The 132,593-nt window shown below is 42.9% G+C and overlaps 1 protein-coding gene across 1 annotated transcript; it reads right to left on the bottom strand.

Annotated features, from left to right (window-relative positions):
• Positions 1–23,268: 23,268 nt before the first annotated feature.
• VIK (VH1-interacting kinase) lies at positions 23,269–122,812 on the bottom strand. The gene is made up of 11 exons (XM_087379014.1): positions 122,461–122,812; positions 86,364–86,438; positions 60,528–60,644; positions 59,263–59,357; positions 49,366–49,486; positions 49,068–49,147; positions 25,016–25,075; positions 24,536–24,651; positions 24,261–24,346; positions 23,931–24,046; positions 23,269–23,819 (listed from the first exon to the last, which is right to left on the bottom strand). Exons 1-11 carry the CDS (start codon positions 122,740–122,742, stop codon positions 23,675–23,677), a joined length of 1,293 nt encoding a protein of 430 aa, XP_087235140.1. The 5' UTR covers positions 122,743–122,812; the 3' UTR covers positions 23,269–23,674.
• Between the last annotated feature and the right edge of the window lie 9,781 nt (positions 122,813–132,593).

The following is a 132,593-nucleotide window of genomic DNA, read 5'->3' as shown; positions in this document are numbered from 1 at the left end:
CCTAGTGTCCACTTAAGGAGGGTGTTGGAGATAAGTGCACACTAAGTGTACTATTTCCTAGTCTACATTTGTCTAAGTCTAGTCTAGTCTTTATGTCTTGAGTGTGTGCCATGTGGCACTTCTACAATTATCCCATAAGCACTCTTGCTTTATGTCTTGTACTTTGGCCCATATATTCATGGGTCACATCATTGCAATCTATCTGTCTAGCTTGTGTCTTGTGTACTACACTCTTCTCAAGGTATTTCTTGTCTTTCAATCTTGTTATTTCATTTCTAGTTTCTAGTTCTTGCTTCCATATTCCAACAGGGGGCTTATAACTCACATGTACATAGTGCTTACAAATAGTTTATTGATAGAGGGATACCATTGGTAGCATGATTCACCTTATGATGTTCGCATGTAGGATGCATCATTACTAACTACAAGAAGTTGATTTTGGAATGTCGCTTGGGATGCACTAGCGTTGTAGGAGTCATTACATTTTGGTAAATCCAATGCCCACAAGACTAATTTCCTTCACAAAGGTCGAATAAAATTAAGAGGTGAGGTAGGGTTTTCAGTTAATTGAAAAGATGAAAGACACAAGACCTAAACATTCTTCGCAAATCATGGCGAATGTAATGGTAAGACATTGAGCGAATCGGAGAAAGGAACATAATAAGATTATGAGTGGAATTGACAAGAAATCTCAACTGTTGAAAGCATTACTTATGTTGTTTGGGGGGCTTTAGGAAGTCCAATTTTGTGATGTGTATTATGATTGGAGGAGGCAAACCACGATCAAAACTAAACATCTCTCATGTTGGGTTTCAAAATTTCATGTCTCTCACTCTGGTAAATCTCAAATTTATTACTAACTTACCGCTTCTTTTCGAAAATCCTTTCCCACCTTTGTGCTTATGTGCCTTCCCCCTCTTCATGCTCTTATGGATGTGCACTTGATTTGTACCGCTTTTTTCTCTATGCTCTTGTGACATTTCATGTTTCTTTTCCTTCCAACATGCACTTTGAATTGGATTTGGTATAGCCAACATGCATGTCTCGATCACTTATTTAGATGAGTCATCTTCCCTTGTTTGCTTTCTTCACAAACTAATTGGTCCCTTGCTTTCCTCAATCAAGGTACAAGGAGGTTAAAGGGGGAGGAAGCAGATGGTACAATACCCAAATGGCAATGAAAGACACATTTGCAATATTTGTGAACTCTACAAAAACACCGCCCCCTCATAGGAGCGTGCCTTGGAGACAAGGACTCTTCATACTCATGCGATACTTGTATGCTTTTAGCAAAGGGTGCATAAGCATTTCCAAATCACCATCAGTGAGGGACTAAGGAAATGAAAGATGAACACCGTCCAAATTAATAGCATAATAATAGGCGGTTCAAGTGGACTAGCATACTAATGAGCATTGATGGCTTGTGGGAAAATTGATTTTAATAGCAAGTGGTGCTAGTGTAGTAGCACATTAATGAGTGCTTTGATGGCTTGTGGTAAGAGAGAATCAAACATGCACAGGGGGCTCATTGTTTTTGTAATAGCTCTCATTCTACAAGCTTTCTTCTCTAAGTTCTCTTTTAAAGAGCTTTCTTCTCTATCATCATTAGCTTTATTGTCAGTAGCTACCCTTCATTAGCTGCTCTCTTCTATGCTATCGTAATTTCTACTTTGTTATTCTTGTGGCTCTACCCCATGAAGCTATCAATAGTGGGATCCATCACTCTAACTTAGGTGAGGGAACTTGGAGATGATACATTTGACTACCTCTAGGGTACACTATTTGGATTTTTTCGCACTAATAGATATTGCCAAAGCCATTAAGATATTTTGTCCCACACTTGGATCTTGAAGATATGATGAAAGCAATTTTCTTTTAATGAAGGGCTATTAGCTATAGTGTTGGGAGACTAACAAGGAGGACTACGTCTAATGTTATGTCAAAGTTGGGGCATAATGAAATGATTACATGGAGGTTCCAATGAAAAGATGCACCATTTGCAATTTAAGGTGAATATTGCCTACTCTATTCACATGGAGAGAATCTAAGGGAGTCAAAGTGGACCTATGAGGAGATGGGGGTAGAAGACGTTGAAGGAAAGTGGACCTATGAGGAGATGGCAAAGGGTGGTTCAATGGTTGTTCCTTTATATTATCACAACTCAAAGGTTGCTCACATGCTTCTTCTTCTCATGATGTTTCTCCTTCTCTTCTTCCTTTATTATCATGTGCTCCTACCTTCCATATCACCAAAAGTTATTTAGCCCAAGCCTCTCTCGATCCTAAAATTCAAGGAGTGAAAGCTATCCTTAAGATTTGGTAGCAAAAGATTAGCAACTCTAAGAGTAGATTTAGTGGGGTAAGAAAGAATGAGACGAATAGCCAAACCACGAAAAAGAGCACTCAAATCATGAGGATACATTGCTTGCCCAAAAAATAGAATATGAGAGAGAGCTCATGAAGAGGGACAAGGCAATAAGTAGTGAAAGAGCATATAATATCCAAGTCTAAGAAGTAGGTGGATGCATGGTCAGGTGGCCCAAATACCGATGTCCTAGACATGAGGTGCTTAATGTTAGAAAGCAGTCCAAAATTACCTTGTTGGAGCAAGTAGTTAATAATGGCCATGCTGAGTGGGTAGTTTGTTCAGAGAGTTAGACTTACGGCCACATTTCTTGGTTGTTAATAATAGCCCTACACGTCCTTAGTTTTTTGAATCTCTCTCTCTCTCTCTCTCTCTCTCTCTCTCTCTCTCATTTCGATGGATCTACTTATATCACGGACTTGGGGGGGGGGGGTGGGGAACCAAGGTTTTCCCCACCAAGGTCCATAACCACTTCTTGAGAGTATCAGAGGATGGAGTGATTACCAAACCTGAGTATCTAGAGGATAGATGGGTCTCACATGCATTGAGGATTGCCATCAGACAAATGTGGGTCTCAAATGCCTTGAGAGATACAAATCTGTAGGTTATGCACACTGATTGAGGTGGAGACAGAGAAGAATTTCTTATTTACTTGCCCAATCTACTATGGAATTGAGGGACGATACCATTGTCTCTTTCAGGAGCAGCTTAGTTTTGGGACACACTTTCTACTGATTCGCTTTCGTGACTAGGTTTATGTTGGTCTCTATCTGACGGAGATGCGGCAACATAGAGAGACCCTATTTCTACAAATCGGACAGGAGGAGGTAATAGTGCCATAGGTGACACAAACAAATCGATCACATTGACATGTCATAGATTTCTATGCATTTGAGTCAGCCATGGAACATAGTGGAGCAAAGGATGAGTTAGTTGACATGAACACAACATGCATAGCTGGGAAGAGACATCATAGAGCGGTGGAGCCACAGACATAAAGACCACGTATGATGTAAAGCTTGACCAAAGCAAGTACGATTGGAGGTTCAGCCCATCCCAGCTCTACTCTAAGGGAACTGTTTGAGCTGAGGTGTTACTCTTAACATGACTTCAATGGATACAGAGATCATGGAGGACACATCCCTTGCCACAATGAGTGATGACTCAATAGATACAAATACGAGAAATCTTCGCATCTCATCGAAGAGCTGCCATGCACCTGGCTATGTATTTTAGTACTACCTTTGAGTTTTTACATTTTTTGAGCTTCTTAACATAGCACTTAGCAAGGGACCTAGCGAGCCCTTTGTGTCATCCCATAGTGGCTTGTATGAATTAATCTTGTACTCTGTCTCATAGGTCCGCAAGGTGTCCCAAAGACATAAATATATCTCTCTCTCTCTCTCTCACACACACACACACTCACACACACACACACACACACACACACACACACACACACACACACACACACACACACACACACACACACACACACACACACACTTTCCTCCCCTTGCTCTACAAATAGCGAAAATAAAGGGGAATCTAAGGACCTTTTAGAGCAGACCCCATGATGAACTGTCGTATACCTCACCCTGACGTACCATGAACTCCAGGTGCAAACATATACACACATGCGCACTGCCACAGGAGACCCACACAAAAGATTCACACCCAACTCTTTAAGATAGGGGTGCATACTTAGGTATGAAGATACAACACACATAGGATATCCGGTGATTGGGGGAATGTAAATTTTGAATAAGATATGGAGAAGGATGAAGGGAGTAATTTTTAACATCCCTCACCTCGAGCCCTCCACCACCATGAATGGCCTTAAGTGCAAGGGACCCCAAAGAAAATATGGCAGGAATGGCACATTAGTGAGCCTATCGATGTGGCAGGGTACATGGTTGCCTTACAGGGGGCAATCTTAATGACTCGCCTTCCTGCCCTTGGAAGCTACCCACAACGGCCAAGTGAGGAAAAAAGCATCCAAAGTGCATTAGGCAATACCTCAGACCCTCCCCCCAAGAAAGCGCTGAGCCCGAAGCCAGAGAACAGACGCTACAGCCTGCACACGACACCAAAGTCAGTTGGTGAAGAGTTATGGAAGCGGGAGACCATGAAAGACCCTGACACCTCGACTGCAGTGAAGCACACGAACTACGAGGAGATGGATGCCACATTGAGGGAAGTTTCTATACTATATCTTAAGGAGGGAGGAGGAGCTTACCTTGCCACGTGTTGCGAGCTTACCTTGCCACGTGTCGTGAGGGGAGGGAGAGCAAAACCGCGACGAGGGGAGGGAGGAGGGAATTTTATACTCTGCATCTCCATGAATGCAATCAGCATCAGCACGCCACCAACCGCCATAGATCTTGGGCTATGTACCCTCCACCCTCACGGCTCCCTCCTCACAGTCCTTGCACACCCTCCAATGTCCTCCACCCTCACCCTCTCCCGCTCCGTTCTGCTGCCCATTGTCCCGCTCCGTTCTGCTGCTCATTGTACCGCTCCCTCTAGCTCTGTCCCGCTCTGTTCCATTGCCCTCCCATTGTCTGCATCACCTCCAGCTCCTACGCATCGTTTGCTTCAGGTGCACGCAGACCGTCAGGCTGGCCCTCCATGCTCTGTGCTACTCTAGTTTGTAAATCAGTGCTGCTCCGTGCTCCGTGCTCCGCGCTACTCCAGTTCTCTGTTGGAGTTTGTGAGTCCATCTCTGTTCGACGGCTCTCTTTGAAGGCTCTCTCTTGCTCTTCCTTAGATGTAAAACTTTATTATTATTGTTTAAAAAAGCTTCAATGCATTGTTTTATGCGAAGTTGCATTGGATCATACGTCAAGAGGTTTTTTAAGCATTGTATTCTTTTTTCTTTTTTCTTTTTTGAGAGAGAGAGAGAGAGAGAGAGAGAGAGAGAGAGAGAGAGAGAGAGAAAGAGAGAGAGATTCTCCCCCCCCTCTTTCCACTCACCTTTCTCTTACTTGGGTAGAAAAGCACACACTTTTGTACCTCTACCCTCTATCTATTGCAAATGACTTATGACACTATCTGTCAAAATGCACATCTCAATACACACACACAGAAAACCCCGTAGCTAGAGGTGTTAACACATACACACACACACACACACACACACATACACAACACACACACACACAGAGTCTTACGCGCCAGCCTTACACTCATTTTGGGAGATAATGGCATTTGAAGTTTTGTATTTTTGTGCCTCTAGCCTCTATCTATAGCATCCATAGAAGTGTACATGCCATTTTTAGAGAGAGAGAGAGAGACAGAGAGAGAGAGAGAGAGATTATGTGTGTGTATGTGTTAACACCTCTAGCTACGGGTTTTTTTTTTGTGTGTGTTGAGATGTGCATTTTGAGAGATAGTGTCATTTGTCATTTAAACGCTCCCCCTCCCCCGCCCCCCTTCTCTCTCTCTCTCTCTCTCTCGCTATTATTGAGATGGAAGAACTAAAAGATAATGGAAGAACTAAAAGATAATGGAGGAGAGAGAGAGAGAGAGAGAGAGAGAGAGAGAGAGGGAAAATATAACGGTGAACAAAAGTGAATTAAGTTAGTGTATTAGTTAGAGACAAGGCCATGATCTGGTTGGACCAGTAATCATCAAAGTTAATTGTACCTTTCCTAGGAGCATCTTGATGAGCTGGTAGTATGTCTAGAGACAAGCTTGCACCCTCTACCCTTAGTGATCTAATCTAACCTCATATTTGAAAAGCTAGCCTTGAGAACTAAGCTCGAGACGTGAGGCGATTGGATGATAGGTGGGGTTACACCGAAAGAGAGAGAGAGAGAGAGAGAGAGAGAGAGAGAGAGAGAGGAATTGAAATAAGAACCGTTTTTACAATAGATATTGGAGGAGAGAGTAAAAAAATTGATATAAGAACCGTATTTACAAATGATATTGGAGGAGAGAGAGAGAGAGAGAGAGAGAGAGAGAGAGAGAGAGAGAGAGAGAGAAGCTACATTTGCAATCTATCTTATAAAGCTACATTTGCATCAGTTAAGACAAGCTACAAGGTAGGTGATAACCTTTTTTCCAATCGCCCTTGCTTTTTATTTGGAATTCTTTGCTTCCTTAGGACACATTGTGTGTGTGTGTGTGTTTGCATCATTTAAGACAAGTTACATTTTCAAAATCATTGAAACCATTCCGATCTGATAATTCGTGAATTCTTTGCTTCCTTAGGACACATTGTGTGTGCGTTGTGTGTTTGCATCGTTTAAGACAAGCTACATTTTCAAAATCACTAAAACCATTTCGATCTTATAATTCGTGAATTCTTTGCTTCCTTAGGACACATTGTGTCTATGTGTGTGTGTGCGTGTGTGTGTGTGTGTGTGTTTGCATTGTTAAAGACAAGCTACATTTTCAAAATCAGTTAAACCATTCCGATCTTATAATTCGTGGACGCTTAGATTCTTGGGAGGGGAAAAACGAACTAAGAACCATTTTTTCAAAAAGGTAATGGAGGAGAGAGAGAGAGAGAGAGAGAGAGAGAGAGAGAGAGAGAGAGAGAGAGAGAGAGAGAGAGAGAGTAGTGATTGATTTATCTATCCATATGTTCAAGCTACATTTGCATCGTTTAAGACAAGCTACATTTTTTAAAATCATCCAAACCATTATGATCTTATAGTTTGTAGATGATTATATTATTGAGATGGAAGAACTAAAAGATAGTGGAGGAGAGAGAGAGAGAGAGAGAGAGAGAGAGAGAGAGAGAGAGAGGGGAAAGTGAATTAAGTTGGTGTATTAGTTAGAGACAAGGCCATGATGTGGTTGGACCAGTAATCACTGACTGAAGTTAATTGTATCTTTGCTAGGAGCATCTTGATGAGCTCGCAGTATCTCTAGAGACAAGCTTGCACCCTCTACCCTGAGTGATCTAATCTAACCTCATATTTGAGAAGCTAGCCTTGAGAACTAAGCTCGAGACGTGAGGCGATTGGATGATAGGTGGGTCTAGACCGAGAGAGAGAGAGAGAGAGAGAGAGAGAGAGAGAGAGAGAGAGAGAGAGAGAGGAATTGAAATAAGTTAGTGTATTAGTTAGAGACAAGTCCATGATGTGGTTGGATAAGTAAGCTCCAAAGTTAATTGTATCTTTCCCAGGAGCACCTTCATGAGAAAACAGTATGTCTAGAGACAAGCCTACACCCTTGCCCTAAGTGATCTAATCAACCTCTTAACAAGAGTAAAGGATTATGTATGTTTCATGTCATGTGCATTATAGCCATGAGAACTAACCTCGAGAGGTGAGGCAATTGGATATTAGGTGAAGCTACATCTCGAGAGGGTTTCCTCTACTTTTAAATTAAGGGCTATAGCCATTTGCTTTGCAATTGGATTTTTCATTCTGACATACTCCATGATGTCTACCTCCTCCTGCCACATCCTTAGGAACTCTAAGCCAATTGGATGATGATGAACCTACCATCTGTGAACTTGAGAAGGCATCTAAGCATTGTGTTTTAATAGGTTGGCTTAGCTTCATTCACCAGAATCTAAAGCCATTAAACATATTTCTTTGTGATGATCATCGAAACCATTTTGATCTTATAATTCATGGTCGCTGCTACTGTTTTGGGAGGGGGAAATTGATTTCAGAACCATATTTTGAAATGATAATGGAGGAGAGAGAGAGAGAGAGAGAGAGAGAGAGAGAGATGTACAGTTCGCTTAGCGTTACTTTTTTTTTTGGGTTGTTTTTCTTGCAGGTGCTTCATTTTATTGTTGGAATAGCACTAGCTTTAATGTAACTCACATCTGACCACCTTGCAGTAGCCAAAGGATCATGGCACCAAGGGGAGGTGTTGAGAGTTGTGGTGCCATGAGCACATGTAGAGCAAAGGTATGAGTAAAGGGAAAACTGCCACATGGCATGGAGGAGATATCCCACATGTGAGCAAGCATATGGATGTAAAAGTACCCTCACCTATAAAAGGGAGGTCCATTTGAAGTAATATCAATCAAGCACTTTGCAATATCTCAAGATTCTCTTTATGAGTCCAAGCTAATCTATCTTGGAACCTAATTGACTTGAGATACATGTCATGAGCACTCTCTTCATCATGTTTCCACATAGGTTCCATCCACCTTAGAGCGCTCCATAGATCCTGAGGCACACATGTTTTGTCATGGTATCAGAGCATAGGTTTAGCTCTCCTAGTTTAGCTCATTAGTAGTTCAGTAGGATTGCTCCCATTCCTAGATTAGTTGTAGGCATGCCTTAGGAACTCATGTTTTTATCCTAGGATATTTTCAGTTTTAGAGTGAGGTTCTTTGCGGGAGAAAGGATTGAAGAGTGAGATTTATGATCATTATGTTTGAGTGAGTTTTGAGTGGGAGAGACTCTCTCTGTGTGCAATTGAGAGAGAAAGAGAGACTCTTCTGCGGGCTTCCATGTGGAGCGTAGCTCCAACAAAGTTGCAAATGAAGCTTCTATCAATTCTGCTCGCGAGATGTGATCAAGCACTCCAAGCTCCAGCAACAACACTTTAGCGGCTGCTCGCACTGACCTTCTGCAATGCCATAGCGCCCAACGACTCCTTTTGCCAGCAGAACCTCACGGCTCTCTGCCAGTGCAACCCCAACCCTGATCTGCAGCAGCTAGCAACTCTAGCATCATTTGTGACACAAATAAAATGTTCGGGCCTGTTCATCAAGGGAAGTTCAACAATGGAAAGCACGTTGCTGTCAACAGACTATTGCCAGCGTCTCGTCAAGGAGCAATTGAGTTCCTAAATGAGCTGCTGTGGCTTCTTGTGCCATCCACAAGCTAAGGATAAGGCAAAAACGGCTCTATCTACGGGCGACCTCCAGCCAACTGCTCTCGGCTCCAACTCCCTTCATCGTCCTGCACATGAGCAAACACGGCTCCAATGCTCAACCAACAGCAGTGCACGAGCCTGACAGTCCAAAGCTCCAAGCGTCGACTCCATAGCTTCTGCTTGAAACTCCTTCATTGGATGACTCGTCCTAGCAGCATCGACATGGCCTACTTGTAGCTAGCCACCATCAGGTCCGCGAATCTCCAAGCCTCCAAGCCTCAAGCAGATAGCTGCCTCCCGCTCGCAACCCGCGACTCCAACAACGAGCACGTCTGTACGTCGCCACGCCCATGCCGCCATCGCCGTCACGCGCAGAGAAAGCTTCAAAGCTCTTCTCTCTTCTAAGAATGTAAACCTTAAGCCACGTGGCAACCCCGTTGATAGCCACGTGAGGATTTGTGAGGGGTTAAATTGAACCTTGGTTAAGCTAATGGTTAGGTTCAGCTGGACCATGGTAAAATTTGTGTAACCATGGGTAAACCTATTTGGGTTTAAAGGTTGCCACATGGCACAGTGCCACCTAGGCACAGAGGCCTTTGCTAAGCACAGTATGGAATTCAGCATGTGAATCCTTGTGCCACATCATCAAAGGCCCTCTTGTTCACAGAAACTTCGACAAGCCATAACTTGCAATCCAGGAAGAATTTGGACACGCTCCAAAAAGGAAAAGTGATCGTCTTTTCAAGCTCTACGCACCTGTCAGATCAGAATCATTGTATGCAATTAGACACTGCCAATATTGAAAGAAATCAATTGGAAAGACCTTTGCAACAAATGACAAATCAAAGCATAATGCACACATCATTGTCATAAACATGCCAAAAGCACAAGTGCATGAGATGACCATAGCATGAAGCATGGCATCCACACAGAAAGCATCAAGGCACATGGAAGAACAAAGCATCATGCATGAAGCTACACAAGGAAGAAGATTGCAGATTGAAGAACCAGCAGATCAACTACGTGGAATTGTCATCAAACCATGAGCCAAAAGGTGACATCAATGGAATGTATTGAGAAACAAAAACCTTGCCAACCTTGCCTATGTTTTGTAAATCAAGCCTGACCACCTGAGAGTAGCTATGAAAGCACCCAGAGGAGGTATTGACATGTAAACCACACTTTACCACCTTAAGTAGCAGGCTTGCTCTAAGGGGAGGTGATGGAATGTAACTCACATCTGACCACCTTGCAGTAGCCAAAGGATCATGGCACCAAGGGGAGGTGTTGAGAGTTGTGGTGCCATGAGCACATGTAGAGCAAAGGTATGAGTAAAGGGAAAACTGCCACATGGCATGGAGGAGATATCCCACATGTGAGCAAGCATATGGATGTAAGTACCCTCACCTATAAAAGGGAGGTCCATTTGAAGTAATATCAATCAAGCACTTTGCACTATCTCAAGATTCTCTTTATGAGTCCAAGCTAATCTATCTTGGAACCTAATTGACTTGAGATACATGTCATGAGCACTCTCTTCATCATGTTTCCACATAGGTTCCATCCACCTTAGAGCGCTCCATAGATCCTGAGGCACACATGTTTTGTCAAGCTTCTCTCCACAACTTTTGTTTATCCAGGTAGGTGATTACTTTTTTTCCAATTGACCTTGCTTTCTATTTGGAATTCTTTGCTTCCTTAGGACACATTGTGTGTGTGTGTGTGTGTGTGTGTGTTTGCATCGTTTAAGACAAGAGACAGAGAGAGAGAGAGAGGGAGAGAGGGAGAGTTACATTTTTAAAATCATCCAAACCATTATGATCTTATATTATGTAGATGATTATATTATTGAGACGGAAGAACTAAAAGATAGGGGAGGCGAGAGAGAGAGAGATAGAGAGAGAGAGAGAGAAGCAATGGTTTTTCTATCTATATTATAAAGCTACATTTGCATCAGTTAAGACAAGCTACAAGGTAGGTGATTACCTTTTTTCCAATCGCCCTTGCTTTTTATTTGGAATTCTTTGCTTCCTTAGGACACATTGTGTGTGTGTGTGTGTGTGTGTGTGTGTGTGTGTTTGCATCATTTAAGACAAGTTACATTTTCAAAATCATTGAAACCATTCCGATCTGATAATTCGTGAATTCTTTGCTTCCTTAGGACACATTGTGTGTGCATGTTTGTGTTTGCATCGTTTAAGACAAGCTACATTTTCAAAATCATTGAAACCATTTCGATCTTATAATTCGTGAATTCTTTGCTTCCTTAGGACACATTGTGTGTGTGTGTGTGTGTGTTTGCATCGTTTAAGACAAGCTATATTTTCAAAATCACTGAAACCATTTCGATCTTATAATTCGTGAATTCTTTGCATTCTTAGGACACGTTGTGTGTGTGTGTGTGTGTGTGTGTGTTTGCATTGTTAAAGACAAGCTACATTTTCAAAATCAATTAAACCATTCCGATCTTATAATTCGTGGATGCTTAGATTCTTGGGAGGGGAAAAACGAACTAAAAACCATTTTTTCAAAAAGGTAATGGAGGAGAGAGAGAGAGAGAGAGAGAGAGAGAGAGAGAGAGAGAGAGAGAGAAGTGATTGATTTATCTATCCATATGTTCAAGCTACATTTGCATCGTTTAAGACAAGCTACATTTTTTAAAATCATCCAAACCATTATGATCTTATAGTTTGTAGATGATTATATTATTGAGACGGAAGAACTAAAAGATAATGGAGGAGAGAGAGAGAGAGAGAGAGAGAGAGAGAGAGAGAGAGAGAGAGAGAGAGAGAGAGAGAGAGAGGGAAAGTGAATTAAATTAGTGTATTATTTAGAGACAAGGCCATGATGTGGTTGGACCAGTAATCACCGAAGTTGATTGTATCTTTCCTAGGAGCATCTTGATGAGCTCGCAGTATGTCTAGAGACAAGCTTGCACCCTCTACCCTAAGTGATCTAATCTAACCTCATATTTGAGAAGCTAGCCTTTAGAACTAAGCTCGAGACATGAGGCGATTGGATGATAGGTGGGGCTAGACCGAGAGAGAGAGAGAGAGAGAGAGAGAGAGAGAGAGAGAGAGAGAGAGAGAGAGAGAGAGAGGAATTGAAATAAGTTAGTGTATTAGTTAGAGACAAGTCCATGATGTGGTTGGATAAGTAAGCTCCAAAGTTAATTGTATCTTTCCCAGGAGCACCTTCATGAGAAAACAGTATGTCTAGAGACAAGCCTACACCCTTGCCCTAAGTGATCTAATGAACCTCTTAACGAGAGTAAAGGATTATGTATGTTTCTTGTCATGTGCACTATATCCATGAGAACTAACCTCGAGAGGTGAGGCAATTGGATATTAGGTGAAGCTACATCTCGAGAGGGTTTTCTCTACTTTACTTTGCAATTGGATTTTTCATTCTGACACACCCCATGATGTCTACCTCCTTTTGCCACATCCTTAGCAACTCTAAGCCAATTGGATGATGATGAACCTACCATCTGTGAACTTGAGAAGGCATCTAAGCATTGTGTTTTAATAGGTTGGCTTAGCTTCATCACAAGAATCTAAAGCCATTAAACATATTTCTTTGTGATGATCATCGAAACCATTTTGATCTTATAATTCGTGGATGCTGCTACTGTTTTGGGAGGGGGAAACCGATTTCAGAACCATATTTTGAAATGATAATGGAGGCGAGAGAGAGAGAGAGAGAGAGAGAGAGAGAGAGAGAGAGAGAGAGAGAGAGAGATGTACAGTTCGCTTAGCTTTACTTTTGTTTTGGGTTGTTTTTCTTGCAGGTGCTTCATTTTATTGTTGGGGACTAGCACTAGCTTCTCTCAACTTTTGTTTATCTAGGTAGGTGATTACTTTTTTTCCAATTGACCTTGCTTTCTATTTGGAATTCTTTGCTTCCTTAGGACACATTGTGTGTGTGTGTGTTTGCATCGTTTAAGACAAGCTACATTTTCAAAATCATTGAAACCATTCCAATTTTATAATTTGCGAATTCGTTGCTTCCTTAGGACACATTGTGTGTGTGTGTGTGTGTGTGTGTTTGCATCGTTTAAGACAAGCTACATTTTCAAAAATCATTGAAACCATTCCAATCATCATAATTCATGAAATCTTTGCTTCCTTAGGACACATTGTGTGTGTGTGTGTGAGTTTGCATCGTTTAAGACAAGCTACATTCATTGAAACCATTCTAATCTTATAATTCGTGGATGCTTAGATTCTTGGGAGGGGAAAACTGAACTAAGAACCAATTTTTTTCAAAAAGGTAATGGAGACGAGAACGAGAGAGAGAGAGAGAGAGAGAGAGAGAGAGAGAGAGAGAGAGTAGTGATGGATTTATCTCTCCATATGTTAAAGCTATATTTGCATCGTTTAAGATAGGCTACATTTTTAAAATCATCCAAACCATTATGATCTTATAGTTTGTAGATGATTATATTATTGAGATGGAAGAACTAAAAAATAATGGAGGCGAGAGAGAGAGAGAGAGAGGGAAAATATAATGGTGGATAGAAGTGAATTAAGTTAGTGTATTAGTTAGAGACAAGGCGATGATGTGGTTGGACCAGTAATCACCGAAGTTAATTGTATCTTTCCTAGGAGCATCTTGATGACCTGGCAGTATGTCTAGAGACAAGCTTGCACCGTCTACCCTAAGTGATCTAATCTAACCTCATATTTGAGAAGCTAGCCTTGCTTCTCAATGAGAGTAAAGCATCAAGTATGTTTCATGTCATGTGGACTATAGCCATGAAAACTAAGCTCGAGACGTGAGGTGATTGGATGATAGGTGGGGCTACAGAGAGAGAGAGAGAGAGAGAGAGAGAGAGAGAGAGAGAGAGAGAGAGAGAGAGGGGGGGGGGGGGGCAGAAAAATATAATGGTAGGCCAGAAGTGAAATAAGTTAGTGTATTAGTTAGAGACAAGGCCATGATGTGCTTGGACCAGTAATCATTAAATGTAATTGTATCTTTCCTAAGAGCATCTTGATGAGCTGGCAAGCCAGAAGTGAAATAACTTAGTGTATTAGTTAGAGACAAGGCCATGATGTGCTTGGACCAGTAATCATTAAATGTAATTGTATCTTTCCTAGGAGCATCTTGATGACCTGGCAATATGTCTAGAGATAAGCTTGCACTATCTACCCTAAGTGATCTAATCTAACCTTCGTTTTGAGAAGCTAGCCTTGCTTCTCATCTCAATGAGAGTAAAGCATCAAGTATGTTTCATGTCATGTGGACTATAGCCATGAGAACTAAGCTCGAGACGTGAGGTGATTGGATGATAGGTGGGGCTACATAGACACACAGAGAGAGAGAGAGAGAGAGAGAGAGAGAGGGGGGGGGACGGGGTAGGCCAGAAGTGAAATAAATTAGTGTATTAGTTAGAGACAAGGCCATGATGTGCTTGGACCAATAATCATTAAATGTAATTGTATCTTTCCTAAGAGCATCTTGATGAGCTGGCAAGCCAGAAGTGAAATAAGTTAGTGTAAGGCCATGATGTGCTTGGACCAGTAATCATTAAATGTAATTGTATCTTTCCTAAGAGCATGTTGATGAGCTGGCAATATGTCTAGAGATAAGCCAACACCCTCTACCCTAAGTGATCTAATCTAACCTTCGTTTTGAGAAGCTAGCCTTGCATCTCAATGAGAGTAAAGCATCAAGTATGTTTCATGTCATGTAGACTATAGCCATGAGAACTAATCTCGAGACGTGAGGCGATTGGATGATAGGTGGGGCTACACCGAGAGAGAGAGAGAGAGAGAGAGAGAGAGAGAGAGAGAGAGAGAGAGAGAGAGGGGGGGGGATGAAAAAATATAATGGTAGGCCAGAAGTGAAATAAGACAAGGCCATCATGTGTTTGGACTAGTAATCATTAAAGGTATTTGTATTTTTCTTAGGAGCATCGAGCTGGTAGTATGTCTACAGATAAGCCAACATCCTCTACCCTAAGTGATCTAATCTAACCTCTTTGAGAAGTTAGCCTTGCTTCTCAAGGAGAGTAAAGGATTAAGTGTGTTTCATGTCATGTGCACTATAGCCATGAGAACTAAGCTCGAGAGGTGAGGCGATTGGATGATAGATGGGGCTACACACACAGAGAGAGAGAGAGAGAGAGAGAGAGAGAGAGAGAGAGAGAGAGAGAGAGAGAGAGCAAAATATAATGGTGGACAGAAGTGAAATGAGTCCATGATGTGGTTGGATACGAAAGCTCCAAAGTTAATTGTATCTTTCCCAGGAGCACCTTGATGAGCAGACAGTAAGTTTAGAGACAAGCCTGCACCCTTGCCCTAAGTGATCTAATCAACCTCTCAACGAGAGTAAAGGATTATGTATGTTTCATGTCATGTGCACTATAGCCATGAGAACTAACCTCCAGAGGTGAGGAGATTGGATATTAGGTGAAGCTACATCTCGAGAGAGTTTCCTCTACTTTTGAATCAAAGGCTTTCTGTGCAATTGGATTTTCCATTCTGACACACCCAATGATGTCTACTTGCTTCTGCCACATCCTTAGGTACTCTAAGCCAATTGGATGATGAGGAACCTACTACTTGTGAACTTCAGAAGGCATCTAAGAATTGTGTTTTAATAGGTTGGCTTAGGTAGTCATTATGGGCACTTTGCTGGGTATGACATTTTATTGCTGGGTATGACATTTTATGCAGGTGAGCATTCTTTTTCAGGTGTGGTTTTCTTGGTGAAATATGAGTTTCAACCAGTTGTTGCTCTCAATGATAGCCAAGGCAAATGCCTGATTATACAATGTCTCGTTTAGGGTGAAATTTTTGAATTTGCCTTGGTTTATGCACGTCAATCCTCTCGCAATAAAGGTCTAATTTGGGCTGATATGCAAGCCTATCCCTGTAGATAGCATGTCTTTATTTGTGGGGATTTTAATAATGCTCCTCAGCACGATGATAATACTTATGGCCATTTTCACATGTTGGCTTCTAAGGGCCATCACGAATCTGTTACACCCGCCAGTCTTGTTGACCTTTGGAAAGAATCACAACCAATGTTGCAAGGCTATACTTTTCAGCATAATGCTCAGTCTTCTTATTGGGCTCATCTCGATTGTTGGTACATGGTTAATCCTCAACATTATGATTATCTCACCGCTAAATTATGGATGGATTATGCTTTTACGCACTCTAATCATGAACCTTTGTGGTTGAGGATCTCTCTTCATGACATGCTTGATGATCGGCTTACACAAAGAAGACTACTCATTGTCAATACTAGTTATTTGGCACATGATGCATACAAGGCCATGCTTTATGAGGCTGTGGACCCCCCGTCACAATGATCTCGCTTCGGCATTGACTTTGCTTGGGAAGCTTTCATTGCTAGAGTGCAAGCAGTTATTCACAACTATGGCAAAACTTACTTGAAGACTTTGAGAGAGAATGTTGCTCATGCTAAATATACGTGTCAATCCTTGATTGAGCTAAGTCATATTAAAAATCTTTCTATGGAAGAAAATCAAATTTTATGCCAGGCTAAACATTGTTTGCAATGCAATGACAATAGAAAAATCTCTAAATGGGAGACACGGGCATGACAGAGAGCTTTTTTGGATAAAGAATGTTCATTCAAAGTCTTTTTTGAAGGCTTACACAATAAGAGGCATTCTCAAAATATTTGCAAGGTTCTCTTTGATGGTGTTTTGACTTCTTCTCGAGCACAATTTGCTCTAGCTTGTGTTCATCATTTTGCTGCTCAATTTGATAAAGCAGATCCTCCTTCACAAGAGGTTATTTCAACAAGGCAACAATTATTATAGCATGTCACTTCCATTTGTCTCACCAGCACAGGCTTTGGATTTGAAAACTTCTTTAACTGAAAGAGAATTAAGTGATGCTATTAAATTATGTGGTAGATGAAAATCTCTCGACTGGAATGGTCTCACAGTTGAATTCTTCTTGGCATAAGTCTCCTTTGCTACAAATGATAAATATTGCTTGGCAACATCAATACATGCCGCATTCTTCGAAGAAAGGGCTTGTAAAACTTCTGCCCAAGAAGCCAATCTGTGAATCTCTAGCTGATTGGAGGCATATCACTATGATGCTTATTATTTATAAGATCGTCACCAAAATGGTGGTTGATCGTATCAAAGAATGTTTGCATGATGGCCTTGATCCGGTGCAGTATGGTTTTATTCCTCGTACACATATAATTGACAATATTGCAAATGCCATATTGGGATTGACTATGCCAAGTATACTGAACATGATGTTCTCTTGTTGCAAGTAGATATTGCAAAGACCTTTGGCATCATCCAATGGGATTTTATAGCTCAAACCATGCGAGCTTTGGGTTTTGGTAAGAAATTACAGCATATCCAAGAGACCTTCTTCGCTTATGCAGGCTCTCTCACTATATGGGCTGATTGTTGGCCTTCATGTCAAATTTCAAAAATCTTGCTTGTTGCCTTTACATTCTAAAGATTGACATAGTTTGGTATGGCCGGGGAAAATTGTCCCACCCAATTAGCTAGTACGTCATCTTGGTTATGTTTGACTCAGAATTGTTCAATCTATTTTGGTGGCCTACTTTCAATTTTATTTGCCACCACTAATCTTTTTTACCAAAAGAGATCTACATCCTTTATGTCCACCATCATGGAAATTTTATGGTTTAAAGCATAGCAGGAAAAGCTTGCGCTGCTTCTAGTACAATAGTTATGTTCTCCAAAATTGCATGCGGGTTTGAATATTCTCAACATTCATGTGCACATTCTGGCTCATAAAGGAAAAACGATCCTGCAGTTCCTACATGGTGATCACACTTAAGCTACTATGATGCGCTACTTACTTCTTCAACTTAGTACTCCAACTTTGGCTATTAGCAACCTACTCAGTGGGATTTTGATGGGCTACTAGAAGGCAAGATCAAAGTATGTCCTATAATTGGAAACATATTCTCTCACATTTGGCTTGGCATGATTGAGACTCCTTGCAGGGTAACTCTTGAGAGCTGAGAGGATCCACTAGTCACGGGTTTTTTCTCCACCGTTGTCTTTATAAGAGCCTAGATGCTGATATTTTCTTAATGCAAAAGGGATCTCCTCTGTGATAGATGTCATTCATGTTGATGGCACTCTTTTATCCTTCTCTTTGGCCACTGAAAAATATGAATTAAGAAGTCCTGTATAGAAGGTCATTACTTGAATGCTTCAGCCAGTACCGCCTTTAGAACTTCAAGACAAGCTTCAGGACTGGGCTCTTCTTCCAGTATACTCATCCATTTGTCCTTTGAAGTAGTCTCATATTTATATAAAGTTCGGATGTCTCCACCTTGGGCATCAAACAAGGCGAATCAGATTTGGTGTACTCCTTGCACGGTAACTCTTGAGAGCTGAGAGGATCCACTAGTCACGGGTTTTTTCTCCACCGATGCTGATATTTTCTTAATGCAAAAGGGATCTCCTTTGTGACAGATGTCATTCATGTTGACGGCACTCTTTTATCCTTCTCTTTGGCCACTGAAAAATATAAATTAAGAAGTCCTGTATAGAAGGTCATTACTTGAATGCTTCAGCCAATACCGCCTTTAGAACTTCAAGACAAGCTTCAGGATTGGGATCTTCTTCCAGTATACTCATCCATTTGTCCTTTGAAGTAGTCTCATATTTATATAAAGTTCGGATGTCTCCACCTTGGGCATCAAACAAGGCGAATCAGATTTGGTGTTTGCATCGTCCATTCAAATGGTGTAGGAAAAGATTAAAACAGATTTGGCACTCCAAGATTCCCCTCTGACAACAGGTCTTTCTATGGCATGTTCTTCCTTCCACCCACATTGCTCCACTAAAGTGAATGACCATGGGTGTCGCTTTTAGTGAATTTATATATAGGTATCTATATAGGGGGTCTTATATTAACCCTATTCTTGATAGTTTATATCTATCCTTAGCAATCCAATGCTCATCACACGTCATGGTATATGCTCCTTTAATCATCTATTTTCCAAAAATAAGTTTAATCAAAAGTCAAGTAATGCCCACTAAAAAGGTACTCCAAATTTCCATCAAACACCATTTCATATTACTACAAAGGGACCATATATCCCTTCCCTCCTTGCCAATCTCTACACATACACCACACAATATCCAAGGACAATGAATCTATTGGCTCTTGATGGTGTGTATAATTCCTGAATTCAGCAATCTATGGGAAAAAGTAGGTCCTACCTCCTCACCTACTCACTAGAGAAGTGCAAGGGGATGGGAAAATTCATCATCTAGTTAAGGAGTCATCTTTGCTAATAATGAATGTTATGAGTATTATGCCATTCCCACCCAGATATAAAACTATGTACCCGTGTCCATTTCACATTAACTATGCTCCATGTTTCAGATCCACCCCGTATCGAAGGGCATTGATTCTATGAGTATCTGGTAGTGTGTGTAACTCTTAGATCTAGCCACTTGGTACCTCACACCCCTTCCCGTTCCTTTTCAATAGAGTGCAAGGAGACAGGATGTGTGTGTGTGTGTGTTGGTGGGTTGGTCAATTTCCCATCGTCAACAGATTGATTGGGTTCTTGTCAAGCTGAGGAAAAAGCTAGAATATTGGGAGTTAACGACTTGGCCTTTGCATATCCGCCTCAGAATTGTTCAATCTATTTTGGTGGCCTACATTTAATTTTATCTACCATTGATCTAATTTACCAAAGGAGATCTTACATCCTTTATGTCTACCATCATGGAAATATTCTAGCATTCAAAGCATGGTAAGAAAAGCTTGCACTTGCTTCCATTAAAGAGACATACATGTGCACATTCTGGCTCATAAAAGGAAAAACGAAGTTACAATTTTTACATGGTGATCACCCTTGGGCTGCTATGATGCGCTACTTCTTCAACTTACTATTACTACTTTTGGCTATTGGCAACCCACTCAATGGGATTTTCTATTGGGGAGTATTGAAGGCAGGATCAAAGGTTGCCCTATTATTGCTCAAATGTTTTTGGATTGGAAACACATTCTCTCGCATCAGGCCGCGCATGGCTGGGACTCTTTACAGAGTAACTCTTTGAGAGCTGAGAGAATCCACTGGTCATGGGTTTTTTCTCAGCCTTTGGCATTAGAGGAGCCTAGACACTCATATTTTCTTAACTCAAAAGGGATTTCCTCTGTGGTAGATGTCATTCATGATGATGGCACCCTTTTATCCTTCCCTTTGGCTCCTCAATAATATGGTTTAGGAATTCGCATTACCGTCCTATATGGCAGGTCATTACTCGGATGCTTCAATCAGTTCAACAAGTACCGCCTTCAAAACTTCAAGATAGGATTTAGGATTGGACTCTTCTATGATAGATGTCATTCATGATGATGGCACCCTTTTATCCTTCCCTTTGGATGCTCAATAATATGGTTTAGAAATGCATAATTGTCCTGTATGACAGGTCATTACTCCCATGCTTCAATCAGTTCAACAAGTACCGCCTTCAGAGCTTCAAGATAGAATTTAGGATTGGACTCTTCTTACACTACATTCATCCATTCGTTCGTTGAAGATGTCTCATATTACAGTCTCATCTTTATATAAAGTTCTGTTATCTCCACCCTGGATGTTAGATAGAGCTAATCAAATTTGGTATTTGCATCGTCATGTCAAATGGTAGAGAAAAAGATTGAAACAGATTTGGCACTCCAAGGTCCCTCTACGACAACAAGTCTTTCTCGAGTGTGTTTACCTGGGAGTTATTCCGTCTGGACAACTTTTATCATGTAGATGTATTGCTCCAGCTATTTGTCGTAGGTGTTTATCTCCAACGGAATCTATATCTCATACTTTTTGGCATTGCCTTTAAACACAGAGTTTCTTGGGCATTCTTCAACAGAGACTGCAATTGAGATTTCCTCATGCTTCTTTTGACAAACTTTTTTGGATGTTTCGGATCTATCCTCGACGATGGTATTTTGAGTTGCTTTTTACCTGGGTTTGCTACTGGGCACTCTGGACTCTCTGAAAATATAGAAAACACTGTCTTTGGTGATCCAGTTCTCTCTCCTTTTGTTTTTTTCTGTCAATCTTTGCAACAGTCACTTTTTGATTATCTGCAAACGCGTTGCATAGATCATGACATATATTTGTCATCTTACATGGAGATTTTCTCTTGATGTAAACTTTTAGCTTACCTATTTGTTGATTAGCTCTCTAGTAATATAAAGCATTCAAAGTTCGCCACCAAAAAAAAATATGCACATGCATGTGTGTGTGTGTGTGTGTGAGCACAGAGGCCTCTCCCTCCTCGTACATGGAATGGTTCATCTTTGAATGGTCATACTCTTGAAGAAAATTTAGGAACTGGTATTGCTTGGGTTGCTGTGACAACAAGATGTACCCTCTTCCTTGAAGAGAAAATTACAGATCCTTTGTCTTCTCCACATACACTTCTTTCTTCGTAGGATCGTGGGCCAAATCCTGAGATTGAAATGCAGACTTGATACTTTTATTTATCAACGGTACATATTCTATAAATATGTTATGACATAAAATATGACTCTCAATGTACAGGGTTTATGTAATCCCAAGAAATGAAAACTTATATGGAGCTATCTCAATCAATTATAGCATGACATCGTGGCATTGCAAGAGCATAACTAGCATATGTATGCTTAATGGTTATGGGCACTTTGCTGGGTATGACATTTTATGCGAGTGAGCATTCTTTTTTAGATGTGGTTTTCTTGGTAAAACATGAGTTTCACCCAATTGTTGCTCTTGATGATAGCCAACGCAAATGCCTGATTATATAGTGTCTCGTTTAGGGTAAATTTTTAAATTTGCCTTGGTTTATGCACGTCAATCCTCTCGCAATAGAGGTCTAATTTGGACTGATATGCAAGTCTATCCTTGAAGACATCATGTCTTTATTTGTGGGGATTTTAATAATGCTCCTCAGCACGGTAATAATACTTCTAACCATACTCACATGTTGACTTCTGAGGACCATCACGAATCTGTTAGTTCGACTAGTCTTGTCTTATTTGGACAACTTATAACATGCAAACGTATTGCTTCAACTATTTGTTAGAAGTGTTTAGCTCTGAGAAAATCTGTATCCGATATTTTTTGACACTACCCTATTTGAGCATTCTTCAACAGAGACTACGATTGAGATTTTCTCAAGCTTCTTTAAAAAAGCTTTTTTGACTGTTTGGGATGTATCCTCGACGATCGGATTGAGTTATCCTTCACCTAGATTCATTACTAGGCACTTTGAACTCACTAGAAAGATAGAAACCACACAGTCTTTGGTGATCCTACTTTGGCTACTTTTATTTTCTTTCGTCGTTCTTTGCATCAATCGCTCTTCGATTTTTTGCAAACTCATTGCATAGATTATGATGTATATTTCGCATATACTCAGATCTTCACTTGATGTATTTTCTAGCGCCTCTTTTCAGAGTTGACTATTCTTGTAATATAATCAATCAAAGCTTTCACTAAAAAAAAGAGTGTGTGGGTGTGTGTGTTTGCTTGACGAGTGAGCAGGCGTAAAAATTAGAATTTTATGGAATTGATGCATTCTGAATTTTTAGCACTATTTCACTCACCATAAATGTAGAATCAAGGATCCTATTTGCAGAAAAGTGATGGTCTCATCTTTCTCTGTTGTCAGCCTTAAGAATATATTCTTCTCTATACACTTGACTCCTGTTTTAAGTTTGAAACGACGTCATCTAGGCACTTTGAGAAGAAGAGAATCACTCAACGACTAGGAACTTTGCTGGGCTTGAGAGATGCTTCATTAGATGACTTCAAAGCTGCACCATAGTAAAGGGACAAGGCTGGACGAGAAAAAGTTTTGGCCACAACCTTTTACACACCTTGTAGTTGGAAGGGGATTTCTGAAAATGCGACTTGAGGTAGAGGTGCCAATAAACGATCCATAGGGGTTAGTAACATCCAAGCTGATTACATTTGCAAACATGTTTTTGGCAGCAATTCGGTAACTCAGCTTCGAACCCCCCCCCCCCCCACCACACACGCAAAGTGCTCAAAACCATGATGTGGAAATCTCAGTTTATTCTGCAAGCCACACTATCATTTCAAATACTAGATTGCCTTGCCGGGTTTCCATGTAGCCAAGAAAGTCTTACTCCATAAAAAAGAATAGCTGTAAAACAGTTTCATGAGTGGAAGCAACACTGCCACCCAGTCAGGGTGAGAAATGTATTTGATCAACGTGCAAATGTCTCTGAGATACATAGCTTATAAAAATAACATAAAATACAAAAACCAAAGTCAAAGCCAGGTGTGCATACATACAGCTCAATGTAGCTGAAATATGAACAGGATAGCAGCCTTCAGCAAGGTACAATTCGATGTACTTTGATTATATTGATCATATCAAATCACCTAACAATTTAATTTCATATAGATTTGCATGGGATTCAACTAATTGCCATGCCAGATCATAGCATAAGCTCATATAAGAAAATGTTACCTTATTGCCAATGATGTGCTATGAGCACAATATTTATTCTTCTGTGCCGACTCGTGAGCTATGGTGTAAGAATGATAAAACATGAAGTGGTTCCTTTTTTATGTCCTCCAATTCCTTCAAGATATCTATGAAGGAAGGCCTTGATTCATTCTCAGGATGCCAACACTGTTTAATTAACCTTCAGGACAATCTCAACAAATGAGAAACCAGAATTTTGAATTAAACCCAATTGAATATATTGAAATGTGTAATCTACATAATCCAAAAAGAAAGGAAAAAAACGGCATACTTTTTCATCCTCGGTGGATAAGTCTTTGCAATCAACTCAGGACGCTGCCCAGTCGAAACAGCCCTTGCTGCCTCGTACGGCTCTGTATTGGCAAAAGGTGGAGATCCCTCAAACATCTGCTCTTCCAAGGTGCATCAAAGCCGTCAGATTAAAGTGCAGATTGCTCTTTCAAGTTGCATCAAAGCAGTCAGATAATTAACATGCAAAGTATGAGATTGCATGACAAAATGTGGGTATCTCATCACTGTAGTACTGGTTCAGAATTCAGACTTCTGAATATGCAACCGTTCAGCACTCTATTTCACAATCTTCAGAAAACATTCTCATTACCTCATAGAGTATCATGCCAAATGAAAATACATCGACCTTGGTGTCATAGGCCCTGTGTTTAAAGACCTCTGGAGCCATGTACCGGTCTACACAATGAAAGGCAAAGCAGGCCTGTCACTGATATTAAACAGGTAATTTAATGGTGAGAACTGTTTCCACAAATTCCTCCAGTTGAATTACTCACCATTTGTGATTAACTACTCTTATAGAAATTCTTTGTTTAAGCAAGTCTCATAAAATAGAACAACAGGCCTCAAGTTACAAAGAAAACTTACAGCTGCCAGTTTCCCCAGTTAGTTTGTACACTTCATGCAGACGGTTCACCTTAATAAGCTTGCTTAGCCCAAAATCACTGACTTTCAAATGGTGATTGTCTACAAGCAATATATTTCTGCCTTTTTTACCACGGAATCTAGTTAGAACCACAATAGATAGGTCACTTTGTTTTGGTTCCTAAATTTCTCACAGAACTCACATATCTTAAACAAATTAGCTACTCGTGGTAAAAATAGGTGGAACTTCAATCTGAAAATCAAGCACCCAGAACCAGCTCTATCCATCCATGAAAGAAAAATTAGTAAAGTTTTGAGCTCTAGGTCAGCACAAATGAGCAAAGCACTTTGTAATCTATCAATATATGAACCATAGGCCAACTACAAACTTTCTTTCAGTGCCTAGTTTCTATAGATGGTGCCATCAAGTAACATTGTATGCATGTATGAACCTTTTACCACAAAGGAGTTGAAAAATCTCACCGAGGCTTCAGATCTCGGTGTATGATAACGTTTGGTCCATTATGAAGGTACGTCATTCCCCTGCAAAGGTAGTTTATAGATAGTATTAAGCTTATTAAATGATCCCATTCAAATTGTTAAGAGAGCTATCAAGGAAAGAAAAATCAAAAGACACTATAATACTGCACAATATTCAGTACACATACTCTTACCATAAGGATTGCTTTTCTTTGTATTCCACATTCAAACTTTATAAAAATTCATAGGGATCATGGTATGTTTGCAATTTTGGGGACAAAGGAGTGTAAGCAATTCGCCTATTGGATATAGGAACCAAGAACTTGTCGTTCCTCAGTAAATACGATTCACCTCACGTATTGATGTGGTTGCAATCTCAAGGTTGGTTGTCGGGTGTATATGAGCACGCCCCCCTACCCCCCCCCCCCTTTCTCCTCTCAGCAGCAGCATAATCTCATCCTCAAGCATCATAAGCTGTGACAATGGGGGACAGTAATGCCACTCCCAGAGGAAGTCGAGGTCCTTGTCACTTTCCCTCCCACCATAGTACAGATTATAGATGCAGCAAAGGAGGGTGTTAGATTGACACATCTTATTGGTTTCCTGCCAGGCAGAGGTCAGCCGCTCTGTGGGTGTTCCGACATACACCAACATGGCCACATTGGGTGTCACAGTCACAGTTTTCAGGCTGCTGGGCAGAGGCTATTTTTCACTTGGGTTACAAATCACAAAGCAAGCACAGAGAATACTCATGAGTTCACCTTTTCTCTATCAGAGTAGATTTATTCATCTATGGCCTTGCTCCTCCCGTAGCTGAGGCAGATTACCTTTTGGATGCTCTTACCTGGACTACCAGATGAGATTAGTTCATGCCACAAAGTATTTGAGCATATGGCCAGTGTGGCATGGGTGACTTCATTCCTTCGAGACAAAAATGCGAATGTCCTATGCGATACATGTGCCACCAGGGTTGACTTAATTAAATGTTTCCATTGTCAGCCTCTATCTGCCGTGATCTCATACTCCACAAGTGGTGGAGTACAGGTTCAGCAAAGGGTCACATATCGGGCCTTCCGGATCAGTGTCTCTAGAAGAGGACTTTTCATCATGGATTGCCCGAGCAGATGCTCTCGAGCTGGACATGGCACACGTGTGCAACCTACTCCTTAGTCTCCCCCTCCTCATGAGCCTTTTCGACCTCCAATAGCTCCTGAGCCTCTAGAGGTTAGTGCTGTTGGAAATGGAAGTGAGCGAATGCGAGAGAATGGAACTGAAGCAGGCTGGAATAAAATTGCAGCAGCAATAATGAACTACAAAGCTAGGATAGTCATAGAGATGAAACCCTAGAATGAACCCTAACTAGGGTTAAAAGATGTGTGGTGACTAACTCACCCACAAACTCAACCTCTAACCATAGTCACATGAAAACCCGTTTCGTCTTGTTCGAAATCTCGAAACGTGAAACAGGCGAAACGTTTCGAAACAGGACGAAACACTCTCAACAAAACCTTTGTTTCGCCCATATCAAAATATACGTTTTTGCCCTGTTTTTTCTAGAATCCATATGTTATTAAGTTTTGACTCCATAAATACTAAATGTCCTAAAGCTGAAACTTAAGAAAGGAGATTGAACACTTGAATTTAAAAACATTTGAAGAATGTGTGTGTTTTGAATTTCCTTTTTAGGTATCTTGACTAGTATTTCTCTTTGTTCACTCTAAACTTGAATATAGCATATCTTATTTGCCCTATCCTTATATACATTCAATATCATCTTGAAACCTATCTGAACTTGAGAAAGGAGATTGGATTTAAATAAATTTAAAAATATGTTTGTGTTTTGAATTCCCTTTTTAGTGTCTTGACTTGTATTTCTCTTTGTTCACTTAACTTAAATATAACATATCTTATTCGCCCTTGTAAGGGTATATATTAAGTATCAATTCGAAACCTATCTGTTTCGTCTGAAAAGTTGAAACGAAGCGAAACGAAACTTGTCGAAACGATGAAATGACGAAACGGACGAAACGTTTCTTGTGACTATGCCTCTAACTGAGGCTAGGCGTGCTTAAGTTTGCTTATGACCATGCACCAAAACTTCAGTTGCAAATACTTCGGTTTCGGAGCAACTGATAGCGAGTGAGAAAGGATGCCAACCGAGGCTGTTACAATTTGTGCAAATCTAGTTTGGCCTGTTAATTGAGACTTGAACGTTGAAGCTGAATGACAACTCTCTCTCTCTCTCTCTCTCTCTCTCTCTCTCACACACACACACACACACACACACACACACACAGAGTTTGCACAACGCTTTGCAAGCGGTTGAATCGTAGCAATGGTTCTATGCACAGGCTTCCATCATAGGTCATCCATTCATCTTGACGATAGTTTGCCAATACATGTGATCATTTGACTTTGTAGTTTTCAAAGGTCATTGAGTCATCTTGACCAGTATATGTTTCAAACTAAGTAGAGATGGGCTTGCAATTCTGAAATCTAAACCGTTCAAGGAGCTTATCTATATACTTGGATTGCAACAGACCAATACCTCTACCATCTTGTATAAATTGGATGCCCAAATAGTAGTGAAGCAACCCCAAATCTCACATCTCAAACATCTGTTGTAATTCAGCCTTGAAATCTGCAATTTTTGAAGCATTAGTACCGGTGAGCAACATGTCATCGACATACAGAACAATGATCAGCAAATCCCAACATAAAGGGTGCTCTCATGCGGACTATTTTGCATTCCCTAGCTAGTCAAAAAGGCATCTATCTTTACATACCAAGCTCGTGGAGCTTGCTTCAAACCATACAAGGCCTTTCTCAACTTGCATACTTTGTCTTCCTTGCCAGGTTCCACAAATCCAATGGGCTGAGAAACATAGACCTCCTCCTGAAGGACCCCATTCAAGAATGCAGTTTTAATGTCTAGTTGATGGATCTTCCATTCATAAAATGCAACCACACATTTAACAATGGTCATACGAGAAGTGGGAGCAAAGGTCTCATCATAATCTATGCCTTTCTGTTGCCATTTGCTACAAGGTGAGATAGACCCATTTGATTTTCTTTTGAGCTTGTACACCAACTTCGTGCCAATTGCCTTCTTGCCAGCAAGCAAATCCACCAACTCCCAAGCATAGGTTTTTCCATACGTTACCATACGCATACGTCATACGAGTATGGAAGTATGATTGGAGTATGGTTCAGCCCCTAGGGTTGAAACATACGTGATCCTAATTTTACTCCAAAACATTTAGAAAGATATACATTGTACACATTACATTGGCATAGAGCTACAAACTTTCTCCAGACACTAGAGTCATTTGGAATCTCAATTCTGATACATTGTGTCAATGATAGATCAATACTACAGTCTACACCAAACATCATGATCAAAGGTAGTAGGTAATAGAAACTTGGAAGTAGTTACTACACCAAAACATCAAAGGCAAAACATCATAGAAGAAAAGGCTGCCACAGCCATCAAAATGATCTTCGCAAATTAAAGAAGTGGCAAATCCGAGCTCGCATGAAACCCCTTTTGGATAAGGGCTGCTCCTCCAAGGCCTTCTTTAAAAGCCTGCATGCGGATAGGCGAAAGGAGGATATTTGCAAGATCAGGCAGGATGATGGCACCTGGACCACCTCCGAATCAAAATTGGAATCGCAATGCTCTAGTCATTTCCAACATCTCTTTTCTCCTCAGCCTAATTATTCGATGCAAGTGAATGCAGCTAGGTCTCAATTTCTTATGCAAGTTCAGCCTATATTGTCTCGGGAATAGGCTCATGCATTGCAGCAGCCATTTATGCTTAATGAACTGGATGATGCTTTGAGTCATTTACGTAAAGGCAACTCTCCTGGATGGAATGGATTGACTGTTGAATTTTTCCGTGCATTTTGGGGTGATCTCAAGAACACTCTTCTTCTTATGATCAATCATGCTTGGGTAGAACAATCTCTTCCTCCTCCTTGGAAACATGGCCTTGTCAAATTGATCCCCAAAAAAAGGTTGTGTGAGACAATGGCTGATTGGCGGCCCATATCTCTTATGTCAGTCATTTACAAACTCATTGCCAAGATGATTGTCCTTAGGGTTCGATTTATCTTGCAAGCAGGACTTCATCCCAGGTAGTATGGGTTTGTTCCCAGAAGGCAGATTACTGACAATATCTCCAATATTTTGCTTGCAATTGAGTATGCCAAATATTCTAAACAAGATGTTCTCATTCTGCAAGTGGACATTGCCAAAGCATTTGATACTGTCCATTGGGATTTTATTTCTCAGACTATGCATAAATTGGGATTTGGCCCTCGGCTGGTCCATATTATTTACTGGTTCTATTCTCATGCCACTGCGTAATGTCTGCTTGGTAGTGGGTTGTCAAGGACATGGACTATGACCCGTTCAATGAGATAGGGTTGCCCTCTTAGTTCGCTACTGTATGCCATTGCTACTCATCCGTTATTGTTGCATATGGACATCTTGCAGATACAGGGCAGCTTCATGGCTTGCAAATTCCACGGGCACAGCCATTTCTTGCACAGGCATATGCTGATGATTCATATTTCATGCCCAGGAATTCTCAAAGTGACCTCTCTCATTTGATGCATACTCTGAATGATTTTGGCATAACTGCTGGACTGCATATCAACTTTCAGAAATCGAATCTTCTAGCATTGAAAGAAGCTCATTGGCATGCACTTCTCTCGCCAGGCCACATTATTTCTTCCCATACTATTGTGAGGCCTTTCGGGTATCCCATTGGCTGGAATATTACCCCTCAACAACAGCTCAAATGGGTGCTCCAAAAGATTAACAAGAAGCTGGTATACTGGCACTTGTCAACTTGGCCTCTACATGTTCGACTTCGGATAGTACAGTCTATCATTATGGCATATGTGCAATTTATTTGCCTCTTCTTCACTGGTCTTTTAAGCATTTGGCTTCCTATATGTCCCACGCTATGGAGATATTTTGGAAAAGCAAATCTCACAAAAAGGCTTTGCGACTACTTCCCATGCAGTCTGTTTGTTCTCCTAAGACTCATGGGGGACTGAATATTCTCAATCTTCAGTTTCATATGTTGGCCAGAAAGAGCACTATGATTACTGATTTTTTTCAGCAAAAACAGCCATGGGTTGTTATGTTAGCAACTATGTGTGGAAACATGAAGTCCCATGCATATGGGCATTGGATTACAGATCATTGGGAAGCAGTCATTTCAGGGGAAAATTCCTGGCTGTCCTGTTTCTACTGCTTTTATTCATGATTGGAAGATAATTCTCTCTTATGCTAAATGGTCAGGTGCTTCCTCCCATCATGGTAATTCTCTTCGCTTGGAAAGCATCCATTGGAGCAAGGTGTTTGAATCGCCTCTTGCTTTACAGGCACCTATTAAAGCATATAATCTTATAAAATTGGGCATAAGATTTGTCGGAGAAGTGGTGGATCAACATGGTTATGTGCTTTCATTTCCACAAGCTTGCAGGACATTGCCCTTGGGTCTCCATCATAGGCCCATTTGGAGAATACTTACAACTATGTTGCAGCCATTTGTTCCTGTTCCTCCACTGTTTGTACAGGACAGATTACTGGACTGGAATCTGACTTCCTTATCTCCTGCTACCTGTTCACTTTCAATGCATAATTTGGCATCCTCGGTGGTCTACAGATTTCTTCTTCCATCGCCATGGATTGATAAGCATGCCAACACTCTTTGGAATTTGGATAGGCCTTTATCTTGGTGTCAATCACAACTCAAGAAAATTTGGAAAGCTAAATTGCCATTGAAACAAAGGCTTTTCTTTTGGAGATGTATAGTGGGAGCTTTTTCCATTGGGGTGAAATTGGAAGCACGTCGTATTGCTTCCTCTTCCTGCCCCCGTTGTTCTCATCACCGTGAGACAGTTCCCCATTTGTTATGCTCTTGCCCGCACTCTCGGATATTGATCACTCATGTCTCTCATTTGCTGCGGCTTCGGTTTCCCTCTATCAGATTCGGGAAACTCTTCTGGATGTTTGGATGCTTCTCATCTCAAATGTCTCCATTCCTCCTTTTCTTTCACTGGGCTCGTTTTTGGGTACTATGGACTATTTGGACACAAAGATTGCATTTTAGGATGGGACAACAGTTTCCTCAGGCAAATGCTTTCTTCAAAATGTCCCTCAAGCAATCTTTATATGATAGTTATGCTGCGAGGGACTTGGATGCTACTAGCCTTGAAGTGTTTTCTGACTATTTTTGAGTTCTTCCATTAGGCTCTCTTTTGGAGTCTAATGTCATGTACATTGATTTCATGTTAATTTTTTAGTTACTGGTTTCACCAAAAAAAAAAAAAAAAGTGTGTGTGTGAGACGAGCTGCTACCCGCGGAGAGAGACGGAGCTGCCGCTGCCCTGCATGCATCTGCCTGCTGCTGCCCTGCGCGCATCTGCCTGTGCGAATCTGCCCTGCGCGCATCTGCCAGCGCCCATCAAGCCTGCCCGCTCTGCCCCTGCGACCATCAGGAGCTTCCTTCAGCTTCGTCGCCTCTTTTCTCTGCCACTACTGTTCGTTTGATCCAACCGCCTATTCTAGTTCCTCCTTTCCTTCGCTGCTGCTGTTCGCCTATTCTAGCCGCTGCTGTCCGCCTCTTCTTGCCGTCTGATTTCCTCCCTTTTGCTGTGTATTACCCATTCCATACCTGTGCATAACCCCTGCTGCCCTCATTCCTCCTGACTTTGGCTTTTATTGGCCCCCGGCTGTCTGCTCTCTTCTTCTTTCACTATATCAATCCTGCCCTGCTTACCTCCATGGAGGATCATATTAAAAGTTATTCTCGAAAGGACTTGTCCCGGGAGCCCAAAAGACAGCAAGTTGAATTGTCTACTTCAGCCTCTGAAGATGCTCACTATGTTTTCGATATGCTCAAGGATGAATTCCACCAGAGCCGGAAGGAGTGGGCCAAACCTCCCCTGGCACTTAAGTATAAGTTGAAGCTGCCCTCATTGGTTACTCCTCTCCGGAAGTTCTCTCAGCAAGCAGTTATCATTTTTTTCCCTGGGAAGTTACCCTCTGCAAATGATGTGGCTCAGTGGGTTCAGGCTTTGTTGGGAGGTTGCTTTGTTGAAGGATTATACTTTGCTTCTCGAGGTTTTTATGAAGTGCACTTTTTGGATGTCTCATATCGTCAGCAGATATTGGAGATATCCCCTCTATTCTATGGCAGACAAATGGTGCATGTCATGCCATGGTCGCCAAATAAGGATTATCACGGTCTCATTCGACATCACTGCCCTGTATGGGTTGAGGTAGTGGATTTTCCGGATTATATGCGGGCTGAGTTACCAAGTCTGGCAGCCACTTTGGGGCAAGTTGTATGCCCACCCCGTCCTTCGGGTAATCGAAATCGGTTTTGTGTTCTTTGGGATACAGATCACCCAACCCCTCCTTCTATTGCGGTAGAGGTGGAGGATGTTCCCTTGGGTGAAAAATATTTTAACTTGAAATGGGGAGTATTTGCAAGTGCTTGTTTTACTTGTCATAAGTTTGGCCATCTAGCTTCACAGTGTCCTGCAGTCCTACACCAGCTCCCACCTACGGCTATTGCTCCAGAAAATACTACCCCTCCAACATATGGTCCGGGGCCTAAGGCTATGCCTAGCAAGTTGGGTGATGTGACATCTAAATCTGCTCTTCCCAAAGAAAGTGTGGTCCATGTTTCAGCCAAGCAAAAGGATAAGGGAAAGGGCAAAATTCCAAAATCTAATGCCTCTCCCCAGGGTGCCTGACAGGAACCCAAAAAGGTATTTGCGCTTAAGCCACGACCGTTACAATCTCGGCATTGGGATGCCTCTACTTCCACCCCTGGCCAAGCCACTACCCCTGCTGATAGCCTGACTTCTCGACTGTGGGTTGATGTGCTCAAGAAGGGCATTCCTGTATGTGACAATGATGAGGGCGATAGAGCTATTGATCCCGGAGGCCAGGTGGACGTCGATGTCATGGTTGATGCCTGACACCTTCTACCTTTACTATGCTTCTCGGTTCGACTGTACATATCTTTTATGTATGCTTCAATTACTTGCATTACATACAATGTCCAAAGTCTTTGCAATGTCAACAAGTGGAGACTTTTTTGGCACTATGTACATAGAATGCCCCCCGATGTAATTTCCTTACAGAAACACAATCAACACTTCTTGGCTGGCCAGCAAGGCCACTTTGCTGGTTATGACATCTTTTATGTTGGTACAATGCACTTTTTGGGGGTATGCATGCTGGTGAAACATGATATGCAGCCCACGGTTGCTTACAATGACCCCCAGGGTCGATGGATGGTAATCAAATGCATCTGTCATGCCGATCTTTATGAAATAGCATCGGTTTATGCCTCTCAAACTTCTGCGATAAGAGCTCAAATGTGGGCCTCCCTCAAGCAATACCCATGGCTGTCTAATGCTTTTTTGTGTGGAGACTTTAATAACTCGCCTGCCATGCAAGACAACACCACTCATCGATCTCACATGATCCCCACTGAGCTTCGACATTGGGAGGATATGCTTTCTTTCTTGCATGCAAAAGATTTATGGCTCTCAACAAGGGATAGAGATATGGGTTATACATACCGTCACAATGCTTTCACTCATTACTGGGCTCGACTTGACAGATGGTATTTGTTGCATGCTCAGTAGTATGCTAGTTTTACATGTGCATTATGGGTTGATCATCCCCTCTTGCTATCTGATCACTTTCCAGTATGCTTAACATTATCTATAGCACGATTGACAGATGATATGCCTTTTTTTGGTCGTCGTCTACTCCATATTAATAGAGCTTATTTGCTTCATCAACAATTTCAGAATATGGTGAGAGTGGCTGTCCGCCCCCTTCTCTTACATGCTCAGGAGGACATGGATTTTGCTTGGACCAGTCTTGCACATCGCTTGCAGGCCGTTATTCAAGATTATGGACAGAGTCACATGAAAAACCTCAGGCTTAAGCTGAAATGGGCTCAACCTCACAAGCAACAAATGGATGTAATCAGCTCTTATAGGCAGCTCACCTCCTCTGAACAGGATTCTTGGGCTTATGCGGTTCATATCATCCATCAAAATGATCTTCGCAAATTAAAGAAGTGGCAAATCCGAGCTTGCATGAAACCCCTTTTGGATAAGGGTTGCTCCTCCAAGGCCTTCTTTAAAAGGCTGCACGCGGATAGGCGAAAGGAGGATATTTGCAGGATCAGGCAGGATGATGGCACCTGGACATTTTGGGGTGATCTCAAGGACACTCTTCTTTTTATGATCAATCATGCTTGGGCAGAACAATCTCTTCCTCCTTCTTGGAAACATGGCCTTGTCAAATTGATCCCAAAAAAAAGGTTGTGTGAGACAATGGCTGATTGGCGGCCCATATCTCTTATGCCAATCATTTACAAACTCATTGCCAAGATGATTGTCCTTAGGGTTCAATTTATCTTGCAGGCAGGACTTCATCCCAAGCAGTATGGGTTTGTTCCCAGAAGGCAGATCACTGACAATATCTCCAATGTTTTGCTTGCGATTGAGTATGCCAAATATTTTAAACAAGATGTTCTCATTCTGCAAGTGGACATTGCCAAAGCATTTGATACTGTCCATTGGGATTTTATTTCTCAGACTATGCATAAATTGGGCTTTGGCCCTCCGCTGGTCCATGTTATTTACTGGTTGTATTCTCATGCCACTGCGCAGTGTCTGCTTGGTAGTGGGTTGTCAAGGACATGGACTATGACCCGTTCAGTGAGACAGGGATGCCCTCTTAGTTCGCTACTGTATGCCATTGCTATTCATCCGTTATTGTTGCATATGGACCATCTGGTAGATACTGGGCAGCTTCATGGCTTGCAAATTCCAGGTGCACAGCCGTTTCTTGCACAAGCATATGCTGATGATTCATATTTCATGCCCAGGAATTCTCAACGTGACCTCTCTCATTTGATGCATACATTGGATGATTTTGGCATAGCTGCTGGACTGCATATCAACTTTCAGAAATCGAATCTTCTAGCATTGAAAGAAGCTGATTGGCATGCACTTCTCTGGCCAGGCCACATTATTTCTTCCCATACCATTGTGAGGCATTTAGGGTATATCCCATTGGCTGGAATATTACCCCTCAACAACAGCTTAAATGGGTGCTTCAAAAGATTAACAAGAAGCTGGAATACTGGCACTTGTCAACTTGGCTTTCACATGTTCGACTTCGGATAGTACAGTCTATCATTATGGCATATGTGCAATTCTATTTGCGTCTTCTTCACTGGTCTTTTAAGCATTTGGCTTCCTATATGTCCCAGGCTATGGAGATATTTTGGAAAAGTAAATCTCATAAAAAGGCTTTGCGACTACTTCCCATGGAGTCTGTTTGTTCTCACAAGACTCATGGGGGACTGAATATTCTCAATCTTCAGTTTCATATGTTGGCAAGAAAGAGCACTATGATTGCTGATTTTTTTCAGCAAAAACAGCCATGGGCTATCATGTTAGCAACTATGTGTGGAAACATGAAGTCTCACGCATATGGGCATTGGATTACAGATCACTGGCAAGCAGTCATGACTACATTTCAGGGGAAAATTCATGGCTGTCCTGTTTCTACTGCTTTTATTCATGATTGAAAGAGAATTCTCTCTTATGCTAAATTGTCAGGTGCTTCCTCCCATCATGGTAATTCTCTTCGTTTGGAAAGCATCCATTGGAGCAAGGTGTTTGAATCGCCTCTTGCTTTACAGGCACCTATTAAAGCATATAATCTTATAAAATTGGGCATAAGATTTGTCGGAGAAGTGGTGGATCAACATGGTTATGTGCTTTCGTTTCCACAAGCTTGCAGGACATTACCCTTGGGTCTGCATCATAGGCCCATTTGGAGAATACTTACAACTATGTTGCAGCCATTTGTTCCTGTTCCTCCGCTGTTTGTACAGGACAGATTACTGGACTAGAATCTGACTTCCTTGTCTCCTGCTACCTATTCACTTTCAATGCATAATTTGACATCCTCGATGGTCTATAGATTTCTTCTTCCACCGCCTTGGATTGATAAGCATGCCAACACTCTTTGGAATTTGGATAGGCCTTTATCTTGGTGGCAATCAAAACTCAAGAAAATTTGGAAAGCTAAATTGCCATTGAAACAGAGGCTTTTCTTTTGGAGATGTATAGTGGGAGCTTTTTCCATTGGGGTGAAATTGGAAGCACGTCGTATTGCTTCTTCTTCCTGCCCCCGTTGCTCTCATCACTGTGAGACAGTTCCCCATTCGTTATGGTCTTGCCCGCACTCTCGGATATTGATCACTCGTGTCTCTCATTTGCTGCGGCTTCGGTTTCCCTCTATCAGATTCGGGAAACTCTTCTAGATGTTTGGATGCTTCTCATCTTAGATGTCTCCATTCCTCCTTTTCTTTCAGTGGGCTCGTTTTTGGGTACTATGGACTATTTGGACACAGAGATTGCATTTTAGGATTGGACAACAGTTTCCTCAAGCATATGCTTTCTTCAGAATGTCCCTCAAGCAATCTTTATATGATAGTTATGCTGCGAGGGACTTGGATGCTACTAGCCTTGAAGTGTTTTCTCACTGTTTTTGAGTTCTTTCATTAGGCTCTCTTTTGGAGTCTAATGTCATGTACATTGATTTCATGTTAGTTTTATAGTTACTGGTTTCACCAAAAAAAAAAAAGTGTGTGTCTCTCTCTCGTGTGTGTGTGTGTGTGTGTGCGTGCGTGTGCGTGTGCAGAGAGACCTTCCTCCAGCCCTCCCATCAGCTCCCTAGCCTTTCCAGACCAGCCTTTTGCTTCAGCTACCTGCTGTGCCTCATCAGTGTCAAAAACGGGTGTTTTGGAGCATTCATTAACAGCCGTACAGCCCGCCACAGTTCCGCATAGGTGTACGGAGCTGTACGGCCCAGTCCGCCTTCTCCAAGCTGCTGCTGCCGGCTTTTTTCTTGCTCCTGGGTCGCTGATTCTACCGGGTTTACTTACGGGCTGCCTCTAACAGCTGGGTTTTGCTCACAGACTGCATTTACACGCTGGTTTCTGAAGACTCTCTGATCCCCTTTCTCTCCTCTTGGGTTTCTGGGTCCTGTGTACTCTTTCCATCGCTCGATTCTCCCCTCTTTTTCTGAAATATAGTTCATCTGGGAACTTTTACTGGTTTTTTTCTCTTTTTCTTCTACAGAATTTGTCTTCTACCTCTCTTTCCCCTTATTCTCCTTGCAAATACACTATTTTTTTTTTTTCTTCTCTGTGGGCAGTTTTTTGTTTGGGACTGTTTTTTCTCTATTATCACTTTACAGGTACCCCCTTTTTGGGTTCCATCCTCTTCCGAAGACATGGCTGAATACTCTTATGAAAAAACTTTTCAAAAGGATCGATCAGTTCAATGTAAAAAGCAAAAGCAGGCTGAAGGTCAGCATGACCCAGTGCATGATTCTGTTGAAGCACAACTGGTTTATGATGTCATGCATGAAGGATTTGCGACACAAGGAAAGAGTGGAAAGACTCTGTTCCCTCGGTTGGTCTCATAGTTGAAGTGGATGAAATTGTGGATCCAGTTAGAGAATATGCCAAAAATGCAGTTATTTTATTTTTCCCAGGTCGGATGCCACCTGCTGCAAAGGTAGGCAACTGGTTGACCCGCACACTGGCTAGCTCGTTTGTTCGGAAGGTACACTATGCAGCCAAAGGTTTTTTAAGGTCATTATGATAGATGAGATTCACAGGAAAATGCTTTTGGAACATTCGCCACTCTTTTTTGGGCAGAAAATGGTGCACGTTTTGCCATGGTCTCCCACAAGGGATTTTCAAGCTTTGATCCGACACCGCTGTCCGCTCTGGGTTGAAGTTGTAGACTTCCTGTAATGTATGGCTTTCACTCTTGCCTAAAATTGCAGCGACTTTAGGCAAAGTGGTTTGGCCACCACGGCCTAGTGGCAACTCAAATCGATTTTGTATTCTCTGGGATACTGATAATCCAACACCAGAATTTTATTCAGTCACGGTGAACAATGTTGACATGGCAAGTGCTTTTTATAAATTGAAATGGGGATTATTTGCAAGGGCTTGTAAAAAATTTAGGCACATGGCTTCCCAGTGTCCAATGAGTCAGCATAAAATGCCTCCTGCCACTTTGCTTGTTCAGATGCCCACTAAGGATGCTCCTGCCTCTATTGGGAATAAAAATAAAGGTAATAGATAGTTTTTTGTGAATCAGGATAAAGGAAAAGCTCCAATGGTTTCAAATGGGATTGCTTCTTCCCCTTCGCTTTTTGCCATTCAACCTCAGCAAAAGGACAGAAACCTCCAATTGATGGATAGCAAAGTCCAAGAAAAGTTATTTCTGTTCAACAACCTCCACTCCCTCGCACTTGGAATGGTGCATCTTCCAGTCGAAACTCTCCCGAGGTCAATTCAGGGAATTGAGATCACATGGGCTGCAATGACAGCTAGCAGAACCCTCTTGCCTGAAAAAGAGGTTGCTGCATTGCTGTCCACTCCTCAGGCGGATGTTTCTTCTCAGGGAGGCCCTAGAAATGCAAGGTTGACATCCTGAAGGTTGCTGCTGTACATAGATGTTATTCTCCTATAAATATCTGTAAATATGACTGCTCATATCAAATGCTTTACACTTAATGTTCAAGGGATGTGTGACAGTAGGAAATGGAAATCTGTGTGGCTGTATATCAATAGATTTCAGCCTGACATAGTGGCATTACAAGAGCACAATCAACATGTTTATGCAGGAAAGACATGTCATTACTGTGGCTATGATATCTTTTATGCTGGGGAGCACTCTTTCTCAGGTGTAGTCTTTCTAATCAAGCATGAGCTTCAGCCAGTTATTGCTTTAAATGACAATCAAGGCAGATGGATTATTCTTCAATGCATCATTCAAGGCGAGGTGTTTGAATTTGCTTCTGTCTATGCACCTCAATCTTCTCAGGATAGAACTGCAATCTCGGATGCCATGCAACGATATCCATGGAGATATCATGCCTTTATATGTGGGGATTTCAATAATGCTCCGCAACAGGGTGACAATACATCAGGAAATACTCATATGTCAACCCCTGAAAGGCATGCATGGTCTCAATTACTGATGCATCTTGATTTGGTTGATCTTTGGAAGGAATTGCAACCTTTGTCAGGAGGATACACTTTCTAACATAATGCCCTTTCTTCTTATCAGGCACGTCTGGATCGATGGTATAGTGTAGCTTCGCAACAAAATGATGATTTTACATGCAAAATGTGGATTGACCATGCCTTTGTGCATTCAGATCATGCACCTTTATGGTTGAGGTTATCTTTTTATGATATGCCAGATGATAGATTGCCTCAAAGGTGACATCTGACTGTGAACAATAGCTATTTGCAGCATGTTGTTTTCAAGACCATGGTCACTGAAGCATCTCACTCTCTGTCTTCTCAGAGCCACTTTGATATTGATACTGCATGGGATTCTTTTGTTTCCAAAATGCAAGTTGTAATTAGAGGTTATGGCAAGTCTTACATGAAGACTCTGAGGGAAACCGTTGCTCAGGCCAAATTGACTTGTCAAGACCTCACTGAACTTAGTCATCTTCATACATTGTCCTTGCATAAGCAAACAACACTATGCCAAGCTAGACATTGTCTTCAAATCAATGATCACAGGAAACTGGCTAAATGGGAGACTAGAGCAAGACAAAGAGCTTTTACAGATAAAGGCTGCTCTTCCAAACAATTTTTTAAAAGCTTGCATCAAAAGAGATTAAAAACAAACATTTGCAGGGTGCTTCTGTTTGATGGTTCATGGACTACATCACGGTCATAGCTTGCTTCTGTTTGTGTACATCATTTCTCTCAGCAGTTTGGCTCTGCAGATCCTCCCTCGTAGCAGGTTTTGTCTGCAAGAAATTTACTTTTACAGCATGTTTCTCCTATTATTTCCACTACTCAAGCTTTGGAATTGGAGAAACCATTTTTTGAGAGGGAATTATCAGATGCAATCAAATCCTGTGGTAGATGGAAATCTCTAGGATGAGATGGTCTTACAATTGAGTTTTTTTCTAGAATATTGACCTCTTTTGAAGCATACATTGCTGCATATGTGAATTTTGCTTGGCAAAATTAAAAAATGCTAGACACATGGAAGAGAGGTCTTGTTAAACTCCTTCCAAAAAAGCAAATTTGTGAATCTTTGGCTGATTGGAGACCTATCACGCTTATGCCAGTCATTTACAAAGTTACTACCAAAATGATTGTTGATCAACTAAAAGGGTATTTACATGATGGGTTGCATCTTGCGCAATATGGTTTTGTTCCTCGTAGGCATATCACAGATAACATTGCTAATGCTAAGTTGGAATCGAATATGCCAAATATATGCAGCAGGATGTTTTGCTATTGCAAGTTGATATTGCCAAAGCTTTTGAAACTGTTAAGTAGGACTCATCAACTATGCAGGCACTCGGTTTTGGCAAAAAAATGCAGCAAGTTATCAATTGGCTATATCAAGATAGTAAAGCTGCATGCATACTATCAGGGGATATTTCTTCAACCTAGACTCTTGGTTGTTCTGTTCGGCAAGGATGTCCCCTCAGTGCTTTACTTTTTGCCATAGCCACTCATCCAATGCTTCGATACATGGACCACCTTTTGGACACTGGCATGTTACACGGATTGAAAATTCCTGGCAGTCGTAGCATGATCGCTCAAGCATATGCCGATGATTCTTTCTTCACCCCAAAAAATACTCGGAGCGATCTCTCCATGACTATGTAGGCTCTTTCTACATATGGTTTGGCTGCTGGTCTTCGTGTCAATTTTCAGAAATCAAAATTATTGCCGTTGCATGCTAAAGATTGGCATAGTCTTTTGTGGCCTGGGGAAATTGTTCCAACTTCTCAATTGATTCGACATCTTGGCTATCCTCTAGGTTGGGGGCTCACTCGTTCTCAACAAACTGATTGGGTGCTCACAAAGTTGAGGGCAAAACTTAAATATTGGAAGCTTGCAACTTGGCCATTACATGTTCATTTGCGAATAACGCAATCCATTTTGATAGCATATATACAATTCTATCTGCCTCTCATCATGTTCACTAAGGCAGATCTGGTTTCATTTATGTCTGCTATCATGGAGATTTTCTGGTGTTCAAAAAATGACAAGAAAAGTCTCAGAGTACTCTCTATGCATCGTCTCTGTGCAGCCTTGGGCTTTCATGATCTGCTCTCTTTTGTTGCATATTCATACTTCTGCTTTTGGGCATTGGCAACCTACACAGTGGGATTTCCTATTTGGCTCTATTCAAGGCAAGATCAAAAGTTGCCATTTTGTCACTCGTTTGCTTCTTGATTGGAAGCATATTTTATCCCACTTGGAATGGAATGGTAGGGATTCTTTGTCGGGAAATTCCTTGAAGGCTGAGAATATTTATTGGTCCAAAGTATTCCACCCTCCTTTGGCTATACAAGAACCCAGGCGTTCTTATTTTCTATCTTTCAAAGGCATTTCTTCTATGGCAGATGTACTTCAGGATGATGGCACTCTTTTATCATTTTCTATGGCTGCTAGCAAATATGGTTTGAGAGCTCATTATCGTCCTTTATGGCATCAAATTTCAGAAATGCTTCAACTATTCTTGCCAGTACCTCGTTTGGAACTTCAAAATAGACTTGAGGATTGGACTCTACATTCTTCTTCCCCTTCAACCCGTCCTTTGAAGCTCTCACATATCACAATGCCTTCTCTGTATAAAGTGTTATTACTTCCGCCTTGGATTTCTAACAGAGCAAATTATGTTTGGCATATGGATCGCCCACTAAAGTGGTAGCGAAAGCGGCTGCGTCTCCTTTGGCATTATAAAGTCCCTCGTCGACAACAGCTTTTCCTTTGGCGAGTCCTACTTGGCATTTTTCCATCTAGCCAGTTACTCGCGCATAGACATATTGCTCCGGCTGGTTGCCACAGATGTCTACACTCTGCTGAATCTATGCTTCACATCTTCTGGCACTGTCCACACACTACTGCTTTCCTCGCTCTCATTCGACAGGGGCTTTGAGCGCGATTTCCTACTATCACATTTGGCAAGTTCTTCTGGTTGTTTGGTTTTCATCCAGCTAGACAGGGTTTTGATTTATTTTTTGTTTAGGTGCGCTACTGGGCACTGTGGACTCTATGGATGGACTGCAATCATAGAGTTTTTGGTGATCCTACTTTTCCATCTTTTGTTTTTTTCAAACGATCTCTGCAACAATCGTTTTACGATTGCTTTCATACTCGTTTGATTGATCATGATGTATATACAGCTTAGACTGAGATTTTCAGTCGAGTAGTAGTTACTCCACTTTTGAAGTAACTATGATTACTTGCAATCTTTCTTTGATTACTTGCAAACCCGCTGCATAGATCATGAGGTCTTTTTGGCATATACTGAAATTATCAGTTGATGTAATTGTAGCACCTTTTTTGAGGTTGCTACTCATATAATATAATCAATCAAAGATTTCACCCCAAAAAACAAAAAGCGTGTGTATGTATGTGTATATATATATATATATATATATATAAAACCTTGAATCCTGGTGACATGTTCCTTCATAGAGTCACCCTCATCCGTGTGCAACAAATATGAGACTCTTACCTCATTATGAGCTTGATACATATGTTCCAAAATAACCCAAGCTTCTTTAGCAGTGCGGCAGGACCTGATATGAGGAACAATGAACCTTTTGATATTTAGTGAAATCAAAGACAAGGCTCAATTGAGCATTACGCATATCCCACTTTCTTTGCTCAAGAGTATTACCTGCAGGTGCTTGCCCAACCGAAGCAGCTTGTTGTCCTTGCTGCCCACGACTTGCACCACCACCACAGCCCCATGGAGTACCTAGTGCTATTGTCACGGGCATTCACAACATAGTGCCCAGAAACGGCGTTTCTGGGCACTTGAAACAGTTCACCGTTTCCATGCCGTTAACGACGTTTCGGACATGCCTTTTTTTTTTGGGGGGGGGGGGGGGGGTGCTTTTGCAGTGCCTCTGGAATTTATCCAAGGAAACATATATGTAGAGCACCAATGTAAGAGCTTGTAGACTCCAATGCTCAGCTATAGAAGCATAAGTACCAACACACACACACACACACCCGCCTCAACCACCGAGTAAGAAGTTAGAACCCCATTGGCAGGTAGGGCAATTTTTGCTCTCCCTCTTTACAACCTCCCAACCCGCTGCCCCCCCTCCTTGCTCTCCTCTCTAGCATATCCTCCTTGCTCTCCTCAGCCCTTGCCCTCTCCTCTCCTCTCCTCCTTGCAACCTCTCCTTGCTCTCCTCATCCCTCGGCCTCTCCTCTCCTCCTTGTTGTCCTCTCAGGCCTTGTTGTATGACATATCTATTAATAATAATTACATATATAATATATATTTTATTAACCTTAAAAACTGAAACTCTGTTTCCACCGTTTCTTCCACTCCGAAACACCATTTCCCACCTGTTTCCGTTTCCCTGTTTCCAAAGCTCTTAGAAACTATAATTCACAAGCCCGTGGCCATGCTATAGCTAGTGCCACTGCAAACAACCATGTCAATTGCCACGCAGGCATCCGTACAACCATGCAGGCAACCTTGTGCACTCAACAATTAAAATATAGTCGACACGTCATTGAAGGTCAAAAAACACAAAGTTGACTTTTTGGTCAACGTGATGTCTTTTTGGACGAAGTTGACTTTTGATCGACCTGGTCAACGGTTCTCCTAGGATCTATAATTCACAAGCCCGTGGCCATGCTATAGCTAGTGCCACTGCAAGCAGCCATGTCAATTGCCACGCAGGCATCCGTACAACCATGCAGGCAACCTTGTGCACTCAACAATTAGCATATAGTCAACGCCGTCAACACGTCATTGAAGGTCCAAAAACACAGTTGACTTTTTTATCAACGTGATGTCTTTTTAGATGAAGTTGACTTTTGATCGACCTGGTCAACGGTTCGTTGACCAGCCGATCCAAGGTCAACGATCGGCATTGACTAGGTCGGCCAAGCTGACCTAACGGCCTATAAAAGGACAACCTTTGGCCCTCATTCTTCATCCCACAGTTGGGCACTTCAAACCTCAAAATAGCAACAAGAAGGCCTCCCTGCAGTAGACCAGCAAGGTAGCCTCAGCCTCTTCAAGGATATAGTGAGGATTCACCTCCTCTAGGTAGTCTAGTCTTTACAGTTTTACAGTGAGGGTTTCAGCCCCTTCATACAGTTGTATTCAGCCCTTTGGGCATTCGCTATTTAGTTGTATTTATTTCCCCTTCAAAGCTCCACTACATTCTCTCCCTCTGATTCTCTCACTCACGTCAACATCACTTTGTGTATCGAGTGCATCATCTTGCAGTTGCAGTTAGTATTGAGCAGGAGAGAGAGAGTGAGGATAGTCTATCTCCCACTATATTGGTATCAGAGCTTCAGTTTTCTTTCCTAAGATAGGGAGGGTCAGTTTAGGGGCAACTCGATTGTTCTATGGTCCAGACAAAGATCCGGCAAGGACAGCATGAGCACCAGTGAGCAAATCCAACCATAGGAGATGAGGGTGTTAAGTGCCTCAACCGCCCCCACCACAAAATCCTGCAGACACTTCCATGTCTGCCATCATAGCCATGTCCCAGGCTATGATGCAAATGCAGCAACAACAGTCCGAGGCTCTCTTCACTCAGATGACCCCGCTTCAAGAGATGTGGGAAGATAGTGAGAAGGCCACCAAAGAGCACGAAAGGCTAGCTCGGGAGGCAAAAGAAGAACATGATCGAGAAGCTCGGGAAGCAAAACACGAACGTGATTGAGAGGCTTGAGAAGCCAAGGAACTCTAGGACTGTGAAGCTCAGGAGGCCAAGGAGCTCCGAGAACGTACCGCTCGAGAAGAGAAGGAAGAACGGGACCGGCAGCTGCTCATTTCTCTACTCCGACCAGCGGGGGGAGAAATGAAGAGACTTCCACCTCCAGCCAAGCCCTCCTTCCCAGGGAAGCTCAACTTCACACGATACGATGCAGGAACCCTTAGTGTTGACTTCGTGGTTCAATCAGTTTGAAAGCTATTTTTCAGTGACACATGCGGTCGTACAGCAAGATATAGTAATACAGCAGGCAACAGGGTTGCAACAAGGCCAGGATGCCTCTCTCAAACCCATACTTCCTCTATCCCTATAACCTATATGCACCGAGGAAAACCACATGGAGCATCATCCTGTAGCATTAACCCACAACCAATATCCTTACCAAAAGTTAGCACCAGACTCAAGAATTCAGTTCCTACAAATCAAGCTTCATGAAATAAGAGATCACCTCCGGATTTATGAACCAAGCATTCAAATCAAGATTTATTATCCAGGTATACCATATGGCATAGACAATCACCTTCGTCAACAAGATGGGAGGCCCCTTTCATATCCTAATTCGACTTCAGAAGAAGGAAATGTCATGAGCATCCACAAGCCCGTGGCCATGCCCAGCCTGGTCACCTGCCACGTAGGCATCCGCACAACCATGCAAGAGCCTTACGTAGCCACCAATCAGCACACAGTCAGCAGACAGTCAATGCCACAACATTGCAGGTCAAAAACATAGAGTTGACTCTCTTTTTTGGGTCAAAAGTCAACGGATTGACCTTTTGGTCGACGTTGGTATTGACCAAGCTGGCCAGGGTCAGCATTCGGCATCGGCCAGGCTGACCTAACAGCCTATAAAAGGACAGCCTCTAGCCCTCATTCTTCATCCCACAGTTCGGCTCTTCAGCCCTCAGAATAGCAGCAGTAAGGCCTCCCCGTAGTAGATCAGCACGCTAGCCTCAGCCTCTTGAGGAATCTAGTGAGGATTCACCTCCTCTAGGCAGTCTAGTCTTTCCAGTTTTGCAGTGAGGGCATCAGCCCCTTCATACAGTTGTATTCAGAGTAGTATCTATTTCCTCTTCGGAGGTAGTTCTTCTGATTCTCTCACTCACATCATCCACATCACTTTGTGTATTGAGTGCATTGCAATCAGTATTGAGCAAGAAAGAGAGTGAGAATAGTCTATCTCCCCCTACAGCTATAGGACCGGGACGAGCCTCACCACCCGTAGCATTAACCCAAAGTGCCTTTGGCAACTAGCAAATTGTGAATCAAAAAACTCCAAAGTGGGTAGTTGGTGCCATCCAACCAATCCTCCTAGGCAAGCAACTGAAAGACATCTTTCGGATTTTGTGATGTCATTGCACAATACTGCCTGAGACAGATTTAAAACAAAAAGGAGAAGTTTCTAGAAGCTCCAAAACAGTCCCGCGATTGGTAGAAAGGCTTCAAAACAACAAGACGGTCTTGAAAAACACCTCAAAAAGCATGTCCAGCCCTAAAAAACACCTCAAAAAGTGTGTCGAACCCTCCAAAAAGTAGGCGCCCAGCCTAGGAATGATTGCTGTGTTCAAAAAACTCCAAAATGAGGTCGCCCAGCCTAGAAGAAGCTCCCAGAGTGCTCGAAAAGAGGTGCCCAGCCTTGGACTTGCAGTAGGAGGTGGCGGCTGGTCCAAACCAGCTCGAAATCAGTAAAAAAAATCTCCAAACACTGGTCACCGAGGTCCAGAACAGCACTAGAACGCCTCCAAAAGTGGCGCCCAGGCAAGAGGACCCTGTAAGAGGTGGCTGCCAGCAAAAACGAACTGTTTTGGCCAAGTCCTCCGTAACAAAAGTGAAGTTTTTCGCGACAAAATCGAAGCTAGAGGGCGTGGGAGGCATAGGGAGAGGTGTGGGAACAAAGGGGAACTTGCTTTCACATCAAATGTTGGAAATGGAAGCGAGAGAACGCGACAAAATGGAGCTGAAGCAAGCTGGAATGAAATTGCAGCAACAACAATGAACTACAAAGCTAGAGTAGTCATAGAGATGAAACCCTAGAATGAGCTTTAACTAGGGTTAAAAGATGTGTGGTGACTAACTCACCCACAAACTCAACCTCTAACTCAGGTTAGGGGTAAAAACCTTAAGAAAGGAAAAAAGTGCCCCTGGCCCCTTATTACATAACATTGGCCATTGCCTTAGGAAATTTAAATATTTCTAACAAGTGCTCTCCAACGTGACCGCTCTGCCAAGAGGACAGGCACCCGAAGACTGAGACTGAGACACAAGCACAGACAAAACCAGAGCCAAAACCACAGTCATAAATGGCAGAGAGGACTACTTGTTGTAGTGATTCATATGCTGGTTCGATGTCCTATTCTTGCACAGTGGCAAACTTTTTCAGATAGACTGGATGATTGGGAGTACCTAGTAGTAGAGATAGAGTGCAAAATGTTCAGCCCTCGGTCACCCTCCTTTGATGATATCACGTCTCTGACCTCTGAGCCTCTTGTCACTTATGCCAAGAGAGGGATCAGAGCTCCCATTCAATCCCTCATCTCAAGCATAGCTTCTAGTCTTAGGAAGGATGAGTCTCAACATATGAATATTTCTAGGATTTTCTACATATGAGTCTCAACATATGGAGATCTCCCCCCTACCTTCTAGACTCACTCGTCACGAGGTGCCGCACAGGAAAGTTACCTTCGAGTCGAGCCGATTTTGGTTTTCTGCAGACAATCAAGTGAGATAGAGGAGAGTTACCTTCAAGCCGATTTCGGTTTTCTACAGACAATCAAGTGAGATAGAGGAAAATCTGGATTCTATTGTCGCTTCCAGAGAGAATCACATTTTTCACTCACTTCACATACTTTTTTCTCACATGGGATGAGATATAGACTCCGGAGATGATTGTGAGATTGCTAGATAGACCATGCGTCCGACGTAAACATCTGCAGTTGAGCGTCTGGTTCGTCAATCCCAGGTACACACTTGTCAAAGGGTCCTTCGGCTGAGATTCAGAGGATGTGCATTGCTTTTCTTATTTTTCCTAGTCCATGGTGGCATCCCTTTGGACCGAAGTGCATGTTGGTATGACATCCAGGATCTTGTTGCATGACAATGCACCTTCCTACATGAGGATATCATTGTACTATAGTTCAATCAAGTGTGTCCCTCAATCAGAAAAGGTCTATGGTCCACCCTTTGACTGAGGTATACACATGTAGTTGCCAGTGGCACTCCCTCACTTCCATTTTATGTCTAGATTGTCCATCATTTCATCGAATGTGAGGGTGTGAGGGGCCTTAACGGCCAGAGATACATCATTGGTATAGACGGTCACAAGGTGGGAGTACCTAAATTGTAGATGCTTCGAGAATCTCTTCTCGATCAATCCCTTCAGGACCGTCCCCTGATCTTGTGCTCATTTAGGAGCATAAGTATCCATTGGAGGGAACACCAACCTCTAAAAAGCCCAAGTTTCAACCAAAGAAAGGGTTGAATTTCCTAAATACAATGGATCAACAGATTTGGATAAACTTCTGAATTGGTGAGAAAAAATCGCTTTGGCAACTTTAAACCTTAAAAAAGGTACTTTGTTTAGTGGTTTGTTTGCCAAACCCAGGAGCAACCTATCACAGTGGAAGGGTTTTATTGAGTTACTCAAATCAATATTTTTGCCTTTTGAAATATAAGGAGAATCTCATCTTTACACGAGAAAAATATAGGCAATATGAGAAAGAGAGTGTGACAGAATTCACAGATCACTTTTGAAAAGTTTCATTGGAATTTAGGGAGAAGTGTGAGGAAGATAAACCTGTTAAGTCTTAAGCCAAGCACCCCTTATGAGCTTGAATTGTTCCAACTAAGCTGAGTGAAGCTATCAAGCTCACTGAAACTGTTGAGAAAAATTAAATATGATAATACCAATGAAGCCTCTACATCCAAAACCCCTTCCAGGTTTAAGCCTCATGGAAAGCAATTTGGAAAACATTTAGGAAGGGACAAATCAAGGCTGTAAATTCTGCAGCAAGAAAGGACACTGCAAAACCTTATGTGCCTATGCCACCCATGTCAAAAGAGGAGAAAGAAAGACTTATTAGAGAAAATAAATGTTTTGGATGCTAGACAGTAGCAACTTGTCACATATTTTGAGCTGATTTACACCAGGCAAGTGCAGCCCACCTGGCTATGTCAAGAGCGAAGTCCACAGCCATTCCTGCTTGTAGTGCACCCTTTCCTTTCATAAAGGCATGCAGATCCCCCTGTATTACCAGCAATGGTACCAAGATGGAAATCAACCACAACGTGGAGGTTGCATATCATTTGTAAAGATGAAAACTTTAAGACAGCTTATGGTTACCATGAGAAATTCAGAAATAAGAAGACACCTCCCAACCTAGCTTCTGCATGTAAGTTGTATTAATGATTTTTATTTATCTTTAAAATTCAAGATCTGAAGTATGCTGAGGGAAATACGAACCAACTGGAGATACTCAGTAACCAGCATGAGGGGATTCTTGATTGTCACTGCACCAAGAAACTGTACTATATTGGGATGTCTCAACTTGACCAGCAGCTCAACTTCATGTCTAAAGTCATCTCTGTTCATAAACCAAAAGAAAATCCCACAGGAGCACCATTATCAGTCTATGAATTACTAATATTCAAGATCTCTCCTCTGACTCACGTGTATTATTCACACCACGTCCCAATATTCCATTCACAAAATGGCAGAAAGCATAAGCACCATAGTCCTGACTTTCATGAGAACCATCGTGAGTACATGAGGGGCATTGGTGAGGAACCTTCAAAATTGAAATAACAAAACAGCCTTACAAAACGTTAATGAAAACATTTAGAAACAAGAAATTTTCTAAGTGCCTGAATCAGGACAGGGAGCTTATCAATGCCTGCGTCACAAACTTGCAATAACACTCTTTTAGTCAATCCTATAACTGCAGAGACTTCATCTACAATAATAGGATTACAATTGGTTGAGCAGTGTGGAGCCATTCATCACGTGAACGAATGCAGAATCTTAGATTGATAAATGGACTGCCTCTCTTCCATCTTTGTAGAGTTTGTATGACGCCTTTCTTACATGTTTATAACCTATTTGGAAACTTCTGCTGATAATCCTTTGAGTCAAGCTGATAAGATAACAAAAGAAAATTTGTTTGTGATAAAAGACATACTAAGTTCAACAGCAGCAAAGAAGAGAACAGTTAGCTTCTCCCTGCTCAGGCTGCCCTCCTGCTAACCCCCCGCGCTTGTCTATGGCTTAATTTATCTATACTTTAATTAACCTATGTTTTTCTATGGCTTGATTTATTCATGCATTAATTAACATATGTCTCTCCATAGCTTAATTTATTTTATGCATAGGCTATATCCAAGGGGGGCTTTCCCAAACATTCAAGAACCCAAAACCAAGATTAGAACCCAAAACCTTATTTTTCCCAAGCGCGAGCCCTACCACTAGACTACTAAGTAATATTATATGCCTCTTTTCTTATAATAGTATCATAAATCCTACCTCATCCCCTCCCCCTTTGGGATGTCCTTTCCTCTTTAATGCCTTTCATAAGTGGTGCCCCCCCTCCCCAATCTCACACGTTCCTCCCTCTTTAATGCCGCCGCCCCCCCCCCCCCCCCCTTTCCCCTTTTATTTAATTCAAGCTCTCTCCCTCCCCCACGTGAGACTAATTATTGCCCCCCCCCTCTCCCCTTCATGCTTAAATATTTTGCATCATACACCACTCCCCTCTTCCCCCCTCCCCCAACTAATTAATTAATATGATTTTTTGAATGTTAGGGGCACCTATTGAGTGCTATTCCTCCACAATACACTGCCCATTTACCAACCTTCCTGGCAGCCTTAACTTTGGCTAATTCCGTTGCTCTATCTTTCAGCTGAGCCCCTCTAACAAGACAAGAAGAGGTCACCACCAAGATTACAATCCCCAAAATCGAAACAAGAGCTGCTCTTGCTAGCAATGAAAGGGGAAAAAGGGGGAAGGGGGAAGGTGTTGGGGAGGTCTTGGCTGCTAAGGTAGTCGAAAGGGGAAATGCAAGAGAAGGGGAGGGATGGAAAGAGGGGAAAAAAGGGGTGGGGGTGGGTTGGGGGGAGGGGGGGGGGGGGGGGGATTTGTAGAATACAGACACCCCAAAAAGGCAGACTGAAAGGGGTAAAAGGAGAGGCAAGGGGGTAGAGGCGGCTACCAACAACCGTTGTTGGCCCCATGCAAAGGGGAACCAAAGCAAGTCATGGCAAGCCTTGCTTCAGTCCCACAGCGGCTGGAAGCCAGCAAAGCTGGATCATATCAGCAGCAAAGAGCGGCAGGGAGCAAGGGGGACCATGACCAGCCAGCAGTGGCCACAAGAATGGGGTGGGAAAAAAGGCCGTGGGCTGTCCACGAACAGGTGAGTCAGCGGCAGGGAGCAAGGGGGACCATGACCAGCCAGCAGTGGCCACAAGAATGGGGTGGGAAAAAAGGCCGTGGGCTGTCCACGAACAGGTGAGTCAGCGTGAGGAGCGGAAGAGAACGAAGGCTCCATGCACCAAACTAATTAATTAATTGAATGTGGTAGGAGAGGTGAATAGCTACTTAAATCAAAACCAAAAGACTCTCAATCTTAAAACCATGTATGGCCGACTATATGTTTTTTTCTAGGATATAAACTAGGTACTCTAAATAAATGGAGTTGCTTTATGCATTCTCAGGGACTGCCACGTGCCCTCCCTAAGCTGATGTACTGGATGGCTTTTCTATTGTCCCTTAGACCGTTGGTCTCCCATGGACGTTAATGGACTTTCTTTCTTTTCTTTCTCCTCAAATGTTACATTACCATTAGAATGTGGCATAACCTCGTCAGTGACAGAAAATCCTTAGAGAGACTGATGGTACTGCCTATAAATGTAAATATTTGATTGTTATGTTGTGTTAAAAGTGTTCGGTCAAGAATTTAGCTGTCAAGATCTTTGATGACCACCCTCAAGACGACTAGAAGGCTCAAGAATCTCCGTGTGCTTTAGTGTTGGTAAATTTGTTAGCCATGCACCTACGGGTAAGTGCCTAGGGGCAACATGTGGGCCAAAGGCTGCCCTTTTATAGCTGTTAGGTCAGCCTGGCCGACGCCTACCGTTGACCAGGTCGTTCAAAAGTCAACACGTTGACTTTTGGCCAAAAAGTCAACTCTGTGTTTTTTTGACCCGCGATAACATGGCATGGATTGCCTGTTGATTGTGTGTTGATTGTTGGCTGCGTGGGACTTCTTGCATGGCTGTACGGATGCTTGTGTGGCAGTTGACTTGGCTACCCCTGCGCTGGCACGAGCTAGAATGGTCACGCGCTTGTGGATGCCCATGACATTAGAAAAGGCATAATCATGTAAGTATGGAAGGGAACGACTACTTGGAAATGGAAGTAGAAGATGACACTTCTCGTGTGAACCCCGTAGTATGGGAAGTTCAGCCAATACAACAAGTATCGTGTCCCGTGGCAAATGAACCTCGCTCGTTGAATGTTAGGATTGCAAATATAGCAGATGCCCTACGACAATTGATGGTGCATTAGTTGCATGCTAGTGAGGAACAACAAGAATTACATAAAGACATTCATACTCCGACATGTAGACCCTCTAGAGAAAAAAAAGGAAAAAGAATAATGAAACCTAAGTCCAGTGTTCATACAATGGAAAAGGGTAAATCAAAGCAACCTAATATATGGGCCCAAGAATTATAATATATCCAATCATACAAATTTAGATTTTTTGTAATTCTAAAGTCCGAGAATCTACACAGAGAAGAAAAAAGAGGTAACAAAATTTTGAAAAACAAAAGGTAGACATACTTAGCAACAACTAAAGCAACACTTATGTCGTCATTAGTGCCCAAGCATAAGCAGCAATACTAGGTTTCTAGAGATCCACAGAGTCTAAAGGCCCAAGAAATATGAAAGTACGATAGCTGATAGAAACTCGGATACCATTAAGACAAGGCTTCACGATTGGGATAGGGTGTTTGCCATTTGTGAACTCCATAATGATATATTGATGATTCGAGAAGCCATGCACATGTTCACGGAAGTTGCAAATAGGTGGTGAATGAAGCAACAAAAGAGATGTGGTGCCAATTACTAGGGAAAACTTTAAATTGGAGTTCAGAATGCCAATTACTAGGGAAAACTTTAAATTGGAGTTCAGAAAATAGTTTCTACCTCCTGATGAAGCTTCTAGAGCATGGGATGAGTACTGGTATCTCAAGCAGAGGAATTTTCAGTAGCAAAGTATCTGCTCTACTGATAAACTTCGAGAAATAATACCGCAATTTGTTCAAGTCAAAGACTATATGTTTGGCTAGAACAATCGAATTAAAATGAAAGTTAAGGGTAAATATGCCAAAACATTGGATGACACATTAAGTGTGTTGCAACAATAACGAGGACGCCAGGGGCAAGACAAGTGGCTTTGCATGCCCTGGAACTCAGTATGAGTTTCTGAAATAGCTGACTTTCCAGAAAAAGTTTGTGAGAAATGGTAAGGTGCAGCAAACTAGTATTCAAGCCAAGTAGGCCAGGATCACTAGTAGTGCATCGCACACGAGTACCAAAATAGGGGTGAAATAAAAATTATCCCCATGGTAGCTCGGGCTTGGTCAAAGTCTTCCTTGACTTCTCACAAGAGAAGAAAGCAAGGAAGGAAAGATTGTGTTTTTGATGCCTTCCACCACATTTGTGGAAGGACTTTCCGAAGAACAAGAGTGATGCATCACATGACTGAAATGGTAATCTCACAATGAATACAAAAATGGAGGAGAATCCCAGGGCTGAGGAGCTTCACATTCTTTTTTTTTTTGTGAAACCAAGAAAATTATATTATGAAACATTCATTTACATCAGGGCAGTGCTCGAGAAAAGAGCCAATGCCCTATCCATCAGAAGCAGTAAAAGAAAAGCCGAATACTAAAAATTTAAGAATGCACCTAATAAAATCCTATCAAAACCTGCAGCAATGGGGTATTGAGATCTTGCTACGATGGATTAACAAAAATGAAAGGGTAAGTTGCCAAGCATAACGTCATTGAGTTTTTTGACTCATCGTCAACACACTATTATTAATTCCAAACTGACGAAAAGACTGAAGCTAAAAACCATCCCATATAACTATGCCTATATAGTTTGGATGGCGAATGGGATTCCTACTGAGGTGTGGAACAAATAGTTTGGATGGCGAATGGGATTCCTACTGAGGTGTGGAACAAAAGGGTCACACAATTGGAGCTGTGCATCCAAGACTACGCGAAGAAGCTGGATTTTGAAATACCAGGCTTACTCACACATATGTAGCACTTGCAATGGTGTGGCACTCAAAGAAAAATCCTGAGGTAGATTGGCAAAAGCACATCTACGTCTATATATTCTTTGAGGCGAGAAGGATCTTCCTTAAGGTCCTTTGATCTCGATTATGGATGTTCAAAAGACTCCAAGTGAGGTTCTATTTCTTTGTTATGCATCCGTAGAGTCGTGCGTGGATGCATCAATAGATTCGTTGGCTACCCAAGATGGGGAGATAGATTTATTAACCGATCTAATTCTCTATGAGCTTTTTGCTTGTTTTAGAGATGAGTTACGCCTCCGAAAATAAATGTTCATCATAACCTATGAATAGGCCGCCTTTTAGGTTACGATTTATAGAAGAAGGTGAGGTGTGCATTGGATGGTGCTGTAATTTTTAGTAAAATAGATTTGAAATGTTGCTACCATCAAATCAGAATTTGTGCTCAGGATGTGCACAAGATTGCTTTTAGAAGTTGATTTTGTCACTATGAGTTTTTAGTAGTGCCATTTGGACTTCCTAATGCTCCAACTATATTTGTCATACTGATGAAGGATTTACCACGCCCGTATATCAAAAAGTTCATAATGATAATATATTAGTTTATAGCAGAAGTATTGTTTAGCATAGACAACGTTTGAGAATAGTATTCAATACCTTGAGATCAGAGTTGCGAGGGAAAGGGAATGGAGACGTTCCGAAAACATTGGATACCGGTTCTGGAATGTTTCGGGAAGGGGGAACGGGGGAACAAGAACGCTATGTCATATGACATTTCATCAAATCACACGAAAATATACCGAAGTATGAAAAGAAAACCACTTTAGCATATCTAAACTTTCCATTTCAGCTTTAAGCTTTTAAAACACACAAAGTTCATAGAAAACTGAAATGTACATATTTGCAATGTGCATAATGCCATAGAAGTACGAAAAACTATAGATCTGAGAGCATATGATATGCAAAATACAAGAAAAGGAGGTCATGCATCCAGCCTGAAGGCGTCAATGCAAAATAGGACACAAGACTCTCGCATCAAGTACATGGTATATAGAAAAAGAGAGAGTTAGCCCTAATGGTCTAAAGGCGGCATAGTAATAAAGACCTCTCACTCATCCTATTGAGCCTCATCATCCTGGTCCTGGACACCATCATCATCCTGATGCTCAGGTGTGTCCTCTACTACATCACTGTCAAAGTCCACATCTGGTCGAAATCCAATATATGACTCAGGAGTGCGCTCCACCCTGAACTTGTTAAGCAAATAGATCTAAGTTTGCATTGACAAATACAAGATCCTTTGCCTTCGAAATCCCAAGCCTATTCCTCTTTTTGGATGCAATATTTTCAAAATTCCTCAATGACCGCTCAAAGCTAGCACACTGGTTGAGTATACGAATGGCCAAACGCTGCAACAATGAAATCGAGGAAATCTTGAATCTGTCACTCCATGCATCTTCCAAACCAAACAACCTTTTCCGTTGCCATAAAATGACAGCTCCTCTTGCATTTTCCTGCTATCATCTGCACTGGAGACAAGTCGTCTCAATACCATCTCCCATCCTTGCACCACCTATGCATATGTTTGTTGCCCCTTCCCTTGAAATTCCCTATCCAAAACAAAGGATGCAGCCTCTAAAGGTGATGATATTATGTCCATCGAGAGGTTGCAAGTGTTGTCAACTCCTCCTTCCTCCAAGCATACAAAGCATCTATACTTTGAATGGTCTCAATTATCCAATCCATCCCTTCATGCACCTTCCAAATACAAGTACTACCCCCATCACGAAGCCTCAACATCAAAAGAATAGGCTGTGTAACCTGAAGCAAGAGGCCGAAATCATCCCAAAATATTTCATCCAAGACAATGGACTTAACTCTGAGCCCCTGCAAAGTTATGTTCATACCATGCATCCCAATAGCAAGCTGCCTCAATTGAGGTTTCAGCTTAAAAAGCTGCTTCAACGTGATGAATCATGAAATCATAAGCAAAGCATGAGTCAGAATACTCCAAGAGATTCATCTTGCAAAAAACAGCCAAATGTAGTGGTGGCAAGTGAAAACAGCCAATATGATTACCCATAACAATGATAGGATTCAACAAATCCAACTTACCAATATCCTTCAAGAGATTATTCAGCCCATGTGCCACGCAAGGAGTGAAGGTAAGGTGAGGATACTTCCTTTCAAGAATCTTCCCCGCTGTTGTATTAGAGTTCTCACCATCAAAAACAAACTTACATAGAGAATGACCTTCATCCAAATGCTAGCCAATCCCTTAGCTGACTTTCCCTCCTCAAACTTATCAATAGCTTTAATGATAAAGCTGGCCCTTCTCGAGTATGCAATGATGCCCTGAATAGAGTGGCTCCTAGTGTCACTCCATCCATCTCCCATCAATGTGACACCACATTTCAGCCATATGTCTTTGATGGGAGTCAAAACTCTCTATGGCGGCCTTCTTTGTCAGGTGTGCAAGGCCTCACATGAGCGAGAACTCTAAGACGGTCAAAAGGATGCAATCTCCTTCACCATATCAATGAAGTAAGGATTACATGCTTATATCGTGGGTACATCTATTCCATAAAGAATCGGCCCAGAACAGCATCTACATGTGCCCTTCTTCTAGGATGCCATGAGACCACAAGGCTAGCCGACACGGCTCCTACGGCTGATGAATTGGGAGCTGTATGTTTTGTGGATGAAGCTCTGAAGGAGGAAGTAGAATTCAAAGCGAAAGTGGAAGTGGAAGAAAAAGCTGATATACTACCACACATGGAAGCTCCTGTACGTGGGGCTAGCGATGCTTGACCTCGAGGATGGGCAATGACAGGTCGTGATGCCGCACTATCCAATCTCTCTGCAAGTGCCCAAAAACGTGCAAGATCTGAAGCTGGAACTGAAGGGCAAATGTTGATGCCTTTCTATGGTATTCCCAATAAATGAGCCCACACTCAATCTACGCCTAATATTTTTGGTGTGCTTTAAAAGAAACAAACCCACTTGCATGCTCCTCCTCTCACACTTTTGTATGTGGCTTGGGGATCCACCTTGTTCCACCACGAAGGTTTCTTTTCTATCTCAATCCCACATAGAGGAACCATTGAGAGAAGGGGGATGAGAGAAGGGAAGGCTGAAAGAAGAGGGAGATAGATCTTACAAGGGGGAGAGAGTGGACTAAGAGAGAGGGAGAGAATGGAGAGCAGGCGTTGATAGTGGAGAGGGATGAGAGATGGGGGCTGAAGCTCGAGAGAAGGGGGAGAGAGTGGAGAGAAGGGGCTGAGAAAAGGGAGGGGCTTTAAGAGAAGGGGGAAAGAGTGGAGAGAAGGGGCTAAGAGAAGAGGGGCCTTGGAAGGGGGCTCAGTGTGTGGGAGGCAGTGTAGGAACTGGAGGGGATTGTAGCAACGAGCCATGCAACTGAAAAAAGCCCAACATTGCTATTTGGGGTTGTCTTACCAGGCCCGCCTCGCACTAGTAACCAGAAAGGATCCAGGTCCATAACGCATTTCCGGAACACCAAACGCATTCCCCTAGCGTTCCGCCTCTAGAAGCATTGCGGTTATGTTTCAGGCGTTCCCCTCCACCTTGCCTTTAGGGAACACCGTTCCGGATGTTCTGGAAGGGGGAACACTATTCCCTAGTAACTATAATCAAGACCACCTAGTCTTTACCCTGTGATGTCCATGGTTGAGCTAGAATATCTTCGTTTCATTATGACTCCTGATCACGTTGAAAGGATCCAAAGAAGGTGGCTGCAATTTTGGCATGAGCAAAACCTAAAAATGTGACAGTATTATGGTCATTCTTAGGATTTATTCAGTTCTATAGAAGAGATATCAAAGTGCATTCTCATATATTGAAGCAAACCCATTGAAGCAAGCCATTAAAGAAAACATGCAAGCATTGGAGAAACCATTAACACATACATGTTAACATTAAACCAATGCACATATACCGCATAGAACCACATAACTCTAACATTGATCTAGTGCACGGTTCGAAAACAGAGGTGGAGGTTCCTTGCTACAGCCAATGCTCCCTGCAACGTGAAAGATAAACAAAGCGTACATGCCCAAAAACCACACAGTGCTAATTCAAATCCAACTTCTTTTCTTAATGTGTACAAGTGCATAGAAAGAGAGAGAGAGAAAGAAAGAAAGAAAGAAAGTTGTATTAACGTCTTCGGGAGGCCTCACGGTAGTAGGGACTAGCTACTATGACATCCCCACTGACGTCATCAACGCTCAACAGTGGGTGTAGACCATAGTATAAAAATATGCTCTCACACATACAAATCCACACACCCACTTTTTTTTTTTTTTGGTAAATCCATGAGAGGTATATTATCAGCAAGATTTACATGAGGGTCTCAAATCCACACACCCACACATACTTGAGCATCCATTTATACAAAGTCTTTGTACTGAGTTTCTGTCGGCGCGGTGAAGGGCAGACTCAGCCATGACAAAGGCTAGCACTAAAGGAGAAGGCTAATCAAAAAGTAGTCCAAAATCTCTTCATTCAAGCTACAACTGCTTGTGAAGTCTAAACGATTTCATTTTAGTCTAAATGATTATGTGGTTTAGTTTAAAGATACAACTATGACGGCTGAGAGGTAATGGGAAGGAGGAGGAGATGGTGAAAGGCTGTCCACATCCCATTGAGTCTTTGTACAAGCCCCACACAACTTGGCCTAAGGACAACGAAGAAAGGGCCAAAAAGGAGAGCAAAAGGAAGGGCAAAGGATGGACACTGAAGGAGGAAGGGATTTTGAAGCAAGAACAGGGGCTAGCTTAACCGTGAGGCTTAGGTGAGATAATCCCCTTCTTTAAAAGCACATTACCAAGGGATTCTAATATTTACCTCTGGGTGCATATGAGATAGATCAACAAAATTGTGTTTCACTACCTAGGAAGAGAACCCCTTTTAACAGATTAGAAGAAGCCATTGAATTCACTATCCAAGTACAAACACCATTTTCTACTTAAATGAAGAACAGTGCGTAGTGTTCGCCCCAAAATAAAAATAAAAAAAACCTCACACAATCAATTTGTCGTTCGAAAGAGAGGGAAGGACTGTTTTGACTGCAACAGGAGTTCCCCTCCAAAATGCTTTCCTAATCTCTCCAAACGAACCCTGAAACACAAATAAAAATCAGTTGCTCAATGTCGTGGTTTTTAAGTTGAGATCAAACACAACATGATCTAAAATATTCTAGTTTAAACTTCAATCTGCATCTACTCATGCTTTGCACACTTTGGGGAAGGAAATGCCGCATATGTTTCTATGAGCATCCAAAGAAACGCACTATATAACTGAACCACAGCACCATGATACTCAAGAAACCAAGGACAAAAAGAAGCCAAACGTGCATTAATGGCAAAGCGGAAACGATTCCAAGAAGCAATTGGTTTGTTCCACGGAAGAAACTACATGACCTTTTCACCATATGGATCCTCTAATTATATTAGTTTGCTAATTTAATTTTAAAGTGAGTGACAACGCCAATAGTTCTCAAGCTCAAAGATAAATAGCAGGAAGGATGTTGGAAGCAAGGTTGGTGGACAGAAAAAGGTGCCTCCTATGTGCCATATGAATGCCAATTTCAAGTTGGACATTGTCTTAATCCAGGAAACCATGTCATGGCACCAATGTAGCCCCAATGTAGTGAATGTATCATAAACTAAAGCCAAATTAGCTCAAATTTGACCTATCATTCCAATGAAACATAAATTTAAAAATACCTGCAACTTTTGATCTAAGTTTTTTTTTTAAAGATAGCTTCAAGCAGCTGTTTTGGATCTAACCACTCCAAACCCTGCCAGCATCACTCATTGTTTTCTAGCAGGACAATAAGCAATTACTTCAGAGTTGACCACTGTCCATGAGCATGCATAGTAAACAGATATGCATAGAATCTACCAAAAAGGGCCTCTCAAAATGTCACTATATTACTAACTGTACTAATACAAAGAAATAAATGCAAAGGATCCAAACATGTGACAAGTATGCCTACAGGTGAAAATAAGACGTACAAAACAAACAGGGAGGGCAATGTCGATGCCCAATATGTTCCTTTATCTCTTTGATTATTACTATGTTGCTTCTCAATTTCTTATATTGAAGGGAGAAATTTGAGGGAGCACATCTGCAATTCACAGGTAAAAATGTCAAGGGTGCATCAGAGCACAAATCCAGGCCACAAGCAAGGACAATTATTACAAAACGCCTCAGATCCCCTTGAAATATTAAATCCAGACCCCTTGAGATAAAAACGAATTACAAGAGCAGTTTGAGAATTCAAACCTTCCCAATAATTTGGCTTTTGTGGAAGTCTATTTCTGCTGGATCAATTTCCCAGTCACACCTTTGGGGTAAAGGAGGCGCTACTGCCTTTGGCTCCAATCGTGAGCCGTGGTTTCCCTTCGCAAAAGTTTAAAAGCAAGAAACAACTATCAGTCTCATAAGACTACATGCTCATGAAGCACAGGAAGATATGATATTATCAACTAATATCAAGGCAAATCATGAATGGGGAAACGATTACAAACGACCATCAAGTGACACTTTTGCATTGTTTTGTCATGGATGTAGTTGACACTTACAGCCACAATGAATTTTATCCACATTGACCTCACAGTTCCGTAAACCAACGTGACACTTTTGTGTTTTTTTGCTGTAGTTGACACTCACAGCGATGGTGAATTTTATATTTGAAACCATAAGACTTTACCAAATTGACCTCATAAAACCCATGTGCGTTCATCATGTAACCAGGATGACATCAAAAGGCATCCATCTGCACAGCACAAGCATCCGATATATCCCCCTACAAAACAAGTAATTTGAAGGAAATGGAGAGAGTGAGAGCTAGAGAGAGTGAGAGAGTCGAAAGCTTGGAAGCTGTAGTTGCTCAATAGAGTGTAAAAGAGTACAACACAAAGTAGTGTAGATAAGGTTTTGTCATAGTGACAAAACCTTAGTAGTCACTAACCATAGTTAGTGAACTAACTGCAGTTAGGGGGAAAAACCTCTAAATGAGGGAAAAGTGCCCCTAACTAACTTATTATATTACATTGGTCACTGCTGAACTATATCTATAATTCCAACACCCCCCTGCAGTGCCAATGTCATGTACAAGGCTGATCAATCACCAAACGGATATAAGTTCAGGGCACTGCGAAATGCCTCGAACTTCTCACGTGGTAGTGCTTTGGTGAAGATATCTGCAACGTTGTCATGTGTGGACACAAAGATCATACTGATCTCTCCTGCATGTAACTTCTCTCTGACGTAGTGATAGTGAACCTCAATGTGCTTCGTGCGAGCATGAAACACTGGATTCTTTGCCACTGCAATGGCACTCTGACTATCAGTGAGAATTGGAGAAGGACCCTCCAAAGACAGATGAAGATCAGCAAATAAACGTCTCAGCCAGACACATTCAACTGTTGCTGTGAAAGCTGCCCTGTACTCAGCTTCACATGATGAGGTAGCCACTGTAGATTGTTTCTTGCTTAGCCATGAAATGCAAGATTTTCCCAAAAAGAAACAATTGCCACTAGTGGACTGCCTAGTGTCATAATCACCAGCCCAATCTGAATCACTGTAGGCATGCATCTGCAAGTCACCCCCCCTGGGAAATAGTAAGCCAAAAGACTTGGTGCCTTGCAAATAACGGAAGATGCGCTTAACTGCCTGCCAATGCATAGTTTTGGGGCTGTGCATGTACCTGCTCACCTGAGATACTGCAAACTGAATATCAGGCCTAGTATTGCAGAGATATATGAGGCATCCAACAGCTTGACTGTAAAGTGTGGCATCAACTGCTTCTCCTGCATCATGCATTGTGAGTTTCAGCCCCGGTTCCATAGGAGTAGATATGGGCTTACACTCTTGCATGTTAAATCTGTCCAAAAGTTTCTGAAAAATATCAAGCTGAAAAAGCCCACGCAGCAGAGTACCAGATAACATTAAGGCATAGTTAGCTTCCCTGTCCCGGACAGCACATTTGTCATCCTCAAAGATGACCTGAAATCCATCTCTGTTAAGAGTGGACACTGAAAGGAGATTTTTGGTTATGCCAGGCACATATAAAACATCAGAAAGTTTGAAAATTGAGCCATCAATTGCAGTGAGCTCAACTTCTCCTGTGCCACGTACTGAATATGAGGAGTTGTTGGCACAAGTGACTTTCTTACCAACAGGGGGTGGATGTAAGGAAGTAAAGAGACACTTCCTCGAAGTGATGTGCTTGGATGCACCGCTGTCAAAATACCATGTGTTCAGTGTTTCATCAACACTGAAAGCAGATGCATCTGAAGGAGAGTCAAAACTGCAAGTCAAAAATGCATATGTATCATCACTGCAAGAAGTTGTACTATCCCGATCATCTGGAACAGCCAACCTAGAATCAGAAATGCAAGATAAAAAGGCATAATCTTGACCAACAAAGTTGGCTGCAGCATCCCCACTGTCAGATGCACAAGGGGCTGAATCTGAAACAGCCATTCCTGAGCTGTTTTTCTTTTCCTTTGCAATCCTTTTCCTGCATTCTGCTATGTGATGACCTGGCTTTTTGCAGTAGTGACAGAAACCCTTCTTTTTGGGCTTGCTTGCATCACTTTTAGCCTTTTGTGAAGGCTGTCCTGACCCACTGGAAGGCTGATTTGCTGCTGTTTTTGCCTGTCCCTTTGTTTTTGATTTGAATTTTGAGAGCATGGCTTGTTCACCTGCACGTGAAGCCAAATTTTTCCTGGTCTGCTCTTCCTGAAGCAGAAGTCCTATCAGCTCATGAAAAGAAAGAGGATTTGCACCCCCCCTCAATGATAAATTCAGCGAAGTATGAAAGCTGAGATAAGACTCAGGAAGAGAATTCAGAGTGGTTGTAATCATCTCTGAATCAGGAATAATTTCATCTATGTTTAACAACTGCTCTCTGAGATCCTGTAGCTTAGTGAGGTGGGCTGACATGGAGTCACCCTCCTCCATATGTGTATTGCTCAACTCTCTTTTTAAAAAAGATACCCTGGCATCATTCCGTGCTGCATACATGCTTTCCAAAATATCCCACGCTGCCCTGGAGGTCTTACACGACCGGATATGCGGAATGATTGATCTTTTCACTGAAAGAGAGATGCAAGACAAGGCTAAGGCATCCCGTGAATCCCATCTCTTTTGCTCAGGAGTATTGACTGTAGCTGCACCAACAACTTGTCCTGCAGCTGCACCTTGTGCACGACCTCTTCCACCTCCTTGGTGAGGAGGGGTAGCAGGTGCAATATCTGCTGGTCGGATTTCATCCCCATTGACATAATCCCATAAATTGCGAGAAATCAGAATATTACGTACCATGAAACTCCAGAGGGAGTAGTTGGTACCATCCAATTTGTCTTCCTGAGAAAGACCACCGAACTGAAAATCATTCTGATTTTGATGGGCCATATCTGAAAAAGGAATTGAAGCAGATACAAAGCTGAATTCCCTTACTGGGAATAAAATGCACAACTCCCAAAAACCACACCCAAGCACGGGCTGTATATGCAACTTAGATTTCTGCACTTGAGCTGTCAGAAATCTGTCCAAGCATAAAACACTCTCCAAAATCTGCCAAAAGTGTTCCAAACACTCCAAGAAAGGCAGTATGTACTGAATACTCCAAAAAAATGCTCTCCAAACACAAAAGCCCCAATTTGTGGCTAGAAATTGCAGCCAGAAAGGGGTAAAAATGCTAAAAGCCCCAAATCTGCAATTTTAATACAAAAGCCCCAAATTTCAGACAAATCTGCAATTTTGCTCTTGTGATAGCTTCAAACTTGCCCAATGATTGCAATGGCTGCAATCTGCAAAATGCCCCAAATTTTCTTGCAGAATACTTAGCCAAACAATGGCTGTCTACAAACTTAGCCTGTCAAAGATTACCTGCCAAGGATCACTTGCCAAAGATCACCTGTGGCTAAATGCAACCTGTGAAAATCTGCAAGTACAGATCTGAAAATGCAGAAATGCATACAAATCTGTAAAGAGTGCAGGAGGTACGGTACAGTACGGACTGTACGGTACAGATTGTACGGTCAGTACGACTGTACGGTACAGATGGCGATGTACGGTATAGATTGCGATGTACGGCGCTGTACGAAAGCAGATGACGAACAGTTTCGGCGATGGTACGGCGAAGTACGACTGCAGGTACGGATTTGTACGGAACAGTACTGCAGCAGATGACGAACAGTTTCGGCGAAGTACGGCAGGCGTCAGAATTCCGTACAGTCGTACGGACTGTACGGGCAGATTTGCGTAGGTTGAAAGTCGAGGCTGAGGTTGAAACTTGAGGGAGCAAGGAGCACCAGGCTCTTGAACCTGCTCTGATACCAAATGAAGGAAATGGAGAGAGTGAGAGCTAGAGAGAGTGAGAGAGTCGAAAGCTTGGAAGCTGTAGTTGCTCAATAGAGTGTAAAAGAGTACAACACAAAGTAGTGTAGATAAGGTTTTGTCATAGTGACAAAACCTTAGTAGTCACTAACCATAGTTAGTGAACTAACTGCAGTTAGGGGGAAAAACCTCTAAATGAGGGAAAAGTGCCCCTAACTAACTTATTATATTACATTGGTCACTGCTGAATTATATCTATAATTCCAACATAATTCTTATTCTGGTAGATGAAGAGCTCTCAGTAAAGCGGAAGAGAGCAGAGGGGTGAAACAGCAAGGGGATGGACTATCCAATCGTGCCACAGAAAAACCTTGGCAATGGACACACCTTTCAAATAATATTAAGTATATGTGGTCCCTCTTAGCATCAGGAAATTAAAATGGTTTCATGGAAGAGCATGCGCACACAGATTAATGGGTGGAGGGGGTTCAAAACACTGAAAGGCTTACTCTTGGGGGGAAATTAGATCCCCCCCTTTTTTTGAAATAATTATGTGGTCCATCTTCATGGGCTTACAAGCCATGGGGAGGGCATTAGGAGCCAGCGAACTGCATGGAGTTTTGAGCTGCTGTTTGGAGTTGTTTGAATAGGAGTATGATGAGGTGTGGCCTGTGTGGGCGTCCAGCAAGGGGCGACACATTTTGAAGGGTGTTTTCAGATCGGAGAGGAGGGTTTCTAGGACCAGGACAGCCAAGGCTTGAAGGTACTTTAGGCTGCAAGCCTCTTCATTGTCTTCTCCAGCGCTCTCCTCTCTCCCTCCCTTCAACCCCTTCTTTCTTTCCCATCGACCCTCCCTTTTCAGTTCTACTTTCTCTTCCTTCCAACATGGCTACCCTGGTTGAGATGGCTGAGAACAGGGTGAGGATTCCACTATTACACATCTTTTAGTGGACCATCAACTGGATGGAAACAATTACGGTGTATGGAGAATCACGATGGAGTCAGTCTTGTACAAAGTCATATGATCTTGCAAACTTCAATTTGGTGAGGGTTCCAAACCAGAACCCCTTGAAGCAAACCTAAGGATTCTAGAGCAGCAGGAGACTGAAAATCTGGCTCAGCTCTGGGACCGGGTCAATGCAAGGGTACGTTATTTCATTTTCTTAAACTGTACTCCTCCAATTATTAACCATGTTAAGCACACGACAGTAGCCAAAGGGATATGGGAGCACTTGGTGTCCTTGTATAGTAGAACTTCTCCCATGAAGAGAGTCTCTCTGGAGGTCCAGATGAGGGTGATGAATCCCACAAAGTCATCTACCATGCGGGAACACATCAACAAGCTCCAGGAGTTGCAGCAAGAGATCCTTCAGGCACGAAAGGAGACATCATCTGAGGACATATATCTAGATGAATCCTGGAAGATGCCCAAACTCATCCTCTAAAAACACAACATAGTGCAGTTTCAATCTCATGATAGTCACTCATAAGGTTGAAAACCATAAACTCCATCACGCATAGCAGGAACTAGCTACTATGACATGCCCACTGAGGTCATCAGCACCCAACAGTGGGTGTTCTACCATAGTATAAACATGTGCTCTCACACATACAAATCCGCACACCCACACATACTTGAGCATCCATTTATACAAAGTCTTTGTACTCAGCTTCTGTCGGCACTCCGGAGGTGAAGGGCAAACTCAACCATGACGAAGGCTAGCACTAAAGGAGAAGGCTAATACAAAAAGCAGTCCAAAATCTCTCCATTCAAGCTAAAACTGCTTGTGAAGACTAAATTTCCATTTTAGTCTCTCCCAGACAAGCATTTAAATCTAGTTGATAGGGCAACGCACCATTTAATATAGAAAGAATTATCGCATCACTACATTATTGTCCCATCTTTCTTCTCAGTACTCCGCATTTTATTCATCCTTGATAACCAGTGGGAGGATGAATACCACTAGAGGGTCTTTTCCTGAGATCTGTGTAGTTCTCTTTGTTTCCGTTTCGCAATTCTTGTGGTTGTGGTGTTTGCTCTCCGTTGGTATTCATTTTTCGTTGCACTCTCACAGCTGTAGGAGGAGAAGGGGACCTCCGCCACCTGCTTTGCGTGCCCTATATTGGATGGCCACAATCACTCGCTTGGATCTCGCTACACGTCGTGCAAGGGTCTACCCTCCCATAACCAAAGACGCCACCTAGAGTGATCTTGCCCATACCTAAAAATTTTAGAGTCAATGGTCCACAACTCTATCCCCACCACCCAATTAGTCTCATCCTCTACCAATCAAACGAGTCCAACACCCCATTCTCTCTTGGGTCTTTGTCTCCTCACTCTAACTCCATCTACAATAACCCACTCGATACTAAAGAAGATCGGGTAATGCTCCTTGAGCCAATGTCGATCCCATGAGGGTTCAAAGCCGATGCATTCAATTGAAGGCATCTATCAATGCGGGTCCACCACCTACTCAGAGTGCCCTATCCTAGACGGTAAGAACCACTTGCCCAGATCCCACTACACCTTGTGCACAGGTCTGCCCTCCCATAACAAGAGATGCCACTTAGAAAGATCTTACCCATACATAAAAGATTTGGGATCAATAGTCCAACGTGCACCAACCATATGGGATCAATAGTCCAATGTGTACCAACCAATCAACTCCTCTAATCCTTTGCCACTCCATGGAGTCCAAGACCCCATCATCTCGTAGGTCTCTGTTCCCTCGCTCTGACTCCATCACGAGTAACCCTCTCAAGCCAATATTGGACAAGGTTGGGTAAGGCTCATTGTGGTCCAATTAGGTAGAAGGCACTCCCATCCTAGAGAACTACCCAAACCAGCGCAAAGGTCTGTGACCTCAGGCACCTTTCACCTGGGCGAGCATGTTCAACCTCTCCTCGAGCTATTGTGGGAGCCGACTCCATAATCCCAACGATCTCACCAAACCATTGTCCTAATCAGCCACCCAAACTGGACAACCATCTTGGTCTCGGATGTCCAAGTGCCAGATAAGGTGCTATCAATTGAACTCATCTCTGTCCTAGGAGTTGGCACTAATGAGATTGCAAGAGAGATGCCACCACACTCTCATCAAGCTCCACATTAGTCATGACTCCTTCCAAGTGAGAGGGGCCTTTGTGAAGATCCATCAGTGAGACTGTTACCAATGTCCATCTATGTGGGTGTGTTCCTTCGAAGAACTTGTCACAGCAAGAGCTTCCAAGGCTCAGAGCTTGGAGCCAAACCTCTAATAATGAGCTTTTCCAACATGGCTCTACTCTGCATCTCTGAATCGATGGTACCCTAGGCCTCCCTCTGCCTGAAACCTATCCTAACTATTCCGAGTACCATTCGGGCTTACCCACAAAAATTTGTGTATTGCATACCTCAACTACCCATGCAACCCCTATGGAAGCACCATCAAGAGGCGATGAACCAGGCTCTTATCAAAATGACTTGGTTCACCATAAATGCTGTCCCTACAAATGAGAGCCTAGCCAAGCTCTAATAGAGAAGCTTGTGTTGAGCAATCTCTAACACCAAGGCAATTTGCTGCTCTACTAAAATATCCAGTCCCAATTGGCAAGCCAGGTATATCATGCCATCTCTGCCTAAGGAATCCAACAGAAGCTAAGATCAACACCTCACTACTAGAGCTTCTCATGACCTATACTAAACCAGTTGACTTGTTCTAGACGATCTTGGTTCCCGAAGCCAAATAATACACCTCCAAGGACGATTGAATTCTCCCTAGGCTCTCGAGCCAGCCCTCCACAAACAGGGTTGTATTGTGTTCAAACTCCGAGTGTAGCAACTTCGCTTCACGGATTGGGAGGTACATACCCACCAGACCAGTGGCATGAGAGTGTAGGACTTTGTTGGAGGCTTAGAGGGGGATTCCATATTTGTGCGGTGCCATGCACGACGCATCGCTCGCTCTAGACCTAGCTTGAGGACCCAAGACAGCAAGAAAGAGACCGAGACGCTTGGCCTATCTGTATACTAGATTAGAAACCAATGCAATATCGATTCAGCACTCACTCCTCTCAGAACACATCACTACCACTGCGCAACCACAATCCCATCTGTCAATGGGCAAAGCAATCGAGAAGGTGGCATTGTGGCCATGTGCTATCCATAGCTCTCAATCCGTCCATCCCAATGACTCCTAACATCTGCATCATCTAGACCTTCAACATAAGGTCAAAGAGAATTTGAATCCACCACTCCCTCTTGTTGCTGCAAACATTGAAGCCCCAAAAAGAGAGGTGGAGCTACCCATTGCTCCAATGGTGGCCCTTATCAAGGATTGCAAGATCTTGACTGAGATATTTAGGACGAGAGGATAATGCAGCTCAAAGGCCCCAGACACCAAAACTCTCATTGGAGTAGTTGGCCTAGGCAAGGCTTGCACGCTAGTGGCTGAAACGGAGGAGCCGTGTCTGGGGAAGGAACTAGCCAAGACCTAAAAAGGGAAAGCTCGATGAAGCCTGGGTAAGGTTCTAAGAGAAGGGAGGGCAATGAAGGAGCCTAAGCCACTGGGAAGCACTCAAGAGGTGGGCGAGGCCATGTAGGAGGACGGGTGACAAGGGTGATCGCAGCTGGCAAAGAGGGAGCGGAGGCTGACATAGGGTTGCGAGAGCAGAGAAACATGCCAGTTCATTGGCTAGGTGGGCAAGGGAGTGACTAGTCAAAGGATGGGGGAGCAAGGGAAGGCAACTGGCAGAAGGTCACGTGAAGGAGCTGGACAGAGGGAGGGGGGTGCGTAGGGGGGGGGAGGGAGCGAGGGGTTGGGAAAAAATCGGGAGCAAAGGTCTCTTCTATGGGTGGGAACAATGGAAAAAGATACCACTAGTCAAGCGGTCCTTCTATACAAAGCCTAAGGAGAAAGGCATGTTGGAAGCTATAGACATACAACAGGCAGCTTTCAAGCTATCAGCTTCCAAGATTATTAAGGCTCTCCTAACCCTAATCTTGTGTGGTCTTAGGTCTTAATGAGGAACCTTATGCAGGTCAGGCATTTCAAGCTCCAAAATGGAAAAGATGCCCCTTACTCTCTTCAAGCTCCAAAACGAAGAAGATGCTCTTCTAAAGGCAGTCCCTTGATGAAATCCCTTTTGTCTTCTTTGAAGCCATGAAATGTCAAATCATCTTTTCGAAAAAAGGGGCTTCATAAGTCATAATTCCATATGCTCTCAGCCACCTTCAAAGTTGATACTCTCAGTATGATTTTATTAAGGCTTATCTTTCAAAAAAGGGCTGTTTTGTTGGGGACAGCTATGGAAAAAAGGACTGCATTGGTACGGACTGTGCGCAGTCAAAACACCAATTCCGCACAATTGTATGGACATCCATACGGACAGGTACGGACATCCGTACGGGCAGGTGCGGAACAGGGTCGCCTAATGTGTGGACAGATCAAAAACTACGAATTTTTTTGAAATAAGACCTGAAAATGTCAAAAAGCAGTCCCTGGACTGTTTTTCAGCTCCAGAAACAGTTTTCTGCAATCAAGGAAGGTTGCTGCAAAGTTGTTCCAGCACCAAGGAAAGTCAACGTAGATGCTGGCTGAAGGTCCGGAGCAGGCCGGAATGCAAGATAGGTTAAAAAACGAGCTGTAATCAGCAAAGACGAGCTGCTGAAATGCAAATATGAGCTACACTGTTGGCTGGAAGTTGAGCTGAACTGAAGGTGAGCACAGCAAGTAGGCGCAAGAGTGCCTGCTCTGATACCAGTGTTGGGTGTGAGGAGCAATGGAATGCAAAAGGAATGCAAGGCGCAAGAGAACCTGCTCTGATACCACTGTTGGGTGCGGGGAGCAATGGACTGCAAAAGGAATGCAAGGAGCAGACAATAGCTGAGGGAAGTACTTGCAAATGGATAATGAGAAAGTACAAGAGGTGGCCAATATAGGCCCCGAAGTCAACCATAGGGGTTGGGTTGACCAGAGAAATCAACCTCAAGGTTGATTGATCCTACAAGGCACATACCAATGCTAAGTGCTAACAAAGCACATACCAAGGCTAAGTGCTAACACTCCCAAGCAGGACCCTACCATCCTGCGGGTAGCTTGGAGGGACATGGGTGGAGAGGAGGGACGGCTTGTGAAACAAGGGCAAGCCTTGACTAGGTATCCAACCTTTCTATAGTGTAGACACTACCTTAGTAGAGTTGAAACATCGGCCCAGTGCCTAAACACACCTCTAACCAAGGAACCAAGGTTTCTAGAAGTACCTCCTATGGTAGGGTATCGAAGCGATCCACGATCAACTGCACCTTCGAGACTCTGCCATCTGAGAGTACTTGAGTCGTAGTGATTGATGTCTCTAGTGCAATGGCAAAACAAGCCTTGATAGAAAATGATTTGGATCTATACTCCTTGGGGAGGCTTGGGAAGCATAACATAATGGGATATCTCAGTACGTGATGTGTCGTCTCAACATGACCCGATGTGAAACCATGGTACCAAGGGATGAAGAAAACCACATGAGGTCCAAGGAAAAATGGCATCTCAGCTCGAGGGATGCACATGGCATCTTAGCGAGAGAGAAAGAAAGAAGTCTGTTAACGTCCACTAGAGACCAAAAGCTCTATGGGACAGCAAGAAACCCTCTAGTACATCTGCTTTAGGGAGGGCACATGGCAGCTCCCAAGAAGTGCAAAAAGCAACCCTCATTATTTTAGAGTGCCTACATAATAGTCTGAAAGAGTAAACAGCCATACATCAGTTTAAGACTGAGAGTCTTTTGGTTTTGATTTAAACTCTCTGATTAGGGCTATGCCTCCACGGTAAACTGCCCATTTTCCATCCTTTCTGGCAGCCTTGACTTTAGCTAATTCAGTTGCCTTATTCTTGAGTTGAGCTTGTGTAAGCTCCTCTGCTATCCATACTTTAGTACCCTTCAGCTTGTAAGATTGTCGAAGAAGCTTCATCCGCATATCTTTTGACTTCAGTGTAAGGATTGCATGACCTTTATAGTGCATAATAGAAGTTGGCCTGGAGTCATCGAAGTAACATCCACAAATCCCTAGTCGGCATCGTTTATGGTTGAGACTAGGACGGTATCTGATCGTCTTCGAGCCCCCAACTTTCGTTCTTGATTAATGAAAACATCCTTGGCAAATGCTTTCACAGTAGTTCGTCTTTCATAAATCCAAGAATTTCACCTCTGACAATGAAATACGAATGCCCCCAACTGTCCCTATTAATCATTACTCCGATCCCGAAGACCAACACAATAGGACCAGAGTCCTATCACGTGATTCCATGCTAATGTATTCAGAGCATAGGCTTGCTTTGAGCATTCTAATTTTTTCAAAGTAACATCGCCGAATCCACGTCCCAGCCAACTAAGGCCAGGAGCGTGTCCCCGACAGAAAGAATGGAGGAGTCATCATTCTGCTCATCATCATCCACCCATTCAATGTTGGGCAAGCTTGCTTTGATATTTGTCAATATTTCACTATATGTGTCCTCTTTGTACCAATCTTCTGGGAGTCCCCCTATTCTAATCTTCAGGGCATTATCACTTCTGGGCGAGAGAGAGAGAGAGAAAAGAAAGAAAGAATTTATTGTTAGTCCACGGGGGGCCAAAAATGACCCACGGGACCATCTCAAAAGAGAGAAAGAAAGAAAGAAAGTCTATTAACATCCACTGGAGACCAAAAAGGTCTATGGGACAACAAGAAACCCTTTAGTACATCTGCTTTAGGAAGGGCACATGGCAGCTCCCAAGGAGTGTAAACGCAATAGAGTACCTACATAATAGTCTAAAAGAGTAAACAGCCATACATCAGTTTAAGACTAAGAGTCTTTTGGTTTTGATTTAAACACTATGATTAGGGCTACACCTTCACGGTAAACTGCCCATTTTCCATCCTTTTTGGCAGCCCTGACTTTAGCTAATTCAGTTGCCTTATTCTTGAGTTGAGCTTGTGTAAGCTCCTCTGCTATCCATACTTTGGTACCCTTCAACTAAAATTGTCGAAGAAGCTTGATCCGCATATCTTTTCACTTCAGTGTAAGGATTGCATGACCTTTATAGTGCATAATAGAAGCTGTCATGCTCATCATCATCATCTACCCATTCAATGTTGGGCAAGCTTGCTCTGATCTTTGTCGATATATCACCACATGTGTCCTCCTCTTTGTACCAAATCTTCTGGGAGTCCCCCTATTCTAATCTTTAGTGCATTATCACATCTGGCTTCGTGTTCTTTAATCTCTGCTTGAATATCAGACTTACTTGCTTTGGTGTCCACTTCCACAATCACTTCCTTCTTAGCAGTTTATACTTCAATGTGAACAAGATCTTTGACTGTAGAGACTAGCTGCGGGGTAGGGGGGAAGCCTTACAAGATTGTACAGCCTCATCAATTACTGCCTGCTTACCAGGCCCTTCCAGAATGTGAAGTCGAGCCTTTACTTCTGCCAGTTCCAATCGTAGCTCTCTCACTGCTTGCTGCAGATAAAAAATCTGATCGTGTTGCCCAAGGATGGGTCGTTTTGAGCCTTCTTGTTGGTAATTCCGCGCATATGGGGAGGGTGTCATGGCTGCAACTATAGAGTACCGAGTCCTGATGGAGGTTGAAGGAGTTGGGTGGGACTTGGAGGAGAGGGTAGGCCAATCCATAATTGGCTATCTATTGAACCTCCTAGTCTAACCTAACCCCCGGGTTGGGTTGGGGATTTAACCCAACTCGAGGTTGGGGTTAGTGTGTTTACACTGCTAGCCGAGGTAACTCTTGGTTGAGGCAAAGGGCTGACCGGTGGAGGGCTGCTAACGCGCGGCTGTTGACAAGCGGTACGGAGAGGTACGGACGGGGTACGGACTAGTTACGGGTTGCTACTGACGGCATGTACGAAAAGATACAGAGAAGTATGGGTTGCTGACGGAGAGGTACGGGTTGTTGACGGAGAGGTACGGGCTGCTAACGGAGACGTACGGCTACTGACGGAGAGGTACGGATGCACTGCTGTTGACGAGCGACGGACTGTACGGACACGAGGGAGAGGTACGGCGAGTTACGTACCGCGAGAGAGAGAGAGAGAGAGATGCACTACCATCTTCTAAGGCCTTGCGGGCCTATGAGACAAAATACAATATCAGAGTAACACATGCTCATACAAGCTGAGGCAAAGGACCCCACTAAGACCCTTTACTATACTAAACTAAGCTGAGAAGTACAAACGCAAACTCAAAGTCCAAAACTAGGAGCTAATAGCTAGACTTAATCTCAAAATTGGAGTCTGAAGACATAGCCAAGTGCCATGGTAGCACTCCTGTGAGTTGCGAAAATATCTCGTATCTGTGTCTGTCCAGTCGTCTCCCGTTGTTGTGGCGGGGACGTGTTTCCCATGATCTCTGTGTCCAATGTGCCATATCGATAGTGACACCTCTAGTTGAACGGTCTCCATGGAGTAAAGTTGTGATGAATTGGACCTCCATCATGCGTGCTCTGGTCTACCATGTGTGGCTTCTGCGTCTCTAGCTACATCCCTTCTCATCGTCGTCTCATCCCACTAATCCATACTACCCTCATGTTGTCGATCTCCTCCTCCTCTGCCTCGACATGCCCAAGAGCAGACTCGAATGCATAGAAATCGATGACATGTTGCTAAGCTCGATCTACCCATGTCTCTTGCAACACTGTCCTCTCCTGCTCTCTGATCTGATGTAGAAGAATCTCTCTATGTCGTGTCATTTACATCAGATAGAGGCCAGCGCAGACATGGTCCTAGAAATGAATCAGACGCGGGAGAGGCCCGAAACCATGTCCCTCTTGGAAGAGGCAGTAACAATGTCCTCGAATCTCATAGTAAACCGAAAAAGTACATAGGAAATGCTCATCCGTCTCTATCTCTCCCAGAGTGCATAATCTGCAAATCCCTACGTGTTCTTGTGGCTCTCCCTGTCTCGATCCTCAGTTGATGGAATGAGACCTGCATCTGTCCGACGGTAATTCTGAGGGCATGTGCAACTCGCCTATCCTTCAGATACTGGGGTTTGATGATCGCTCCATCCTTCGATACTCTCAGGAAATGGTTGCGGTAGAATCGGATCCTGGTGGAAAAACCCAAGTCCCTCCCCAAGATAGTGATGTATAAAGCTAGAGTAGGTCTAACCGTATAATACGGTTGATCTCATCCCGTGGGACCAAGGGATCAGGAGCATCCAAGCTGTATTGAAAGGGAGGGCGATCCATCTGAATGCATGTCAACCCATCTGGAAATGCGTGCATACAATGCCATGCAATCCCCACTCTCAGGTCGTCGTATAGATGACTCAAGTGCCACTCTCGATATCCTCCCTTTAGGTAAGGCCTACACCTTGTGAAGATAAGTAGCCGTTTGGAAGATGGCATCAATCTCGAGCGGTGTCATGGCAAACTCTGCCTGTATGATCTCGTGGGGGATTGAAGGCTTACTCCGAATCATCCTGGATCCCATAGTCACCTGCAAGTCGCCACTCGATCATTGTCAAGTCACACCTCTAGAAGGGTGTTGTGTACATGGCTATCGGCCTCACAACGTGTCAAATAGCCATCCCTTCGTCGTGGGTGTTAAAAATGTGTGCCCGAAAGCAATGCCGCTCCAGCCGCACTAGAGCGCCCTGTCCTCGTGCAAGTCATGCCCTAGCTGCATAGGTCATTGTGAAGACCGGTCCCGCAAAAATTGCCCTTAAGTAGGCGTAGGACTGTACGATCTCCACTAGCTCTCCTCGGTAGATGAAGCTATGTCGATGAAGTGCTAGCCGTGAGGTGTTAAAAATCATAACCTTCGTCTTACCAAGGTTAACAATCAAGTCTCTCTCTACAAAACACATCTAGGTCATCTAGGTGTCTCTTAAGCCTGTTGTTGAGGAGGACAGAAGAACTATGTCATCTACATATAATAGTATATGTAGCATCAGATCGACTAGCCGCTATCCCTCGCCTTCCAAGCAGTCAATGAACGTCGTGATCTCATCAATATATATATATATATAGCCCAAATAGTGTCGGTGAGACGGGGCATCCCTGCTTCACCGCTACCGTGCCCTCGATCCCTCTTGATGGGCCTCCAGGGACACGAACTTTCCTCGAACTGACTCATACAGACTCATGTCTACAAAGCAGGCATAGACTTTTTGGGATCTCAATCTCGTCTCCTCAATGAATGCCCGCAGAGTGAAGACATCATCAAGAGTGGAATGATGTCTCCTAAAACCAGCCAATCCCAGTGCTCATTGCCCGTGTGTCTCTGTGTAAGAGCTGATCTCTCTCTCTAGCACCAACCCGTGGATCTTGGCCTGAGAGTGCACTAGTTTCCAGTATCCATGGGATCTCCTGCTTTGTCTATTGGCACAATGGTAGTGGTACTCCAAGCTGGAAGGAAGCCATAACATACAGCATGGTTGAACATTTGTGCTAGGATCGTGGCCAAGACCCCTTGTCCATGTGCGAAGTGCTTAGTCCATAGCCCCTCATGGTCCTGGGCTCTCCAGTTGTGGGGCCGACATAATGCAACTCTCCCATTTTGTGGAGTAAATAGAGTGCAAGTGGTGGGCCTGGGGAGAGCGGACATATCAGGTGGTGGACGTCACAGAGGGATGTTGCATAGGTGTGTCATACATCTAGATATGTGATGGTATAGGTGGCCTCCCCTGGGATAAGAGCCCCCATGGGATCACCTCATCCATCCTATGTGAGAGGAATGCTCGCCTCTTATGCCGCGTCAGACGTCATGAAATCTGTTGTGCCTCAAATCTCATCAAGTATCTTGTGAAACTATTGAGCCTTTTTTAATAAAAACCAGAACAATATTTATGTGAGATGTCATATCTCTCCTGCAAAACGAGAGAACAAATTCTTAAAATTGCACCATTCCAATTTTTGTAAGGTTCAAATAGAATCCTGCATAGTGCCAAGCATCTATATTACAATCATTATAACCTATTTATCGTCTTTGATCCTAGTTTTCTTGAAGACAAGTCATGCATGCAGCCATAGCTGGTCTCAAAAGCATTCCATCATTCAAAGCATATCTAGTATTCTAGCATCGAGGTTGTCAAAGTGGGTGTTGTTTTGGGTGCCATGGTCTTGCACACAAGTTCCTGCAAATAGAAACTTCCAAAAGCCATCCAACTTGGCATGATGGACGTAGAAGATGGTATCACGAGCAGCAACATACTCTAAAAATTTTCACGTTGGATCCCAAAGATCCACCCAGCATCAAGTATTGATAAAAGCTAGGCTAATAATGTGTTGTTCAAGAATAATACACATTGAACCAAAGTGTAGATGTTAAAGAAAAGTTCTAAATCTGAAGCCCGAAATTGTAATGCAGGCCAAGATTGGGCCAAGTTAGTAAGGGTCAGGGCTAAATTGGCTACGGGATGTTTAGGCCTAGAGAGGGGCAAAAAGGAGATATAGTGGAGAGGGATATAAGTCCACCTCCCCACAATTCGTAGACACTTTTGATGCAATCTATCCTATCTCCTATCCTTCTTTCTCCTGCTACTTGCTGCTCTCTCTCTCTCTCTCTCTCTCTCTCTCTCTCACACACACACACACACACACATTATTTTTTTTGGGTGAAAATGTTTGATGTTTTACTCTATTACATTACAAAGTAACTATCCCAAAAGGGTATGTGCCAAAATACATCAAGAGAAGATCTCAGTATATGAGAAGTATACATCAGAGTCTATGTAATGAGTTTACAGACAATCATAGAGAGATTGTTGCAAAGAGTGCCTGAAAAAAAAGTTGAGAAAGTAGGATCACCAAAAACTCTATGATTTATGTCCTTCCATAGAGTCCAGAGTGTCCAGTAGCGAACCTAAGTGAAAAATAAATCCAACTCTTGTCTAGGTGGGTGAATCGCAAAAAGCTTGAAAAACTTCCCAAAAGTAGCATTTGGAAATTTGTTTCTCAAACGCTGCCCAAGGAGGCCCAAGAAATCACGTGTGGAAGCAATGCCAAAGAAGATGAGGCACTGATTCCCGCAAAGCCAGACATATGCGGAAAACAAGCGGAGCAATATGTATGCATGTCAAAAGCTGTCCAGATGGAAGAACCCCCTAGCAAACTCTCCACAAGAAAACTTGTTGTCAAAGGGGAATTTTAGAATTCCAAATCACTTGGAGTCTCTTTCACCACCACTTTGCAGGACGATTCATTTGCCAAAGATGATTCGCCCTGCGTGGAACCCAGGGCGAGGGCAAAAGATTTTATATAAAGAAGATATAGTAATGTGGAACAACCTCAAAGGATGGCATGTCGACCCTGGCGAATGAAGAGTCCAATCCTGAAGCCAATACTCAATCTCTAGTGGCGGTACTGGCTAAACATGCGAAAGCATATTTTGCAGCCGCCAAAGGAAAAGAAAGAAGGGTTTCACCCTTAACCAATGTATGCTCTCAGCTCTCAGAGAATTTCCCTGTAAGGAATCCATGCCACGCCATTCCAAATGTAAGAGGATATGTTTCCAGTCCATCAACATGTTGGAGCCCAGCGGACAACCTTTGATCTTACCATCAATACAACCCAACAGAAAATCCCAATGAGTGGGCTGCCAGTATCCAAAGGTAGGGGGTGGTGAGCTGTAAAAACAAATGGCGCATTATGGCAGTCCAAGGCTTAGAATCGTGCATGAATTGCAACATCGTTTTCCCTTTATGAGCAAGAATATGCACATGAATGTTAAGAATATTCAGACCCCCGTGCATCTTTGGCGAGCAAAGATGCTACACCGAAAGCAATCTCAAACTTTTCTTGCCATGTTTGGAGCGCCAAAAGGTTTCCATAACTATAGACATGAAAGATATAAGATCTCCCTTGCTGAACATAATCAAAGGCAAATAGAATTGAATATATGCCATCAAAATGGATTAAACAATCCTTAGTCTGCCATGCAATGGCCAAGTTGCTAACTTTCGGTATTCAAGCTTTTTCTTCAGTTTTGCAAGTATCCTGTCAGATCGTTGGCGACATGTAATCATCCAACCTAAAGGGTAACCAAGATGGCGAATCAGCTGAGTGGGTTGGACAATTTCCCCCCATCATAAAAGAGAATGTTAGTCTTTGGAATGCAAAGGCAACAAGTTAGATTTTTGAAAATTGACATGAGAAAAAGCGGCCAGACCATATAAAGATAGAGCATGCATCAAGGATCTCCCGCTCAAGATTTCGAGAAGTAAAAATTGAATCATCAGCATAAGCCTGAGCATGTCTATTGCCACCAAATGATCCATGTATTGAAGCATGGGATGCGTGGCAATGGCATACAGAAGTGCACTAAGTGGACAGCCCTGACGAACCGAACAACGAAGTGTCCATGCTCCAGAAACATCCCCAGATAGTATGCAGACAGCTTTACTGTCACTGTAGAGCCAATAAATAACGTGCTGCAATTTCTGGCCACAACCAAATGCATGCATAGTTTGCGATATAAAATCCCATTGGATTGTGTCAAATGCCTTAGCAATGTCAACTTGCAGTAATAGAACATCCTGATCTGTGTATTTGGCATATTCAATTCCAACATAAGCATTTGCAATATTATATGTGATATGCCTACGAGGAACAAACCCATATTGTGCGGGATGAAGGCCATCGTGTAAATACCCTTTGATACGATCAACCACCATTTTAGTGATGATCTTGTAAATAACATGCATGAGAGTGATAGGCCTCCAACTAGCCAAAGATTCACATATTTGCTTCTTGGGAAGAGTTTCACAAGTCCTTTTTTCCAGGAATCCGGCATGTGTTGATTGATCATACCGCAGCAAAGTTGATTTAAGGATATCCCAATATGCAAGAAAGAATTCAACAGTGACATTCAAGAAAGAAAGCTGCACTACGCAAGTATCTAAGTGTGTGTCTCTCATCTATATTCACACATTAAGGAAAAGAGTGCGATTTAAGTTAGCACTGTGAGATTTCTGGGATACATTTAGAGAATCTTCTGTTTCCGGATCATTGGCTACAGCAAGCAACCTCCATCTTTCTTTTCTAACAGAGCAGAAGTTCTAGTTAGGGAAAATTTAAGCTTCACTGCTGTAGTGATGTCTATAAGTTCTCCACAAGGCATAGGGACAAATTTTTTTATACCCTATTCATAGTTAATTGGTCTATGCTTTGATATACTAACCTGAAATAATGTGAAAACCTTGCCCTGCATGTTTATGGGTGTTTATAGTAGTAAATATGGCATAAAAATAGTGCGTATTTAATTAGCTTTTTTTCTAAGGCCAGGGCAGAACTTCGGAATGGTGTCCTCATGCTGTGTCCAACACGTGATAAATATTGCTGCCATGTAGTTGCACTTGCAAAAGCAAATCCATGTGCGCATGATGAGGCTGAACGAAACTATGATTGTGATGTGAGGACTATTAATTATAGTTCATCAAGGTTGACTACTAGTAACATGCAGATATGACTAGCCTACCAGCTACAAATTCAGAAATATGTTAAATAGTTCCTTGTCCAGCAAGTTGCAGACATAAGCCAGCAAGACAAGACCCGAATTGCAGTCCTAACGTAGTGCGATGTTGCGTTTATGGGCCACAAAATTTGGCATATATATCATCAGGGCATTATGCTTTTTTATACTGCATGCAGTTATTCCAGCTTGTCAACCAGGAAGGTCCACGGATGTTGGTATACCAAGGAGTCAGTTCCTTCATGGCCACATGCAAAAGGCAATCATGGATGGGAATCATGCTGTTGACATGACTGGCTGCTTGATATAAAAACCTTCAAGCCTGGATGGGACTAGGTCCATTGTACTTTCAGATTTGAGCATCGTCATCTCTAGAACTGAAATTTTTGATGCAATTATTTTCAAAGGTAACTCATTACACAGCCTTATGTGCATGCTACTATTTCAGTCCATTCACAATATACAAAAGAGACGGGGGAGAGAAGATAAATCATAAATATACTATCAAAGCAATGGATGGAATCATAACAGAGGAAGACACAGGAAAAGGCCTGAAAAAACTTGCTAGTTAGAAGGCCCCAGACACACAAGGGCTAGTAGCATAAATGTTAACAAGGGCAGGCAAAATAACAAAGAGAATGCTTACTAAGCTTTTGAATATGGCACTAGAAGAAGGATTCCCACCAGATTGGCAGCTAAGTAGGATTATATCGATTCATAAGAGGGGACATAGCAAGATGGCAAAGAATTATCAAACAAATCATGGTGAGCAGCCTAATGGCAAATCTATATGGCACTATTCTTGAGCAAAAAATCAGCACATGCGTGGAGGAACAAGGAGTCAGACGCGCACCATCCCAAGCAGGGTTCCATCCCAAACACTCAACGGTTGATTATTTGGTTGGCAACGGAAGGGGCCAAGCGTAAGAAAGAGGTTGTCTTTGTAGACTTCAAGAAAGCCTTCAATACAATCCCACATAAGAAATTATGGGAAAGACTAGAAAAGTTCAAAGTCCCTGAAGAACTCAGAGAGGCCACATATCAACTCTATAAGAAGGTGTTAGCACAGCGAACGAAACCACTGGTAGATGGATCATGCGCCACGGGAAAAGCTATAATAAGCAGTAATATAGGGGTTAAGCAAGGCAGCCCCCTCTCACCAACGCTTTTTGGTCTACAGCAAGGAAGGTGTTCGGATTGCAGGATACACTTTGCTAATGTTTACCTATGCAGACAATGCGGTATTCTTCGCAAGGAGCAAGGAGAATTTGCAGACACAATTGGATGAACTGAGAGAATTTTAGACACACTCAGGAATGCAAGTCAACATAGATAAGACAAAGGTAATGGTGATGAGAACAAATAATAGGCAAGTAGATGTCACCTTTGAAGGGGAGCCCCTGGAAACAGTCAACACATATAAATGTCTACAACTAGATTTCACCGATAATAACTCCAAGTGGAATGCATGCAAGAAAAGGAGGATTCTGGGGGGTTTGAAACCCTAATAAATGCAAGAAGGCTCATCTGTGGAATGGGACATGAAAAAGGTTCTGTACACCATGCTTGTGCAGACAGTAATCCTCCAAGGATGCCCAGCATGTGCAGACAGTAATCCTCCATGGATGCCCAGCTTGTGCACCTGGGCTATCTAGGATGTATTGGGAAAGGATAGAAACTTTTTTTATATACCTAGATGAATCTAGGAACATTCCCAAACTCATCCTCTAAAAACACAACATAGTGCAGTTTCAATCTCACGAGAGTCACTCATAAGATTGAAAACCATAAACTCCATCACGCATAGCAGGGACTAGCTAAGATAACATCTCCACTGACGTCATCAGTGCCCAACAGTGGGTGTAGACCATAGTATAAAAGTATGCTCTCACACATACAAATCCACACACCCACACATACTTGAGCATCCATTTATACAAAGTCTTCGTACTGAGTTTCTGTCGGCACTCCGGAGGTGAAGGGCAAACTCAGCCATGACGAAGGCTAGCACTACAGGAGAAGGCTAATCAAAAAGTAGTCCAAATCTCTTCATTCAAGCTACAAGTGCTTGTGAAGTCTAAACAATTTCATTTTAGTCTCTCCCAAACGAGCATCTAAATCTAAATCTAACTGATAGGGCAACGCACCATTTAAGATAGAAAGAATTATCGCAATACCAGCAGGTCGCAACTTGGACGAAAACTTCACGACGTGAAATTTGCATGTCCGCTAATACGACAGAAGCATATACCTAGATGAATCCAGGAACATTCCCAAACTCATCCTCTAAAAACACAACATAGTGCAATTTCAATCTCACGAGAGTCACTCATAAGATTGAAAACCATAAACTCCATCACGCATAGCAGGGACTAGCTACTATGACATCCCCACTGATGTCATCAGCGCCCAACAATGGGTATAGACCATAGTATAAAAGTATGCTCTCACCAACGTTTTTTGATAGGGGAGTTAGGGGTAAAGGCAGAGATAACTTACCCCATCCTACTGGCTGAAACAAGAATGATACCTCTAGTGCTAGCTACACAAATCAAAGGGTGGTACAAAGAGGGAATGAAGTGGATGGAATCATTGGGTATAATAGCTGCTGATATACCAGAAGATGCATGTGAAATCAGGTAAATAGTGATGCAAAAAATGATACAGCAGCTATGGCAAGACCTGGGGACCAAAATGCATTTCTACAAACAGGAAATCAACTCCATGAAAAGCTATGGAATGCAGAAATACCGCAGGGAAGACATATCAATATTTCAAGGATATTTAATCTGCGAAATCAGAACTAGTTCACATAATCTCGGGCAAGACCCAGGATCCCCAAAGAGGAAAGGACCTGTAAAAACTGCCCCACAGGAGAGGTAGAAAATGAGCAGCATGTACACCTAAGATGTAGACCTTACCTCACATCAGAGAAAGATGCAAGGGCAGCAGAGACAATTTAAAAAATCTGTTGGTGCACACAGCCAAGCCAGGAAGCTACTTGAAAGAGGTATTGGAACATCGAAACAAGGTACGGGGTCTAGCACACAAGCTAGCCCAGCAAGTGCTCACTACATAAAGATTGTAATATTTTTGTTCAATAGTTATAAAGGATCACTACTAGTTGAATATTGATCACCAGTTCCATAGATCCTGGAGGATCTCACAGTGGACTTTAATACAATCATATCATATCTCTCTCTCTCTCTCTCTCTCTCTCTCTCTCTCTCTCTCTCTCTCCTTTTCAGACTTCTCCCCCTTTCTAGCTCTCCCTTCTGCTCTTCCATCCCCTTTCTCTAATCCCTTTTCAACAAAAATTGCTGCATTGTGTCGCCATATAATGGTATGTATTGGTGTCATACAGAACAATCAACCTCACATTACTTAAAAGCAAACACGAGCTGTATGCAATGTTGCCCTACATATTGGTATGTTTGGTGTTAAAAAAATATCTTGAAGAGTGTCCAAGTCTATACAGCAGTCCAACTGCCGCTCACGTCATGCAAATCTTCAAATTGTAAGGAGTTCCCCCTTACTACTGTCAGATGCTCCTGTCGATCCTGAGCAACTTGATGGCAGCATTTTTTCAAACCTCCCATGCAACGATGCTTTCACATTACTCTCTCATGTCTCTCCCTCCTGCCCAACCTCCTCTTCTCCTACATTGGGTAAGGATTTAGGATCCTAGGTGGCATGTCACTTGCTGTCCCCCCATGCCCAATGAGGTGGCAGATGGGACCCACTTTCATCAAAGGTGTGCTCCTTTTGGGCCTCTCCTTATTAACTTGAAGGCTTAGGACCATAGTAAACTTAACCCTGAAAATACTACAGTACTCCTCACCTCACTGTCCCTACACTTAGGTTCCTATGCTGAGTCTCATTGGCTATCTCATCTCAAATCAGATTACGGGCGATAAAACAACCTCACACAGTTCGTGGCCGAAGAATCCTGCAACTGTTACAAAAGATGAAGTAAATTTGGTGTAAATCTATAATTGTAAAATATGAAGCAAATCTATAATTGGAAAGTATGAAGTAAGGGTACAAGAAAATACAAAATTGTGCTCTTGAGAAATTCTACTCTTGTTCTATTCTAGTTTACACACATCTTGCCTTCTAGTTTTTGCAAAGATTCTACCCATGTCTTATTATGTAAAAGAAGTAAAAGCATGAGGTCAATTGGCAACTAAAAAGAACTCATTGTACAAAAAGTTTAAAATATTTGATCTAGTGGAAAGATAAGCCACATTGCATTCTGGACTGTTTCATGAGACTGTTTTATCAATGTCGACCTAGGAGGGGAGACATCCTCATTTTTTTGAACCCTTAACATTACACATTTTGTATACTAGGAATTTCTTTTGTCAATATTTTGTAATTCATGTGGGGGAGTATATGGCTCAATATATTGAACAAAGGTACCTCCCTGAAATGCACACCAGATCAGCACAGCTTTGTAATCTATTATCTAATACAATGCTTCCTCCTCTCACTGTGCAGAAGGATTTCACCCTCTATTCTCCAACCAATGGAGAACTCTAGGACAAAACTTCAAACTCCTATGCAACCTTGGCAGAACTGACAAAGGGTGGAGTGTCCTTCCTTTCTTTAAATGAAGGCCCTCCCCCTTCAATTCTCGAAATAGATCCTTGCTGTAGGTCTTCTGGGTGCTGATACCATGTTAGAATAATCAAGGCTTGCTTGCCGAGTCAAACTCCCACAGCAGAATGTTCCCAAAGGCCACCCAACACTAAAGATCTCACAAGTCATACAAAGACACATGCAACTCCAGAGAAAAAGACAACAATCTAGGCAGCAAAATATATTCCTTACAAAAGGTCACTGATCAGTAACCATGTGGACAGCCAAGGTGCTGCTCCATTACAGCAAAACTCGTGCTTCACTACAGCCAAAACGAATGCTAACAGCTGCCATCTCTCCCTCCTCCTAGCCATGCACCTTCTGAGATGTCTGTAGCATGTGATAATTGAAAAGCTAAGGCCTAATGGCCTCCTTCTGTAGAGATATTCCCCCTATCTCCTACAGGCCAACTGCTCTGCAACTTGTTGGCCAATCTGATGTAGTCAGCAAACCCAACCATAGAGCAGAGCCCTGCCCATAGTTATCCAAACCTGCCTCTGGTGCCTTGCCGACCTGTGAAATAGGCTAGCTGCTCTTTTTCTCCTGCCCAACCACAGCACCTGGTTGGCCTGCCGCCTTGTCCTGGGCCATTCCAGACCCTATGAAGCCTCATTGGCTCTACCATTCCGGCCATAAACCATGGCCACAAACCCTCATGGCTGGGCCCTGTTGGATGTCCATATGGAGGTAGACCTGCTGCCCACATGCAACCAGAGATGATGCCATTATGCAGCCCTCCTTCTGCCCATGTGGAAACCATTGTTCCCTCAGATCTGCACACACGGCAGCTTCATGGCAGTCCTCTCTACCAATGTATCTTGCTGATGTCCTCCTCGTCAAAGGCTCACACATCAGGCATTGATACAGATATTCCAACAAATACAGGAATCGTAATGCTTCCATTAGAGTACTATAATAAACTAGTAGCAAGCAAACTAAAGAATATATACTACATGATCTATGCAGACATATGCATCTAAAACTGCCTAACTATAAGTTCCCAGTTGTAACCGGTACTAGCAAGATACAAATGATATCAATTCAGCTCATGGTTAAAAATTTGTCGGACCAATGCAATAGTCACAAGATGCAAAAATATGTGGAGACCAACATCAAATCAGAATTAAACCTTAATTGGCACCCAATGAAGCTCTTAATGTAGAAAGGGATCTTGCTCTGCATAAAATCTACTACTATAGCTTCAGAAAGTAGTTTGAGATGATAAAACACAAATATCTTATTGCATCATCACCACATTGCTGCCAAAAAGAGAGCACTATCCTTAGATGCTTCATTTCTAGTTATACTAGGTGTGCCCTAAAGAATTGAACACCTTGCTTGCCTACAGAACCACTTACATTGAAAATTACAAAAAGAAAAGTATCACCAAGTAAGTGTCACAAGCAGCCAGGCCTAGAATACACATACAGCGCCTGCAGGGAACAACTCCATATCTTAGCTTCGTCATGGATTGTGCGGGTGGCAGAACTTTAAAATATATCAACCACACAGCTAGCCATCAGTGGCCAAAAATTGTTCCCTAAATGTAGAAAATCAAGAAGCAACGTCCACCAAAAATGTTTGCTTAGTCACGTAGACTGAATGAAACAGATCTAAGAGAAATGTTCAGGCCATAACATGTTAATGCAAGTCATCAAACCCCAAAAATTTTGCACATCCACAGTTTTCTCACCAATACATGGCCCCCATTTTCTTTCAGTAGCTCTGCCAATTCATGGTGCCCTTCATTCTCTGCATCTGCAAGAGGCTGCAAATAACATTTTTTTAATTCAACAGACTTGAAATCAAACACTTATACACAACAAAACAACAGATTGCTTTGTCTACGGAATATCAGATAGATCTAGTCCTCAACTTTCCCATGGTTCAGAAAAAGATCCCTTATGTCAAAATGTAACACAGAAGGATTATCTCATAGCAAAAGATATAACCAAAAATGCAGAGAATCTAAAATTTGAGTACCTATTCTCCATGAGTATGACATCAAATACAAACCTGCTAGGACAATATTGTTTCCAAATGCAACCATGCTCTTCAATGTAAAAGACATATCATAACCCCATGTATATGGAAAAACTTTTTGGCCAATCCTCTTCCTCTGTTTCTCTCATCCGTACCTGCTCCTGCTCTCGTCCGTACCTACTCCTGCTCCCGCTCCTGTCCGTACCCGCTCCCATCCGTACCCGCTCCCATCCATACCCGTACTCCCATACCTCCTGCTCCCGTTCCGCTTCTGCTCCCTGCTCCCCTAGCTGGTTGTAGCAAGCTCTTGAATTAGGAACCCTAGCTGGGCTGAACCCCCAACCCAACTAGGGGGCCCGGGGTTAGCTCAGCCAAGGGGTAACAGGAGATATGGCCAGCAAAGCATGGCCCAGCCTACCTTCCTCCTCTTCAAAAACCCCTTCCACTCCAACAGCCTCCAGTAACAAAGCCAGATACTCCACAGTGGCAGCCAGGACGCCTTCCCCGTATGCACATATCTATGAACGAGGTGGTCTTTTTGACCAACCAATTCTTGGATATCATGAACAAATTTACTTCCTACAGGATCAAGTGAGAGAGCTGAGGATGTAGCTAACAGATGCCATAGCTAGAATTCAAGTCTTGGAAGGACCTGGTAAGAAGGAAGTCATTGACGAGGTTATAAAGTCATGCAATGTTTCCCCCCCTACCCCCCAACTAGTCTCTGCAGTCAAGAATCTAGTTCGTACTGAAATGCAGACAGCCAAGCAAGAAGTGACTGTGGAGTTTGATGCAAAGGTCAACAAAGCTGATATTCAGGAAGAGATTAAAGAACATGCAGCTAGAAAGGATAATGCTTTGCAGCAGCTCAAAGGACATACCTGGCAATTTAGAGCCACCATGGTGGACAGCAGAGGTACGGCTATGCCACGTGGCTGCCAGCGATTGGAGGGAGCACCATGGCGCAGGTATACAGCCTGGAACACAGCGGTGACCTGGCAGGTGATGTCAGCAACAGTACGGGCCTGTACGTCAGCATGTATGGAGCTGTTGGAGATGAACCAGAGGCTGGAACAGAGCCTGGCAGATGGCGAGACTGGCAAAGGAAGGAGACCCCTGTTTGGAAAAGGTTTTTGGGACAGGTATGAGGCCTGAAACAGGTCGGGGGCAGGGGCCACAGAGCCTGGGCCAGTGACTGCATGCCACGTGGTCAGGCGGGGCCTGCAAGCCTCAGAAAAGGCGCCCCTATCAGGTAGGTTTACAGACCAGGAGGGAGTCAGGTGGTAGGGCTACTAGGGCCTCCAGTAGGACCCTGCTGGGTCAGTTTTTATGGAGGCCATTGGGACCTATAAAAGGGGCCCTTTGGGAGCCTCGTTCCACATACACCGCAGCAGCACTTCAGGCAGCAGATTGGATCAGCGGAGCAGCATATCTGGGACACGATCCAGGGGATCCAGTGGAGGCTAAAGAGCTGTAGACATAGCTCAGGAAGGGATTGCACCCTTGGCTGTCTTCCAGGGCAGCAAGGAGCAGGGATCAGGCATGGAGACTAACCGTTAGTCTACAGAAGCTCGGCAAGGAGTGCGCAGCTCAGGGATCTCGAAGTGCCACGGAGGTTAATATTAGGACAACACCTTTTGGGGTAAGGACAGAGGACCACGATTTGGTGGGACTCCTTTTGTATTGTGTCCTATTGGACGGAAATATATTTTGGTTGGTTCTATCTCTCGTGGTGCATCGTCTACTTACTAATTGGCTTGCACACTCTTTTTTTTTTGTGAGAAGAATATTTTATTGCTGTGAAATAATTACATTCATAGGTACTCCAAAAGCGAAGTAACTTAATGTGCCTCTTCATTAGTTCTATGTGTTTTGAGTGCTTTTGTTTGAATCATCCATCCTCATGCATCTAAGTGGTGTATTTGCATTGTTGTTTTACCGCATCGAGTCTATGTTGAGTCACAAGTCTTGCCTACATTTTTCTTGACATTCTATATTATGTATGTCATTGCTTGCTTGTGTTAAGTCATTGAGTCAAGGCTATGTTGGCTGAGCACTGCTTATCATTGCATTGGTGTCTTGCACTTCTTGCCCTGTTGGTCTAGGTTCTATGTCATCATCGTGCCCCTTAGTGTATCTCAGTATAAGCCATATATACATCATGGTCAATCAAATGAGTCTGAAAGCAATCATAAAATGATTGCCGTAGAGATCCTTTGAAAAAAACAAAAGATGGAAAAGTAGGATCACCAAAGACTCTATGATTTCTGTCCATCCATAGAGTCCAAAGTGCCTAGTAGCACACCCAAACAAAAAATAAATCAAAACCCTGTCTGGTGGGACTCCTTTTGTATTGTGTCCTATTGGACGGAAATATATTTTGGTTGGTTCTATCTCTCGTGGTGCATCGTCTACTTACTAACTGGCTTGCACACACTTTTTTTTTTTGTGAGAAGAATATTTTATTGCTGTGAAATAATTACATTCATAGGTACTCCAAGCGAAGTAACTACTACTCAACCGAAAATCTCAGTATAAGCCATATATACATCATGGTCAATCAAATGAGTCTGAAAGCAATCATAAAATGATTGCCGTAGAGATCCTTTGAAAAAAACAAAAGATGGAAAAGTAGGATCACCAAAGACTCTATGATTTCTGTCCATCCATAGAGTCCAAAGTCCCTAGTAGCACACCCAAACAAAAAATAAATCAAAACCCTGTCTAGCTGGATTAAAACCAAATAACCAAAAGAACCTGTCAAAAGTAACAGTAGAAAATCTCGACGAATGAGAGCGAGAAAATCACAAGTATGTGGACAGTGCCAGAAAATGTGAGGCACAGATTCAGCAGAATGTAGACATCCGTGGCAAACAGCCGAGGCAATATGTCTATGCGCGAGTAACTACCAAGATGAAAAAATGCCAAGTAGGACTCGCCAGAGGAAAACCTGTTGCCGAAGAGAGACTTTATAATGCCAAAGGAGACGCAGCCGCTTTCTCCACCACTTTCATGGGTGATCCATATGCCAAACAGAGCTGGCTCTGTCACAAACCCAAGACGGAGGTAACAACACTTTATACAGAGAAGGCAGTATGATATGTGACAGCTTCAAAGGACGGACTGAAGAAGAGGAAGAATGGAGAGTCCAATCCTCAAGCCTATCCTGAATTCCAAACGAGGTACCGGTAAGAAAGATTGAAGCATTTCTGAAAATTTGTGCCATAAAGGACGATAATGAGCTCCCAAACCATACTTGCTAGCAGCCGCAGAAAAAGATAAAAGAGTGCCATCATCCTGAAGTACATCCGCCACAGAAGCAATACCTTTGAAAGATATAAAATAAGAACGCCTGGGTTCTTGTATAGCCAAAGGAGGGTGGAATACTTTGGACCAATAAAAATTCTCAGCCCTCAAGGAATTTCCCAACAAAGAATCCGTGCCATTCCATTCCAAGTGGCATAAAGTAGAAAATCCCACTGTGTAGGCTGCCAATGCCCAAAAGCAATATGCAACAAAAGAGAGCGGATCATGAAAGCCCAAGGCTGATCCCCTTGCATAAACTGCAACATCATTTTCCCCCTGTGAGCAAGTATATGCACTTGAATATTGAGTATGTTCACACCCCCGTGCATCTTTGGAGAACAGAGACGATGCATAGAGAGTAATATGAGACTTTTCTTGCCATTTTTTGAATGCCAGAAAATCTCCATGATAGCAGACATAAAGGAAGCCAGATCTGCCTTAGTAAACATAATGAGGCGCAGATAGAATTGTATGTATGCTATCAAAATGGATTGCGTTATTCGCAAACGAACATGTAATGGCCAAGTTACAAGCTTCCAATATTCAAGTTTTTTCCTCAGCTTTGTGAGCACCCAATCAGTTTGTTGAGAACGAGTGAGCCCCAACCTAGAGGATAGCCAAGATGTCAAATCAATTGAGAAGGTGGAACAATTTCCCCAAGCCACAAAAGACTATGCCAGTCTTTAGCATGCAACGGCAAGAGCTTGGATTTATGAAAATTCACATGAAAACCAACAATCAAGCCATATGTGGAAAGAGCCTACATAATCAAGGAGAGATCGCTCTGAGTATTTTTCGGAGTAAAGAAAGAACATCGGCATATGCTTGAGCGATCATGCTGCGGCTGCCGAGAATTTCCAATCCATGCAACACGCCAGTGTCCAAAAGGTGGTCCATATATTGAAGCATTGGATGAGTGGCTATAGCTAATAGTAAAGCACTAAGGGGACAGCCTTGCCGAACAGAACAACCAAGAGTCCAGGTTACAGAATTCCCCTGAAAGTATGCAGGCAGCTTTACTATCTTGATATAGCCAATTGATAACTTGCTGCATTTTTTTGCCAAATCCCAAGGCCTGCATTGTTTGTGAAATAAAGTCCCACTGAACAGTGTCAAGAGCTTTGGGAATATTAACTTGCAATAGCAAAACATCATGCTGCATATATTTGGCATATTCTATTCCAACATAGGCATTAGCAATGTTGTCTGTGATATGCCTACGAGGAACAAAACCATATTGTGCAAGATGCAACCCATCATGCAAATAGCCTTTTATCCGATCAACAATCATTTTGGTAGTAAATTTGTAAATAACTGGCATAAGCGTGATAGGTCTCCAATCAGTCAAAGATTCACAAATTTGCTTTTTTGGAAGGAGTTTAACAAGACCTCTCTTCCATGTGTCTGGCATTTTCTAGAATTCACCATATGCAGCAAAGTATGCTTCAAAAGAGGACAATATTCTAAGAAAAACTCAGTTGTAAAACCATCCCATCCTGGAGATTTCCATCTACCACAGGATTTGATTGCATCTGACAATTCCCTTTCAGTAAAAGGTTCCTCCAATTCCAAAGCCTGAGTAGTGGAGATAATAGGAGAAACATGCTGTAAAAGCAAATTTCTTACAGACAAAACCTGCTGTGAAGGTACATAACCAAACTGCTGAGAGAAATGATATACACAAACAGAAGCAAGCTGTGACCGTGATGTAGTCCATGAACCATCAGGCATAAGCACCCTGCAAATGTTTGTGTTTAATCTCTTCTGATACAAGCTTTTAAAAAAAGCTTTGGAAGAACAGCCGTTATCTATGAAAGTTTTTTGTCTTGCTCTGGTCTCCCATTTGGCAAGTTTCTTGTGATCATTGATTTGGAGACAATGTTTAGTTTGGCATAGTGTTGTTTGCTCATGCAAGAACAAAGGACGAAAGTGACCGAGTTCAATGAGGTCTTGGCAAGTCAATTTAGCCTGAGCAACAGTTTCCCTCATAGTCTTCATGTAAGACTTGCCATAACCTCTAATTACAATTTGCATTTTGGAAACAAGAGAATCCCATGCATTATCAAAGTCACTCAGAGAAGACAAAGATTGATAAGCATTAGTAACCACTGCCTTGAAAGTAACATGCTGCAAATAGCTATTGTTCACAATCAGATGTCACCTTTGAGGCAGTCTATCATCTGGCATATCATGAAAAGATAGCCTCAACCATAACGGTGCATGATCTGAATGCACAAAGGCATAGTCAACCCACATTTTGCATGTGAAATCATTTTGTTGCGAGGCTACGCTATACCAGCGATCCAGACGTGCCTGGTAAGAAGAAAGGACATTATGTTGAAAAGTGTATCCAGGTGACAAAGGCTGCAATTCCTATTAAAGATCAACCAAATCAAGATGAATCAGTAATTGAGACCATGCATGTCTTTCAGGGGTGAACATATGAGTATTTCCTGATGTATTATCACCCTGTTGCAGAGCATTATTAAAATCCCCCCATATAAAGGCATGATATCTCCATGGATATCGGTGCATGGCATCCCAAATTGCACTTCTATCCTGAGAAAATTGAGGTGCATATACAGAAGCAAATTCAAATACCTCGCCTTGAATGATGCATTGAAGAATAATCCATCTGCCTTGATTGTCATTTAAAGCAATAACTAGCTGAAGCTCATGCTTAATCAAAATGACTACACCTGAGAAGAGTGCTCCCCAGCATAAAAGATATCATAGCCGCAGTAATGACCTATCTTTCCTGCATAGACATGCTGATTGTGTTCTTGTAATGCCACTATATCAAGCTGAAATCGATTGATATACAGCCACACAAATTTCCATTTCCTACTGTCGCACATCCCCTGAACATTTAAGGTAAGGCATTTGATATGAGCAAGCATATTTACATGTATTTATAGAAAAAAACAGTTATGTACAGCAGCAACCTTCAGGATGTCAACCTTGCATTTCTACCTCAAGGTCAGGGCCTCTTCCCTGAGAAGAAAACTCCGCCTGAGGATTGGACAGCAATGCAGCAACCTCTTCTTCAAGGAAGAGGGTTCTGCTAGCTGTCACTACAGCCCACGTGATTCCAATTCTTGAGTTGACCTCTGGCTTTGCCATCCATCAATTGGAGTTTTTGGTCCTTTTGTTAAAAGTTGAATAGCATGAAGTGAAGGGGAAGAAGCATTCCCATTTGAAACAACTGGGGCTTTGCCTTTATCCTAATTCACAAAAAGTTGTCTATTACCTTTATTTTTATTCCCAATAGAGGTAGGAGCATCCTTATTGGGCATCTGAGCAAGCAAAGTAGCAGGAGGCATTTAATGCTGACTCATTGGACATTGCGAAGCCATGTGCCCAAATTTTTTACATTCAAAACAAGCCCCTGCAAACAATCCCCATTTCAATTTATAAAATGCACTTCCCATGTCAACATTGTTCACTGTGACAAAATAAGACTCCGGTGTGGAATTATCAGTATCCCAGAGAATGCAAAATCGATTAGAGTTGCCGTTAGGCCGCGGTGGGCAAACTACTTTGCCTAAAGTTGCTGCAATTTTAGACAAGCGTGAAGCCATGCATTGCGGGAAGTCTACAACTTCAACCTAGACCATCGATGTCAAATCAGAGCCTGATATTCCCTTGTAGGGGGACCATGGCAAAACGTGCACCATTTGCTGCTCAAAAAAGAGTGGCGAATGTTCCAAAAGCATTTGCCTGTGAACCTCATCTACCATAATAACCTCAAAAAAACCTCTGGCTGCATAGTGTACCTTACGAACAAACGAGCCAGCCAGTGTTCGGGTCAACCAGTTGCCTACCTCTACAGCAGGTGGCATCCGACCTGGGAAAAATAAAATGACTACATTTTTGGCATATTCTCTAACTGGATCCACAATTTCATCCACTTCAACCATGAGACCAACCGATGGAACAGAGTCTTTCCACTCTTTCCTTGTGTCTGCAAATCCTTCGTGCATGACATCATACACCAGTTGTGCTTCAACAGAATCATGAACGGGGTCATGCTGACCCTCAGCCTGCTTTTGCTTTTGCATTGAGCCGATCGATCCTTTTGAAAAGTTTTTTCATAAGAGTATTCAGCCATGTCTTCTGAAGAAGATGGAACCCAAAAAGGGGGTACCTGTAAAGTGATAAAAGAGAAAAAACAGTCCCGAAAAACAGCCCACAAAGAAGAAGGAAATAGTATGTTTGCAAGGAGAAGAAGAGGAAAGAGATATTTAGGGATTTAGAGAGAAGAAAAGACAAGTTCTGGAGAAGGAAAAGAGGAAAAACCAGAAAAAGATCAAAGATGAACTAGAAATCAGAGAAAAAAGAGAAGTTCTAGCGATGGAAAGAGTACACAAGACCCAGGAACCAAAAAGGAGAGAAAGGAGGAAGAGAGAACCCTCAAAACCAGCGTTTAGAAGCAGCCTCTAAGCAAACCTGGTACAACAGCAACCCAAGAGCAGGAAACGAGCCAGCAGCAGCAGCCTGAACAGGGCAGAAATGTCCGTATAGGTCCGTACACCTGTACGGAATTGTACGGAGCTATGGCAGGCCTGTACGGCAGGGAAATATGACGCCAGACAGCTGTTTTGGGTAGCTGATTTGGAGCAAAAGGTAGCTGAGGCAGACATGCTTGTCTGAGGAGGCTAAGGAGCTGATGGGAGGGCTGGAGCAAGGGCCGCAGGTCCTCTTCTCTTCGAACACACCCCAGCAACACACACCACACACACAACATGTTTGTTGAGTACACACGAGTAAAGAAGGTTAAACACTCCTTCATGAAGTCGTGGGACGCTCTATCAATCTTCCGCTGCGGGATACCCTATGGTTCATTTCTAGCGATATCTGTATAAGCTCCCAATGCCATGAAGGTATGCATAAATCCAAGGTGAGCTAGGCTCCTGCCAAGACCTTGCGATGAGCCCAATGAACGAGAAAAGCACCTTGCATACATACCTACAATTCCATGATGACCTCTACTCAGTTTTAATATTCCAAGTTTGCCCCGCACAATGTTTCATATAATTTGGCGCATATAGAGATTTTCGAGCCTGGCACATTTCATGTGTTCAATATATTCATATCCTTGACCAGCACATTCATCTCATCTTGCATCATTCTTATGAAGATTGGGCATCATTGTCACTCCAAAGGTGCTCAGAAAAGTTGTGAGGAGACGATCATAACTTCTTCTCGCCCATAGGATTGTGTGCTCCACATTTGGCACTACCTTTTCTTGCCTACTTATTGTCCTTTCAGTTTTTTTTGAGTCCAAAGTTTGTTATAATAGACATTGGTCAATGGTTCCTGCAACCAGGGATTTATTCTTGTCACGCCAAATAAAAAATGATGTTTCATTTTCCCATCCCTCTATAACAAAATAATACAACAAAAAAAGACAAATATAAAGCGTATGTTTTCCATCAAAATCTAAGTAAGGTTTCATTCACTTAAATGGAGGCTTAAATCCTCTACAACAACGAGTACAGTTCCACACAACTGTTGACAGATATCAGCCGCAAAGTGTTGCACTTTATCGCTTCATGTATACCATGTAAGAGACACAAATAGGCGCAAGTGAATTGCATGGATTGCCAAGAAATCTAGTGTTTTGTAAGCAAACTTTTGGCCAAGCTAAGATAATCCCTTGCAGGGATAGTTGGCATGCCATGTGTACGATGCTAAACATTTCATTTCACCATAAGTTAGAGGACCCTAGATGCCTCAGTCACATCATAAATCCAAAATTTACACAATGAGCAAATGAGACCGTGAATAATTCTTACTGATTTCTCAATCTTAGTGACCAAAGTGACATAGTGTTGACACAAATAGTTACAGATAAACATTTAGTACCATGAGGCCATTACATCAACCTTCCCCAACATAATGGATTAAAGTCTGAGTTTCTAGGCATTATATGCATCATCAATCCCCCCTCTCAAAATTTGGTTCTCTAAAACAAATTAGATGCATATGAGGAAAATTTACGTCTCATGATTAAAGTGGTCGTTAACTTCTGCGTGCTTGGTTCTTGAATGGTCCACAGGATTCTTGATCACAAAGCAATCTAGAGGTAGAGGGTGAAAATGTAGAAATTGTAAGATGAGCTTGAGGTGAGTATATTGATTTTTAGAACTGACTGATTTGCGAGTTGGATGAAGGATGGAGGTTGACTAAGAGGGGACAGCCTATCTTCTCCCTCCCCTAGCTCTGAAACATCCCAAGATGGGAAATTCTCCTGCACCAGCTACATCAAGTGAAGTTTACCTCAGGAAAGAAGCACGCCTCCGAAAGGAAGAGGATGACTCACGAGGACGAAGTGCAGCATCAAAAGGACTGGCAGGAGCATTAGAAAATCCACAACAAATTCAGACAAAGGGCAACAACACTAGAAGAACGCAGACGCCAGCTCCTACAAGTATCTTTGTATCTGTCACCCTTGATGAAAATTTGCATATGGACTCCATGTATTGGCTCAAGACATGTGCACTAGTTGGTTTTCTTTAGAGTCCCGCCCCCTTGCTGCTTTCTTAGAGTCATGGCTTAGATCTTCCTGGGTGAGAAGGGATTGCTTGTTACAAATGTTTGCTCTCACATGCCACAACTCTTCCATGCTGCATAAGCACACCCCCAATGCTATGTCCACAAGCATCACAATGGACAGCAAATGGTTTATGTAGGTCTGGTAGAATAATCACGGGGTCTGAGCATAACTTCTCTTTGAGTTCCTCAAAGACTGCAATTTCCCGATCCTTCCATCTGAAGGTGACCCCTTTCTTCTGGAAGGCATACAGAGGAGATGCCATCTCAGCGAAATAACGGATAAACCGCCTGCAGTACGAGCATAAGCCAAGAAAGCTTCGTACTTCATGGATATTCCTCAAAGGTGGCCAATTGTTTATGGCTTCTACCTTAGCAGGATCCATCCTCACTCCATCGCTGAGATAATGTGACCCAAGAAGTGAATTTCAGCCATGAAAAATTCACTCTTTTTTGGAATTTATAACCAGCTTGTGCTTGCGCAGCTCTTCGAAAACTGTGGTCAAATGCTTCTCATGCTCTGCCTCACTCTTAGAGTACACAATGATATCATCAAAGAATGTGCCAACATACCCCCGATGTAAAGGATAGCCTCTATAGGGCTGTTTTGAAAGCCAAGTGTGAGCAAACGAGTATGAATTCTCGAATACCAAGCCTAAGGTGCCTGCTTCAATCCATAGAGGGCCTTTTTCAAGTGGCATACCATGCTTTCAAAACCTTCAACCTCAAAGCCAGGAGGTTGGGAAACATAGACCTCTTCCTGCAAATGCCCATGAAGGAAAGCTCTCTTAATATCAAACTGATGTATCTGCCAATGAAAGTGGACAGCAAAGGCAATAACAATGCGAATAGTGGTGATCCTCGAAGTGGGAGCAAAAGTCTCCTCAAAGTCAATGCCATGCTGCTGAGCATAGCCCTTAGCAACAAGACTGGCTTTATAACGGTCCACTGAACCATCAGCTTTCCATTTGATTTTGTAAACCCACTTAGTTCCAATGGCATTCTTGCCATGAGGCAAATCATACAACTCCCAAGTGTTATTCTGATAGATAGAATCCAATTCAGCTTGCATGGCCTTCATCCAACAATCATTCTCAAAGGCATCGTGATGACATAAGGGCTCTTCATTGCATGCTGTAGCAACCAAAGCATAAGCAAAAAAACTAGCATGCTCTTTTCGGACAGCTGCTCTCATACGGGCTGGCAAAGGAGTATCTTGTTTGCTATCTTTTAATGTGTCAAGGAGCCAACGGGGTACCTTTTTGGGCTCCTGAACTTCTGCTCTTTCTTGGTGAAGAGCCTTGTGCAAATGATCCTGATCAATGATAGGCATATCAGGCTCAATTTATGGCTGCACATGTGGTTGCAAATGACCAACAGATGGAGGGGGTACAGCCTCAAATGGAACATCATCTTGAGCATCGATGGAAATAAAGGCATCAAGCTGTCAAATATGTCAAGGGCATCAACAACGGGCTGTTTTTGACAGTCCAGCAAAGGCATAGTGGAAGATTCATCAAACACAACATCCCGACTCACAAAACACTTGCCCAGGCGGGACTGATATAGCTTATAGCCCTTGCTCTCTTAACTATACCCAAGAAAAATGCACTTGACAGCTTTATCATCCAACTTAGTGCGTTTATGTGAAGGCACATGAGCATAAGCTAAGCATCCAAAAGTCCTCATGTGGAAAATGCGAGGCTTACGACCCGTCCAAGCCTCGTAAGGTGTCATAGTCTGCAATGCATTTGTAGGACATCTATTCCAGACGTAATTAGCACACATGACCACATCCAACTACAACTTATTAGGCAAATGTTTGCCTTTCAACATGCATCTGGCCATTTCCATCACTGATCTATTCTTCCGCTCAGCCACGGGATTCTATTGAGAAGTATAAGGCACCGTGCATCGATGATTGATGCCACGGGAAGCCAAAAAAATAGCAAACTCCTTCGACATGTATTCACCCCCCCTGTCTGTATTAAGGTGAGCAATGTGCAGCCCACTCTCATTCTCAGCCAAGGCAATAAAGTGCTTGAAGCATGAAGAAACTTCAGATTTGGATTTCAATGTGAAAATCCAAGTGTACCTGGTGAAATCATCAATAAAAGTAACAAAATAATAGAACCCCTCAAGAGCTGCAACCCTCATTGGTCCACAAACATCACTATAAACCAGATAAAGCTTGCGTGAAGCACCAACTCTCCCATCCTTGGGAAACGCAGCACAGTGCATCTTACCAAGCAAGCATGGTTCACAAACATGTTTGGTAGGCATATGCTTTTTGGGAAGATCCACAACCATATCTTCCTTATATAACTTCACCAGGGCTCCAAAATTGAGGTGTCCAAACCTCTCATGCCACAAATGAGTATCTGCCATGGTCGAATCAAGAGCAAAGGCATGTGCATCGGCAAGTGCAGCATCATCATCCAAACATCTATCATATGCATCAAGTCTACAAAGACCTCTATACAATGTGCCAGTCAAAACCATGGTAAAGGCATGTGTAGCATCATACATTGCACACCTCACACCATCAAAAAGAGCCTGAAAGCCACATGTAGCAATGGCTGAAATAGAAATGAGGTTCTTACGAATGCCTGGAGATAAAGCACATGCTCTAGAGTAACAATACCCCCAGAGACAGAAGTAAGAGCAACTTGCCCAATACCTTTCACGGTATATGATGCATTATTGGCACATGTGACACTACCCCCCCTGAGATGTAAGCTCCAATGAGCTGAATAACTTCTTGCAAGAAGTGATGTGCTTGCTAGCACCACTATCAAAGAACCAGGCATCATGAACATCTGAAACTGCCATACAAGCATCATGAACATCAGGATTATACTAACATGTAACCAAGAAAGCCCAATGCTGGTCTTGTGCGAAATTAGCGGACTCATGTCGATCTTCTGCACTAGAAGAACCAGATACTGCAAGACCAGACTCTTTCTTTTTCTTTTCAGATGCTATGCGCTTCCTGCATTCAAAAATATCATGACCAGGTTTCCTGCAATAATTACATCTCTTCTTCTTTTTGTTATCCCCTAAAGAAGAGGCACCATGTGAATGATCAGCATGGGAATGAGAGGGTTTTCCAACTAAAACCTTGCCTTTACCTTTGTGTTTGTAATGGGTACCATGTGAATGATCAGCATGGGAATGAGAGGGTTTTCCAACTGAAACCTTGCCTTTACCTTTGTGTTTGTAATGGGCAGCAAATGCTTGATCACTAGCCATAGAAGCATTGCAATTCAAACGTCTTTGCTCCTCCTGAAGAAGAAGAGCAACCAGCTGGTCAAATGAGAAATGATTGGCATCACCCCCTGCAACCAACCTCAATGTAGTAGCAAACCCTTGATATGAATCAAGCAACCCATCAAGGGTATTAGAAACAAGCTGAGAATCAAGCATAATCTCATCAATGTTGGCCAACTGCTCTTTCAAATCCTTCACATTAGTGAGATAGGCATCCATGTTACCACCCTCATCAAGCTTCAAATCTTTCAACTGCTTGCGGAGATAAGCAACCCTCACCTCATTCCGCACCTGATACAAAGATGCAAGCTAATCCCATGCTTGCTTAGCTGTCTTGCAAGAGCGGATATGAGGGATAATAACCCGTTTCACTGAAAGAGCAATCAAGGCATGTGCTTTGGCATGACGACCATCCCACTGAATTTGCTCCTGTGAAGGAGACAAAGCACCTGGAGTAGGAGGTATAGGTGTCCTCATCACCTGAAGAAGCAAAGGCTGTAGGTGTAGCACAAGAAGTAACAGTGCGTGTAGGCCTCGCCTCAGAACCTGAAACAATACGCCATAGGTTCTTGGCAAGCAAAACATGTCCCATCATGTATGCCCACATGGGATAATTGGTGCCATCAAGCTTGTCATCAACCCCAATCAGCCCAAACAAATCATCTTTGCCACCAGACATGGTGCTGAAATACAAGACAAATGCACCAATTGGCCAAGCTCTCAGAATCAAGTAACAAAAATCTGCCCAAGCTTCAAAGCTTACACCTGCAAGAGACTCTCCTGTCACAAGGTGTACCTGTTGCAAGAAAAATCCCCAAAGGCAACACGAGGCCTTCCAAGGCAACACGAGGCCTTTCCAAAATGCAAATGAAACAAAAATTAGAAAGAGCCAATGCAATAGCACCTTACCCAATGATGTAGCCTGAAAGGACAGCAATGAAAGGCTTTGAATGCGAGCAAATGAGGGCTGGAAATGAGAATTACAGCAAAAGAAAGTGCTTCCGCAAGGAGAAATGCTCTTAGAAATGGAGAGAAAGAGATCCAATGGAGGGGAACTCGCAGCCCGAGGCAAAGGGATGCCAAATGAGGAAGAATGGGCTCAAGTAGTGGACTCCAAATCACTTCAACACGCTCCAAAAGGCTCCAAACGTCAGCATGCAGCTCAAGGCAGCTCCAAAATGCTGGCACGCACTCCAAAACAGCCCCAAAATGCTGAGAAATCTTCAAACTAGCTGCCACGCACCCCGAGACAGCTAGAGATAGCTCCCAAATGCTGCAAAAAGCCCCGAACAGCCTGAAATGGAGTCCGTACAGAGCCGCACCGCAGTAAATGCTTCCGTACAACAGCCTGACAGTCCCAAAAACAGCCATACAAGTCACACGTGTGACTTTCTCTTCTTGGCGTTGGCGGAGGATGTCCCACTTCACCATTGTATCTCTCTTGAACTCCTTAGGCAAGAAGTGCCTCATCAAGTTCTTCTTGAAGCGCTTCCAGGTGTGGGCTTGCTGTCCAGTGTTGACCATAGCTGCCCACCAGAGTGAAGCACGGTCTTGCATGTGCAGGACGGCAAACCGAATCTTCGCCTTGTCTTCGTACTTGTCCCCCTCAAAGAAATACTCAAGGTCTCCGATCCATGCCAGCAAGACCTCGGGCTTGTCCTCTCCCTTGTACTTGGTAAACTTGGAGAGCTTATCTCCAAGAGGTACCTTATGCTTTGCATACCTTCGTCTCCGTGAACGTCTCGAGGGAGATGGACTCCGATGACGCTGTCTACCTCGAGGAGGGGAAGAAGGGGATGATCTTCCCTCCTTGTTGGAGTTGGTGTTGTCTGCACAGCCTCTTCCTTGGGATTGGGGCCCTATGTCATGAGTTTCTGCTTGGTTGCTTTCCAGCACGAACTTGTTGAGCGATGTTTGACAAGAGAGCACTCAACTCATGCAGGTTTGGAGGGGGGTCAGGTCCATTGGCTGCCATGATGACAAGATGACTCAATGAAGGAGAGACTCAACAAGAGAAAGCACAGAGTACAGGACCACTGCCTAAGCTTTGATACCAATGTAAACTACTCGGTGCTTTCTATCAATTCAGACAACAGATTTTTGCAGAGGCGTTTGAATGAAATGATTGTGAGTTGCCAAACACATATACTTGAACTTAGGAGATTGCAATTCAGCTGGAATTAAGACTTATATAGCTTAAACACAAAGTGACATCATTGGAAATTGCAATATGATTGAGGGGCCAAGACGCCCCCCCCCCCTTATCCAGGCTCACTTTATTCTTGAAAATGGAGATACAAGACCAAGGTGCAATGCACCTTCCAAACTGATGAGCTCAGTGAAAGCCTAGGACCTAGATACAAGACTTAAGAGCATATGTACAAGGTAGACAACAAAAAGGAGGACTCCAAGCTCAGGTTTCAACTCTTGGCTTGCCCAATCCACAAGGAAGAAGCCTGTAACAATCACCACTTACATCCAACATTAGAGGCAAGCACTAGTTTCTAGAAAGATAGTAGAAACAGCATGAAATAGTGCTGTAAATGAGATAAACTTGACAATACAGACTCTCTTCGTGACTTGACCCTTTTGTAGATGAAGTCCTTGATGCCTCTGAAGCTACCTTGGGTGAGGATAGTATGGAAAAGGGGCTGGAATGAAAACAGCTTAGAAAAAAACAGCCTATAGGCTAGAGAGAGAAAGTTTTTATGGAGTGATAGCTGTAGAGAGAGAGTGCCAATGTTGATTTCAAGGGAGGGGATGTAAGAGAGGAGCTGCTGCTGTTCCAGAGGTGCAAAGAAAAGCAGATTTCTGCAAGGGGAAGGGGCTGGAACAGTAGAGAGAGAAATTTTACAGTAGAGAGGGAAAGACTGCAACAGGAGAGAGAAAGGGGCTGTGGCTGCTCCAGGCTAGGAGAAGGAGAGAGGATGATGCTGCTGTTTCAGAAGAGCTGAGAGGGGCAGATTTTTGGAGAGGTGGGGCCGGAACTGTAGAGAGAGTGTGTGCTGCTGTAGAGAGAGAAAGTGCTACTGAGGTGAGAGAAAGGCATGGGGAGAAGCTGGCTGCACCCAAGGAGCTAGAGAGGTTCTGCTGCATCAACCAAAAGGAGGGAGAAGAAAAGTGACGAATTTTTCATGTAGGGAATGAAAGGGAGAGGCCTTCTTTTATAGGCTCAGCCCCCCCCCCAGGCTTAGAGTGGAAGGTGGACACTTGTCCCAGATTTTTGGTGGGCTGCAGTCCCAAAGAGGACAGCCCACAACCTGCCCCAAATCGGTAGATTTGGGGCCAGACACTTGGCCTGCATGCCCTGCCACTTGCCATGCATGCTGCCACATGTGTGGGACAGCTGGACTGACCTGCCAGCTCAGATTCCATGTGGCAGTCTGCCACGTGGAAGCTGCCACGTGTCACTCCCAAAAACCCTAAAATTTCAAAGTTGTCAGAATTCAATTCTGATCGCACCCACGGGTTCCTAACAGCTTGGACTATCTATTGACATACTCTAAGGTCATAATTGAGCCATACTGAGCTCATTTGTTTGTCGTCTTATCTTGTATCTCCATTACTCTTGGCATGCTGCCAGGCCCACACCCAAAGCTCAGGGAACATTCTCTTGAATGGTTCCTAGGTCAGTATGCAATCTGTGCATTTGATTGGTCCCATATTTGGGTACTCAGGTGGGGTGTGGTTTCCAGATGTCCCTCTCAAAGAGAGGCCATCACTCTTGTGGGTCACTAATGCCCATAACCCCAAGCAAGGGGGTCCACCCTCAAATGCTAGACCTAGTCCCCATTGTCCGTAACTGAACAGTAGAAAAACATTTCATTTCTTAATAAAATACTATTGAAAAACAAAAAGAAATAGTACCAAGCAAGTGGATACATGTTGAACCAGGATGACAATTATCGGCCCTTTCAAGTCTTGCAAAAGATCGATGATGTAGCTTACAGGCTGAAGCTACCATGACACTGTCTATTGCTGTCTAATGACAGCCCTCTGCTCTTGAATTGCCTGATCAATTGCATGATAATCATGGGCTGCAAATCAGGCTGAGCATATGGAACGTAAGGAGGCTGAGAGCTGCTAGAAGCAGGTGGAGTTTGTCCCTGGAAAATCTGGTCTAAGTCTGCACGAGACTGAAGGAGGAGCAGCAAGGTATCAAACACATATGTGGCATCCACATTAGGCTGTCTTTTGAAGTCCAGCCATGGTAAGGCTGCACGTTTAGCAAAAAGGACATCCCTGTTGACAATAACCTTCACTATAGTGGGCTGAAACAACCTGTAAGCTTTGCTTTGTGAGTTGTGGCCTATGACGATGCATTAGATAGCCTTATCCTGCAATTTATGCCTTAGCTGAGAGGGAATATGAGTAAATGCCAAAGATCCAAACACCCTTAACCCTTTGCATCAGACAACAGATATCACAATGCATAAAGTGCAACTTCTTGGATGCCCAAGGGTCCCATCTTTTGGGACAAGAACCGATGCATTTTACCCAACAAGCAGCCCTCACAAATGTGTTGTTTAAGTGCATGCATCTTTGGAAGATTCAAAACCATGTCCTTTGAATGCATTTTGACCAGAATTTTACAATTGAGGCCCAATCTCTCATGCCATATCTGTGTGTCTAAAATTACAGATTCAGCAGCATAGGCAATTGCATTAGCTTCAATAGCTGGTTGTCACGGGGACGTGAATTTTGTAAGCAAATAAGCTATGACTAAGTTCGTAACCAGTTTGGCCATGGGGAACTGGCCTAGAGGAGCGGTGAGTTCTTGAAAGCCCCTAGTGTTAACATCTAACTAGACACATTGGCTAGACCTAACTGTTAGAATCAAGCATGTCATCACTTGGACCTCGCGGAGGGGTGCGACGGAGCTAGGAAGTTTACTCTCAGATAGATTCCCAAGTTTCATGTGGGAAGAGGGGTTAAAAAGGATTAAAAGGTTGCCCCTAGACAGTACCAATGTTTGTCATTGGTTAGTGGGGTTAGAGCCTTTAAAAGTTGCCCCTAGGAAACCAACGTTTCCTTGGTACAGGGGGTTAGGGGCATTAATGTGCCACGTGTCAGGCATGCAGCCCATCAGCTCCAATATTAGCATCTTCCTCCTATTAGGGCAGCTGGCGTCTAGTAACCAGTTCTACAGCCTGTTCTAGAATTCGCTCTCCTTCTAGCTGCAACAGACCTTCTCCAAGTTGCTGGTTTTCTCGGTTTCCTTGCTCTCCAGCCCTGTTGCATGCAGTCCAAGCCCGGGAGCACCATTTGCAAATTGTTGGAGCCTTTCCTGGCGCTGACTTGTTGCTGTACGGCAGATTTTTCAGGCCGTACGGACTGTACGGACTCTCTCCAGGCTGCGGGGACTGTATGGATTGTATTGGACAGGCCGTACAGCCTGTACGGACCTTGCTGAAGGCATTTTGCACCTGTATGCAGCCCGAGGCAGGTTTTTGTTGCTGCAAGTTAGGGTTTCTAGCTGCAAATCTCTGTTTTGAGGTCTTTGGCGGGGTTCTAGATACCACGGGAACTTGTTCTAGTGTGGAGCAAGTGTTTTTGATTGCAACCTGTGTTGTGGGTGCGCAATCCCGGAATTCCAGCCCAGTTTCTCTTTCCTTGTCTCTGTTGGATTTATTTCTAGTTCTCTATTTGAGATTCTCTACGGGATTCCTTGGGTTTGTTGCAATCACCCAGTAACAGAGGGTGAACCCAAGTTGATACCAGGTTGTTGAGGTCAGAGGATGCCTATGCCTTGCTCTAGTAGTTGGGATGCACAGTTGGCCAGTTTGATGTAGTGTGTGCCTTGTGTGGGCCGGTGAATAGTGATAGCCAGTGGGAACAGTTCAGGGTGCGCCTTGGTTGTAATTTTGCCATTACTTTTTGTAGGCCATCTCATGGGCTATCCATAGATGCCACTTATACCTTGGTATGTGTCTTGTAGGCCTAGTTATAGTCAGTTAGGACTATTGGTACAGTTAGTTTATGTACCATCTAGGTCAGTTCGGACGCTTAGTCCAGTTAGGGCATTTAGCCCTACGGTTTTGTTATGTTGGCTCTCTCTTGAGTCTCCACACTTCAGTTTTTGCAGCAATCTATTACAACATCTCCTTTCTCTCCTTTGTGCTTCCATTTTTGAGCTTCCATTGCTTCCAACACCCAACAGTGGTATCAGAGTAGGTCGGGAATCCATTCCCTCAGCCATTGACAGCTTTCCCAAGCTGTTTGGCAGCTTCTTGAGCCCTCATTCCTGCTGGTTTTCTTGGTTTCTACACACCTGTGAGTGTTTGAAGCCTCTCCAAGCACTTCTGTCGTGAAAAACCCTGACTTTGACGCGAGAAGATCGCATTTTGGATCAGCTACCGCGAAGGGAGGCACATTCGGAGCATTTTCCTGCTGCATTTTCTTCACACGTGTGAATCTGTACAGCCGTACGGACTGTACAGAACTGTAAAAACTGCATTTAATGCAGTACGGAGCATTTAATGTCGGTACGGACCTATTTCGACCAGTGAGTATGTTGATCGTTTTTGGGATACTTGTTGAAAGTTCAAGCATTCAGTAGGAAGGATAAAAAAGAGCAGCAAAGGAAGTTCTTTGCTGGCCTCCGGTATGTCATTCAGCATGAGGTGGACATCGCCACTCCCACTTCTCTCGAAGACACCATCAACATCGCCTTGAAGGTGGAGAAGAAACAGTCTTTCTCCAACAAGCGGAACGGCAACAACAACAAGCGGAAGTCCCAGGGAACCTCTTCCAAGGAACAAAAGGGTAAGGAGACAGCAAAGGACGCACCAAAAGAGCAAAAGTCAGCCAGCCAGCCTCCTTCGAAGTAAGCAGCCCGCACTTTCAGCTCATTGTCTCCACAACAGAAGCAAAAGTATTACTCCGAAGGGCGGTGTTTCAAGTGTGGCGAGCGAGGCCACAACTTCTACGAATGCCCTCAAGCTGCCAAAAACAGCAGCAACAAAGAAGCAGCCCCCAAAAAGCCAGTTTTGGTAGTTAACAAGGTGGAAGCACCTCCAGAAAAGGGAGCTGTAAACGACACCCATAGTTTGTTGAAAACATGGGGTCAGGTAAAGGATCAATCCGCTTTGTTTTTGTTCGATAGTGGAGCTACTCACAACTTTATTTCTCATGAGATGGCACAGAACTTGGGGATAGCCCCAAAGGATAAAGGAGAAGCCCTGGAGGCAACTGCAGCCTTCAAGAATCAAGAAGAGAAGGTGTACCCCATCATCGGCAAGCTTCGGGTACACATCCAAGGGTACTTGGATCATCTACCCTTCATGGTGGCACCACTTCAAGGATCAGATGTAATTCTCGGCATGCCCTAGCATAAGCAAGTCAACCCCCGAATCAATTATGTGAAGAATATTCTAACCCTCCAACATAAGGGTAGAGATGTGAGCATTACAGCGGGAGTTTCAGGAAACACCATTCCTATGGTAAGTCATGCACAATCTCCCAATTTGCTTAAGAAAGGAGTATGTTCTTTTCTAGTGTTTGTACGCGATAAGCGACCAAGTGAAGAAAAGTCAGATCCTCTCACAAAAGAAAGATTAAATTTCCTTCAGGAATTCTCTAGTTGCTTCTCTCAGGAACTTCCTAGTGACCTCCCTCCTGAGAGACCAGAGGATCACAAAATTGACATAGTTCCAGGGTCTTCACCTCCAAATAAACCCCCATATAGAGTTAGTCAATCTCAACAAGATGAAATCTTCAAGCAAGTCCAAGAACTCTTGGACAAGGGATTGATCCAACCCAGTAGTTCTCCTTTTTGCTCTCCTATCTTACTAGTCCAAAAGAAGGATAAAACCTTCAGGATGTGCATAGACTTTAGAGCCTTAAACAAACAGACGGTTAAAAATCGTTTCTCGATTCCTCGTATAGACGATATCTTTGATTGTTTAGGAGGATTTGAAATTTTCAGCCGCATAGATCTTAAGAGTGGCTACCATCAGGTACGAGTGAGGACATTCATAAAACAACCTTCCGAACCACATTTGGGCTATATGAATATATGGTAATGCCATTTGGCCTTACCAATGCCCCAGCCACGTTCAATCGGCTGATGGAACAATTGTTCAGGAACTATAGACAGTTCATTGCCGTCTTCTTTGATGACATCCTCATTTTCGACAAGAATGAGGAACAGCATAAGGAACATCTAAAGATTGTATTTCAAATCTTAGTTGAAAATGCTCTTCACATCAATGAGAAGAAAAGTGAGTTCTTTCTTCCTGAGATTCACTATCTTGGTCACATTATCTCACGAGAAGGTGTCCGTATGGACCCAGCCAAGATACAGACAATTGTAGAGTGGCCTGACTTGAAGAATGCCCATGAGGTAAGGTCTTTTCTAGGCCTATGCTCATATTACCGAAGGTTTATTTGGCATTTTGCTGAACTTGCAGCTCCTCTACATGATCTCACTAAGAAAAATCTGAAGTTCAAATGGACCCAAAAAGAAAAGGACTCCTTTAATGCTCTAAAGCATGCCTTGACTACAGCTCCTGTACTTATCATTCCTGATTTAAGGAAACCATTCCTAGCAGCAGCTGATGCCAGTGGCGATTGCCTTGGGGCTTCTCTTACCCAAGATGGTCATGCTGTGGCTTTTGAAAGCCGACGGCTAAGAGATGCTGAACTTCAATATGATATCTATGAAAAAGAACCTTAGCTGTAATTCATGCTCTCAAACTTTGGAAACATTATCTTTTAGGGATAGATTTTCTTGTAAAAACTGATCATGGAAGTCTTAAATATTTTCTAACTCAACCTCTAATCAGAGAGAGACATATGAAATGGTCTACCTTTTTGCAATCATTTCATTTTCAGATACAATATACTCCTGGAAAAGAGAATGTAGTGGCTGATGCCCTTTCTCGTAGACCACGGCTTCACCATATTTCAATTCCCTATCATGATGAGCTAACAGCCCTCAAAGAATTCTATGAGGGAGATGCTGATTTTGCTCAGCCATGGCACATTTGAAAGATGGAGGCACCCATCATGCCTACCACATCAGGGATGGCTATTTATTCATGGAGAACAAACTATGTATCACAAAGCAGCTTAGATCTAAAGTGATGGAGGAAAGCCATAACCCATCCTATGCTGGTCATAGGGGTATTGTGGCCACTTTTTCAGCCATGGATAATTTTTTCTACTGGCCTAACATGAAAAAGGACACTGCTGCCTACATTTCAGCTTGTCTCGCATGTCAAAAAGCTAAGTATGAGAGAGGAAAACCCAAGGGTTTACTTCAGCCCCTACCCATTCCTGAGAGACCATGGGAACACATCACCATGGACTTCATTACAAGAATTCCCAGGACCAATCAAAATCATGACATGATTTGGGCGATAGTAGATCGATTCAGCAAGCAAGCCCATTTCATTCCTTGCAGAAAGAATCTCAAGGCACCTGAAGCTGCCCATTTATTTATTATACACATCTTTAGACACCACGGCATGCCCAAGTCTATAGTGTCAGATAGAGACTCAAAGTTCACTAGTAACTTCTGGGAGGCTTTGTTTGAGAACTTTGAAACGCTTCTAAGTTTCTCCTCAACTTTTCATCCTCAAACGGATGGCCAAAATGAAGTTACGAATAGTACACTCTTGGATTTGCTGAAATTTTATGTGCATGACCAGCAAACCTTTTGGGAGAAATTCCTTCCTCTTGTGGAGTTCGCTTATAATAACACAATTCATTCCTCCACTGGAAAAGCTCCTTTCGAAATTATATATGGTAGATCTTTACCAACTCCACTCATGCAAACAAAAGAGAAAATCTTTGCCGCTGATCAATTCGTGGAGGATTATGACTCTGCTTATGCCACGGTTCGAGCAGCCATTCAAAAGGCACAGGAGAAACAAAGAGCAGCTGCAAATAAAAGACGGAGGGCGTTTGCAGTGAAAGAAGGCCAATGGGTCTTATTGAAATTTGAGAAAGCCCGGTTAAAAACCAAAGTGGGCAAAAAGCGCATCTACTTCAAGCTATCCTTTCGATATTATAGGTAATAAATGATGTCTCAGTCCGATTGAGACTTCCAGAGCATTGGAAGATCCACGATGTCTTCCACGTAAGCTTGGTGAAAGCCTTCATTGGGGAACCACCTCAAGAGCCCACACTAGACGATGCACCTGAAGTAGAGGACACTGAGATCTTGTTGATCCCAGAGCAAATTATTCTGCATAACTTCACTACGGGACGCCGAGGCACGACTCGCAAGATGTACCTTTTGAAGTTCATAGGGCTCCCATCCACCGATGCCCAATGGGTGGACAGAGCTACATTTCAGGAGTGTCCTGAAATCCTGGATGCTTATGAGGAAGCATTTCAGTTGAGGACAACCGAACGAAAGGCGGAGGGAATGTCATCCTGCTTCAACATGTATCCACTTGCTTGGTTAATGTACCTAAAGCTCGTCCCCACTTTTACAATGATTCCTAGGGACTTTTAAGAGTTTTCACTGCCTCTAGGCTAGTCCCCCAAAGCCAAAGTAGTCACGGTTTGTTTGCATACAAAAATCACGTCCTTATGATAGTTTAAGTGGTACTTTTTCACAAAAGCCAAGGAGGAAAATGGTTTGGGGTACTGGCATTTAGCAGGCTGCTTACAAGTTGTCAGCTCAAGGCTGTTCTCAGCCCTGATAGGCGCTCAGCTCTTATTGAGAAACTTTGGTCAAGGCAAGCCTCTAAGAGCTCCTAAGTGGAAGAGATACAATTCTAAGCCATGCATTTCCAAAAGTAGCCCACTATGGAGATCCCTTTGGAAGTCTTTTCAAGCTTTGAAATGTCAAATATTTTTTCAGAGGAGGGAGCTTTCATTCTGTTTTTACAAAAAGGGTTTGGCATGTTCTGGATTCATCTACATCTTGGACAGCATCTGTTGGACATCTTGGACAGCATCTGTTGGCTGTTGTATACGCTCATCTCTTGAGCTTATGTCTGCCCACTATTGTGGAGGAATATATCTGAGTTTTGCTATCTCTCTCTCCGTCTCTTTGAGTGTTGTATGAGCTACATCAGGAGTGTGAGGTGTGAGTGATTCTATCCTCTATTTCCAACATGGTATCACAGCGAGGTTTACAGCTCTAGAATGGAGCACCTCAGCAAGTAGGCGACTCCAATCGACACTCAGGTTTGCTGCGTGGTCAAGTTCTCTATTGCAAATTCAGTTTTCAGTTTGTTGTTCGTTATTACAGCAAGGATGGAGGACAAGGATTCTACTATTGCCTCTTCAGCCCCTTCTCTTCCTTCCTCCTCCAGATTTCTCTCATTCACCATCCCAAACTTCGGAGAGTCAGGGAAGCTAGATGGGTCAAACTACCCGATCTGGAAGGTGACAACGGGGGCCGAGGCAAAGCCAGAAGATATACTGGACAGCAAGGGGAAGATTCTCATTCCAGTAGATGGAGAAGAGCTTGAGAATTGGGAAGACAGAGATGCCCACTCCCTAGCATTAATCATCGAGACCACGGCGGACTCTGTTCTTCCGCACATCCAAATGGCCGAGACGTTTGTAGAGGCATGGGCTATTCTGAAGGATCTGCATGAAACAGACAGCACATCTCGTATTTTGATGCTTCAACATCAACTGTACAATCTGGACATGAATAAGGCGGACAATGTCCATGACCATCTGACAAAAGTCAAGGTGGTAAGGGACCAGCTCACGGCAGTTGGTCAAAAGGTAGACTCAAGTCATTTAGCATTGCTGACATTACACAAGCTACCTCGCAGTTTCAAGAGTTTCGTGACTACGGTCACTACAAGACAGAGGACCAAGCCTCTCACCTTCGAGGAGGTTGGCCCTTTACTATTGCAGGAAGAGGCTCGGGAAAAGCTATTTACTCAATCGGACGAGAAGGCTCTCGTGGGAAGGGACAAGGCCGGCAAGGGTAAGTTCAAAGACTCCAAGAACAACAACAAGACCGAGGATGCAAAGAAAAAGAGGCAGATGAAGTGCTTCTACTGTGAGAAGCTTGGTCATTCTGCTAAAGAGTGCAGCAAGAAGAAGGCAAATCTCAAGAAGAAGGAGTCGTCCAAGTCCAAGGAGGAGCCAAAGACCGAATCGGCAAACGTCACAACCAGCGCTCTCTTTATCATCACTGAGTACTACTCCGCTTATGCAGTTAGTGAAGGAGAGGCAGGTTGGTATGTGGGCAGTGGAGCTTCAAAGCATATGTCCAACAAGAAGGAGTGGTTCAAAACCATGAAAGGTACGCATCCCGATTCCATGGAAGCTCCTTCACATGATTATCTGAGGGGACAAGAGCAACCTCATTAACATTAGAAAATAGGACATCGAGCCACAGCTTGCAAAAGAGGTTCCTGAACTTCCAGCATTACACCCACCCAAGGTCACCATCCAAGAGGTGGAGACAACTGAAGACCCCGAGGAGGAGGAGGAGGAGGAGGAGGAGGAGGAGGAGGAGCATGCCAATCCAAAGCCAGCTCCCAAGACTACTCCATCAAAGGCACCTCCATCAAAGAAGAAGCTACCTCAATGGTATTTGAAGACTTTAGCAGACTCACGGGTCACGGACATTCCCGAGAGCAGTTCCGGAGTGCGGCGATCTCAACGCAACATGAAGACTCCCTCCATGAACTTTGCTTTAGTGGCTCAACTTGCAGAGCCCCGTTCCTTCCAAGAAGGAAAGGATATTCCAGAATGGCAAGAAGCCATGCAAGCAGAGATGGATGCCATTTTGAAAAATGACACCTGGGACTTAGTGCCCAAACCAATCAAGCGGAAGGTCATTGGGACTAAATGGGTCTACAAGCTTAAGTTCAAGTTAGATAGGAGCTTGGACAAGTACAAAGCAAGATTGGTGGTAAAAGGCTATGCACAGTCAGGAGGCTTGACTTCGATGAGACCTTCGCCCCCACAACTAGTATGGTGGCTATTCGGACAGTCATTGCCTTGGCTACTCATCATAGTTGGCCTATGGACGTCAAGTCTGCATTTTTGAATGGTACCCTGGAGGAGGAGGTATATGTGACACAGCCACCAAGATTTCAGATTCCAGGATCCCCATCAAAAGTCGGCAAACTGAAGAAGGCCTTATTCGGACTGAAACAAGCCCCCAAAGCTTGGTACCCGCGGATAGATGTTTTCTTTCAAAAGATCAGGTTTCAATGGAGTCCATCAGAGGCAAATCTTTATCTCGACACAAAGGGGGATTTGCGGCTGGTATGGATTCTATATGTGGATGACCGCATCATTACAAGGGATCATACGAAGAAGATTGCTCAGGTCAAGAGACTTCTCATGAGATGACTGACTTAGGCATACTTCACCTGGTTTTCACTTCTCTTCTTAGGATGGCAGCGGTACATGTGATGTCACTATCTTTATTTCACATGAGAAATATTGCAGGGAACTGCTCAAACGTTTTCAGATGGAAAATTGCAAAGCAGCAGTGACTCCCATGGAAACTGGTCTGAAACTGAGTGCGCCTGATCCATCTCAGCCGGTTGATTCATCACTGTATCGATGCTTGGTGGGGAGTTTGCTTTACATCATCAATACCCAACCGGATATTTCCTACGCAGTTGGATTGCTCTGTCAGTTCTCCGCCACACCCAAGAAGGCCCATTGGAACGCAGGAAAGAGGGTGCTACGGTACTTGAAGGGTACCTACACCTACGGCATCACTTATACGCAATAGTGATTGGGTAGGTGATATTGATACCCGGAGATCAACCTCTGGATATTGTTTCTTACTCTCATCAGGAGCTGTGTCATGGCTGAGTAAGAAACAACCTACTGTCGCCCTTTCATCTACAGAGATTGAGTACAAGGCTGCTTATACAGCAGCATGCGAAGCATTGTGGCTCAGGTGGATCTTGGAGGACATGAATGTGGCCCAAGAAGATGCGACGGTGGTTATGTGCGACAACCAAAGTTGCATAGCAATCACCAACAACCCCGTGTTTCACGCACGGACAAAGCACATCGAGGTCCACTACCACTTTGTTCGAGAACTCATCGACGACGAAGTCATAGAGTTGATGTACTGCCTGACCAACGACAACATCTCAAATGTCTTCACGAAGGCGCTTCCCAGGGAGCAGATGGAACACCTCATTCGACGCATGGGGATCGGCCCACACTTGTGTCATTGAGAGGGGGTGTTAGAAATGTCACTGCCCCACTTGTGAGCCCCCAATTGGAGGGGACAAGGGGGTAGGAGACTGTAGGGGAAAAGGGCTGAGGGTACATGGCTGCATGGAGGATTGCGCCAGGCCTATGCGGAGGCATCTACAGCACATCAGCAGCAACCAGCAGCAGCCCAAAAGGCCCTGCATATGGGGCCTTATATAGGCCAAAGGTTGGCCCAAAAAACCGACCAGAAGGCAGCCATCTAAGCCCTTCTGGGGGTCGGTTTCTACAGAATGAACCGACTGGAAAAGTCGGCCAGTTCTAGGGGCTGGCTGCCCTCCTATATAAACCCCCTCCCCCCCCACACTTTTCTTATCACCTGCACAGACAAGCATTGCACAAGCAAGCGCGCAGCGAGAGGAGTAGGCTCAGCATCTGTTGGCTGTTGTATACGCTCATCTCTTGAGCTTTTGTCTGCCCACTATTGTGGAGGAATATATCTGAGTTTTGCTATCTCTCTCTCCGTCTCTTTAAATGTTGTATGAGCTAGATCGGGAGTGTAAGGTGTGAGTGATTCTATTCTCGATTTCCAACACAGGCATCGAATATGGCAATGCCATTGTTGCATCAGCATGTGAAGCTATATGGCTTGACAGATTACTTCCTGATCTTGGACATTTGGGTTCTTTTCCTAGTGATTATGATCAAGAATCCTTAAGATATTTTCTATATATTGGGAGTAAAAGATTTTACAATGAAGTTCATAGCAGCCTCAACCTCTCATGGGGGAAACTCTTAACAATTTGAAAGATAGCTAAACCATTTGAAATACAGCTAAAATGCCTTGCTATTACAAAAAAGGGAAACAACATTTGAGCTCTATGGACCATGGGTTTGGTTGATTCAAGACTTCTTTCTTGTTCCTGTAAACCATGACAGAAAAATCTCTTGAGTGTTAACAAGAACATTATTAAGCTGAAGGTTATTCCTAGCTATCCAGATGCACCAGATAGTTTGGGCCTTGACTTGAACCCTGTGCTCCTGTTTTATGTTTGCAACATCCCAGCCTTGCAGTTTCTGGGGTCCCCTAACTGAATTTGCACAAATTTCTAGAAATTCTTGGGAGGTGGATAGGCAACAAATAAGTAAAAGACATCCTCCTTGTTCCATCCCCTTTGCGTATTCTCTCTCCCTTGCAGCTTGTCCAAATGGCTTTATGTAATATCAGCCACAGAAGAGCAGGCATTTTCTTTGGTATGGATTTGGCCCAAACCTTTTAAAATCTGGTTTTCCAGCAGTGCTTACTGTCTACCCTTTTTAATCTGGCATTCAAGACCCTACAAACTTCCTAAAATGTCAGACTTGGTAGTGGTAACGAGGAAGAAATGAGGAGCACACACCCAGCTGAATTCTTTTTCTGGAGACAAGGCAAGTGCTCCCTTCCACTGAGCATTACTAGTCCAGAGATCAATTCTGCTCATCATTAGTGGCTGGTCCTGGTTGGTGAGCCCAAACTCCCTCTTGATTTCAGGTCATACCTTCCACATAAGTTCCAATTTTTTCCATAATTGCCAGCAACTTTAAGGAAATCCCTGTCATTGAGGGTGTTTTATTTGAAGATGATTGAGACCCAAATGGAGTATGGGTCCGCATATGTCAAAATGAACCAACTGCAGCGGTCCTTTGGCTCTTGATGTTGCCTCTGTGGGATGGTAGGATTAGAAGTACAAGAATGTCATGCGGGTCTACACCTTGTGATAGTCCCTCATGATGTTAGTGGGATGTCAATAGCTGTAATACCCTACTTTCTTTAGCCTGATTTTCTGTTTCTACATTAGCTCAGCTCACGGGCGATGGCATTATTGTTGTTCCACCCAGCCAATTCTCATAGATCGCAGATCGTCAAATCTATTCATTATTTCTTTCATACTTATCCATGAGACCCTCATTTCCCTAGATAGTTCTCCTTGCCAAATGTCATCATTATAGCCTCTCCACTTGGTGCACCTTTTTACCCCTCTCTTGGGGCACATTAAAAACCACTTGCCCCTTGGCATTATTGCACATTTAGGTGCACCTAGGCCTTGGCACTCAGAACTACCTAGTCAAATGCCATTCCACCCTCACCTAGGACCTTGGCAGTTACTTCTCTTGACCATTTCAATTATGCACATTAACTATTACAAAAGTTGGTCATCTAAGAGAAAATGCCCACCGATCTATCCGAGGTCATGCTATCTCGGCTAGAGCATAACATTCCTTCCCTCTTCAAGCATCAACGTCCTCGATGATGAAATCTGGGAACGCTCTCCGTAACTGGTATACGGATTCCCAGGTAGCTTCCGATAGAGGCTGACCATGCCATGCAACCAACACCGTGGGTATCTTCCGATTTCGTATCTGCATTGTTCCTCGGTCCAGGATTCTTGTTGGCTGGCGCCTTGCAATATCCTCTATCTCCTGAAACAAAACCACACCTTCGATTAGTGAGTCACTTAGGCGCGAAACATGAAAAACCGGGTGCACCTTACACCCCTGTGGCAATTCTAATTTATAGGCTACACTGCCTATTCTCTTTAGAATTAACCACGGCCCACAGTATCGAGGTGATAACTTAGCACATTCTCCTGAAGTCAACGACTTCGAGTGCGAAGGAACTCTGAGAAAAACTTTTTCTCCTTCTTTAAATACTCTTATAGACCGATTTTCATCCGCATATACCTTGGCCCTATCCATAGCCTGTCGGATATTAGCTCTCGCAAGTGCTAGCATCTCCCGCATCTGAACTACAAAGTTCGCGGCACTAGGCACTTTCTGAGATACTCCAACTATAGTTGGATTTGCTAGTCTATAACCATAGTTCAGTTCAAACAGACTGAACCCGGTAGAGGAATGTTTTCTATCATTGTAGGCAAACTCCAATAATGGCAACCACTTGTCCCACGTATGTTGCCTCAATGACACATATGCCCTCAGCATATCCTCTAAAGTCTGGTTGACTCTCTCCGTCTGACCATCCGTCTCAGGATGATCCCCACTACTCATTCCCAACTCAGTCCTTAGTGTCTCAAATACCGCTGTCCAAAAATGACCGGTAAATCTGACATCTCTGTCTGACACTATGGATCTAGGCAATCCATGCAGACGAAATATATGTCTAATGAACAAATCCGCCACTTGCGGGGCACTAACAGACTCTCTAGTCGGAATGAAGTAAGCCATCTTGGTTAGACGATCAACCACCACAAGGATAGAATTATATCCTCCTTGTGTTGCAGGTAGCCCTACAATAAAGTCCATGGAAATGCACTCCCACTTACTTAGTGGTATTTCCAAGGACTGTAAAAGTCCGGGTGGCTTCACCCGCTCGGCCTTGCTTACCTGACACGAAAAACACCACCTAGCTTGGCGGCCCCTCAAGTCAGGCTGTTTACAAAAATGTTTCAGAGTATCATGATCCACATCCCCATAAAACTCTGAACCATACAAATAATGCCTCCATGTTTTCAAAGCATGGATAACAGCATACAACTCTAATTCATGAGTTGGCCAATTCCTTTGAGAGGGAGAAAGCTTCTTGCTTTCAAAGGCTACTGGCCTTCCCTCTTGAAGGAGAATTGCTCCTACCGCAATGCCACTTGCATCGGTTTCTAGGAACAACGGTTTCTGGGGATCAACTATTTTTAACACCGGTCCTGAGACCACAGCTTGTTTTATGGTGTTAAAACTTTCTTGTTGATTCTGCCCCCAAATAAAAGGTACTTTATCTAAGGTCAGATCAGTCAATGGCGATACTATTCCGGAATATCCTTTGATATGCCTTCTATAAAACTGGACAAATCCCAAGAATGATCGCAACGCGGTCAGACTCTAAGGAATTGGCCAAGTTAGTATCGCAGCCACTTTCTTCGGATCCATTTCTACCCCCTGTGGAGTAATTATGAACCCTAAATATTCAAGCCTAACCATACACAGTATAGTTTTCTTCTTATTCACATAAAGACTGGCTTTCCTCAAAGTACTGAACACTATCCTTAAGTGTTCACGATGCTCAGTAACACTTTTACTGAATATCAGGATATCGTCAATAAAATGTACTACGAACTTTCCGATATACGGACGTAGCAAATCGTTCATAAGCATGACGAAGGTCGCTGGAGCATTGGTAAGTCCGAAGGGCATTACCAAAAACTCATAATGACCAAACCTGCTTCTGAAAGCGGTTTTGTGCACATCCTCGGCTCTAATCCGGATTTGATGATAGCCACACTTAAGATCTATCTTGCTAAAAATCACGGCTCCATGTAATGCATCTAGCAAATCATCAATCCGAGCCATCGGATACCTGTGCTTAACAGTGATATTATTCAATGCTCTGTAATCTATACAGAGGCGAAACGTATCATCCTTTTTCTTCTTTAATATCATTGGCGAAGCAAAAGGTGAGAAACTTGGTTGAATCTGCCCCAACTTGAGGTATTCTTCCAGTTGTCTACGCACCTCCGCCTCTTTAGCAAAACTCATTCTATAGGGAGATCTATTTACAGGTTCTGCCCCCGGGATCAGTTCAATCTTATGTTGAACTTTCCGCTCTGGAGGTAACCCATAAGGTAGTTCATCCCTAAAACATTCAGAGAACTCCTCTGTTATAAGATTAGCCAGCTTGGCCATCTCACCACTTTGCGCAACATCAGTGCTAGCCGAAGAATCACCAACCGGCTTTACCGATCTGTGCAAAGGAATAAAAACTCTACTTGAGCTTTTCTGATTTCCATCATGGAAACCAACGGTCCCTGAGGTATATCTTTTCCACCTCGCAAGACATAAAGCACATCATTCATCTTGAATTGATATACGTGCTTTTTCCAATCAATGGCTGGATTCTTTCTAGAATGCCACGCCATACCCAGGGCTATATCTGCATGAGCAAGCTTGGTCATTTCAAAATCAAGCTTCTCAGCATAGTCCTGAATCCGAAGCTCCAACTGGGTAACCCTTTGGTCCCATACTTCAGTTGAACTTCCATCTGCCATCCTGACTGTATACGCATAGTCAGATGGACTTGTCTTTAATTTCAGCCTCTTCACGAGCTTGGAGTTAATCACATTGTGAGTTGACGCCGAGTCAAACAACACAATGACATCATGACTGGCCACTTGCCCTTTCATTTTAATTAACTCCGTATCATTGAAGGCTGTATACCCCGTTGCTGCGGGCTTAGATAGGATGTTATCAGGTGCACTCGTCACTAACTTAGCAACAGATACACATAATAAACAAGGTACTAACCTCTGAGAAGGTCCCGCCAGTTGCATCTGCATATGTTCCGCATTGGGACTCTCCTGCATTTCTACGTCGCATTCAGATATTATCATATTAGCCGTGCGACGGTCTTTATTCAGTGGACAATCCTTCCACTGATGTCGCTGAAGGCAGCCGAAGCACAATCCTTCTTTCCTAGCTTTCTCTTTTTGTTCAGGGGTCAACGAGGACTTTGACCAAGCCCGGGCTGCCATTGGTGTTATTTTCCTTTTCACCCCAACGGTGGTACTTGTTTTTACTGGTCCCTCAACCGGCTTCACCTGCTTGGTTTGGCCACTTGGCTGCGAGACACTTGTCTTTGAAATCCATTTCCTCTGAAATCCCCCTTTTCTCGGGTGCTCATACTGAGTCCCTGCCTGCACAAATCCATCAGATCTGCCTCTGGCATCCTCATAGTTCAGGGCTACTGCAATAGATTCATCTAATGTAGTCACATATTTAGCCCAAACTTCCATTTTGATCTTGTCGTTCAGTCCATAAATATAGTCCTTTAACTGAACCGACATAGGGAGAGGGTCTGTTATTTTCATTACACATTTCCTGAATTTGTCAGTGTACTCTGCCACTGACAGACTCCTCTGACGAAGATTTCTATAAGCATCCCAAGCTCGGGATTCTTCATCAGGTGGAAGAAAGTGTTTCTTGAATTCAGCTTTAAACCCTTCCCAGGTGGTTGGAGCAACTTGATCCTTCTGTTGCTTTATCCACCATCTGTCCGCTGCCTCAATAAACAGGTGGGTGGCCTCGTGGATTTTCTTTAGATCGGATCTAATTTCACAAATGGCGAAGGCTTCTTCCCACTTGTGTAACCAAACCTCGATCACATCAGAGCTGCGCTCGGTCATCCGACCAGCGTACTTCTCCGATCTATAATTAGCGATATTAGGCACTTTGACCCTTGCGCGCTCTAAGGAATGTATACTGGGCTCTGGCTCTGCTGGAGCTTTGCCCTTATCAATTCTAGACGGTCTAGCCGACAAGGCTTGCACCATCTCCCTGATCTCATTTTGACCAGCATTCACTTGAAGCTGCTGGTTCATAATCTGTTGTAAAGCATCTTCTAATATCGAAATCCTACCAATCAGAGTAGGTGCTGCATGATGTGACATCTGTTGTGTAGACTGCACTCTAGACTCACTAAGATTCACCCTAGAATTCTGGCCTTCTGCCTCCATAGTTTCACAATGGAAGATGGTTTTTTTTTCTCACGGGAAAACTCCAAAAGTATAGCACTTCCAAACCCCTTTTTGTACAGGAATAACTACTGCAAAGTGAAAACCTGAAATATATGTATATATAAAAGAAAAGATGCTCCCTGGTTGTCTTCGAAGGATGTTCGCAACGATCCCGGCTGCTCAGCGTCAATCGTTCACAACGTACTCCATTTTTGCTAGCAGGCTTGTTGACTAATGTTATGCTCCAGCTATTCGTAGGTGCGACTCAACTCGGCTCTTAGATGCAGCTAGGCTCCAACAACGAGCTCACGGTTTGCGAGTCCACCTACAGCCACCCTGCGCTAACAAGATTTTCACGTGCCTCCCTTCTCCGTCGATCCTCGTCCAACTGCGCTCCAATCTCAATTTAGAAAACCCGTCTGGTTTTCTTTCCCGTCGACTGCCGAACCGCTACGTTAATTTAAATGCTTCATAAGCCACGGTAGCCCACCTGCACTACGTCCCCTGCGCTCAAGCTCCGCTTGGGAAAACATCGTCAACCTTGACGACCTCCATCGCAATAGTCCAGTGCCCACGATTCATAGGCCAATCGCATTTCAGCGCGTTACGGGACCTCCACTAGCCTTTCACGTTGACAATCCGGAACGCCATCGATGCTTTTCTCTTCGTCAACGCCTCACGGGCTTCCATCGATCTGTTTGTATAGACCCGCGTCGATCTGCTTGACGCTCACGTCGCTACCCTTACCTTGAGCTCTGATACCAACTTTAATACCCTACTTTCTTTAGCCTAATTTTCTGTTTCTACATTAGCTCAGCTCACGGGCGATGGCATTATTGTTGTTCCACCCAGCCAATTCTCATAGATCGCAGATCGTCAAATCTGTTCGTTATTTCTTTCATACTTATCCATGAGACCCTCATTTCCCTAGATAGTTCTCCTTGCCAAATGTCATCATTATAGCCTCTCCACTTGGTGCACCTTTTTACCCCTCTCTTGGGGCACATTAAAAACCACTTGCCCCTTGGCATTATTGCACATTTAGGTGCACCTAGGCCTTAGCACTCAGAACTACCTAGTCAAATGCCATTCCACCCTCACCTGGGACCTTGGCAGTTACTTCTCTTGACCATTTCAATTACACACATTAACTATTACAAAAGTTGGTCATCTAAGAGAAAATGCCCACCGATCTATCCGAGGTCATGCTATCTCGGCTACTCCCAACGATGCATCGTGAGATTTAAAACTACACGTATATTGCACCATTCATACAAAAAAATTCATACTGAGTTTCTGCTACGGGTCATGCTATCTCGGCTAGAGCATAACAATAGCTACTCCCAACGATGCATCGTGAGATTTAAAACTACACGTATATTGCACCATTCATACAAAAAAATTCATACTGAGTTTCTGCTACGGGCCAGTTTTGCCCGTCCTCTAAAGTTCGAGACTATAATGACTTTTATCTAGTGGAGTTTTCAAGGCAGCCACCATGAGTTGAAGGAGAAGGCTCCAAAAAATTTGAGCAGCCTGGGCAGTATTTATAACGAGCAAAAAAGAGGCTGCGCATATAATTTTTCCTGAGACAGAAAATTAAGCTGCCCTGAGCTCACGGGAAGACGGATCTTTCTCGAGAAAGTTTGTCGTTATCAAACAGTAGCAGAACAGTTTCGAGAAGCTATTGCGGACAACAAATGACAGCCTCTAGGATAAGAGCTTGAGTAATTATGCTCTGTGATAGAGGACGAATTTTTGCTCACCGTGACATAATTGATTTCTCCCTGTAGGTAGGATATCTCAATCGGAGCATTTTATGTGATGATTCCTATACCCTGACCTCCGACATCTTTTTATAGCGCAGTTGTGATCAGACTACCTAGGCGACATTTATTACTCTCCTGCTTAAAAATAAATGTGCGAAGCTCCCGGTGAAAACCGATCGCGAAATGTAGAACTGGAATGCCCCACGATTTCAACTTATTCGCAAATTTCGGGATGCGTACTACCCAAGACAATCAGATCAGCCATGAGAGGGACACCATGGACAGAAGCGGGCGCTACCGAGTTCCCCCACCGATCCTGAGCGTTGACGGGCGCATTGTGGCGTAGGAGGAGTTGGGCGACCTTAGGCCGGTTGAAGAAGGCAGCGACGTGGAGCGCAGTACGGTTGTCGTAGTCGGAGGCGGAGACGAGCTGGGGATCTTCGTGGAGGAGGCGGTCGACAGCAGAGACGTCGTCTTGACGGGTGTGCCAGAGAAGGAGGGAGGTGCGGGAGATGCGATCCTTGTCGACAGGCTCGGGGGGGGAGCGAAGGGGGGATCGGGAGCCACGGGAAGAAGCCATGAGAGGAGCTAGGTAGCTCCTGGGCTGGACTCTGGATATGGAGATGGTGAGATGGAGATGGTACTAGTTCTGTACGTGTCTTCTTTTTCATTTTGAGGAGCACTAGTTAAGGCTCTTAGCAGTATTTTTGGCCCGCAAGGGTCCTAAGGGATGATGGTTAGTGAGTTGCTAATCAAGGGCCATAGTTTTGAAGTTAGTTCATTTAGTCTATTTGACCTTGCAAATTATGGTTAGTATGAGGCTTAAAGGTGGGTTAGTAGAAGTTTAAGGGCTTTTTATGTGTTTAGGGTTTAAGGTTTTTGTTTCTTGTGGAGGTCCTAACTTTTTTTGTCTTTTATCCTAAAGCTTTTGTCTTTTGTTAGGTGTTTCTCTTTAAAGATGGAGACTCTCTTTTGCCTCTTGTATGACACCACATTTATATTACTCTTTCCAAAATAAGCATGTCTCCACTTTTGTTTAATGGCTTATCCAACACCACACACAAACACACATACACCTTTTCACCTCTTTTCTCTCCTCTCTTTCACTCGTCTACCTTTCCTTATATTCCTTTACCTTCACTTGCTTTTTCTCTTTACCTTTCCTTCCAATTTACACGTATCGTTTCTCTTCACAAGTTATTCGAAATATTTATTGAGCTACTTACACTTGGACTTATAATGACACTCCAAAAGGCAGGGCCATAGTGGGATCCCCACCTTGTTTGAATGTAGTTAGAATAAATCTTCTAACTGCCCGTTAAAAATATTTGTAAATTTAACCCCTTCAAAATAGGTACTTTAAGGACTTTTAAAAAGAGAAAGAAGTTGGAACATGAAAATCTAATGGTGGTTAACTTAAGGGTGAGGCAGTGGGGATGACACTTGAATAAATATTCTTGTTAAGAAAATTTCATGGTTAAGATCAACTCGAAACTATACAACACAAGTACTCGTTTGAAAGGGCTTGAAAAGAAGAATCCATTGTGACCTTAACTTTAAAAAATTCACTTTAGATCGATGAGATAAACCATTTTGTATAAAAAATACCCCGAAAGTTTTATTTAAGACCACTTAGTGCATAACATAATGGGTTACCAATGGGAATGTAATTTCCATTTTAACGTTAAATTTAACTTAACAGAACTAGTTATGTTAAGCTCACTAACATAACCTAACTGCTAGTGGGAAAAGGCCCTAAACCTTGCACCAACCCCTCTCACCTCGCCCACTCTAAATACGTAAGGGCCAATGGACTCATGATGGCTCCTCTAGCATTATAGCTAGCTAGTTTTTCTTCCATCTCCACCTAGCTTCGTAATTAAACCCTTCTCATGAGCAAGAGTTCTATTTGAATTCCATAGCCAATCAAGGCCTCACTCCACAAGGCCCATATGGCAAGAAGCTTGCATATGCAATTCTTTGAGGTGGCTCTGTCACAGCTTGAAGCCAACATTAAGCTCCCATGGTTAGGTGAATACTCTCGGGATCTGGGAAAAGCAATTATGGCCTCCTTCAAGTATCCATTGAGTCAAACGTCACTCCAAAAACTATGGATGAATGCCCCAATTGGAACTCTTTTGGGGAATGGGATATTTTACATCTACCTTGATGTTTTGTTGTTTTTAAGAAAGAGAGATAACACTCCCATAACTTTATTTAAAGGGTGGTTAGCCTAAAAGAAAGGAGCACATAACAAAGCCTATCTAATAGCATGTATAAATTCCCTTGTTTATGGACTCAACAATTAGCTTAAACCTTAATTTTGTGACCGAGAATTTTGAAAAAGCGATCGAATTCTACCCTGGATAATCCTATAATGCTTAAATGCCCATAATGATCAAGGTCATACATCACATTTGCTTTGTGTCTCTCACTTTTTTCCTCTGTCCCTTTAACTTTTGGCAAATATCTTCTAGACTCTTCCTTTCTAAAATAATGGTGTACTTACTTTCTTCCATGAAAGAATAGAACCATTGATCACTAGTTTTGTTGAAATGTGAAAGCCTTTTAAAGGTAGTAGTAAGCATCATAAGAAATAATTATAGTTTTGGATGCTAGGGCTAGTTGTTGCACTGGAATTGCTAGCGTATTCCCACACACTAGGAATTATCTTATATCTACATAGGGCTATTAGAGCATTGTCATTGTTACATTACATCCTTAATAATGCTTGCTCTAAATAACATCAAACTTGTCATGTCACTATATCTTTTGACTAGTTTGCACTTTGTAAAGGGATGATTTTAATGATGTCATGTCTTTACCATTTGTAGCCTAGCTATAATTTTATGTGCTTCATGTGAAAATGTATCGTTTCACATGTTTACAAACTATTTAAACTTTCCATGTGGAAATAAAATATTCTTGATGATTACAAAAGGTTTAGCTTTTGATTGCATATGGTTTCGTATCACTCCCAAGGTTTGTGTGAAATGATGTCATCAAAAAGTTTTCAAGATTGTTATTGTGTGGCTAATCACTTGGATATATCAGGATTATTGACTATTAAAGCATTCCAACTTGCAAGGGTACATAGTTTTGTATGTTTTAGGCCAAAAGATAGTACTTAGTGTCCTAGCCATCACTAACCTCATCTATAAGTTGAAGATTTGGCCAACATATATTGGTTTTGGAATAATTTTGTTATTGTGTATGGTAGAGTTACCTAGTTAATGATACAACTACGCTAAGAATAACTTAATGGGCTCTACTTACTTGGGAAACTAATGACAAAAAGTAAGTAAAGAGTGGGCATCGATGCTTTGGAATAATGTCACCATTTGTTAAGACATAATTGAGAAAAACATTGATCTTTATAAAGATGAATGTGATAGATGTCCATGATGGTTAAACAAAACATCTATACATTCCACACTCTCTACGCCTTCACTTTGTGCATCTTCACTCATTTTAATGGCTTTCTCAATTTCCTCATCCTTCATCTTTTCTATCCCCCTATAGCTTTAAATGTGTTCTTCCTCCACCTCTTATTGTCTTTAGCATCTCCTCATATTTCTTCTCCAAAGATGCTCTTATGGTCACCTTTGTTTTGCTTGCCTTATCTTCTATGTTTGGTCATTGGCAACTCGATCACTGGGATTTCTTTTTTGGCTGCACTGATGGCACTTTGCCTGGCTACCCTTTTGTCTCCCGCTTGCTTCTTGACTGCAAGCATGTTCTTTCTCATCTGGAATGGAATGGACGGCAATCTTTGCTTGGGAATTCTTTGAGAGCTGAAAGCATTGACTGGTTGAAAGTCTTTCAGCCTCCCTTGGCTTTATAGGAACCTCGACGTTCCTACCTTGTCTCGTTTAAAGGCACCACCTCAATTCCTGATGTTATAGATGATGCTGGTACTATGCTCCCCTTTTCTCTAGCAGCCACTACATATGGATTGGGCTCTCATTATCGTCCTTTGTGGCAACAAATTACTTCTATGCTTTCACCTTTTGTTCCGATTCCTCCTTTGGAACTCCAAGATCTCGGCTGGAAGATTGGACTTTGACTTCTCCAGGGTCCTCTTCTAGTCCTTTGAGGCTATCTCAGATTACTGTACCTGCATTGTATAAAATCGTTTTGCCTCAACCTTGGGTTTCAGAGAGATTCTGTTTGGCAAATGCATCGCCAAGCTAAGTGGTGGAGGAAAAGAGTACAGCAACTTTTGGGAGTGTTTCCATCTGGACAGCTATTAGCTCATCGACACATTGCTCCTGCACTTTGCCATATATGTTATGCTTCTTTGGAGACTGTGCCTCACTTGTTTTGGCATTGTCTGTGCTCTCGTGAGTTTTTCGATCTGCTTCGACAGCGCCTATAAGCGAGATTCCCATCTGTTCCATTTGGGAAGTTCTTCTGGCTATTTGGGTTTCATCCATCCAGACCGGAGTTTCATCTTTTCTTCATTTGGGTTTGCTACTGGGCACTATGGACTTTATGGATATATAGGAATTGTAAAGTCTTTGGTGAGCCTACTTTCTCTCTGTTTGGCTTTTTTAGGCATTCTTTGCAGCAATATTTCTTTGATTGCTTGCAGACTCGCTACATAGATCTTGCATTTTCTGATTTTGCCGTGCAGAATTCACCATATGCAGCAAAGTATGCTTCAAAAGAGGCCAATAAATATAATCAATCAAAGATTTCACCCCAAAAAATATGTGTGTGTGTGTGTGTGTGAGAGTGAGAGAGAGAGAGAGAGAGAGAGTAGGGGGCGGGGCATGCATGCGTGTGCATGCATGCTTTCATGTCTTCTAGGTTGATGGTTCCTATAGTAAAAATGAAAACGAGTATTAATCAATGAATATGTCGAATATGCTCCAACAAGCAGGTAAAATAGAGGGAGTACGAAGTTTATCAACAAGTAGGTCAAAGATATGGCAATAACATATAATCATCACGATAATTGGTCACAGCCTTGGTTAGTGTTTCTTCCACGAAGACCTCTTGTTGTTTCATTCTTAGCATAAAGACTTTGGTGAGCTAACTATGGTTGGGTTTGATAGCCTTGCAACATACCTAAATGTGAAATTGCAAAGGCAACAGTTGAAATGTAGCCATAAGAGGACGTTTGTTCGATAAGGCAAGCAAAAAAAAGGTGACCATAAGAGCACCTTTGGAGAAGAAATATGAGGAGATGCTCAAGACAACAAGAGGTAGAGGAAGAACACATTTAAAGGTATAGGGGGATAGAAAAGATGAAGGATGAGGAAATTGAGAAAGCCATTAAAATGAGTGAAGGTGCCCAAAGTGAAAGAGTAGAGAGTGTGGAATGCATAGATGTTTTGTTTAGCCATCATGGGCGTCTATCACATTCATCTTTATAAAGATCAATGTTTTTCTCAGTTATGACTTGTCAAATGGTGACATTATTCCAAAGCATCAATGCTCACTCTTTACTTACTTTTTGTCATTAGTTTCCCAAATAAGTAGAGCCCATTAAGTTATTCTTAGCAAAGTTGTATCATAAGAGGAAATCACATAGCAAACAAAGAGTAAGAAACTCACAATAAACCTCAATCTTGTTATTAAATTTCAATCTAAGACCTAGGGACAAATGTATAAGAAGATTTTGAAAAGAAGAAAGTTGAGGGGCTAGGGCATCATTAGTATCTGCAATCCATGTTCTAATCAAAGGCAATAAAAATAATGGCTAGGTAAAAGAGGTCTAGAGATTGAATTGGAGCAAATTAAGGATAATGACGTGTGTGTGTGTGGGTGCGTGCATGTAATGTACAAGTGTGCATGCGTACCTGCATGCGTGTGCATGTGCAAGTGTGTGTGTGTGTGTGTGTGTGTGTGTGTGTGTGTGTGTGTGTGTGTGTGTGTGTGTGTATGTGTGTGTGTGTGTGTGTGTGTGTGTGTGTGTGTGTGTGAGAGAGAGAGAGAGAGAGAGAGAGAGAGAGAGCAGGGGCGGGGCATGCATGCGTGTGCATGCATGCTTTCATGTCTTATAGGTTGATGGTTCCTATAGTAAAATGAAAAGAAGTATTAATCAATGAATACGTCAAATATGCTCCAACAAGTAAGTAAAATAGAGGGAATACAGAGTTTATCAACAAGTAGATCAAAGATATGGCAATAACATATAATCATCATGATAATTGGTCACATCCTTGGTTAGTATTTCTTCCACAAAGGCCTCTTGTTGTTTCATTCATAGCATAAAGACTTTGGTGAGCTAACTATGATTGGGTTTGATAGCCTTGCAACAAACCTAAATGTGAAATTGCAAAGGCAACAGTTGAAATGTAACCATAGGAGGACGTCTGTGATATGAGTGACCAGAGTCCTAATCATAAGAGCCCAAGGCTGATCACCTTGCAGAAATTGCAGCAACATTTTCCCCTCGTGGGGAAGAATATGCACATGAATATCCATGATGTTCAATCCACCATGCATCTTGGGAGAATAAATGTGATGCATCGAAAGCAACCTGAGACTTTTTCTACCATGTTTGGATCGCCAGAAGATTTCCATAAAGACAGACATGAAAGATGTAAGATTTGCCTTAGTGAACATGATCAAGGGCAAGTAAAATTGAATATACGCCACAAGGATGGACTGCACTATTCGAAGACGAACGTGCAAAGGCCAGGTTGCCAGCTTCCAATACTCAAGCTTTTTTCGAAGCTTAGCCAAAACCCAATTAGTTTGTTGTCGGCGAGTGAGTTCCCACCCCAAAGGGTAACCAAGATGATGAACAAACTGAGTGGGTGAAATGATATCCCCGGGCCATATTAGACTATGCCAGTCTTTGGAATGCAAAGGGAGCAGCTTAGACTTCTGAAAATTAACATGAAGACCAGCTGCCAAACCATAAACAGAGAGGGCCTGCATCAAGGCACCAAGATCATGGGGCGTATTCTTCGGGGTAAAGAAAGAATCATCAGCATAAGCTTGAGCAACCATGCTACAATTAGCATTCAATTCCAAGCCATGAAGTGATCCTGTAGCCACAAGATGATCAATATATTACAGCCTAGGATGAGTAGCAATGGCATATAGTAAACCCTGGCAGACCAAACAATGAAGAGTCCACTCATTAGAGATATCCCCATAAAGAATGTAAGCCGCATTGCTATCTTTGTAAAGCCAGTAAATAACTTGCTGCATTTTTGGTCCAAACCCCAAAGCTCACATAGTTTGCAAGATGAAATCCCATTGAATTGTGTCAAAGGCTTTTGCAATATCTAATTGCAAGAGTAGAACATCCTGCTGTGTGTATTTGGCATATTCAATCCCAATATAAGCATTGGCAATGTCATCTATGGCCGAGGGAAGCTACAATTTTAGGTAGAAGAGAAGACAAGCATTGAGGAAAATCCACAACTTCTACCCAAACAGGGCAACGATGTTGAATCAATGCCTGATAATCCCAGGTGGGAGACCAGGGTAGGACATGGACCATCTGCTGGCCATAGAAGATAGGAGAATGCTCCAGCAAAACCTGATGGTGCTCCTCATTAGCCATGATGATCTCAAAAAAGCCCCTCGCTGCATAATGAACTTTTTTGACATAAGAACCACCCAGGGTTCGAGTCAACCAATTCCCAACATCTGCTGTAGCAGGCATCCGTCGTGAGAAGAAAATTATAATGGCATGCTTTGCATACTCCTTAACTGGATCAAATATATCATCCACTTCCACCATAATGCCAGTGGTGGGAAGTGGATCTTTCCAACCTTTGCGGGTGTCTTCAAATCCTTCATGCATAACCTCATAAACAAGCTGAGCCTCAGCAGAGTCATGAAGGGAATCATCTGAATCCATCACCTGTTTTTGTTTCTTGTTGGAAACTGACTTGTCTTTGTGAAATGTTTTCTCATAGGAATAATCTACCATTCCAGTTAAGGAAAAGGCTTGGAAGTAGCAATGCTTTACAAGGAGGAAAGCACAGCAGGTACAAAACTGTACGGATTTTTCTTGGCTATACAGACAAAATTGTATGGATTTTTGACAGTACGAGTATTTTTTCCTAATAGCAAAACTGTACAGATTTTCCTAACTGTACGGACAAAACTATATGGATTTTTCCTGACTATATGGACAAAATCGTACGGATTTTTGGTAGTATGAAAAAAAAATTTGGATGGAATTTTCTAATAGAGTGTATGGACACAAAACGGGCATCAAATGAAACCTTGAGGGTGTCAAACTGAGGGAGAAACAAGCAGTTGCAGTGGGGGAGCATGAGGGCTAGCATAGGATCTCTCTCTCACTACACACACACACACTTGCACATGCATTTTCTCATAGGAATAATCTACCATTCAAGTTAAGGAAAAGGCTTGGAAGCAACAACACTTTACAAGGAGGAAAGCACAGCAGGTACAAAATTGTATGGGTTTTTCTTAGCTGTACAGACAAAATCATATGGGTTTTTGATAGTACGAATATTTTTCTCTGACAGCAAAACTGTACGGATTTTCTTGACTGTATGAACAAAATTTTTCCTGGTTGTACGGACAAAATCGTACGGATTTTTGGCAGTACGGGAAATTTTTTTTTGGGGAATTTTTGGATAGTGTACGGACACAAAACGGGCAGCAAACAGAATCTTGAGGGCATCAAACTAAGGGAGAAACAAGCAGCTGCAGCGTGGGAGCACGAGGGCTAGCGCAAGATCTCTCTCTCACTACACACACACACACACACACACACTTGCACATGCACACATGCACACACATGCAGGTATGCATGCACACTTGTACACTACACGCACGCACGCACACACCCACACACACATGTCATTATTCTTAATTTGCTCCAATTCAATCTCTAGACCTCTTTTACCTAGCCATTATTTTTATTGCCTTTGATTAGAACATGGATTGTAGATACTAATGATGCCCTAGCCCCTCAACTTTCTTATGACTTTTCACTATAAATCTTTTTATACATTTGTTCCTAGGTCCTCAATTGAACTTTTTTTACATGATTGAGGTTTATTGTGAGTTTCTTACTCTTTATTTGCTATGTGATATTTTGAAAATTTGTAAGAGTTTTACTTAAGAGTATTTCCTCTATCTAATTATGGATACTTATAGCCTTTACGTTGGATTGTGTGCTTACACGTTGCTCCCTTTAAACAAAAAGTATACTAATTATTTCTATCTTTGCCCTTCATCCACAACAATTTGATTAATTGTACATGGCCATGCCCAAATTGTTGGAGTAGGTAACCCCTACATAAGCCATCAATTATTACATGGTATAATGCTTTTATTAAAGCCTTTTTGAAATAATAAGTAGAGACAATACCCTAGGTGGTGGCCTAGTGCCTTTTATTGCACAAAATCCCTTTATTTTCAAAAGAAAACTTTGGGTTAATTTTGGTAGGAGAAATTTGGGCCCTTGTCTTCCTCACATGTCCTATATGTACCTTGAGAATCCCACTCTTTCTTCCATTCAATGTAATTTGGTCCACTATACTTTACATTGATTGAAGATAATCTAGAGGTTTGGACAAGGTAATAGTGAGCATAGCCACAAAGCCTTGCTTTGTTGATTCAAATCAAATCCTTCATCCCTCATCTCTAGTAATTTTCCCACTCCTCCCTCCATAACCTTTGTAGGGTTCACGATTTCACATTTTATTCCCAATCCAACTCTTCCTCTCTAATGCTTGCATTCATTATCTAGCTTCTCTTTTAAGGTATTATTGTGTGGGTCCTTTATTGTTCTTGGTGTCTAAGGGTGAGGATTGAGCTATATGTGTTTCATGGCTCAAGTTGAGCATGTTGCATGGATTTCATATGTGGGTTTTGTGTTGGGCTAGTCATGTGTAGTTTTGCGACGAGTTGTGTTTTGTGGGTGTGTCTTGGGTGCTTGTTTGTGTCATCTAGATTGGGCTTCTTTTTTGCCTCATCATTCCATTTGTTTTTTTCTTATTTTTCATTGTTCTTTTGCTAAGGTATTCTCATTATGAGTCGTCTATGTTGATTGGGTGATGGATTATTATGTGGGGTTATGTATGGGTGTATGTGTGTCCATGCATGCATGGGGTTTTGCACTTGTGCATGCATGTATGTGTGTGCATGCACACATACACATGCACTCATTTGTATAGGTGACTATGGTTTTGGATGTGTGCTTCTATTGTTGATTTGTTGCTTTGTATTTTTTGGATGTTAAAAGTGTTTAGTGAATTATTTTTTTGAGTTCTTCTACATCCACAAGTGTGAGAAGTTTTTGGAGCCGTTTTGCTACTTATGTTTTCTCCTAGATCTTTTGAGCTTTGTTAGACTTTTATGAGAGAAAATGGACTTTCCTTATTAGCTCTCTCTTCTACCATGAAAACTTGTGCCTAAGAACTTATTGTTCTTTGCTTTTACCTTTAATTCACGGTTGAGAACATGGAGACAATGCAACAC

The sequence above is a fragment of the Dipteris shenzhenensis genome, chromosome 9 (assembly GCF_047967505.1).
Source record: "Dipteris shenzhenensis isolate YYH24624 ecotype China chromosome 9, Dip_SZ_1.0, whole genome shotgun sequence".
NCBI lineage: Eukaryota > Viridiplantae > Streptophyta > Polypodiopsida > Gleicheniales > Dipteridaceae > Dipteris > Dipteris shenzhenensis.
The sequence above is the reverse complement of the archived record's forward strand: the minus strand, read 5'-3'. Positions and strand labels throughout refer to the sequence as shown.

Bases quoted from the DNA above. Each gene is read 5' to 3' on its own strand.
- VIK (XM_087379014.1), bottom strand. From the start codon at position 122,742: ATGGCTTCTTCCCGTGGCTCCCGATCCCCCCTTCGCTCCCCCCCCGAG. The intron at 49,148-49,365 runs GTTCGTATTTCC...CTGGTAATACAG, and splicing joins TTACTGAGTATCTCCAGTTG to GGGGATCTGCATGCCTTTAT. The intron at 25,076-49,067 runs GTGGGCTGCACT...CTACCTTTGCAG, and splicing joins TTCGCTCTTGACATAGCCAG to GGGAATGACGTACCTTCATA.